The sequence below is a fragment of the Phyllostomus discolor genome, chromosome 14 (assembly GCF_004126475.2).
Source record: "Phyllostomus discolor isolate MPI-MPIP mPhyDis1 chromosome 14, mPhyDis1.pri.v3, whole genome shotgun sequence".
NCBI lineage: Eukaryota > Metazoa > Chordata > Mammalia > Chiroptera > Phyllostomidae > Phyllostomus > Phyllostomus discolor.
In genome coordinates this window covers 50950943-51095121 of record NC_040916.2, presented here as the reverse complement: position 1 = coordinate 51095121, position 144179 = coordinate 50950943, and the positions used below count along the sequence as shown (strand labels likewise).

Below are 144179 nucleotides of genomic sequence, written 5' to 3'. Positions count from 1 at the left end.
TTGGGACCCACAGGGCAGGAATTAGAGGGGTGGCCTGCCACCAGTATGTGGTATTCAGTGGCACAGCTCCTTGTGATGTGGGCTCGCCCCCAGGACTGGCCCACAAGACCCTATAGAGAAGTCCCTGTAGGTAATAGGGGAGACCCTGCAGAAGCCAAGTGCCTAGTTGGCTGCAGGACCCATGGGCTGGGTGTTTCTTACAGCTTTGTGGGCTGTGATGGAGACTACACTTCAAAATGTGGTAAAGTTAGAACTGAGGGAGAGAAGGCTGCACTTCATGGTGTGTAGAACTCCATGAGGGAGCGCAAGCCTTGGAGGCTGGGGTCTGTGCCCAGGATGAGGACCTCAGGACAGTGGAATCATGGTGGTCCTCCTTCCCATCATAGTGGATGATTCAGAGGAGGGAGAAGAGGAACTGAGTTCCCTGTGGCCCACCCTGTAGTAATACAGAAAATGAAATCACAGCAACCTATGATGCCTGGGGAGAATCTGGCTGGCCCCACCAAAATGGCTGAGCATACAACAGTACTGTTCCTATGTGCAGACTGAACTAGTCGATCTGGCGAAGCAGTTTCAGCAGCAGCCTAGGGAGCTCTTGGCAGCATGACTCCTCTGCCTTTGGGATTTAGGGGAGGATAGTATTATGTGCACTGATTGTGAAATGGAAAAGTTAGCTTCCATTACAACTCACCCCTCCCTGGGCCAGTGGCTGCAAAATAGCCTATGCAATGGGAGGGGGCAGGGATCTCATTCTTTGCTAGAATGGGTCATGGTCACTATTCCCATGGTCTGGGTGGATATAGACCTGCCAGGCACTGTGAGTAAATAGCAGTCCTATGCAGACTTAGTGCAGATTCTACAGGAATTGGGCATGTGCCAGGCCATGTTTAATCTTAATACTTGTGGCCCTGATGATGAATGTTTTATGTCAGGAATGAGGGATCTAGTACTGCAGCATGCCCCCTCCACTTCTTTTGGATCCCTCATGACTACTTTTGCCTCACATTGTCAGGTTCCATATTAATGATGTCACCACAATGGTACCATCCAAAGCTTATAGGACATGTGGATCCCCCCATCCTGGAATAAAGGCATGTCAGACATCCTGACAGCTCCATGCATTTTCTCCCCTCTGCCCGAATCATGTGTGAACCTACTCAGCCTTGAATGGCTACGAGATAACACCCTCTTCCCACAGGAGTAAGTGCAGAGGTATGACTACAACTGCATGCTTTGGGTAAGCGGAAGCCCCTTCTATCTAGCATCCTGGTTTCTTTTCTTTGCCTTACTGACCCTTAGATAAAATAATAGAACTCTCAGCTTCTCCTAGTGGCCAAAGAAGCTTCTTCTTATTAAGCAGAGCCTGAAAATTGGGGAGCAGATCCAGGCACCCCTTCCTACCTATGGCCATATCTACTTGGTTTATGTCTGGCTGAATGGGAGTAGAGTAAGGGTCTTCTCCCAGGTCTATATCCCACTTCTTTTTAACATTTTTAAATGTTTTTTATTTTTAACATATTTAATTGACTATGCTAATTACAGTTGTCCCATTTCCTCCCTTTATTCTGCACACCCCAATTCGGCATACCCCCTCCCACTCAAATTCCCCCCGACCTTAGTTCATGTCCATGGGTTGTACATGTAAGTTTTTTAGCTTCTGCATTTCCTATAATATTCTTAACCTCCCCCTGTCTATTTTCTACCCACTGAAACTGGAAAAGACATGGGAGTTCAGGCTGCCTGTCACTACCAAACCCAATAAGCAATGACAGCGATTGAATCTTTATGCGCGCTTTATTCAGTTGGCCGGCAATCTGAGAAGATGGCGGGTTCATACCCTAACAGACCATCTGGTCTTTTCTTTCTAGGCCAAGGTTTTTATGGCAGGGAATAAACGAGGTGCAATGAGGCGTTTTGAAATTCAGGGAAGGTCAAGTAGAAGAAACGGCAACATTTCTGTATCTGTTTCCAGGGGCAGGTGGTCATTTGCCCCTCCTTGAAACACCACAGGTGACTTGGGTATCTCTAGTTCTCCCCAGGCAGTGATCTTTAGCAGTGCCCCTGGAGGTCAGCTGTTTTCCCAGGAGCCAGGGTGGGCTTTATCTATAGTTTCTGAAACAAAAGGTTTAACATATACATTACTTGCTAGGTTTATAACTATTTATCTTAAACCAAAATTTTCTAACTCTTAAGTCCCATATCATTCCCAAACATTAGTATTAAACTATCTCATTTCTATGAAATCAGCTTCATATGGAAGTATTCATTTTGTTGCTGGGAATGTAACTTAGCATTGGACTGTCCAGTGGAGGGGTTAGGAATACACCTAATTGCAGACCCACATAAGGAGGCACACTGTATGCATCAACAAGCTATGATACTGAAGAAAATCACAAGGACAAAAACAATAAACACCTCTAGAAGACCAGGTATATGAGGCAGCCAGGAGGTTAGTTTAGAAAAGTCAATACCAAAGAATCCTTCTCTCTGTTTTACTTTGGGCACCACACCATTTACTTGCTTTACTTTATGATGTATGAGCTGTGAACTATCAGTTAGGTTAAAATAGCACAGTCCTTCAATTTCTTCACATCCATGGTTATACCTTAAAAGGAGGTAGTTTATCGCTGCACGATTTTCCAGTACTGCTTCTCTGACTTGTCCTAGTTCTTGACTAATGGCACAGATGGCTTGCAAGGTGGCATTTGAAGCTTTCAATATAGTGCAGGCTAATCTTCTTATTTCTGCATTCAAATAGGTTACCCTCCTTTGGAAAGGAGGGTATTACAAATATAGTTAAAGACAGATATTCAGCAGAGCTAAAAAGGCATAAATCACTATTACAATGAGATGTAACAGGGCATAAGAGAGAGGTCCTGTTGAACCCAGGTCAGGTGGGGCTTCTGAGGCATAAACACCATCAGTCTTTCCAGAGAGCATGGTCGCCTAGAGCTGTTTTCTGGAACACAGGAATAGACAGTAATTCTGTTACAGTACAACAAGGTGGGGTGCCTAAGGGCAATATACTATTACTAAAAGGAACCCCCCAGGTTCGTTATGTTCACCACCTTATAGGAAAGACATCTCTCAGTGCTAGAGATTTGTGAAAAGGAAAGGAAATGTTTATTTAATGCTGTACAGACTTAAAATAGTGACCTAATGTCTTCATCAAAATCCCAAAGTCCCTTAAAACACCCACAAACACACACAGTCCTTCCTTCCCCCTTTTGTCCAGTCTGGGATACCATATCTCAGGAAAAGAAATAGAAGTCCGTGACTCAGGCAGCCTCCAGTTCTTCCCAGTAATCCGGGCTCAGCTGGTAGTCCTCCCTCAGTTCCCAGCACCATCAGCTGTGTCACCAGGTTCTCTGCTAAAGCCAGGTGGTGGTTCCCCCTTCTAAAGCTGCAGGGGTCCCCACTCTGGCAAAGCCACATGACTCTCTTACATGTCCACAGCCATGTGGTCCTCTCTGCACAATGGCCGTGGGAGTCTCCACTCAGCCAAAACCGCGTGGTTCTCCCTCCAATGGCTGCCACGTCTTGGTTTAAATCCCCGTGACAATCTTTCTCTGCAGCCTCATTTCTGACTCCACCCACAATTGGCTACACTTGCCAGCACTCTCATATCCTTCCAGCTTTACTGGGCTGTCATCGTGAGTCTGGGCAGACATGACCCAATATCATTGAACCAATCATCTCCAAGCTCTCACGCAGGAGCTGTAACTCAGGGGACCTCCCCGCTGCAGTTATGGTTTTTGAGGGGGAAGTTACTTCCATTCCCCTGGCTCAGAGCAAGGCCACAGCTATTTAACATATCTATGAAACCAGTTAAAGGTAATAGATATGTTAAGTGACCATGCCAGAGGTTAGCTGCAAAGCCCTCGCTATGCAGAACAGCTCTTAATGGCCCTGCTCCATGTGTCCCTTCCCCTAGTTCACATCTGTGGGGGAAGGAGCTGAGGACATCCTAATATTTCCTGAATACCTTGAGTTCTGGACACCATTCCAAATCCCTATTTGGGGTCCCCCATCTTGGCTGGACCCTGTTACAATTCCACATATAAGAAACGATCCTGTTGGCAGTTTAACATGAGCATAAGCATAAGACATGTCAGTGGTGGTGCAATTCCTCTTCACACCCACTGAGAGTATAAGACAGTTTTAGTATAGTTGACAGAAGTTGCACACTCTCTAGCTTGGACTACATTAGCAACCTTCAATGAAACATTTCCCTGTCCTATATAGTTACTGCTGGTCCCCAATTATAAATATCAGACTAGGTCATTTTGGTCATTTTCTTTTCAATATGCTCAAACACAGTATAATTTCTAAGGCTTTCCAAAGGAGTGCAAACACCTATAAGACATGAAGTGAATGTTTGTTCAACGTAAGTTCCTCCTGCAAAGCAAAAATCAGAAATATTCAGAACAATTTTTGCTAAATATACCCAAATATTTTCATCTTATTTGAAAGGAGTAAGTTGTCCATAACAAGGGGTTAAACAAGAGGTAATGAAGAGAACATAAGCCATTGTTTTCAAAAGATGACTTTTAGGTTTTCCCCCAGTGCTTTGTTTATTCTGGTGTGATGAGTCCAAGGTTTTATTTCTGCCAACTTCACCATAGTGGAGGAGGTGAGGAGTATGCCCCAAGGTCCAGTCCACTTTCCTCCTAGTTGGCTTTCTGGAGATGCTTTCACCAAAATCTTGAGTAGCATCTTATCTGAAGATTCAAAGGAATGCAGCAAACCTTTGGGGGAGAAGTCAAGCAAGGTCATTTATCACAGCTAAGGTCTGACTTAAATGTACATATTTTTACCTTCATTTCTTGATCTATATACATATCTTCCACCCCAACTGTGGCCTGAAATGGCCACCCATACACAATTTCACAGGGACTCAACTGAATCCTACTTCAAGGAGCCACCCTTATCCTGAGCAGGGCAATAGGCAAAGCTTGATCCCAATGGAGATGAGTTTCTTGACATAGATTGGCCATATTTTTCTTGAAGGTATGATTCATCTTCTCTACCTTCCCAGGTCTCAATGCTATGTGGAGTCTCCACTTGATTCCTAAAATTTGCTAACCTCCTGTGTAATTTCTGAAACAAAAGCAGGTCCATTATCAATCTGGATGCTGTCAGGGAGGCCAAAGTGAGGGATTGTTTTTTTGGCTCCAAGGATTTCTCCATTCTGGTAGGATAAGCTTCTATCCATCCTGAAAAAGGTGTCAACAAAGACTAACAAATATTTCCACTCTCAGACCCTTGGCATTTGAGTGAAGTCTATTTGCCAGTCCTCAAGTGGGCACTGTCCTTGGTATTGCTTTCCTTCTCTCCTTTGATGGGATCTGTCTTGCAGTTGTTCTTTTGGCACACAACACATCTATCAATTACTTTTCTTATGGCTCTAAAAATTCAAAGACCTGTGAGCCACAGTTTGACATAGGTGGTTAATGAGTCTCCTCTATAGTCTGTGGCCTCACACAAATGCTTCATGACTGGCTCTAATAAATGTTCAGGAAAATAGTATAGCTCCTTTCTTATTCTTTTTCCATCTGCTATCAGGATCTTCTTCATCAAAACCCCAACGCTTAGCTTTCTCTAAGTCTGCAGTTGAATATTCAGGGACAAATTGTGACAAGTCCAGAACAGGTACTAAAAGCATTATAAACATTCCTTTAGCAGCCTTTTCTGCTGACTGTTTAGCCAGATTATTTCCTCTAGCCGTTTCAGTGTCTTTTTTCTGATGCCCTGGTCAGTGCATAACCACCACCTGTAAAGGTACCTGAACAGCCTATAATAATTTGAAAATTTCTGCTGCATGCTTAATCTCCTTTTTATTGGAGGTTAATACTCCTCTTTCTTTCCAAATTGAACTACATGCATGCATGCAAAATTAAGAAAGCATACCTTGAGTTGGTGTACACATTCACTCTTCTTTCTTGTGATAATTCCAGTGCCCTCATCCATGCAATCAGTTCAGCTTTCTAAGCAGAGGTTCCTGGCAGCAGAGACTTGGCCTCCACTGCTCCTTGAAGAGTCCTAACTGCACACCCAGCCACTCTGTTTCCTTTGTCCATATAACTGCTTCTATTCGTATAGAGAGCTCAGTCTGCTTCTTTTAAAGGATGGTCCTGTAAATCAATTCTGCTAGAATACACTACATCAGTTATTTCAGTACAGTCATGTATTAGCACAGCTGAGTCAGGCTCCAGAAGAGAGGCAGGATTTACCTTACTTACAGTTTTGAGGGAGATGTTGGGATTGTTGAGAACAATGGCTTGGTACCTGCCCATTTTTCCATCAGTGAGCCACATATTTCCCTTTTGCTATAGCAAGCTCAACACTGGCTAGGGCACATAACTGATATAAGCTGTCCCAAGGAAAACTTTTTCAGCTTCCTGCAAGAGCTCACAGGTGGCTGCCACTCTCAAGCAGGCTGGCCACCCCTGGACAGTGTGATCTAATTTCCTTGACAATTATGCAATGGGCTGCAAATGTCACTAAGCATTTGGGTGAGGAATCCTAGGGCAATGCCCTGTCTCTCACGCACATATTATTGAAAGGGCTTCAGTAGGTTTGGAAGCCCCAAGGCTGGTGCAGAAGCCAGGTGTACCTTTGTTACAGAACAGACACAGGGGAGTGAACAATATATTATTACCAAAAAGACCCCCCTTTTTCTCTGGGGGTTCCTCCCCTATACTAGGTTCCCTTTGCCCACTGCCAGAGGAAAGACATCTCTCAATGCCAAAGATTGGTGAAAAGGAAATTAATTACTTATTAGAAAGTTATACAGACTTAGAATAATGACTTAATGTCTTCATTAAAATACTAAAGTTCTTTAGAATATCCACAAATGCACAGTCCTTCCTTCTCCCCTTTGACCAGTCCAAGGTACTGTATCTCAGGAAAAAGAAGTAGAAGTGCATGATTCAGACAGCCCCTGAGTTCTCACAGCATCCACTGTGTTGCCCCTGAGACCTCCATGTGGTCCCAACCTCTGCCAAAGCCGTGTGGTGATTCCTCTCATGGCTGCTGTGTCTGGGTTTAAATCCCAGCACCAATCTTCCTCTGCAGCCCCATTTCCGACTCCTCCTACAATCAGATACACCTGCCAGCATTCCTGTATTCATCCAGCTTTACTAGGGTGCCATAGTAAGTCCAAGCAGGCATGGCCCCATGGCATGGAGCCAATCATCTCCAAACTCTCATGCAGGTGCTCTAACCAGGGGAAGTTGCTTCCCAGTTACATCCTGGGTTGAAGTCACTTCCATCCCCCTGGCTCAAATCATGGCCACAGCTATTTAACATATCTATGAAACCAGATAAAGGTTATAGATATGTTAGGTGACCATGCCAGCACTTAGCTGCAAAGCTGTTGCTGTACAAAACAGCTCTCAATGGCCCTGCTCCAGGTGCCCTACCCCCAGCTCAGACTGGTGTGGATGAGGACTTCGTAAATATACATATATTTCTAATATTTCCTGAACACCCTGAGTTCTGAATCCCATTATAAATCCCTATTTGCCATCCCCTCCACCTTGGCTGCACCATGTTACACCTTCAGGGACTCAAAAACCTGAGTGCACTCCTTTGTCCACTTTAAAGGGCTATATTCTGGTCCTTTCAGAGCCTCATACAGTGCTTTAGCAATGAGCCCAAAGTTTGGAATTCAAATGCAGCAGTCACTAGTCATCCCCAGGAATCTTCTTAACTGTTTTCCTGGTGTTGGGAGGGGCCCTATGTGGGCTTTCATTGCACTGCTTGCACCACATTCAGACTTTTCTGCTCGGGGACACCTTTCCCAATTCCCTCAAGGAGGCATCTCTTATAATGCTCTAAGAGAGGAAGGCCATTCCCCTCAGGGTCCCAATTGGGCTCAGTTACAGGTATTGCCCTAGTAGGATCAAGAGCCCCCTCTGGATTTTCTTGGTGTAACCTCTGAGCTTCTTCATTTGCCTTATCCAACACCAGCCTCTGCTCATCCCCAGCAAGCAAAGAATTCAATAAGGCTTGTATGTCTGCCCAATTGGGATGATGAGTGGCAAAAATTGGTGCAACCAAGTCAGTCATTTTAGCAGGATCATCTCTATAAGAAGGGTTTGAGCTTTCCCAGTTTAACAGATTTGATGTAGAAAACAGAGTATGTGCCCAACAATATCCAGCAGGCTGGCCCTCTGACCCTACTCCCACTGGAAGTCTCTGAAAAGGATATTGCCCCATCCTGGTAGGGGCTTTTCCTCCACGGAATCTTGAGACAGTGCTGCCAGTTCAGGCACACTTTCCCTATTTCCCTTATCAGAGTAGATCCTGTGGGGCTGTGGGAACTCTGACCAGCTCCAAGAGGTCCTAATATCTAGATCTTCCTGGTCCCTCTCCTCTGAGCTTCTATCTTTCATATGGAAATTTCCTTTTCTTTTAGCCATTAACTTACTTCCTTGTCTTTTTTTTTAATCTGTGTCTTTATCATATGAGCTCAAAAAAACTTCTAGGCAAGACATTTTGTCCCACTTCCCTGACTTTTGACAAAACAACTCCAGTTACAGTATAATACAGTAATTTCAAGACCCATTCAGTAACCAGCACTCTCCTGAGTCTAAATTATACAGGACACAAGCAGAACAGTACTACAATAAAACTATATTCGGTCTAGTTATATGCTCATAAGTCGATGAGTTAGCCAGAACTGGCCCCAAAGGGCTGTTTCCTGGAATGGAGGCTTTACCCCTCATTCTACCAGATGGAGCTCCAAACAACAGGTACCCAAACCAAATCAAAAGAGGTTCTTTTCCAGACAGAGAGCTCCTCCAGACCAAAGGTACCCAAATCAAATTGGATGTCATTTTTTCAGAATGAGCTCTGTAACCCAGAAAGGTACCTTTACTAGATGACCTAACTTGTCACCTGGGATTCTAACCTGAACCAGAAAGTGCAACAATTCCATCAAATGTGATGCACAACTAGAAGTGCTGGGAGTGAGGGGGAGAATCCCCAAGTGAAATCACTTGACAGCTTCTTGGGATTCTCCGAATCCAAACCCCTGGGGCCTCTTATGCCAGGCAGCCAATGGGACTCCCTGCCAGATACCCAGACTTACTGGAAAGCCCCAAAGTCAGTCCCAGAACAGAGTCGCCAAAATATGAAACTGGAAAAGACATTGGCGTTTGGGCTGCCTGTCACTACCAAACCCAATAAGCAATGATAGCGATTGAGTCTTTATGGGTGCTTTATTCAGATGGCCAGTGATCTGAGAAGACAGTGAACCGTCTTCCCTTTTCTTTCCAGGTCAGACTTTTTATAACAGGGAGTAAACAAGGTGTGGTGAGGGCTTTTGAAATTCAGGGAAGATTAGGTGAAAGAAACTGCAACATTCCTGTCCTGGGCAGTTAGCTGTTCCCAGGGGCAGGTGGTCATCTGTCTCTCCCTGGAACACAATGGCCTGGATTCCTCCACTTGTCCCCAGGTGGTGATCTTTAGCAGTGCCCCAGAAGGTTGGCTGTTTTCCTAGGAGCCACGGTGGGCCTTATCTATCTGTAGTTTCTGAAACAAAAGCTTTAACACATACATTACTTGCTAGGCTTATAACTATTTACCTTAAACTAAAATTTTCCAAATCTTAAGTCCTGTATCACTACCATTTATGCTACTTATTCCCTGTAACTCTTCCCCCTTTCTCCCCTCTCCCTCCCCTGCTGATAACCTTCCATGTGACCTCTATTTCTGTGATTCTGTTCCTATTGTAGTTGTCTACTTAGTTTGTTTTTGTTTTTGTTTAGATTCAGTTCTTGATAGTTGTTTGTTCTCATTTTACTGTTCATAGTTGTGATCTTTTTCTTAGATAAGTCCCTCTAACATTTCATATAATAAGAGCTAGGTAATGATGAACTCTGTTAACTTGACCTTATCTGAGAAGCACTTTATCTGCCTTTCTATTCTCAATGATAGCTTTTCTGGATAGAGTAATCTAGGATGTTGGTCCTGGCCTTTTATGACTTTGAATACTTCTTTCCAGCACCTTTTTGCCTGTAAGGTTTGTTTTGAGAAGTCAGCTGATAGTCTTATGAGAACTCCTTTGTAGGTAACTGTCTTCTTTTGTCTTGCTGTTTTTAAGATTCTCTCCTTATCTTTAATCTTGGCTAACGTAATTATGATGTGCCTTGGTGTGTGCTTCCTTGGGTTCAACTTATTTGGGACTCTCTGAACTTCCTGGTTGTCTTGGAAGTCCTTTGCCAGATTGGGGAAGTTCTCCATTTTTTTTCAAATAAGTTTTCAATTTCTTGCTCTTCCTCTTCTCCTTTGGGTACCCCTATGATTTGGATTTTGGAATGTTTAATCATCTTGCAGGTTCCACAGCCTGTCCTCATTTTTTTGAATTCTTGTTGCTTCATTCTGTTCTGATTGAATGTTTATTTCTTCTTTTTGTTCCAAACCATTCATCTGAGTCCTGGTTTCCTTCCTGTCACTGTTGGTTCCCTGTATATTTTCCTATATTTCACTTTTCATAGCCTTCACCTTTTCCTCTATTTTGCAACCATACTCAACCAGTTCTGTGAGCTTCCTGATTACCAGTGTTTTGAACTCTGCATCTGATTGGTTGGCTATCTCTTCATCACTTAGTTGTATTTTTTTCTGGAGCTTTGATCTTTTCTTTCATTCTGGCCATATTTTTTTTGCCTTGGTGTGCTTACCATGTAGTAAGAGGCGGAGACTTAGCTATTCACCAGGGTCAGATAACGCATGTCACTGCCATTGCAGCAGTGTATGTGGGGGATGCCACTTGTTCAGCTCTTGGCTGGCTTTCAGTCACTGCTGCCACTACCCACAAGCAAACTGAGCCTTTCTGGTGCTGATTCCTGCATGGGTAGTTTTGTGTATATTCTCTCTCCAATGAACTCTCCTGTGAGGCTGGCATTTTCTCCCACCATCACAAACCCTATAGGTTTTTTCAGGCAGAGGTTTTGAGGCTTTATTTTCCTACACTGGAACCCTGGGTTGCATGGTCTGCCTCGCTCCCCAGTTGTTCCTCCCTGTTTATCTGCATGCAAATGTGGGGCCACCCACTCCACTAGCTGCCACCTTGCTGTGAGTCCTCTCCACCCCATCTCTGCCCCGCCTACTGGTCTGGATGAATGTTTCTTCTTTAACTCCTTGAGTGTCAGATCTCCATACAGTTCTATTTTCTGGCAATTCTGGTTATTTCTTTGCTTTTAAATTTGTTGTTGTCCTTTTGGAGGCACAGTGTATCTATGTATGCCTCTATCTTGGCCAGAAGTCCATCTATAGCCCACTTACAATTACTATTCACTTTGGGCATCTTACTGTCTCTTTAAGCCTAAGCTTTCTCATCCATACAATTGGGGTAATAATAGTATTTAATCTTTAGGAGTGTTAGAGTAGTAAGTGAGATAATACACAGAGTTTGGGACATAGACTACTCAGTCAATATTAGCTATTTTTGTTGATATTACTCTCTTTCCTTACCTAACTGTAAGCAGAAAGAGATTTAGCTACTAGTTGAGAACATCAAGTGATAAATATAAATCACCAGAAATAGAACAGTCTACTTTTCACTATATTTTGAAAATATAGAGCTCCACATCGAATTAATGAAAAGAAATGGTTTTCTTTCTAGAATCATTTGGCTCAACTTAATAACTCACCAGGTGACTGTGGGAAACCTATAAGTATGTCCTCCACTGACTGTCTCATCACTGATTAATAAAGGAAGTAGTGACTACAAAGGAAGAACATTAAGTGTAGGAGTGTGGGAAGAAGGAGGCTTCTTACATAGTCCCTCTGACCCTGGTTTTCCAAGAACAGACCTAGAATTCATTCACTCAGTGCCTCAACTAGGTATTTTGCCAGTAGGTTTTGGTATTTCTGTACTTTTTTGGAGTTGGGGAGAAAAATGACATTGGAAATGAAATGCTGCAATGTGATTATGGCACATGAGTGTTCATCTGATTTTCTTCATGGAGGAGTGTGATAAATTGGGGTTACTGAACATATTTGTTGTAAAGCATTGATACATTGTAATTTTGCTTGTGTTGTTTTTTTCTCAAAGCTTGTCTTATATAAAAAGGCACATAGTTCCTATAACTGGAAGCACTTTGTTTTTACAATTTTGTAGAGCAACTGTTAGAGAAATAATTTTATGCAAATGTAAGGGCTTCCTAGAGAGGAAATACTGTTCTAGAAGAGGAATATCTATTCTTTCCTGAGGAGGATAAATTATTCCCTTATTGTGAAAAAAAATAGTCACAGAGGTTCGTGCTACTAATACAAATAACTAACATGATTAATTGTTCCATTTCCACTTATGCTGTTTATAAGAGAAGTTAAAGAAACAGGAGCAGGTAAGTCAGAGGAGAAGGCAGAGGAGTTCTGTATTTAGTCCTGCAAGACAAGCTTGCTAAAGCAATCACTTGTGGCTGGGACTGAGGGAAGTTGTGGCAGATGGGTAAACTTTGCTACCAACATAGCCTGAAATCCCTGATTCATTCCAATGAGATATTCCAGGAATGAAAGCAAAATAAAAACTCAAGATGAGTTAGAAGGACACTATTACCAGAGAAAAAGACTCTGGCAAGATGGTGGCAGAATAGGAGAATATATTGTGCACTACTTCCCAGAACCAGACTGGAAATATTGGGTTAGCCAAAAAGTTTGTTTTTTTCCATAAAATGGCTCTAGTAGTGCTTAGTTGTCTTTAATATCATTTGAAGAAAATTTGTTAGATTGTATTGTGACAACTGTCATATCAGTGTGCATTTTAAAAACTTATCAAAATTGGTAAATTTTCATGCAGCCATTTTAATATTGAAGCTGGAAGAAGATATGCAACATGTCTAGTGTACTATGCTTTAGTATTTCATGAAAGGTAAAAATGCAACTGAAAGGCAAAATAAAAAAGATTTTTGCCATATATGGAAAAAGTGCTGTGACTGATCAATGTATCAAAAGTGGTTTGCAAAGTTTTCTGGTACTATTGACATTTTGGCCAAATAATTATTTGCTGTAGGGCTTTCTTATGCATTGGAAGATGTTTAGCAGCACCCCTTGTCTTTATTCACTATAAGCCAATAAAAGGAGGTAGATGACATACTCAAAGTATCTAAATCAATAAGTTATTGGTGAAAATGAAAAATGTGTCCTTTGTTTTACATTAAATGTCATGCAAACTCACAGGTTTTGAGTTTGTGGCTACTCAATTTGGCCCCCAGTGAAGGGAAAGTGGAATGGACTGGAGTCACATGAGGAGAGTTTGTAGTGAGAGGTACTGAGGAGAGACCTGGGGGAGTGGCTGTGGGATTTTCAGGACTGGGATATACTTGGGCTCCACAACAGCCATCTTTCTTGAGAAGAGCTAGACCCTCCTAGGGGAAAATCAATTACCTAACCCTGTGGGATACTGCTTCTTCCACTTTTTAGAATTCTGCTGGACACACAATCCGAAATCCTGTGCATATTTTTTGTTCTTTTTTCAGTTTTGCTCTGTCTTGGTGTTTCATTTTGTTTATTTTTTTCTTTACCCTTTTTTCTTTCTTTTCTCCCATTCTGCACCATAACATTTGCTGAGGAGACTGTAACATAAACACACCCAGGAGTTGTCAGAGGCTGGCTGTAGGGTGAAGCCAATCCATACACTTTCCTAGAAAAAGACTGGTGTTTCCCCCTCATGGGAAAGCCACAGAAACACACAGCATCCAACAGACACAAAACCTTGGCTGTAGAGGCCCTTCCTAGCAGAGTACAGGGAAATAACACTGGACAGACTCAGACTAGTGGCTTGTGGAGTGGGGGAACACATGCACCATCTTCCCTGAAGCCTGAAGGGCACCTGCCGTGGGAGATCCAGGAATCACAGCCCTTTGTTTCCACCAGAAGCCTTTTCAGAAACAGTCAGGTCTGCAACTAGTCTAAGACTGATAGCAGGCAGAGACACGGAGAGGCAGATCCTGTGGTAACTTGCAATGTTTGCTGACACACTCCTGGACCCAGTGCCGATAAAAGCCAGCTCTGCAGAACAGTTTGGCCCATCCTGAGAGCAGCGAAGCCCAGAAAATCAGCCACAAACTGTAGGTAGCCTTTAGCTTTGAAAATACAGCTGAGGGCCAGACATGGAGAGCACCAGACACTGGCTTACAGCAGCCTGAGATATCAGAGCAGTATCCAAAGGGAGAAACCAGAGGTAAGAATTAAACTCTGTTGAGACAAATCCACTTAGTTTTTTCTTCATTATTTTTGCTACTTTTCTTTTTCATATGCTTTTTAATATTTTAATCTATTTTTTTTCTTTTATTTTGGTGCTCTAATTTTTCTTTCATAGCTCTTATTTTACTCTTTGACTACACCACTGTTCCCTTCTTCTCTCCTTTTATTTTTATTTTTATATTTTTAAAGATTTTATTTATTTATTTTTAAAGGGGAAGGGAAGCGAAGGAAAGAGGGGAAGGGAAGGAGAGAGGGAGAGAAACATCAATGTGTGGTTGCTTCTCATGCACCCCCTGCTGGGGACCTGTCCCACAACCCAGACATGTGTCCTAACTGAGAATTGAACCATGATCCCTTGGTTCGCAGGCCTGTGCTCAATCCACTGAGCTACACAAGCCAGGGCCTTCTCTCCTTTTTTTGTTTACAGTTTCTATGTCCCTTTCCCCCATTTTCCTCTTTCAATTTATTACTAGTATTAGTTCTCTTCCCTTTTCTCTCCTCATAATCACTGTTTTGTCCTTTGATCTTCTCATACACTTTTTCCCTCCCCCCTCTCTCTACTATTCCATTGCTTTTTATGCTTTTGTTATTTTTGCTCTCTTATCATTCACATTACTATTGTGGTTGTGGGGGTTGCTTGCTTTTGTATTGTTTTGCTTTGCTCTGCCAGCACCTATAAAATAGTATATAAGATATGGTGGGGGTTGAGCCTCTTAGCCAGTTGGAGGGGAGTTACCACCAAAAAATGGGTCAATAAAAATCAGGACCCATATAGAGGAGGATCCACATAACTGACACAAAGGACATTCCTGGAGCATCCTTATAGTGAGATAAAGGAGTCTGCAAAACTGTGCCCCACAAGACTCCTAACACATAAGACCACTGCATGAGACAGAGACTCAACACAAACCAATCTAATACATAGAAACAAATACAAAAAGACAAGTAAAGTGAGGAGACAAAAAAAATAATACCCAAATGAAAGAAAAGAGGAATCTCCAGAAAAAGAGCTGCCCGAAATTGAGGCAAGCAATTGATCAGACATAGAGTTCAAAGTAATGGTTATAAGGATACTCAGGAACTTAGTGAGAACTACAGGGAACTTGGTGGGAACTATACTATATGGAAAAGGACATAGACCCTTGAATAAGAAGCAGTTGGAAAAGAAAAATGCAATATCTAAAATGAAGAATACACTAGAAGAAATTAGAACTTCTTAGACAAACCAGATCATTGAATCAGCAAATTTGAACACAAGGGAGAAAATAAAAGACCCAGTCAGAGCAACAAAATGAAAATACACTTTACAATAATGATTGTTTAAGAGAGCTTTGGGACAACATGAGCTCTAACAATATCTGCATCATAGGGATACCAGAAGTAGAGGAAAGGGAAAAAGGGATAGAAAACATGATTAAAAATGACAGAAAACTTTTCTAACTTGGGTGGGGAGAGAGTCGTGCAAGTTCTGAAAGCACAGCATCTCACTCAAAATGAACCCAAAGATGCCAACACCAAGACACATCACAATTAAAATTTAATGGCAAAGAGAAAGTTTAAAGGCAGCAAGGGAGAAACAGCTAGTAACATACAAGGGAGATCCAAAAAGGCTATCAGCTGATTTCTCAACAGAAACACTACAAGCAGAAGGGACTGGCACAAAATATTAGCATTAGTGAAAAGCAAAGACCTGCAACCAAATTACTATACCCAGCAAGGCTCTTATTTAAAATGAAAAGCAAAATAAAGAGATTTTCAAGCAAAAGAAGGCTAAAAGAGTATATCTTTACCAAGCCAGCATAGCAAGAAATACTAAAGGGACTGCTTTAAGAAGAAGAAATAAACAGAGAGAGAGAAACACCGAATATGAAGGAGTACCTATCAATAACAACGTTAATGTAAATGAGTTAAATGCTTCAGTCAAAAGACATAGGTAGCTGAGTGAATAAGAAAATATTACCTGCATATATTTGGTCTACAAGAAATCACCTCAGAACAAAATATTCACACAGGCAGAAAGTAAAGAGATGGACAAAACATTCCATCTCTCATGCAAACAGGCATGGAAGAAAAAACAAGCTGGGGTAGCAATATTTATATTGAAAAAAACTGACTTTAAAATGGCCATAACAAGAGACAAAGAAGGTCACTACGTAATAATTAAGGGAATAGTCCACCCTGAGGACACAGCCCTTGTAAACACATGTGCATTCAATATAGGGACACCTAAATATATAAATAAAATCCTGAAGGATGTCAAGACAGATATGGACAGCAATCCAATCATTGTAGGATTTTAACAGCACACTGTCAACAAGAGACAGATCTTCCAAACAAAAAATCAACAAAGATATAGCAGCATTAAACAACACTCTGGATCAAATGGATTAATTGATATTTACTGAATATTTCTACCCAAAGAAGCAAAATATACATTCTTCTCCAATGAACATGGATCATTTTCTTTTTTAAAAATATATTTTATTGATTATGCTATTACACTTGTCCCATTACCCCCCTTCATCCCCCTCCACCCTGCACACCCCCTCACACCCACATCCCCCCCCCCTTTAGTTCATGTCTATGTGTCATACATATAAGTTCTTTGGCTTCTACATTTCCCATACTATTCTTACCCTCCCCCTGTCTATCTTCTACCTACCATCTAAGCTACGTATTCTCTGTACTTTTTTCCCCTCTCCCTTCCCACTCCACTGTTGATAACTCTCCATGTGATCTCCATTTCTGCTGTTCTGTTTCTGTTCTAGTTGTTTGCTTAGTTTGGTTTTGTTTTTGTTTTAGTTGTGGTTGTTAATAACTGTGTTTGCTGTCATTTTACTGTTCATATTTTTTATCTTATTTTTAGACAAATCCCTTTAACATTTCATATAATAATGGCTTGGTGATAATGAACTTTAATTTGACCTTCTCTGAGAAGCACTTTACCTGCCTTTCCATTCTAAATGAAAGCTTTGCTGGGTAGAGCAATGTTGGATGTAGGTCCTTGCCTGTCATCACTTGGAATGCTTTTTTCCAGCCCCTTCTTGCCTGTAAGGTCTCTTTAGAGAAATCAGCTGACAGTCTTATGGGAACTCCTTTGTAGGTTACTGCCTCCTTATCTCTTGATGCTTCTACAATTCTCTCCTTCATTTTAATCTTGGGTAATGTAATTATGATGTGCCTTCTTGTGTTCCTCCTTGGGTCCAACTTCTTTGGGACTCTCTGAGCTTCCTGGACTTCCTGGAAGTCTACTTCCTTTGCTAGATTGGGGAAGTTCTCCTTCATTATTTGTTCAAATAAGTTTTCAATTTGCTGCTTTTCCTCTTCTCCTTCTGGTACCCTTATAACTCGGATGTTGGAACACTTAAAGATGTCCTGGAGGTTCCTAAGCCTCTCCTCACTTTCTTGAATTCTTGTTTCTTCACTTTTTTCTGGTTGGATGTTTCTTTCTTCCTTCTGGTCCACACTGTTGATTTCAGTCCCAGTCTCTTCCCACCACTATTGGTTCCCTGTACATTTTCCTTTATTTCACTTAGTGTAGCTTTCATTTTTCCATCTAATTTGCAACCACACTCAACCAATTCTGTGAGCATCCTGATTACCAATGTTTTGAATTGTGCATCTGATAGGTTGGCTCTCTCTTCGTTGCTTAGTTGTATTTTTTCTGGAGCTTTGATCTGTTCTTTCACTTGGGCCTTTTTTTTTTTTTTTTTGTCTTGACAAGCCTGTTACATAGTGAGGGGCAGAGCCTTGGGTATTCAGCTGGGTGGGGTAACCCACGTGGCTGCATTGTGATGCTGTATGTGGGGAAGGGTCTGGGAGGGAACAATGGTGTTTGCTGTGCTGTCTGCCAGATTTTAGTCAACTCCACTACTACCCACAAGCAAATGGGACCCTTCTGGTGCTGATTCACGTATGGGTGGGGTTGTGTATGTTCTAGGACTCTGTGGGTCTCTAGTGGGAACAGAACTGCAGAAATGGAGATCACATGGAGAGTTATCAACAGAGGAGTGGGAAGGGAGAGGAGAAAAAAGTACAGAGAATACGTAGCATGGATGGTAGGTAGAAGATAGACAGGTGGGAGGGTAAGAATAGTATGGGAAATGTAGAAGCCAAAGAACTTATATGTATGGCACATGGACATGAACTAAAGGGGGGGTAATGTGGGTAAGAGAGGGTGTGCAGGGTGGAGGGGGATGAAGGGGGGTAATGGGACAAGTGTAATAGCATAATCAATAAAATATATTTTTTAAAAAGAAAATGATCCATGTTCATTGGAGAAGAGTGTATATTTTGCTTCTTTGGGGAGAAATATTCAGTAAATATCAATTAATATCAATGAACTCTCCTGTGAGACTTGGAGTTTCTACCACTGCTGCCTCAACCTCCACAGGTGTTTTCAATCAGTGGTTTGAGGCTTTTTATTTCCCCATGCTGGAGCCCTGGGTTGTGTGGTCTGTTTCACTCCCCAATGTTTCTCCTGGTTTATGTGCTCATGAATGTGGGACCACCTGCTCCAACCACAGCCACCTCACTGGGTCCACCAGCTGGTGCCTTGCCAGCCAGCTGCAGTCTTGTGTGCCCCACTCCACAATCCTCCACCTCACTGGGTCCACCAGCTACTGCCTTCCCACAAGTCCTCTCTGCCCAACTGCCCATCTCCATCCACCCCTCCTACTGGTCTGGATGAATGTTTTTTTAAGTCCTTGGTTGTCAGACTTCCATACAGTTTGATTTTCTCTCAGTCTGGATGTTTTTTTGTTTTTAAAATTTTGTTGTCCTTCTTTTGGTTGTGCAAGGAGGCAGTTTGTCTACCTACACCTCAATCTTGGCTGGAAGTCTCAAAGTTTCTCTAAAATTTACAGGGCCATGAAAGTAGAAAAAAAATCAGCAATCAAAATCTCAATGTTCCCATGGCAGCACTTTCTGTGCTATCCCTGAAATATTGCCAGGACTCCACCTATTATACTTAGAATCATCTAATATTGCTGAAGAATGTTTTTAAAGGTATTGTCTTACCTTCCTAATTAGCAATGGAGCACATCTCCAGAGAACTGAAAAAGAATGGGTATCATGGACACCTCTTTCTTTCACATTTTGTCTCCATTTTCCCTCTGCCACTACACCCACCCAGCATCCCACCTCCCACCCTCCATCCTACCTCCCTCTGGTTTTTGTCCAGTGTCCTTTATACATGTTCCTTGACAACCCTTCCCCCCTAACTCCTCCAATATCCCTTCCCACCTCCCCTCTGGTACTGTAAAATTGTTCTTAATTTCAATGTCTCGGTTATATTTCCTTGTTTGTTTGTTTGTTAATGAGGTTCCACTTAAAGGTGAGATCATATGGTATTTTGTCTTTCACTGTCTGGCTTATTTCACTTAGCATAATGCTCTCCAGTTCCATCCATGCTGTCATAAAGGGTAGGAGCTCCTTCCTCCTTTCGGCTACATAGTATTCCATTGTTTAAAGTACCTCAGTTTTAAAATCCACTCATTACTGATGGGCACTTAGGTTGCTTCCAGCACTTGGCTATTGTGAATTGTGCTGCTATGAACATTGGGATGCATAGGTTCTTTTGGATTGGTGTTTCAGGGTTTCTAGGATAGAGTCCCAGAAGTGGAATTGCTGGGTCAAAAGGCAGTTCCATTTTTAGGTTTTCTGAGAAAATTCCATACTGTTTTCTGCAGTGGCTGCACCAGTCTGCATTCCACCAACAGTGCACTAGGGTTCCCTTTTTTCCACAACCTGTCCAACACCTGTTGTTTATTGATTTGTTATGGTGGACATTCTCACCCATGTGGTGTCTCATTATGATTTTAATTTTTCATCTCTCTGATGGTTAGTGATGCTAAGCATCCTTTCATATGGACTCTGGGCCCTTTGTATGTCCTTCTTGGAGAAGTGAAGTCCTTTTCCCTTTTTTAAATGGCTCATTTGTCATCTTGGAGTGGAGTCGTGTGAGTTCTTCCTATATTTTGGAGATCAAACACTTGTTCGAGGTATAATTTGCCAAATATGTTCTCTCATATGGTTGGCCTCCTTTACATTTTTGCTGACGTTTTTTAGCCTAGCATAAGCTTTTTATCTTTGATGAGACCTATTTGTTATTCTTTCTTTAATTCCCTGATGTAGGGGACAACATTAGTGAAAATATTGCTGCATGGAATATCTGACAATTTCCTACCTGTTTTCCTCTAGGACTTTTGTGGATCCTGACTTATACCTTAGGCCTTTTGTCCACCTTGAATGTATGTTTATGTATGGTGTAAGTTGGCAGTCGACTTCATGTTTTTCCATCTAGCTGTTCATATCTCCCAAAACCATTTCTTGAAGAGACTATTTTTACTCTATTTGTTTCTGTCCCCTTTATCAAATATTAATTGATCATAGAGACTTGGGTTTATTTCTGCACTCTCTATTCTGTTCCACTGATCTATGTCTGTTCTTATGCCAGTACCATACAGTTTTTATTACAGCGGCCTTGTAATATAGTTCAATATCAGGTATTATGATCCTTCCTACTTTGTTCTTTCTCAAAATTGTTGTGGCTACTCAGGGTCATTTACGGTTCTATCTAAATTTTGTCATGTTCTATATTTGTGAGGTATGTCATTGGTATTTTAATAAGAATTGTGTTGATTCTATAAATTGCTTTGGGTAATATGAACATTCTGATGATGTTAATTATTCCAATCCATGAAAAGTTTAGGCTTCCACTTACTGGTCTCTTCCTTAATTTTTCTCAATGTTGTATATATTTGTCTCGATGCACCAGTCTTGTTGTTCTGTTTGATTGTTTCTTTAATTCCTTGGTGTCAGAGTTCCTTGCAGTTTGATTTCTGGCAGTTTTTGTTTTTGTAATTGCTTTTAGATTGGTGTTATCTTCCTTTGTTGTGCAAGGAAGCAATGGTTTCTACCTACATCTCCATCTTGGCAGTATATCCCCTATTTCCTAATTTCTGACTTCTGGTCTTTCATTGTGTGTATAAAAATGGCTTGATTTCTGAATGTGACTTTGAACCCTGCTATTTGCCAAATTTGCTTATCGGGTCCAGTAGTTTATGGGTGGAGACTATAGGTTTTTCTATGTACACTATCATATCTTCTACAAACAGTGACAGTTTTACCTTCTCCTTTCCAGTTTGGATGCTTTTATTTCTCTTTCATGTCTAATCACTGCAGCTAGGACTTCCACTACTGTATTGAATAGGATTGGTGAAAGTGGGCATCCTTGTTTTCTTGATCTGAGTGGGAAAGCTTTTAGTTTTTGCCTGTTGAGTATGATGCTAGCTGTAGGTTTCTCACATACAGCCTTTATCATGTTGAGGAATGCTCCCTCTATTCCCGCTTTGCTAAGTGTTATCATAAATGGGTGTTCTACCTTATCACATGCTTTTTCTGCATCTATTGATATGATCATGTGACTTTTGTCTTTGCTTTTGTTTATGTGATGTATTATGTTTATTGATGTAATAATTATTACCTTATTACCTTATTATTGATTAACAGGTAAACAATAAAATACAAGTTCTATAGGATAGCAACGTGAAATTTGTCTGTTTCTCAGCTGTTGGGGTTAGCCTTATGCTTCCTCTATGGATCTGTCTCTGACCTTTCACAGCTCCAGGTCATATTGTCTTACTTTGCAGCATGGTCGGGGAAGGAGGGAAGTGGTGGAAGCCTCCTGCGACTTTAAACCACCAAGTCAGTTCTGCTGGTCTTCTTGGATACCATACGCAGAGGGGAGCTGGGTTTCACTTTTCTCCCTTCCTATAGTTTTTTGAGAATGGGAGCCAGGTCTGGGCCACAATATTCACTGTTGCCCAGCCTCCAGCCCAGGTCCTCTTGTGTGCTGCCTGTACTGCCGCACCTCCATTGTTCTTCTGCACTATGCCAGCATCTTTAATCCACCACCTGTGCTGCCCATCAGATGCACTGATTAGGGCAACTCACACACCACCTTCACCCTCTTTGTTGGCTTGGGTGCTGTGCACTGTTGAAGTCTCTTCAGGGCCATTCAACTCCCACACTAAATTAAGTTTCTCTGGGGACTGCTAACTTCCTGAGCCCTGCTGCCCTCGGCTGGACAGTTCCTGCAATGCGCTGCCTCCTTCCTTTTCTCTAGCCAGCCACTGTGTGAGCCCATGGCAGTGGGAGCCAGCTGCCTTGCCAGCCTGCCACCACATGACCCAGCTGCCCTGTGAACCAGCTGTTGCAGGAGCCCACCACCACATGCGAGTTCCTTAAACAGCAGCTGAGGGCCTTTCCTTGAATAAAACCCACTTGATAAGCCTGCCATTCTTAACAAGTGCCCAGCTTTTCACACACAGCCCAACTTTCTAACCAGACTGGAGATTATCATGGTCAGGGTCCCACATAACCCGACACTTCTCCCTTCTCCAGGTGTTACCCTGTTCCCCACTTTCTCTGGTAATGACCTAGCTGGCGTCCACAGTCCCAGCAGGTGAACACAGCCTCTGTGTCTCTCCCACTTCATCTTTATTCCCCCCAGCAACTTCAAGTATCCAGGTCTGTCCTGGTGCCAGTCTTCCTTTGGTAGGATAGAAAGCTGTTGATCCAGTTCTTCTCTGAAGATCCTATGGCCACCAGCGACCAAGGCATTAGGTGCCTGCCGGGGGCTACAGCGGCCTTGGTCCCATGCAGGTCCTAAGGACCTTACCATCCCAACACAATCTCTTTACCATCTATTTTTCAATGTCCTCTACAGTTTTGGTCTCCAAACTTCATATATATTGGGATTCCACTGACTGTTCACTCTGTTCCTGTGCAATGTATATTCTGCTGCTTTGGCATGAAATGCTCTGAAAAATATAATTAAATATATCTTGTCTAATGTGTCATTTAAGACACTGTTTCCTTGTTGATTTTGTGTCTGGAAAATCTATCCATTGATGTCAGTGTATTGTTAAAATCCCCTACTATGAATTGCTAGCAATCTCTCCTTTATGTTGATCAAGTTTTTCTTTGTATATTTAGGCAGTCCTATATTTGGTGCGTGTTTACAGGGTTATATCCTCTGGTTGGATTAATCCCTTTATCATTATGTAATACTCTTCTTTATCCTCTTATTATATATAGCATTTGTTTTCAAGTTTATTTTGTCTGAGTATTGGTACTTCCCTGGGATGTTTGACTATTCCATCTGTTATTGTGCACTATCAAAGTGTGAGTGTCCACATCCTAGTCCAGATGTCCAGATTCTCAACACTAGTAAGAAAGCCTTAGACAATACAGATCCACTGACTTTATTACTGCTTTATTTTTTTTACCCACCTAGCAATTCCTAAGATCTAAACTTTACCTTTGAACCCTCAAATGAAAATAAACAGTGTTGTGGGGAGGGTCACTTTCTCTATTGTTATATACCAGCTCTCTGCATGTGAAGAGAAAGGAGTGTAGATATTAAGACCACTTATTTCCAGTCCTTGGATGCAAGATGTTGGTCCTGCCTTGATTTTACCCCTACAGGTATCTGGTCTTAAATTTCTACAGGCATGTGGGAGGTAATAATGAATCCAAGGGAAAATTGGGGTAGGGGGGTTAGGGGGTGGGAAAAGTGGCATGACTGGAACAGCTCTTCTTGGAAAGCCTACCAAAAGCCACATCAGCCACAAACTACACATACACACCAGTTCAAAAAACTTTGTCTTCCCTGAGATTTCTCATGTTTGAGTTGTTTTTTCTAAGATGCCATGCTTCCATTTTTACTTCTCCCAGGATTGATTTTGGAAGAACACATGCTAACTTGACATTTTGGCCCAATATATTTGAAACATGAAGTTGATGGATGCAGAAAATAAGTCATATTAAAGATTTTAGAGTTTGCCCTAAAAACAATGAGAAGCCATTGAATATTTTAAGATGGACAATTACTGAATAGATTTTATTTTGAGAAGACTGTTCTGGCTACAATATGGCAACCAGATTGAAGGAAAGCTAGAGTCAATACAAAGACAGAGTTAGAAGGCTCTTAGTTCACCAGGTGAAATATAATGGTGGTGTACACTAAGGTGATGGTGGAGATAGAGAAAAGTGGACGCATTCAAGAGATACTTATGAAGTTGCTGGATCTAAAGATAGATTGAATTTATGGGGAATGTGAAAAATATCAAAGATAACTTTTAAGCTGTAGGCTTACATAATAACTAAGTGAATATATTTATTTCATTTTAGAGAATGGGGAGTGAAATTAACTGTTTGGGTTTGTAAACTTGTGGTCTGAAATATTCAGAAGCAATGTCTGTTGGGCAGCTTATTATATAGGCTAGGAGTTCAGAGACAGGTGAGATAGAGATATGAGGAAATGACTTACACATTTATAAATGAATGCATTAACCTTGGGGGAGAGTTCAGAATGGAAGAAGGGGGCACCTGGGAGTGAGCCTTGAGGAATGACAATCTTTTTTTAAATATTTTCTTTTAGAGAGATGAGGAGAGAGAGAAACATCGATGTGAGAAACATCAATCAGTTGCCTTTTACATGCACTCTACCCAGAGACCAAACCCACAGTTCAGGCATGTGCCCTGACTAGGAATCAAACTGCTGACCTTTCACTTTGTGGAATGACACCCAACCGAGCCACATTGGTCAGGGAAGGAACATCAGTGTTTAATGGCTTGGTATTATGGGCAGAATTGTGATATCCAAAATTCTTATGTTGAAGCATTAATCCCCAGTACCCCAGAATGTGACTGCATTGATAGATAGTGCTTTTATAGAGACATTAAGTTAAAAGAGCCTGTTCAGGTGGGGCTAATCCAAGCCAAGAGGAAATTTGGACACAACACCAGGGATATGTGTGCAAAGAGGAAAGACCAGGTGAGGATATACGGAGAAGGGAGACATCTGCAAGCCAAGGAGAAGGGCCTCAGAAAAAAATCAGACTTGCTAATATCTTGATTTTGAACTTCAAGTCTCCAGAACTATGAGAAAATAAATTTTTTTGAAGCCACTCATTCTGTGGTATTTTGTTATGGCAGCCCTACCAAACTAATATACCACATAAAAATTTATGGGAAAATTGTATAAAGATGGTAGAAGATAAAGTCCCAGAGATTATGCTGCAGTACCTTGTCACAAAAGCCAAGACAAGCATTTCAAGAGGTAGGAAGCAGTCAATGGTGTTGAACTCTGCAGAAAGGGCAAAATGAGAGCTGAAAATGTTCTCTGGTATTAGTGACTCAGGTCGTTGGTTCTTAACAGACTCTTGGTGGAGTGATGATAGTGCAGAAAGTCAGAATGTTGTGGGTTTATAAGTAAGAGGTGAAGAGGCAGAAACAGTGATTATAGACACTGTTTTGAGCTTTGACTGTGATGGGAGAGAATCAGGAATTCAGGGATTTTTTTTAATAGGAGAGATTTGACCTTGTTTATAAATCAATGGAAATGTTCAAATTTAAAGGAAGAAATTGAGTACATAAGAGAAGTAATTGGTAGAATAATATTCTTGAGAAGGCTAGAAGGGACAGAGCTCACAGCAGAGGTTGAGGGGTGGGGGTTGACCTTCTTGCTAACATAGGGAGAGTATAAAAGAATGGTTGCTTATTTTCTGGCTGATGACGGCCCAAGGTTTTAAAGCAATCTTTGCTTCCTAAAGTGAAATTTCAGTTTAACTTTGCCTTATAACATTTCCTCATATTCTGATGTTTGGCTGTCTATTTCCAGTGTGGTTATTAGTTTTCACCTTAATGCCACTGAGTATTTTAGTAAGAAGCTTCTAAGGGCAGTTGCTAGTCAGACACCATAAAAATGACAAGTCTCTTTCCCTATTCTTAAGTTTTATATTTAAATACTTAAGCCATCTGAAATTTATGATATATGCAGGAAGTCTAACAGTTTCTCCAAATTGCCAGCCAGTTATTCTCATAACATTTCACTATTTAAGTACCTACTAATTGCTTTGTGTGATATGAAAAGTAAATGAGAAATCATCTTTCTCAAATACCTTAGTATTTAGGCAAGGGTTAATATACCAATGAGTATAATAGGAAATGCAACAATTTTTTAAAAAAAAATTTTGTTATTCTATTACAGTTGTCCCATTTTTCCCCCTTTGCCCTCTTCTACTCAGCCCACCCCCACTCTCAGTTAATCCCCTAACTGTTGTCCATGTCCATAGGTCATACGTACATGTTTTTTTGACTACTCCCTTCCCATTCTTTTCACCATTATCCCCCTTTCCCCACCCCTTTGGTCACTGTCAGTCTGTTCCATGCCAGAAACCCAATTTCCATTTGTAGTTCCAATACAGAGATTACATTTTTCTTGATTCTTAAAAATACCAGATTTGACAGGGGAATTAGGGGGCTGGAGATAGGGGAAGAGGTTTAGAGGAGTAAGGTAGCCTAGGGAGAGGCACCAGTAGGACCAAAGGCCCCAGTGAGAAACTGCAGAATGTCTTTGGGAAATAAGGCAGATATGGATGGTAACAATGCTGGAGTGAGTTTATACTTCAGTTAGTACAGGGAAAAACATGGAACACACTGGTCTAGAGATGATTTGGGGCTCAAAAATAGCTGATTCAAGGACTACTTGGAGTTAATTAACAATGTAGTTTAAGTTGCTGGGACAAAAAATTCAACAAGTTATGAGCATGTTACAAAGTAAGTTTACAAAAAACCAAGAAAACATAGTATTTCACATGTAGAAAAATTTCAGTAGACTTAAGTTCTTCATTATTTCAATAAGCAGAGTTTTTATACTGATATTTGGGGCACAAACTTCTCTACACAAGCTCATTAGTGAATTAACTCTTGTAGTGTCCTCTTGGCCCTGCCTTAGCCTCCTCAAAAGGAAGGGTCAGATGTCATCAAAGATGTGTGTGGAAAAAAACATTACAAACCCCTTGGGATAAATATAACAGGCAGCTTCTCTCATTCTTCCTTCCCAGAGAATGACACCACTTTGATGGGAAGAGTGAAAAGATAATAAAAGACATGAAAGACAAAGAGAGATGTAGTAGGGCAGTGTTTTTCACTCTGAAGAGCTCAGCAAGGTAGACAAGAAAAGCAGGGGGCTGCCACTGAAGGGTGACCCCACACCTAAGGGGAAATGCGCTATGTGTTTTCTGACCTCCTTCTGTGTTGTTCTGCCCAGCTTACCAGGAGATAGTGATTCAGGGCCCAGGGCATCCATCCAGAGAAAAAGCCCCTGTGGCTGAAGCATGGAGGACAGAGTGTAGGGTGAAAAAGAAGCCACTCTCTCCTAAAATAAACAACAAAAAAATCAATTGTGCCCCTGAAAGGGTCAGCTAAGCTCTCTTTGGGAGTGAATTAGCTGCTCTGATGAATCTCTCAAATGTTCAGAACCTATTACAGCTATCCCTATGTACCATGCCCTCATAAGCAAGTACAGGCAGCTTTTCAGGAGGATATACAGCTTTTAGATAATCAAGTTTCCCCCCCCCCCTAATATCCCACCTACTTGGACTTTGGCTACTATTGAAGGCATGGCAACTTACCTGTTCACGAGGTTAGGTTTCACTACAGTATCCCTTTTTGGATGGATTCCAATACTGCCTCTAATTGCAGGAGAGACTTAAGATGCTAGTCAAGAGGTTAAAGTCCTTATAACAACCTATATGTCAGGGGCTGGTGGTAGAGTAGTAGGCAGGAGGCAGTAAAAATGAAAGAATTTCAGAAGATAAAAATGAAGGAATCATGGATTTAAGATCTAACAGGTCTTCAACACAGATGTTGAAGGGTGCTAGATGCTAGATGTTGAAGGGTGACATGTGCCAGTGAGTCAAATAGAACTGCATAACCCAGGTACTACAGGTACACTAACTTCTTTAGAGCATCATGGTTGTGGCTCTGAGTCTTCCATTAGCCAGAGTTCCCTGATCAAGGGCCCAAGGCTTCTGAAGAGGCCTTTGTAGCACTCTGGTTGTTTAGGGCCTGGGGGAACAGAAATCAGGCTGGTTGAGGATAGACAACCAAGACTGAGACTTCATGTACAAAAGTGTGAAAAGCCACAGCTTAAACTTAAAACTTAAAAAAAATAGGAAACAGAGGAAAAAAAGTATAGAATGCCACCAAACAAAAACAACAAACACAAAGAAGAACCACTGGAGGCACAAAGCTACCAGAAAACAAAAGATAAAATGGCTATAGAAAATCCTCATATATCAATAATTACCCTAAATGTAAATCAACTGAACTCACCAGTAAACAGGCAGAGAGTAGTACACTGAATTAAAATAAAACCCAACCATATGCTGCCTTCCAGAGGCACACCTCAGCAGCAAAGACAAGACAGACTCAAAGTGAAAGGGTGGAAAGTTAATTCTCCTAGCAAACAGAATCCACAGAAAAGCAGGTGTAGCCATATTTATATCTGACCAAATAGATTTCAAAATAAAAAAGGTAACAGGAGAGAAAGAGGGACATTTTATAATAATTAAGTAGACACTGTCAAGATGACATAAAACTTCTCCATATATACATACTCAATCAGAGAGTACCAAAGTATATAAAGCAACTAGAAACTAATAGAACTAAAGAGAGAAACTACAGAGACAAAAGCACAATCATAGTTAGTGACCTAAATACCCCATCGACAGCTATAGACAAATCTTCCAAACAGAAAATCAATAAAGAAACGTCAGCCATAAATGACATATTAGACCAACTGGACATAATGGATATTTATAGAGCCTTTCATCCCAGAACACCAAATTATACATTCTTCTCTAGTGCACATGGAATATTTTCAAGAGTAGAATATGTTGGCATACAAAACTAGTCTCAACAAATTTAAGGAAACTGAAATCATACCATGTATATTTTCTGGCCACAATGCTTTGAAATTAAAAATCAACTGTAAAAAGAAATTCAAAAACCTCATAAATATGTGGTGATTAAACAACATGCCACTAAAAAAATGGCTGGGTAACAATGGAAATAAATGGTGAGATCAAATGATATATAGAAATTTTTAAAAATGACAATATGATGTATCAAAACTTCTGGGATACAGTAAAAGCAGTAATAACAGGTAAGTTTATGTCATTACAGGCCTATCTCAAGTAAACAATTTAACATTTTATCTTAAAGAACTAGAAAAAGAACAACAAAAGCAACCCAAAGTCAGCAGAAGAAAGGAAATAATAAGAGAGTAGAATTAAGTGAAATAGAGAACAAAAAGACTATACAAAAAATAATGCAATAAGATCTGGTTCTGTGAACATATCAATGAAATTAACAAAACTCTGACTAGACTCACTAAAAAAGAGAAAAGGCTCAAACAAAATAATAAATGAAACAGAAATTAACACAGACCTTACAGAAATGCAAAGGCTCATAAAAGAATACTATGAAAGACTACATGCAACCAAATTCAATAACCTAGAAGAAAGGGATAAGTTCCTAGAAATATATAACCTTCCTAGCCTGAATCACGAAGAAATAGAAAATCTAAATAGACTGATAAACAGTGAACAAATTGAAAAAAACCATTAACCACCCCCCAAAAAAAGTTCAGGACCAGATGGCTTCACTAGTGAATTCTACCAAATATTCAAGGAACACTTGATACCTATCCTTCTCAAACTCTTCAAGAGAAAAATGAACAAGAGGCAATATTTCCTAACACATTTTATAAGGCCAACCCTTATAAAAACCCTTATAACCCTGATATCAAAATCTGACAAGGATAACATACACACACACACACACACACTCAGACACTACAGGCCAGTATCTTTGATGGGTATGGAAGCAAAATCCTAGCAAATCAAATACAACAATACATTAAAAAATAATACATCACAATCAAGTGGGAATTATCTCAGGGGGAAAAGGATGGTTCAACATATGCATAGCACTCAATATAATACACCACATTAACAAAACAAAGGATTAAAATCATATGATCATATCAATAGATGCAGAAAAAGCATTTGATAAGATACAATATCCATTTATAGAAAGAAAGTACCTCAACATAGTAAAGACCACATATAACAAACTCTCAGCCAATAGCATGTTCAATGGTGGGAAACTGAAAACTTTTCTTTTCAGATCAGGAACAAGACAAGGATGTCCATTCTCACCACTCTTATTTAACATAGTAATGGAAATCCTTGTAATCAGGCAAGAGAAAGAAATAAAAGACATCTAAATTTGGAATGAAGAAGTAAAAGTATCACTTTTGGCAGATGATACGATTCTTTATACAGAAAACCCTAAAAACTCCACCAAAAAACTATTAGAAGAAATAAACAAATACAGTAAAGTTGTAGGATACAAAATCAATATACTAAAATCCACTGCATTCCTATACACTAACATGAAACTTAAGGGAAAAAAATGGGAAAAAACATTTCCTTTTGCAATTGCACCAAAAGAATAAAATACCTAGAAATAAACTTAAAGCATGTAAAGGATCTACATACTGAAAATCACAAAGCATTATTAAAAGTGATTGAAAAAGAATCAACATAGTTAAATATCCATATTATCCAAGGCAATATACAGATTTCATGCAATCCCCATCAAAATCCCAATGCCATTTTTTAAAGAAATAAAACAAAAAATCATCAGATTTATATGGAACTACAAATAGACCCCGAATAGCAAAGCTATCCTGATAAGGAAGAAAAGAAGCCATAGGTGTCACACTCCCTGACTTCACATTATACCACAGAGCTATGATAATCAAAACAGCATGGTATTGGCAGAAAGAGAGATATGCAGACTCATGGAACAGAGCTGAGAGCCCAGAAATAAACCCACAAGTAAATGGGCAAATAATTTTTGAGAAAGGAGCCTAAAACATACAATGGAGAAAAGAAAGCCTCTTTAATAAATGATACTGGGAAAGTAGAAAGCTACAGGCAAAAGAATGAAACTGGATTACTGCTTTTTCCCATATATAAAAATTAACTCAAAATGGATAAAAGACCTAAATATAGGACCTGAAACAGTATATTACACAGAAGAAAACTTACAGACCTTGGTTTTAGAGAGGATTTTATTAATTTGACCCCAAAGGCAAGGGAAATAAAGGTGAAAAAAAATCAATGGGACCATACCAAACTAAAAAGCTTCTGCACAGCAAAAGAAATCAAGATAAAACAAAAAAGTAACTAACTGAATGGGAGAAGAAAACATTTTCAAACAACAGCTCTGACAAGGGGTTGATATCCAAAATATATAAAGAACTCATACAAGTCAATACCAAACAAACAATCCAATTAAAAAATGGGCAGAAGCTCTGAACAGACACCTTTCCCAGGAAGACATATGAATGGCCAACAGATACACAAAAAGACACTCAACTTCACCATTAGGGAAATGCAAATCAAAACCACAATGAGATACCACCACACTCCTGTTAGGATGACTGTTATCAACAAGACAGGTAATAACAAGTATTGCAGAGGTTGTGGAGAAAAAGGAACCCTCATTCACTGCTTGTGGGAATGTAAACTGGTACAGCCACTATGGAAAGCAGGATGGAGGCTCCTCAAAAAAATTAAGAACAGAGTTACCATATGACTCAGCAACCCTCTTCTGGGTATCTACCCTCAAAATTTGAAAACATTTATTCACAAAGACAGATACACCCCTATATTCACTGCAGCAGTCATAAGTGCTAGTCAAGACATGGAAACAACCCAAATGTCTTTTGATAGATGGTTGTATAAGAAGATGTGGCACGCATACCAAACAGGATATTACTCAGTCACAAGGAAAAGACACAATACCACAATTTGTGACAACATGATGGGTGTTTTTAAAAAAAACATTATATATTAATTTGGGGTGTACAGCTTAGTGGTTAGACAATTGTATAGTCTACATACTGTTCCCCTTGATATTCCCAGTACCCCGATGGGCACCATGCATAGTTATCACAATACTGTTGGGATCTTGAGAATACTGTGCTAAGCAAAATAAGTCAGGCCAAAAAAGTTAAGAACTATATGATTTCACTCATATGTAATATAAAAACTGAACGTGACAAATAGACAAACAAGAAAACACACACACACAGACAACAGTGTGGTGGTTACCAAAGTAAATGGGAGTGGGGGGTAGTAAAAGGATAAAGGGGTTCAAATATATAGTGATAGAGAAGATTTTGCTTTGGGTGATGGGCACAAGTTGTGACATACAGATGATGTATTATAGAACTGTACACCTGAAACCTATATAAAATCTTACTGTTACCCCAATAAATTCAATAAAAAACTAATAGTGACAAAAAAGCTACAGTATATAGTATCTACCCCATGACTCCTACTCTGGTGGTCTCAGACCCTTCCCCTCCCCATTCAGACCTTCTGTGTCAGCTTTTGGCATTTCCACAATCTCCTTTTCTCAAAGTTGAACTAAATTTAGAGGGAGGGAGAAAGGAGATCTTGTTTTTCTGATGTCACATTTGAAGGGTTCCTAGGCCAATGTATATTCTTAATGTGTATTCTTAATTTATTAATTTTTTAATCCTCATCCAAGGATATTTTTTTCATTGCTTTGAGAGAAAGAGGGATACAGGAACATCACTGTGAGAGAAAAATATTGATTGGTTGCCTCCGGCATGCACCCTGACCCAAATCCTAGGTATGTGCTCTGACCAGGGATTGAACCTGCAACCTTTTCTGTTTAAAGGACAATGCTCCAACCAACTGAGTCACACTGGCCAGGGCCAATGTATATTCTTTTAGCTCCATAGGCTGAGGAGAGTGAAAAGAAGGACAGGAGAGCCCCTACTTCTCTGGATCAGGAGCCTCATTTCTCAGCCTCTGCCCCTCAATCCAATCTTTCCAAGGCATGAATTGGCTGAGGGTGTTTCCTTCTCCCAGTGTAAGCCTGCTCTATTATCTTTTATTTCTTCTTAATTCATATGGCCTTTCCCTTAGTAAAGAAATCAGTCTGATGGAGAAAAAGAAAACTAGATTGGGGGAAAGAAAGCAATAAAACCACTAAAGATAGAAAATTTATTATAATTCAAATAGCTATGCAAACTAAGGCCCGAAGAGGGTGACAAAGGACTTTCCCAACTAAGTTGTGCATGTCTGTACTACAGGTACCAAATCAGAGTAACACATCCAGGAGAACAAATTAGAATTCAGAGAAAGGAGTAACTCAGAGGTCCACCAGATCCCAATTCCTTTTTGAAATACTCTATTAGTAGTTCTGGCAAAAATCTTATCTGGTTGCTGAAGTCTGGATCTGACGCTGGGTGGACTAGCTGTTAAGGCACCAGCTGTCCTGAGGAGGAAGGCGAGGACTGTGCATGAGGGATGGCAGACTTGTTTCTAGGAAAGTAATATCTGATATGGATAGTTAAGGAAGCTATACTTCATATATTTAAGATGGACTTCACTAAAACTACTAGTTATCTAGTTTAGTAATTGTTGAAATAGCCACTTTAGAAGTAGTATGCCTTTAATTACCTTTCACCATATCATAAATCCTTCAGATGCTGTTAGTACTTATTACTGCTATTGTTGATGTGCTGGTACATTTTTGACACTGCTTGAACTGTGCACAGGTATAAAATTTAGCTTCTTTGCTAAGTTTTTATAGTGATTTAAATACCTTGAAAACAGCCACTGAGTGAGCTAATTTCAGTAAGTAAAAAGAGTTTTTATATAATTATAACACTTATGTGTCAATTCTGCTTCTTCTAATGATTTTGGACTGAGTGTAATAGTTTGAACAATTCTAACTTACACAGCAAAGAGGTCATTATAACAAAATACTGGTCTAGCAAAACTAGATTATATCCTAATGGTCAATATGAATTTCCCAGTGCTCCTTAGGGATACACTGAAAAGGTTCAAAAATAAAGTAGTTTACTTGTTTATTTTAGTAAACTGAGTGAAGTTACCAGTATTAGACCTGGGTCTATATAGGTCTGAAGGTGCTCTAGGGAAGTGATGTGAAAAGATTCAATGTTACCAAATGGCAACTGTTCAAACGTATCTTTTAGTCTAGCTGTTGGCACCCAGAAAGGCTTGGATGTATTTATTTCCTTCCATATATACAAGTGAGAAAGTGCTTCTTAGAATTTCTCTCATTAGAGACAGGAAGAATGAAAAGCGTGGCAGAGGAGGACTTGGTCTTGGATTAAATAGTGATACCAGAAAATGTAAGACATTTTCATTTTTGAGCTGGGAGGGGACACTATTAGAGTAACAAAAGGATACATGTAAGTTGGGATGCCTTTTGCAGCCAAGTATTTCCGTATAAGTCGCTCAGTACCATACCAGTTAAAACCTTTTGTGGCATGTCCAATGCGTGGAAGATGGACACTTGCTGTTGAAAAGAAAAGAAGATGATAATGTCTTCCTTCATCAAAAAATGACAGATGGGTGTAATATATTCATAGGAGAAAATAATTTTTACTTAGTCACTGTGTAGTTCCCAATGAACCAAATGTATATAATCATGGAGTGTCACACTCAAAGCATACAATTATGTCAAAAAATACTCTGGGGAGGGATTGTAATACAGAAAAATAATTTTATTGAACACAAGGATCTATGGGACTGGAAACAGAACATGACCAGTGGTTGAGATGTAATTAAAATAAACAAAGACTCTTTAAAACTACGGTCTTTGACAGAGAATTGTCTGCTTACATGAACTGTGACCCTCCAAAACAGGACATGATAGACAGTATTTTCCAACTGCCTATGACCAGTTCATCACTGGTGCTCTGCTTCCTAACCTGTAAAATCATGATATAAATATCCCAGTGATTTGGAAAGGAAAAAGGGCTTTACAAATACAAAATGACAAGCTGGTTACTTCTGTTGCCTCTCATATCGGGACTTTTACCATATAGATTGAATGGATTCTTGACTCTCACCACCCCTTAAAAATCACACCACATGCTTGAAAAAAGAAATCCATGTACTCCTGAGCACAAATTGAAGAGTTTACCTTTCTTTTTCTTTGCTGCTAAAAATATCTTCTTCAGACCCTCTTCTAGGGCTGCCACCTTGATGCCAGACAGGACATTGGAGCGATCACGGTGCTGAGCCACAATCAAGGCCAACTAGGAGAAACCATCATTAATGGCTGACATGGCATGAGATGGCTACCCAGCCAACTAAATGACTTGCCCTTGGAGGGGGTGTGAGCAGTCTCCAAATAGGTTTAGCCCTTTATGGATCATTCAGGCTTTGTCTCCTCCTCTTTGAAATGCTTTGCCTGAATAGCCATGCACTACCAAATTTATGATTTCACAACCCATCATAACTGTTTTATCTTATTTTGTGGCAACTTTATATAAGCCTTTCTTACTCTTGTCAAGATATATTAAAACCTGAATCCAGGACATGCTGGCAATGCTTTCCAAGATAAAGAAGGAATTTTTGAGCATCTTAGGAGCAGAAAAACCTTTTGAGGTTCTTGTACTCCAGCCCACTAGCTGATGCTCAAGGTCAGCCCCCCCACTAGCTGATGCTCAAGTAAGCTCTGCAACCACTGGGATAAGCAACCATTCTATCTCTGTTCAAAATGCCAAGTATTTCCCACCCTCCTAACTTAAGTGGAGTACAGTTGGAGAGAATGTCAAGGGCACGTCTGGGGCTGACATCACTAGTCTTGGTGTTCTCCTCACTGTAAACAGTTTTCTTGAGTCACTGGACTCTGAGCTGCTTATGCACAACCACTGTGTCATTCTCATTTGTTTAGCATTTATGAAATGAATAAATGAATGACTGAAAAAGCAGAAACCACTTTGTTGTTAGGCGTGCAGGCCACTAAACTCAAGAACACATGCCCCTCAGCCTAGTTTCTAAATGTCTTTTCTAAGTTAGTAAAGTTTGGCTTGAAATTTGAATACGAATTCAGGCCTTGAAGAAAAAAGTAGGTATGGGAAGTAAAACATCTTACAAGAATTCCAAATGACAGGCAAGTGGGAGACACTTAAGATGGAAAAGAACTTTAACGTAGGCAGAGGAAATGTGGATTTGTTCTTCTTGGCTAGAAAATAAGATCTTTTATAGAACTTTTGATATAACAAATGATGAAACCCTAAGAGTTTCCAGTCATGTTTTCTTATTTGTTCAGTAAATGTTTATTAAGTATTTCCTATGAGCCACACATACTTCATGAGGTGTTGAGTATAAAAAGACCAAAATTAAACTCTCTGCAATTAGGAGGGGCCTACCCTCTAGGTAAGTGGAAGGTACAAGGAAGTAGGGGACAGTGCTCCAGAAGCTGCATGGGGGCTGGGGGAGAGCAATGGAAGGCAAGGCTCCACCTGTTTATTATGGGCTGAATTATGTCCCCCAAATTTTATGTGTCGAAGCCCTAAGCCCTCAGTACTTCAGAAAGTGATTCTATGTGGAGATAAGACCTTTAAAAAGGCAATTAAATTAAAAAGGCCTTTAGGGTAGGGCTTAATTCAATCTGACTGGTGTCCTCATAGAAAGAAGAAATTCAGATTCAGACAGAGGAAAGAACATGTGAGGACACATCATGAAGCCAAATACCTGCAAGCCAAGAGAGGACTCAGAGAAAACCAACCTTGGCAGCACCTTAACCTTGGACTTGTGGCCTCCAGAACTGTGAGAAAGTACATTTTAGTTTTTTAAGCCACCCAGTCTGTGGTATTTTATGGCAGTCCTAGCAAACTGATATACAACCAGAGGCCAATGCAAGTAAGAGCAGTTTCAAGAGGAGGTGATAGGAGCCACATTTTAGCTCTTGTAAGAATTACAGTTTTTTCACTTACCAAATCTTGACCTTTGCTTCTTGACTCTTTATCATCAATAGGAAATAAAAGGACACTTCCCAAACTCAAGTCTGAGGCAACATAAAAAGGGGCAACAGGAAGAACATTAAGGTCACTAAAGACTGAGTCCAGTCAGGTTTCAAACCTGCCTTTTCCCACTCTCCTGGGCTCACTCAGTGTGAGTAGTTTACTATTTACATTTATTGACCACCCTACAATTCTAGGCATTGTGCTGTAACCCTGGGGATTCAAAGCTGAATATGACAACATTCTGTGTAAGTGCCCCAATTTCTGTGTCTTTAAGGAGTTCAGTCCTCAGAGCAGCTTCCTGCTCTCAATTCAGTATCACCCAAGCCATTTACAAGCTGAATCATTTTTGCCTGATATTTATATTTACCACTGTCATGAAGGTAGTAGGGCTTACTTCCCAAAAAAGATCAATTTTGACAAAAATATGCCTCCAGATCCTGGCACAGTATTTTACACACAGAAAATAATACAATAATACTTTTTGAATAGAAATTACTTCGCAAAGGTCGATTAACAGATTTCTTTCCTGCCTTATGTACAAGGTTTAATAGTATAAAAATGTTACTCTTTATTCAGAAATACAAATGGAATCGCTAAGGATTGAAAGAAAAATGTCTGTTAAATCTGTTTAAAAGTTATCTGATAAATTTCAAGGTAAAGGCTACAATTGGAATAATTCACCCAAACAAATTGGCAATTCACTTTTTCTTGTTTGTCTATAGGAAAATAAAAGCAAGAAGAAGAAAGTATTACCTTTTAAAACTCTCTGCAAGCAATTAAAATGGTGCATTTTTAAAAATAAGTAAGATTCAGAACAAGTCACCTGTTTCTTGGGCAAGGACTATACACAGGTTTGGCTGCAGAGGGCCTGACATATTCTGGAACTCACGTTTAGCATTAGGTTGTAAAGGTATTTCCACGTTTTTTTCCCCTACTCTGTGACCAGAATGTTGAAGTGAGGAATATTGTTAGAAGCACTTTTAAGTTTTTTTTTTATTCCCATCCTCCTACCTTCCCCCAACCCTTTGGCAACCATCAGCTTATTCTCTATATCTATGGGTATATTTCTGTTTTGTTTTTGTTTATTCACTTGTTTTATATTGTTTTCAGATTCCACATATGAGTGAAATCATAGAGTACTGGTATTTGCCTTTCTCTGACTTATTTCATTTAGTATAATACCCTCTAGGTCCATTCATGTTGTCATGAATGGCAGAATTTCATTCTTTTTTTTATTGCTGAATAATACATACACATGTACCACATCTCGATCCATTCATCTACTGATAGACATTTGGGTTGCTTCCATAATTTGGCTATTGCTAATAATTCTTCAATAAATATAGGAATGCATATCTCTTTTTGAATTAGTGTTTTTGTTTTCTTTGATAAATGCCCAGAAATGGAATTGCTGGATCATGTGGCAGCTCTATTTTTACTTTTTGAGGACTTTCCATACTGTTCTCCATAGCGACTACACTAATTTACAATTCCACCAACAGTGAACAAGAGTTCCCTTTTCTCTACATCTTCACTACCACTTGTTACTTGTTTATTTACTGGTGCTAGCTATTCTGACAGGTGTGAGGTGGTATCTTACTGTGGTTTAATTTACATTTCCCTGATGATTAGTGATGGTCAGCATCTATTCAAGTCTGCTGGCCATCTGTATGTCCTCTTTGGAAAAATGTCTATTCAGGGCCTCTGCTCATTTTTTAATTGGATTGCCTACAATTTTGGGGGTGTTAAGTTGTGCAAGTTCCTTATATATTTTGAATATTAACCCTATATCTGATGTATCATTTGCTAAAATTTTCTTCCAGTCAGTTTTCTTTTTGTTTAAATGGTTTCCTTCTTTTGTGCAAAAACTTTTTAGTTTGATATAATTCCATTTATTTTTCCTTTTGTTTCCCTTGCCAAAAAGACATATCCAGAAAGATATTGCTAAGAGTAATATCAAAGAGTTTACTGCCTATGTTATCTTCTAGGATTTTATGTTTTCAGGTCTTACATTTACATCTTTAATCAATTTTGAGTTTATTTTCATATGTGGTATAAAAAAGTGGTCCGATTTCATTCTTTTGCATGTATCTTTCCAGTTTGCCCAACACCACTTATTGAAGAGATTCTACAAACTTATCCATTAAGGATTATCTAATCTCTTGTAATCCTACATATTTCTGTAGGTTCAGTTATAATTTCTCCTCTTTCATTTCAGATTTGAGTTTTCTGTATTTCTTTGTCTCACTAAAGGTTTGTCAATTTTATTTATCTTTCTGAGAAAAACAGCTCTTAGTTTTGTTGTTTTTTTTTCTCTTGTTTTTCTGGTCTCTAATTTCCTTCCATTCTAATTTTTGCCATTTTCTTCTTTCTGTTAATTTTGGGCTTAACTTCGTTTTCTTTTCTAGGTCCTTGTGGTATATGTAACATTATGTTGATTATTTTGCAATCTTTCTAATTTTTTAGTGTACTCATTTATCACTATAAACTTCCCTCTCAGAACTGCTTTGGCAGCATCTCATAGGTTTTGGTATGCTGTGCTTCACTTTTTTGAGATATTCTTTGGTTTTCCTTTTGATTTCTTCTTTGACCACACTGGTTTTCAAGATTGCGTTATTTAATTACCACAGAATTTTCCAGCTTTCCTCATGTCGTTGATGCCTACCTTCATACCATTGCAGTTAGAAAAGATATTTAATATGATTTCAGTTTTATTTTGCTAAGACTTGTTTTGTGTCCTCTCATGTGAACTATCCTCGAAAATGTTCCATGCGCACTGGAGAATATTCTGCTGCTGTTGGATGAAATGTCCTCTAGATGTCTGTTAGGTCTATTTGGTCTAATGTTTGGTTCAAGCCCATTACCTCCTTGCTGATTTTTTTTTGTCTGGATGCTCTGTCCATGGCTGAAGTGGGATACTGAAGTCCCCTACTATTATTGAATTGTTGTCTATTTCTTCCTTCATATTGCTAACATTTGCTCAACATACTTAGGTGTGCCAATGCTGGATACTTATATATTTATGACTGCTATATTTTCTTGATGAATCAATCCCTTTATCATTATATTATGACCTTCCTCATCTCTTATTACCATTTTTGGCTTAAAGTCTATTTTGTCTGATATAAGTATAGCTATCTCCTCTTTCTTTTGGTTTCCACTTACATGGAATCTTTTTCTAACCCTTCACTTCAAGTTTGTGTGTTTTTAAGGCTCAAGTGAATCTCTTGTAGGAAGCATATAGTTAGGTCTTGTTTTGTTTTGTTTTTTTTAATCCATCTAGCCACTCTGTGCCTTTTGATTAATAAATTCAATCTATTTACATTTAAAGTAATTACTGGCATGTAAAAAGAACTTACTAAAGCCATCTTGTTAATTGCTTTCTAGTTATTTTCTATTTCCATTCTTTCTTCTTTTCCCTTTGTTTCTGCCTACCTTTCTAAATTGGTTATTGTCTATGGTGATATGCTGTCTTTCCTCTTTCTTTGTCTTTTCTGGATCTGCTCTAAGTTTCTGTTTTGTGGTTACAATGGGATTTACATAAAAGTTCTTATATATAGAACAGTGCATTTTAGGCTGATAGGACATGTATTCTGTCCGATCTCCATCATGTTTCCCTCGTGGTTTCAAACAAGGGTCTAAACTGGGTCCTTAAGTCTACCCTTTGGCTCTGACCTCCCCTGGACTCTGTTTTTCCAACTGCCCAATCAATATCTAGATCTGGGTTAATTATTTCAACACATGTTAAAAATCTTCTTCCAGTAATTTGTTTTAGTACAAAGAGTATTGTATTCATTTTAAGTCTTTAATTACTTTCCACCCTAGAGAAATGACAGAAGAATTAGGAAAAACCAATTTCTGAGAAATATGAAGGGCCCTTCTCATCAGATAAGGTCCTTCAGCTTAAGTTTTCTGTGAAATAATCACAATAATAGTTTTACTCCTTTTGCCACTTTGTGATTTTTGCTCATAAAAGAAGGTGCACTTACCCCTTCTCTACACCAAAGGAGAATACTGTTCAGAATTCCAGATCCCCCTCAAACCAAAAAGCTTTATCACAGCCTGTGCTAACCTTATATATAACTTCCCTCCCTCAGCACCCAGCTCTTGTTAACACATTAATGATGTGTCTGATTTCTCTCTCACAGGCTCTCACATTTTCATGAGAGATTCACTTAAGAAAATGGAGTAAGTTGGGTAAGTAATAAAATGCTAAACTTTAACATGCATGCAGGGATCAACATTTATCAAAATACTTGCAAATTCCTTATCTCACTATAGTTCCATGAGGTAGGTGGAATAAATATTATTCACAAATTACAAATGAGAAAACAGGCACAGGGAGGGTAAAGGATTGCCTCAAAGTCACATTACAATGAGCTCATTGGTGACAGAATTCAGACTCCAACCAGCCTTTCTGACTCCTTATCTACTGCTTTTTAAAGCCACATGACACCTATCTTAAATGTCCCCTAACTCCATCCCTAACCCTTCTTTCTTCTGTGCTCCTTACCTTTCATTTTCCCAGCCAGCTCATATATTTTTCTTGGCTCAGTGGATCGTTTTTCCAGTGCTGTGAATAAGCCACCTCTGCCCCAGTGGCCAGAGTCATCTGATAGAAGAGAAAATTTTCTTCTATAGGAGGCAAAGTCCAGTACACAATTTAAAAAACAAAAACAAAAAAAACAAACAAACAAAAAAGAAAGGTACACCAAATAGACTTGTAGAAGAACGTTTTTTCTTCCTTTGAAAATCAATCTGATCTCCTAGGCATATCATAGGTTGTACTTCTCAAATATGTTTAGGTTTTCTGTAATACACCTGGCCATCACAACAGGAAAGCACTGAAAAAAATTAGTGTACTGAAAGAGCAGTATCTCTGCGGTACTTCTGTAATTCCTGGAAGATGACTGAGGAAGGATGGAGAATAAATACAATATAACAAAGAGCACTGAAGCACTGCTACTATAACAACACATGACTCCCATTTTACAGGTAAGGAAGAGGAAAGGTTAAATGACTTATTCAAGCTGGTGCTAACACAGCCAGTTAGTACCTTGCATTTAGAGTTACTCATTCATACTACTGAAATTAGTTAGCATGTATTATGTATCAGGTGTTGTTCTAGCACTGGGGTTATAGCAGTGGACAACAGAAAACCCCGCTCCCATGAAGCTTATTTTCTAGTTCCATGAAACAGTCAAATAAGCAAATACATATGTAATATGTCAGATGATGATATGTGTCATCAAGTAAAATAAGGTAGAAAAGGGGACAGAGAAAAATGGAGGGATGAGGATGGGGTCTGTTCTATACAAGGCAATCAGGGGAGATCTCTCTGAAACACAGACATTTAAACAATGCTTGACAGGTTCCAGACAGAGGAGGTAAAAAATTAAAAGTGCAAAGATCGTTAAGGCGATAAATGCTTGGAATTTTGTTTCTTCCGAAAGAGTACATTTGTCTTCTACATGTTGCCTGTTTTTACCCTCTTAAAAACCTTGTGAGAAGAATAATGTAGATATTATCCCATTATATGGATAAGGAAGTTGAGGCCCAGGGAGGCTGGATTACTCAAGGAGGTAAACAAGAGATAAGAGTCAAATCCAAGTCTCTTAATTCTAAAATTCACATTTTTTGTGACCACACCAGACTGTACTGGGCCCATCAGTCACCACCAGGTCAGGACTCTGCTTCATCCTCCCCGGTTCTTGGCATCATAAAGATTAAGGACCCCACCCTGGGCCCGTATCACTTCTCCTACCTACGCACTGCACGATCACAGCATCCTCCACCCCGGCCTGTGGGTGGGTAACATCACCAATGACATACTTGATGGAGTTTGAATCTGAATCTTCGTAATCTATTTGAGCTGAGCTCTCATGTTCCCCATCCTCTAGGTCTTCTGATTCACTCTCTTCCGAGGGCAGGCAGAAAGACTGGTAATTGTTGGACTCCCACCAGGCCATTCTTCAACCAGACAGAGAGAAAAGGAAATTAACTGGGCAAATCACAATTTCTCTTGGAGTACAGTTTGTATTACAATTTACAAACAGTAAGTGCCAAGTGGAAATGCAATTAGAAACTCAACCTGATTGAGTTTTCTGCCTATTTATAAATAAACAAGCAGGCTTACCCAATTAGCTTAATGCTTCCTGACTATACTTCAATAACAAGCAGGCACCAGATATTCCTGTTTTTAAGAATATGACTAAAAGAGACTGTGAGTAAACTACTTTTTGTTAGCTACAGTAAAATCTTAAATTTTCTTCCCTCACCTGAACACTTCTCTGTCTTAGGCAGTCAGGACTTTTCATTTAAGTAAACTGTTTAGGTTAAAGTTTAGTCTCTAAAAAAATATTCTAGTACCAATAGGAAATACCAGCTTTATAGAAATTTTCTGCAATTTTAAACTGATGTTCAAGCCCTGGCTTGGTAGCTCAGCTGGTTACAGCATCGTCCTGACATGCTGAGGATGTGGCATGCCCTGGTCAGGGCACATACAAGAATCAACCAATGAATGTATAAATAAGTGGAAAACAAACTGATGTTTTTTCCCTCTCTCCCCCTAAAATCAATCAATAAAAAATTTTTAAAAAGTGATGTTCAACTGTGGACTCACTATACAGTAGTGATTCCTTTACCAATTGTGACTCTCTGCTTTATCGAATAATACAGCCAAATAGTACACACATACTTTTTCTTACGTTCCACTTTTTCCTTTATCCTCTTCTTCTCCTCTATTAGTCTCTTTCTCTTGGCTACTGCTTCTTGTCTTTTCTGCCTTCTGTCCTCCAGCTCTTCTGGACTTAGAATCTGCTTCCTCTTGGTAGACCTTTCCACAAGGCCTGGGATGAGAACCTGTAGGAAGAACAAGATCCATAAGCAAGAACTTTGGGGGCTGCCTGTTCCTTCATGAACTCCATTTATCCCTACAAGACACTCTGTATGGAGGCAACATGCTTAAAATTTCACAAAACACCACATCTCCATGCCACCTGGTGTGGTAGGAAGACATTTGAATTTACACTTCCATCATACGTCTCTGCACAGGCATGGCAACCACGACATGGTGCTCTAAACTCAGCCAAAGCACTGGAATAGTTCATATAGCAGTATATCACTTTGGTTAATTTCATTAGGAATAAGGAACTTCAGAAAAGTAATTTTTAAAAAATTGAAAGCTTACCTTGCGGGATGTCATTTTAGATTTAACAATTTTTAATGGGAATCTTTCTATAATGTATCATATTTCTTTCTTAAACACAGTATTTCAACATCATGATTATCTTAATGGTAGCTAGTATTCAATGACCACACACTAAGTGCCAATTAATGTGGAAATTGGAGATATTGATTGCTAGTGTCTCCCATGACACGGGGTCATGATTATTAAGAGCAGTGTATGTATTTTGCTGTAATAAAGTGATCCCCCCAAGGGAGGGGGCTTAGATGGACAGGGATGCTTTTACCTACATTAAATGGCAAAATTGATTCTCCTGGCCAATGTTTTTTATGCCAACTTTCTACATGGTTTTTATACTACAGTACAGTGAGTTACACTTATACTTCTTGTTTTTAGTGATTATATGTATTATTTTATTGCTACATTAGGAATTAAAATAAACTGTGAGAAGCTGCAAAAGCAAGTCATTTCATGAAGATTATGAAGCAATGACAAGTGACTTATCCATGGGGGTGCAAGGACTACTACATACACAGAGGTCATCAACAGTGAAACTGTCAACAGCATCTACCAGTGTAATTTATGCACAAATGGAAAGTTTAAAAAATGTATGTAAGGGAATACTGGTCACCCCTGATATGTCAGCCAGGGAGTATGGGTGAGAAAACATCAGAAAAGGCCTAAAATCTCTACAACACAAAGGTTTACAAAAAAACATGCTCAAACCCATATTTGTTCTTGGGAGAAGATCCTCGTTTTATGATGCTTAAACATGCTCTTTCTCCTGCTGCATAGTTTCCTTTGTGGGGAGAATACTTTTTCCTTCAGTATGAGTTTTACTCAGTTTTGATTTGTCAAACTACACCTCAAACAAGTCTGGCTCATCATTCATCTTGACTAAAGAAAGATTGAAGGCTTGAAGGCTGGAGAAAGGCAGAGGGCTGGAGGGAGACCACTCCATACACTAGCTGAGGTAATTATACTTACATTTCAACAATTACTTACAAGTTCTTTCTTAATAAATCACAAAAAGCATCATTTTTATTCTCTTAGAATGAGAATTTGGAAAAGTTTATTATTTTACATAAATTAATAGTTCTTACACTGCCTTTATTTCGGAGTAACCGGCCCTCTTGACTAGTTTTCTCCAAAAGGGTTTTCTGAAGATTCACCAGTTGCTCAAACGATTTTCTGTCTTCTTTACTGGGCTCCCTAGAATAGTCTTTCCCTTCAAATAAGTACATATGATTTTCTAAAAACATAAAACACACAAAAAAGAAATGTTAGATACTAAAGAAAAGTGAATTAGTTCTATTCAAAGCAATAATTAGGGTGAACAAAAGAACAGCCTATCCCTGGCTGCATGACTCAGTTGGTTGAAGAGTCATCCTGGGAACCAAGGAGTTGCAGGTTCAATCCCCAGTTAAGGCACATACCGAGGTTGCTGGTTGATTTCCAGTTGGGGTGTGTATGGGAGGCAACCAATCAATCAATGTTTCTCTCTTACATTGATGTTTCCCTCTCTCTCTATCCCCCGTCTCTCCCACCCTTCTTTCCCCCTCCCTTCCCCTCTCTCTAAAATTAATAAACATGTTCCTGGGTGAGCATTACAAAAAAGAACAGCCTGTATTCTAAATTGGCTAAGACTAGATTATGATGAAGGTATTGCATTGCCAATGCCACTGGCACTGACAGGTTTGGGATCCATATGGAGGTCTCACATATTTGCTTGTCATAGGACAGGATATGGCTAAAGCCTTTTTTGTCATCTCTAGATGGTCTGTGATACGTCCATCCTGTTGAGTCTTGAATCACTCATCACTCATCATGTCACACTATTCCTCAACATAAGTCTCCTGACATTAAGGTAACCAAGAACATATTCTGAATGCACATTTAATACTCAACTTTTCCCCCCTTTTTATAATATTTTTAAAAGTGGCAAATTGATGAGAAAAATGAAGAATCATAAATATAATCCCTTAGATTTACAATAATTTTTCTAGATCTCATGAAGCATTTTCATGAGCCTCACCACAATCCTGGTATAACCCATCCCACTTAAGAAAGGGAAAACTGAGACTCAGACAGGGATTAAGGGACTCCCCAATTCTTATTGCTAATACATACAGAAGGCAGAACTTTCTGACCCTAAGACCTGTGTGCTCACTTCAGTATATTATTGTCTATAAAAGGAGGGAGAGATAATAGGCCAGCAAATAATAACTATAGCAATAACAATACCAAGAGTATAATCTTGAATAGCACTGTATGCTATCAGAGCAGTGTCACATCATTATCACATTTGATTTCTGCAACTGTAAAAAAAAGAGAAGCAGACATTAACAGCACCAAAAGTTCAAAGAGGTTGGGTGATAGACAGGCCAAGGTCATGAATCACTGATAAAAGAAACTCATGACAAAACAAAACTAGCAACCAAAGAGATGTGGGATAATGATTCTAAGTGAAATGTATTTAATAGCATATGATACCAAAGAAAGTATTTTCAGAGCATCATGAAATTAGCTATAAGTATGTTTTCTCCAGAGAGTATGAAAGCAAAACATTTTAATTCCCCAGAGATCAACTGCTTCACACTTGTACCCGAATACAACCAGATGTATTTCTAATGACATTTGCTAATTAAATCAGCAGTGGACTTTCAACGAGGTACTCTATCAACATGAGGAAAAGATAAAGAACTGAGAAGTATCAAATATAATCAACACATTTAGCTACACATTGCATGAATTCTCAATGTACAAACATGCTGGACTGACTGAAAAAAATAATTGTTTTTTTTTTTTGCAGTTGAACTGTCAAAGAAATATAATTATTTTTCTAAAAAACAGTGAAGTTTATTTTGTTCTAGTAAACATTAGAAAAATAAGCTGAAATTAATCTAGTGAGTGTAGAAATGAGTCAAAACTTCAGTATTTAATGTAATCAAAATGCAAATTAAAAACTACCACATGCATCTATTTCTTCTCCTACCTAAAACCACTAAATGGCAGTAAGGGGATTTTTAAAAGATATGCAAGGCAACAGTAAATGAAAAGTTCAACTCATTGGAAAATGGAAGTTGGCTGGAGGATGATAACAGGTCAGGAACAGTGGAAGCAAAACACAAATGCCTAGCCAAGGGGTGATTATGAGATAGAGACCCTTTCAATCCTCTAAAAGCTTAAGACATTACAAGGACAAGGTACCACAGGGCAGGGGCAGTGAGAGAAATTCTGCACACCAAAAATGGGAGTACTATGAGCCCTGACTCACACTGTCTCTTCAATTTGAGTAAACAGGTTTATTCCAACGCTTATCCCTTGTCTTCCAAGAAAGATTTTGAAGGACTCATCTTTGGAGAAACTGAGTTACCCAGTGAATAGACTTCACATACAGATATGTGGGAAGGACCCTCAATGCGAAAGCCCAGCTTGCCAGCCAGTAATGCTGGAATAAGGACCAAGGGCCCATATACCTGTTCAGGCCAGAGCTGCCCGTCAGCCATAGCATTTCACCAGCACATGTGATCAGATAGCCAGAGTACACCTGATATTTCAAGGAAATTACCAACAAAAGCATGTGATTCCAAAACAAATTTTGAAAAGAAAAAAAAAAAAAACAGCAGCAGCAGTAACTGGAAGAAAGAGAGACAATGCAGGAGGCAGAGGAATACTTTCTAAAAAGATAAAACTTTTTAAAAGTATTCCAGAGAGAATATTTATTACAATAAATGTCCTCAGAGAAGATATTACATCCCTGAAATAAAACAGGATACAATTATAATTGTTATAATTGCATCTAGCAGAGAAGAAAAAGAGTATTGAAGAATAAAAAAAAAGATAGTAACATTAAAAAATGTAAAAGCTTGTTCCACCATGTTGGAGCCTATGAAGGTTTCTAGAAACAGGACTTCAAAATGACAAACACATATCGAAGGCTGTGGTCCAAGGTAATTTCTGCTGGCTTAAGTGGTGTGTCTGGAACCAGAGGGAGCACACAGCTCTTCTTAAAATTGAAGGTGTTTATCCCTGAGATGAAACTGAGTTCTATCTATGCAAGAGATGTACTTGTGTCTACAAAGCAAAGTGACTCCTTTCATGGCAAACCGAACAAAACCAGTCATCTGGGGAAAGGTAACTTTTGCTCATGGCATGGTTCATGCTAAATTTTGAAACAATGTTCCTGAAAAGGCCACTGAACAGAATCCTTGTAATGTTGCAACCCTTGAGGATTTAAACTTAATGAAAGGTAAATTTAAAAGGTAAAAGAGAAACTACAAGAAAAGTCAAAGACTGGTATCCAACAGAACAGTGCCAGCTACCTGCATGCCAGTCTCCCCACATCCTGTAAGAACCATCCAGATAAAAAAAAAAAAGATAAAACTACCCAAACCCATGCTAGCTATAAAATTAGGAGTCAGAGAATACTACCAACTTCAATTTACAGGTAAATAGAGAAATGAACATTCAAAGCCAGATGGAGCCACTCCCACACCCACCTGGAGTACAGAGTGACAGGAGAGACTACAGAAAGAGGAGAGGCTGAACCTCAAATACAAAAATAATGAGGATAGGTCTCAGACCTGACAGATCACAGCAGTGGCTACTAAGAAATTGAAATGAAGGAGCTAGAAAGTACATACAGGCAGCAATTTGGAAAGAAATTGCTTCTGGGGATGAGAGTGAGACATCATAGAAGAGGAAGATATGCTTTGGCAGCTTTATGACAAAGAATAAGAAGCAAGCAAGTGGGAACAGACAAGATGGAGGGGGAGTGAATGGAAGATACATTAACCTCCACCCAGAACTAATCTGGAATTATAACTGAATTATGGAGAAATCACCCAGAACAAACAACTGAATAACAGAGAGAAGAAGCCTTATAACCTCAGACAGACAGAGGAATCAGCTTCAGCACAACCTGACTGGTAAGGAGTGTGGTGGAGACTTGAGAGGGCTGGCTGGGCGCCCACGGGCAGCAGCTCCAACAGGACAATTAAGCAGCCAATTGGATCCCCTTGAGAAGAATGGGGTCTAAACCCTAAGCTGGGATCCCCAGCCTAGAGCACCAGAGCACAGAAAGTACACAGATAACAACCAGTGACAAAAAACTACAGTTTTGCTCTCTGCCAGAGATGGATGGCTGGAGATTCAAAGGGCCATTTTAAAGGGCCAATATACATATTTTCTTTCCTTTTTTTTGTTTTGTTTTAATTTTTAATTCATTCATTTATTTATTTATTCATTTTTCACATTTTCTTTATTGTTGTTCATGTAGTTGTCTCCATTTTCCCCCCACCACTCCTACCACCCACCCATCCCCAGTTCTCATCCTTCATCCTACCCACCTTTAGATTTGCCCACGTGTCCTTTATACATGTTCCTGAAAACCCTGCCCCCTGTTCCCCCCATTATTGCTTCCTACCTCCCCCTAGTTACTGTCAGTTTGTTCTTAATTTCAAAGTTTCTGGTTATATTTTGCTTGCTTGTTGGTTTTGTTGATTAGGTCCCACTTATAGGTGAGATCAAATGATATTTGTCTTTCACTGCCTGGCTTATTTCATTTAGCATAATGCTCTCCAGATCCATCCACGCTGTTGCAAAGGGTATGAGCTCCTTCTTTCTTTCTGCTGCATAGTATTCCATCATGTAAATGTATAATTTTTGATCCATTCATTTACTGATGGGCACTTAGGTTTCTTCCAGCACTTGGCTATTGTAACTTGCAACACACACATTTTCATTTACAGCCACTTACCATGAACTCTGGCAAAGGTGGGGGCACAGTGGGCTAGAGACGCCTGTGAAGAAACTGAGGTCAGAAGCTTTGGGGAGAGAACTGAGAGAGTAGCTGCTGGAATCCCAGTGCTGAGCCATCCCCCATACAGCAGCAGCTGTATGTTGTCCTGAGGGACAACAATAGCCCCAACCACAGGAAGGACTCTGTCCCCGACCTGTGATGCTTAGGCCAGACTGCTGAGTACAGAATGATTAGATTAACAACTAAAGGAGTCAGACACAGACAGTAGGTCCCTGGAAAAGTAGGGGCAGAGTAGACTAGAGATGCCTTAAAGAGACTTGGGACAGAGGCTTTGTGGAAAGAACTGAAAGAGTAGCCGCTGGGATACATCCCGCAGGCAATAGCCTGCTTGCTCAGGCAGACTACTCCCCTTTGAGCAGCAACAGCCTGAGGAGAAACAGCAGGCTCAAACACCAGGAGAGACTCTGCCCTTCCCTATGGTACCTAAGCCAGGCTGCTGAGTACAGACTGACTAGATTAACAGCTGATAGACTCAGCCACAGACAGCAGATCCCTGGAAGTCTGGATCAGGCTGCCTAAGGTCAGAGAGATGGGGACATCTGACATCGCCAGAGGTGGATCCAGAAAGAAAAAATGGTGGTAAATAATAAAGGCTACCAAGATGAAACCAACTGTGGTCTTCTCCATGATCTGTGATATTTTCCTTCATGTATAGCTTTTTAACATTCATTTCTTGACCATCAAGTTTGTGTATATTACGCCTCCTTCATTCCTTTTTTTATTCATGGTGTAAATTTTATAGTCTCTCTTCACATTGCTCCGACTCCCAACTATTAGTGCTCCTCCCTCTACCCTCTCCAAATAATTTTTCTTTGAGTAGCTCACCTCATAGTCTCTCTCATTTCTTATAATAGTCTTAATCTCTTTACACACTTATTAATACCAACACGTTTGTTGTTGACAATGGGATTGCAGGGGGAAAGGGACTTTTTTTGCGGGTGTGGGTTTACTTCCCAGGTTTTCTGGTTTTGTTCTGGCAGCACTTGCACAACAGCATATAAGATGTGGCAGGAAGAGTGAACTGTGTCAACCAGCTGGAGGGAAGGACCCAACAAAGAAAGTTCCAAGAACAATCAAAACCCAATTGCATCCACAAAGCCAACATAAAGGGCATCCCAACAGCATCAAGTTCAGGAGATCAAGGAGAGTGCATTGCTAAACCTCACAGGTCTCCTACCAAGAAGTGAGTCAAAAGAGATCAATTTAAGAAGCAGAAGCAAACAAGGAGAGTCTCACAAGTAATGGGAAGAAAAAGTAACAACCTCTAACTGAAAGAAAAGGATGAATCTTCAGAAAGAGTGCTATATAAAATAGAGGAAAGTCAACTAGGAGATACTGAGTTCAAAACAATGGTTATAAGGCAGCTCAATGAGCTCAGTGAGAATTACGAAAAACTACAGGAAAACTTACTGCAAACTATATCAGCATGAAAAAGGACACAGAAGCAATCAACAAGAGCCAAGAGGAAATGAAGGATATAATTTGGGAATTGAAGAACACAGGAGAAAGACTCAAAAGCAGGCTAGGTGAAGCAGAAGATCAAATCAGCAAGCTGGAAGACAAGGCAGGAAACTCCCAAGAAAGCAAGAAAAGGAAAAAAGATTTAAAAAGAATAAAGAGGGGTTAAGGGAACTTCAGGACAACATGACACATAGTAATATCCATGTAATAGGGATACCAGAAGGAGCACAACAGGAGCAAGGGATAGAAAACCTGTTAGAAAAAGTAATGGTGGAAAACTTCCCTAATTTGGCAAGAGAGAGAGTCATACAAATCCAGTAGAAACAGAGGGTCCTGATCAAGAGGAATCCAAAGAGGCCTACTCCAAGATGCATCATAATTAAAATGGCAAAGTTCCAACACAAAGAGAGAATATTAAAGGCAGCAAGGGAGAAACAAGAAGTAATATAATATAAAGGGAGCCCCAATAAGGCTAGCAGCTGGCTTCTCAACAGAAACACTGCAAACCAGGAGAGAGTGGCAAGAAATATTTCAAATAATGAAAAGCAAACACCTACAACCAAGACTACTCTATTCAGCAAGGCTCTCAGTTAAAATGGAGGTGAAATACAGAGTTTCTCAGACAAAAGAAGGCTAAAAGAATACAACTCCACCAATCCAGCACTGCAAGATTACGCTAAAGAGACTGCTTTAAGAAGATGAAGAAAAAGAATGAGAGACAGAGGAACACAGGTAAAAAAAGGGAGTTAAATGGCAATGAATAAGTACCTATCAATAATAACTTTAAATATAGATTAATTAAATACCCCAATTAAGGCACATATGGTAGCAGAATGGATAGGAAATCATGACCTGCGCATATGCTGCCTAGAAGAGACCCACCCAAAAGAAAAGACCTATGCAGACTGAAAGTGAAGGGGTGGAAAAAAATATTCCAAGCAAATACACAGGGAAAAAAAGCCAGGGTAGCAATACTTATATCAGACAAAATAGGCTTCAGAACAAAGGCCATAAAAAGAGACATAGAAGGACACCTCATAATACTCAAGGGAAGAATCCATCAAGAAGGCATAAATAATGTAAACATATATGCACCCACCATAAGAGCACCCAAATATATAAGGAAAATCTTGGAGGACTTCAAGAAGGATACTGACAGCAACGCAATTGTAGTAGGAGATTTTAGCATCCCACTGTCAAAAATAGATACATCTTGCAAACAAAATGTCAACAAGGATATTGTGGAACTGAATAATGCGTTAGATACAAAGGACCTAACTGATATGTACAGAACTTTTCATCCCAAAGAAGCAAAATACATGTTCTTTTCAAATGCACATGGAACATTATCAAAGATAGACCACATGATAGGACACAAAACAAACCTCAACAAATTTAAGAAAATTTAAATCATATCAAGCATTTTCTCAGACCACAAGGGCTTGAAACTAGAAACCAACCTCAAGGAAAAAACTCAAAAACACTCAAATTCATGTAGATTAAGTAGCATGCTATTAAACAATGAATGAGTTAAGAAAGAGATCAAGTAAGAAATCAGAACGTTTCTGGAAAGGCATGAAAATGAACAAACAACAGTCCAAAACCTGTGGGACACAGTGAAGGCAGTCCTAAGAGGGAAGTTCATAGCAACATGGGCCTATCTAAAAAAGACAAAAACATTACAAATAAACAGTCTAACCCTACATCTACAAGAACTGAAGGAACAACAACAAACAAAGCCCAGAATGAGTAAAAGGAAGGAAATAATAAAAATTAGAGCATGATTAAACAATATAGAGATGAAAAGAACAATTCAAAGGATCAATAAATCCAGGAGCTGGTTTTTTGAAGAGATAAAACAAAATCAACAAGCCTTTAACCAGATTTATCAAAAGAAAAAGAGGACCAAAATAAGTAAATTCAGAAATGAAAGAGGAGAAATGCCAACTGAAACCAGAGAAATACAAAGGACATACAAAGGATTGTAAGAAATCACTATGGATAATTATATGCCAAGAAATTTGAAAACCTGGGTGAAATGGACAAATTTCCAGGAAAACATAATCTTATGTTGGGAACTGCCCTGCCTGGTATCAGAAGCTGAAACCCCCACCTAGGCTAAGGCTAAGGGAACGCCCTTGGAACCCTAAGCCAGCAAGGAGACAAAAGCTTGTCTCCCTGGCAGGAATGCTGCTTCTGCTGCTGAACCCCAAAAAGCTTGGTCGGTTAGCCAAAGATGGGTAAGATTCCCCATGGGGGGAACGACCTAGGACAGGCATGATCACTTTGGGAGGCCCCCCAAAAGAAGGACTTGGGGGCTGCAGCAAAAGAGGGTGACGGACCCTCGCTCCTCAGCTTTGACATAGCCTGAGTTCTCATCGTCTGGGAGAAAATCTCCTTATTGCCTTAGTTCCCGAGCTAAGCCTGAAACAATGACAGGGTGGTGCAGCTCTGTGCTGAAAAGGGGCGGATTCCCTGGGTGATCAGGCCTAAGAAAGAACATGTAAATTACTGTGAAACCTTCTTTGTTTAGAATGCTCTCAGTTGAATGAGAAGGGTCCAAGGAGGAAGTTTGTTCCTCAAAGTCTTACAGCTCTTTGACCCCGACTCAATAGACCAGCAGAGTTCCTTGTTTTCTATAGTTCCTTACTTCCCCCTAATGAGTACTGTACTTTACCTGAATTATTATGCAAAATGAGCCCAATAAAAGCAAGTGTGGATGGTAAATCAGGGTGCCCCCCACTAGGGGGGGTGGCCATTTCGTCCCTACTTCCCCACAGAAACTAGTTTGTCTCTGTGCATGTTTGTTTGTTTGTTTCTCGCGTGTTTTTCGGCGAGCCATCCACAGTGTTCCATGGTCACTGCTGGCCGGTGACCCATGCGCAACAATCTTACAAAACTGAATCAAGAAACAGAAAGCCTGAACAGACCAATAATAGCTGAAGACGGTGAAGCAGTAATCAAAAAAAGCCTGGCACACAAAAGCCCTGGACTGGACTGTTTTACAGGAGAATTTCACAAAACATTTAAGGAAGAGCTAACCCCTATCCTTCTCAGACTATTCCAAAACATCCAAGAAGTTGGCAGACTCCAACACGTTTTATGAAGGCAGCATCATCCTAATCCCATAACCAGATAATGACACAACAAAGAAACAAAACTACAGGCTAATATCGCTGATGAACACAGATACTAAAATCCTCAACAAAATATTGGCAAACTGCATCCAGCAATACATTAAAAAGATCACACACCATGATCAAGTGAGATTCATCCCAGGAATGCAAAGATGGTACAATATTCACAAATCAATAAATGTAATACATCACATAAAGAAAAGGAAAGACAAAAATCACATGATCATATCAATAGATGCAGAAAAACCATTTGATAAAGTACAGCACCCATTTATGATAAAGACACTCATCAAAGTGCAAGTGGAGGGAGCATATCTCAACATAATAAAAACCATATATGAGAGACCTATAGCCAACATCATACTCAATAGGCAAAAACTAAAAGTTTTTCCACTAAGATCAGGAACAAGATATGGGTGTCTGCTTTCACCACTTCAATTCAATATAGTACTAGAAATTCTAGCCGTAGCGATCAGACAAGAAAAAGAAATAAAAGGCATCTAATTTGAAAAGAAAGAAGCAAAACTGTCACTGTTTGCAGATGACATGATAGTTTACATAGAAAACCCTATACACTCCACCAAAAAACTATTCAACCTTAAGTGAATTTGGCAAAGCAGTGTGACACAGGTCAATATTCAGAAATCGAAGGCATTTTTGTACACCAAGAATGAAATATCAGTAACAGAAATCAGGAAAAAAGAATCCCATTTGTTATAGCAAAAGAAAAATAGTGTACCTAGGAATAAACCTAACCAAGGAAGTAAAAGACCTATACTCAGAAAACTACACATCACTGAAGAAAGAAATTAAGGAACATACAAACAAATGGAAGCCCATGTTCATGGATTGGAAGAATTAACATCATCAAAATGTCAATACTACCCAAAGCAATTTATAGATTCAATGCAATCCCTATTAAAATACCAATGACATATTTCACAGATATAGGACAAACATTTCAAAAATTTATATGGAAACACAAATGACCCTGAATAGCCGAGGCAACTTTATGAAAGAAGAAAAAAGTAGATGGGATCACAATACCTGACATCAAACTATATTATAAGGCCACTATAATCAAAACAGTCTGGTACTGCCATAAGAACAGACATATAGATCAATGGAACAGAATTGAGAGTCCAGAAATAATCCCAAATTTTTAAGATCAATTAATATTTGACACAGGGCACAGAAGCATAAAATGAAGTAAAAATAGCCTTTTCAACAAATGGTATTGAGAGAATCAGACAGCTACATGCAAAATAATGAAACTGAACCACCAACTTACACCACACACAAAAATCAACTCAAGATGGATGACACACTTAAATATAAGTCACAACACCATAAAAGTTTTAGAGGAGAACATAGGTAAGAACATCTCAGATATTCCATGAAGCAATATTTTCACCGATATGTCCCCTACAGCAAGGGACAAAGAGGAAAGAATAAACAAATGGGACTTCATCAAAATAAAAAGCTCCTGCATGGCTAAAGAAAACATCAGCAAAATGAAAGCGGAACCGACCGTATGGGAAAATATATTTGTCAATGATAAGTCAGGCAAGAAGAGTTTGGTCTCCAAAACATATAAAGAACTCACATGACTCCATTCCAGGAAGACAAACAAACCAATTAGAAAACGGGCAAAGGACCTAAACAGACACTTCTCCAAGTAGGACATACAAGAGGGTCCAGAGACATGAAAGGATGCTCTGCACACTAGCCACCAGAGAGACAGAGAGATGCAAATTAAAACTATCATAAGATACCACTTCACTCTGGTCAGAATGGCCATCATAAACAATACAGCAAACAAATGCTGGCAAGGTTATAGAGAAAAGGGAACCTTAGTACAGTGTTGGTGGGAATGCAGACTGGTAGGAAATAGCATACTGTTTCCACAGACACTGTGGAAAATAGTATGAATTTTCCTCAGAAAACTAAGAATGGAACTGCCTTTTGACCTGGCAATTCCACTGCTTGGATTATACCCTAAGAATCCTAAAACACCAACTGAAAAGAACCTATGTACCCCAATATTCATAGCAACACAATTCACATTAGCCAAGTGTTGGAAGCAACCTAAGTACCCATCAGTAAATGAGTGGATCAAAAAACTCTGGTACATGTACACAATGGAATACTACACAGCAGAAAGAATGGAGGAGCTCTTACCCTTGGTGACAGCATGGATGGAACTGGAAAGCATTATGCTAAGTGAAGTAAGTCAGACGGTGAAAGACAAATGCCATATGATCTCACCTATAAATGGAACCTAATCAATAAAACAAATAAGCAAGCAAAATATAATAAGAGGCAATGAAATGAAGAACTGACAGTGACCCAAGGGGAGAAGGATGTGGGGAGGGGGATGAAGGGGGAAAGAAGGGAAAGGGTCATCAAGGAACAGCTATAAAAGACCCACAGTCAAAACCAAATGGGGGTAGGATTGAGGGGGGAGGTAGGGGTGGTGGGGCAGGGGAAAGCGGTGGCAGGAAAATGGAGACAACTGTAGTTGAATGACAATTAAAAAAATAGATGGAAGCAAGTGATGGAAATTCAGGGCCCTACAAAAACAAAAGAGAACACAAAACCAGAAGTTACAGCAACCCTACTCCCCACTAAGAAAAACAGAAGCACCATCTAGTAAAGACACTGTACTTCTCTGTACCCATGAAATAAGGTTCTCTTGAATTAAGACACCTAGTAAGAGGTGTCTTAACCTCACACCTGAGTCCACATTGAATTCCTGCTGCCACTGGTACAGAAAATTAAAGTCATTTAAAAAAAACACAAAAACTATAGATATCAGAGAACATCCTTACAAAGCTATCATGTGAAAAACTCTTCAAATCAGAAATTGAAATATTCAGAACAGAAACAGACAAATGTTAACCAAATTCAGAAAAATTAAGAGAAAGACAAAATCATCTCATGATTTACATGTATTGCTTTGCTAATAAAATACAATTAATGGTACTTATACCACATGGGGTATTGTGAAGATTAAATGAAAATACAGGTATAAAGCACATGACACAATATACACTTTTGATTGAGCAAAGAATAATCAGTGTTAACTATAATTTAAAAAACAAATCACTGTACTATTCATAAAGGAATCACTATGTGAAAAGCACCATACTAGGGACAGTAGGATTTACTAAAAAAGGAGAAGATGTTTGCAACCAAGGGAGGAAAAGTACAAGTTAAAATCCTTGAGATTGATACTACCATGGCATCAATATCATCAATTTGGTTCAAAGTTCAGCTATAAGAGAACAGCCAGACAATGTCTGATCTGTCTAGAAAGGGTTCTCAGATTAAGTCAGTCTTAAACAGTTTACAAGATGAGAACAGGTCTGGGTAGGAAAAAAATGTCCCAGGGAGCAGCACTAAGGACTTTCAATGGGGACCACTCTCATGCTAGTTTAGGGTGGCTGTGCCCTTTGTGCTGCTCTCACCCCCTACTTACTTCCTTCCTCTTGCTCTCTGCTTCCTTCTTTTGCTAGAGGCAAGGCACCAGAGATCCACTGGCCATCTTTGGTTTCTCCCAGTATAGACTCCAGGTCTATTTCATCTATGGAGCTCCCCTCAGAGGACAACAGTTTATCCAAACCGAATTTGAGTATCTCACCCAACTTGAATGGAGAAAACAAAGTTCAGTCAGTTCTCATGAAAACAAACATTGCGTATCCAGGGGTTTGCTAAGTGGCTTAAGGACACTAGGCATATTCCTTCCTTAATGTTGGCCTTTCTTCTCTCCCCTAAGAAACCAATAGGGTCATTTAGTATCTGGATGATGGATAAATGGAAAGGTGATAAATGATCAGAGATGTTGACTTTGACAATTCTCATTAACAAAAAACAATTTATGAGCCTCCAACCTTTTCTTTGAATAACAGTAATTTCTTGCATTACCTTAGCACTTCTGACTGAGCCTCTTTCATAAGCATTCCCAACCACCACATGAGAAGTCAGAGATGCTATTAGCTACTCTCCCACCTCTCCTACTGCCAAATTTCTTGGAAAAAGAAGGCTACATACACAAGGTACTTAACCTCTGCCATTAACTGTTTTTTTTTTTTCCTTTGGTAATTTGGTCTCCTACCACAGTGCTCTATGGAAACCATCCTCACAAAAACCAGTTACAACTCTTGACTGCTGGATGTGAAGACCATTTCTCATTTTCCCAATTGTTCCTCTGGTGCTGTGCTATACTGCTTCTCTTCCCTCTTGCTAGTACCCTCCGCATGCTCCCTAGGGCTATAGGAACCACCCAAAGAAGTTCAGATCACTTTTCCTAACTTAAGCATCCTACTTCCAACTGTGCACTAACTCTGAGATTCTAAATCAGCTGCATTCACATCTTGACTCCTCATTCACACCTTGTCCTTTTAGAGATAATTGGGTCAGTTATCTCTAGATGGTCTATTCTGTGAGTAACTTGGAAATCTTAAGGTATTCTGTAATAGCTTGGAAAAAACTTTGCTCTAAGCATGAACACACCTGGCTACACATTTATTTAACCTTGGTATATAGGACATGGTGACTGGCTTTGTCAACTGGCATCAAAAACAGAAAAATGTCCACTATTTATGATAAAGATTGGTCCATACTGGGGCACTCCCTTCAGTTCACCTGTATTTACACTTTCACTTGTGATATGTCTCAGTCATTAAGGGACTCCATGTGTTTTCAGAGAAGCAATACATTGCAGTAATTATGGGCATATGCTTGGAGGTTAGGGCGTACTTGCAATGGAGTCCTAAGTGTGAACGTGCTTGGGCAAATTATTTAACATGGGAATAAAGATAGTGCCTATCTCATTATGTTGTTGTTCATACTCAGAAAAAAAAACAACTGGAAAGAAGCACTTCATGTAATAAAATACTTAGCACACAATAAGCATTCAATAAATCTTCACTATATCTGCATCTCTCTTAGTTTCTACTGTGTTCTCTTGCAGGATGATGAACCTCTTTTGAGGGCTTCAGAATCCTAAATGGCTTAGAATTACTAAACCACACTCACTTTGCTTACTACTGGATTCCTTTTGTTTTACAAACCCCCCCCAAAACCAAAACTGCTTTCCTCTGAGACAAGGGCAATAGTTGACACCTTTGTTTTTAGCAACCAGAGATAATGGGTATAGTCTGTGTAGGGGAAGAGATCCATCAGACATTGGAGCCAAAACATAGCCTTCCAGTAACCATGAGTTGGACAAGATTATGACAGAGACCCTCTCAAACAACCAGTGGTCTACGATCCCACTAGTATTCAGCCATTGCACAGAGGTATGTCTATACAATTTACACTGATGTGCCCAGCAGCCTGCTTCACATGGACACCCTGACAGAATCCTCTAAGCTCTACCCCTTCTGGGAGAGAGCTCAAAAATTTTACAACTTTTTGAGCTCTCTAACAGCTAGAACATGGGCACTCTTGAGGCTCTGTCATTCACCCCTTTACCTCACCCAACTTGAACTTATCACTGAACTCATCACTATCAAGTTCCTATGGAGAACTGGTGTATGGAGAACTGTATCTAAGAATTTCTACATTTTACCTAGTCAAGCTTTCATCCAACATTTATAATTATCTCCTAAGCAATGTGAAAACAAAATGTACAGCTTGCCCTGCCACCACCATGGTTAAACATGTAAGTATCAGTTGGGAACCAAAGGGAAAATACAAAAAGAGAAAAAACACACTTTACACTTTAAGATAAGCAAAAACCAAACAAGTGAACACATAAAACCCAGGGTAACTCTTCCTAGCACTAGTCCCAAAATAAATGAAACCTTGAGACTTTCCTGTGAGCTACTGACTCCCTAATAAAACCAAAGTAAGCCCTGTACTTTGCAGAGCTAATGTGTAAAGATATGTATGGCCTTTGTCATATAAAATCATGTTAAGAAAATGATTTATTTGTTTTTAATCCATGCTCAGACTAATTCTAAACCTGGTAACTTCCCTTATAATATTGTGTAACTTTTTTCTTATAAATACTTGTTGTATTTTGTTTGATAAATCAGCCCTTCTAAAACTGCTCTCACAAACTTTTGCAAATGAAATTCCTGTCTGTCGAGTTTTCCTCTAACAGTAGTTTGTTCGTATTTTATCGTTTATAGAAAACTGTTGACTAAAGCCTAAATTGCTTCATTTTCCTAGAACTTTGCCCTACCTTCTATCTCCCTAATTCCTGTCCTCATCATCCAGGCTTAAAACCTTATAGCCATCTTTGAATTTCCATTTCCTTAGTTACCCACCTCTAAACAGTGATGCCTATCATTTCTTCTTTTGAAATGTTTCTCACCCAGACCCTCCCACTGCTACTGCCCCTCTCAAAGATTTATTGCTCACTTCATGCCTAGACCTTTCCTGTATTCTATGTGGACCTTTCCTGTATCTTAGCTGGTCATTCTGCTTCCAGCCCCTCATCCCTGAATCATAATACTGATTGTAATTTTAACCCAAGGGCTGCAACAGAGCAACATTAAACCATCTTCCAGAAAAGAGCTTTCTCTAAAGTCTTTCAACCTTGCATTTGTTTCCAATCCAGTATCCCCTTCTGGTAATTAACTCTAGTTCTTTCCTCCATTCTTCCTATATAAATATACATCCTTCTCTGATTAGAAAGTAAGTAATATAAATCTCTAATCAAAGGGTGTGGGGTTACGATGGATGCATGAGATCAACCAGTATTTATTACATGGAATTCTTTATTTTACCTAATTCTCTTAACATCCCACTGAGGTAACTTGCAGTACCCTTTTTCAGAAAAGTTAACAGAGCAGATCTGGGAGATTAAGACATCTGTTCGAAGCTACAGTCAGTAAGTGACAAGGCTTGGATTTGAATCCAAGTCAGATGGATCCAAAGTGTATCATTATTCTATGGTCTTCTGCCTTTTAATGTCATATTTATGTCTATCTCCTACAGCAGCCTGCACACATTAGGTACTTCGGAAGACAGAGCCTGGCCAGGGAACAGATGTGTAATTAGGAGAATGGGTGGTTAATGCTAATTCCTTTCATTTACTTTCTCATCCACAGAGAGCACTGACATATTCTGACACATTCTGAAGTGAAGAACAACCTCTTATACCTGGAAATCAGCATCAGCTGCAGGTTTCTGGGCTCCCAGAGTAAAATGGCCACCCTCTATGATTGTGCTGGTAAGCTGCAGCTTGGAGGTGGCCTTCCGACAGATTATTTCTTCCACAGTGTCTCTGCCAATCAGCCGAATAACTTTAACAGATCTGTACAAAAGTCAAAGGAGAGGAGGTGGTATGAGAGTCTGCAAAGATGGGTGCAAACATGGAAGGCTGATGCAGCGAAAAGTAAGTAAACCCAACATGCTATGTATGATCCTTAGGTCAAAAAATAAGACCCATCTTTTTAGCTTAGTTCCATAATACCCTAATTCTATATTTTAACTTAATTACATATTAACTCAGGAAGGATGAGTTAAATAATTTCTGAAGGTTCCTTCTAGTTCTTTCACAATTTGATTTTGCTCTTTTATTTTATTTTAATCATTGTTCAAGTACAGTTTTCTCACCCCTACTCCCATTCCAGCCCACCCACCCAACCCTCCCCCCTTCCCCCCATTACCCCCCACCCCTAGTTTTTGTCCATGTGTCCTCCAAATTTGTTCCTGTAATCCCTACCCATTCCCCCCTGGAATTCCCTATTCTCTCCCCTCTGGCCACTGTCAGGCTATCCCCTGTTTCAGTGTCTTTGGTTATATTTTGCTAGTTTTTGTTTTGTTTTGTTTTGTTGTTTAGATTCCTGTTAAAGGTGATATCATGTGGTATTTGTCTTTCACTGCCTGGCTTGTTTCACTTAGTGATTTTGCTCTTTTGAACCAAGCAAGTCTGGAGTGAGAATGTGCCCTGCCCAGTGAGTAGCAAACCTGGGCTAACATCTACCGAGTGGTCTCTCAGCCTCATCTGGGACTGTCACCAGGACTGTGGTCTTCACCTTCCTCCCCAACCCAGAACTGCTGAGGAGCCAAGAAGTGGAAAAAGCTGATGCTTAAGTCTCTTACTTGTTCTGGCCAATTCGGTGAGCCCTGGAAGCTGCTTGCAAGTCATTCTGAGGGTTGAAATCACTGTCAACAAAAATAACAGTATCGGCTGCCGTTAAGTTCATGCCAACTCCACCTGAAAACAATGCACAAAGGAATGTGACCAGCAGTACATGGACTAGGCTCTGGAAAAGAAAGACATAGGCTACAGAGGTCAGATTATAAACTGGGATCATCAAAATAACTGGCTCCTTCCTTCAAACTCACCTCTACCTCCAACACCAGAAACTTGTTGTGGTTAAAAGTACTCCCTGAATTCCTACTGTCTGACTTGGAAAATTTAACTACTGAAAGTAACAGAATGCAAGGAGCAGGGGTAAGCAGAAAAAGTGGATACTTAAGTTAGTGCTATGAAACCATTTTATATCTCTTGTTTAAAAATCTTGATTGGTTCATTTAGAACAGTCTGTGGAAAAGGATGCATGCTCTTTCAGAAAAGTTTTAAACCTGAGAGAGCTCTTCTGCTGTGGGCACTGTTAAAAGAACAGTTCTTAACATCCATTTCAAGTTATAACTAAGTACTAAGATCTCTGACATAAGCTAATGAGAAGGAAGGATGATATTTATTAGACTCCTAAGCAGAGCAGGAAATACCTCCCTCTGTACTTGCTTCCACATTAATCAAAGAAAAAATAACAAAGCTAACCTCGGGACAAGAATATTCCATGCAACAGCTTTCTGATCTGCCTTCAGCACTGCTGGAAAAGGGCTCCTTGACTATGAGAATTAATTAAAAGCAGCATGAAGACAAATTACAACCTTCTCTTCGATTAGTGTGGAAACAAGTAGAAAAGGGACTTCTGCTGGTCAGGGTTGTTACAGCTCACTGCTGAAACAAGCAAGCCGAAAAAGGCTTGTTCCAAGAGACTGAACTGACGACTAACTTTTGAGACTGGCTATGAACTCTATGATGGATCTCAAAACAAGTCAGGCAGGAGCATTCTAATTAAAGCCTTCAAATAAAGTTAAAGTTGGAATAAAGAGATAATAAAGACTGATCACTGAAAGATGTTATATTGTGCCTTATAATAACACCAGCTTACTACTTGTTAGGCACTCTTTTAAGCAATTTACATATACTAACAAGTTCACAGGGTATTAACAAATACCCTATGAGTAGTTACTATTATTATCCTCATTTTATAGATGCTGAAATGGAAGCACAGAAAAGTTAAGGGACTTAATCAGAGGCTGCACGGTAAGAAAGTGAGAGCCAGGATTCAATCCCACATAGTCTGGCTCCAGAACCTATACTTTTACCCACTGTACCATATTTCCCAGGCACTATTTCATTTAAGTGTTCTACATAAAAATAACCTTATTCTAGGGTTAATGTTGTCTAAGTTCAGTTCTTCTTCATTTAAAAGTTGTACAAGATATTTGATAAATAAGCTTATCTCCATATTTGGGACATGTTTCTGAGCTACCTGCCATCTGGTGGCAATATGACTCAATCACAGAGATATTTGAAAGTTGGAGAAAAACCTGTTGACTAAATGATAATACTGTAAATCTGCAGCTAGAAAGTGATAGCAAACACGACAGTATTTGGAAAAGGCTCATATCTGGGTCTGCTTCGGTTCCTGAGAACTCTATTTTGACTGATTCTGAGTACTCTAAGGAGATTAATTGAAACAAAGAGGTCTCTTTCTTCTTAATTTTACACATAGCAAACATAATGCTGCTCTCAGAATACAAAGATAAATAAAACCACTAAGGCATAAATAGAGCTGTGTTCCCAACACCGAAGATATGTTTCCAGGATTCTGACAGTTTCATCCAAGACTACCCCCTGAGACAATGACAACACCAATGTAGGGCTGAGATTCAAAATGCAATCTATAACTTTGGTAGAGTGAGGCCAAATAAATCTGGTTATATCTTTTGAAATACAGAAAAAACACTTACACAGGTGAAACAATCTCCTTAACAGTCAAGGATTATATCTAACACTTCTTTTAAAGTGTTAGCACTTTTAAAGTACTAGACACTTAATGAATGCTTTCTAATTAACACCAAATTCCATTTTTATAAAGATATTGATCTCTCTATATAACAGAGGATACATATTGCTTTAGTGTTCCTGCATCTATCCAGATCTATCAAGATTTAGATCTACCAAAAAAAAAAAAAAAGGAAATAATGAAACTAAGAGTCTATAAGTTCAAAAATGATTTGAGGTCCATTTACTTCATGTTGTGAGAATAATTTCCAGGAACAAATTTCAAATGATTTAACAGTATAATGAAAGCATTCTCTAATTGGTAAAGCAATACACATGTCATATGTAGTATCTATGACTTCAGTCATAAAGATACTTTTATAAATAATTCTAAAGACCTGGCAATTTCACTATAAACATTTACATTTTTTTAATTTTTATTTTATTTCATTAAAAATTATATTGTTTATGCTATTAGAGCTGTCAGTTTTTCCTCCTTTGTCCCCCTCCACCTAGCACACCTCACCCACTCCCAGTCAATCCCCACAACGTTGTCCATGTCCGTGGGTCCTTCATACATGAACTTCAACAAATCCCTTCACCTTCTTCCAATCAGTCCCCACCTCCCCCCACCCCTCTCTTACAGTTGTTAGTCTGTTCCATGATTGTATGCCTCTGGTTCTATTTTGCTCATTAGTTCACTTTGTTCATTATATTCTTCTAATGAGATCATATGGTGTATGTCTTTCACCGACTGGCTTATTTTACTTAGCGTAAGTCACCAGTTCTATCCACGTAGTCACAAAAGGCAGGAACTCCTCTCTTTCTGCTGTGTAGTATTCCATTGTATAGATGTACCACCATTTTGTTTTCTAATCAACTCACCTACTGAAGAGACTTAGGCTGTCTCCAAATCTTGGCTACTATGAAAACTGCTGCTATGAACACTGGGATGCATAATTCTTTTGAATTGGTGTTTCGGGACTCTTTAAGTATATTCCAAGTAGTGGAATTGCTGGGTCAAAAGGCAGTTCCATTTTTACTTTTTTGAGGAAATTCATACTGTTTTCCACAGTGGCTACACTAGCCTGCATTCCCATCTTTTCTCCACATCCTTACCAGCACCTATTGTTTGATTTATTAGTGACAGCCATTTTGACAGGCGTGAGGTATATTGTTTTAGCTTTAATTTGCATCTCTCTGATGACTAGTGATGTTGAGCATTTTTTCATACATCTATGAGCCATCTGTATGTCCTCCATGGAGGTGTGTCTGTTCAGGTTCTTTGCCCATTTATTAATTGGACTGTCTGTCTTTCTGGTGTTGAGTTGTATAAGCTCTTTACATATTTTGGAGATTAAACCCTTGTCCGATGTATCACTGGCAAATATGTTATTCCATGCAGTCAGTTCCCTTTTCAATTTGGCATTAGTTTCTTTAGCTATGCAGAAGCTTTTTAACTTGATGTAGTCCCATTTATTTATTTGTCCTTTATTTCCCTTACTCAAGGGGACATATCAGCAAAAATATTGTTACTCGAGATATACAAAATTTTACTGCTTATATTTTCCTCTAGGACTTTAATGGTATCACGACATATTTAAATCTTTTACCCATTTTGAGTTTATTTTGGTGTATAAGATGGTGGTCTAGTTTTGTAGATATCAGTCCAATTCTCTGAACACCATTTATTGAAGAGATTCCATTCTTTATTCCATTGTATGCTCTTGCCTCCTTTGTCAAACATTAATTGACCATAAAGACATGGGCTTATTTCTGGGCTCTCTACTCTGGTTCCATTAATTTATGTGTCTGTTCTTATGCCAGTACCACACTGTTTTGATTACAGTGGCCTTGTGGTATTGTTTGGTATCAGGTATTATGATCCCTCCTACTTTGTTCTTCTTTATCAGGATTGCTGAGGCTGTTAGAGGTCTTTTTGATTCCACATAAATTTTTGAAATATTTGTTCTAGTTCTGTAAAATTTGACATTGATATCTCAATAGAAATTGCATTGAATGTATAGATTGCTTTTACTACCATGGATATTTTAATGATATTAATTCTTCCAATCCATGAATATGGTATCCTTTTTCCACTTATGTGTATCTTCATTTTTTTCTTCAGTGTCCTAAAGTTTTCCAAGTACAGGTCTGTTACCTTCTTGGTTAAATTTCTTCCTAGGTACTTTATTATCTTTGTTCCAATAGTAAATGGGATTGTTGTCTAAGTTTCTCTGTTAGATAATTATTGGTTTATAAAAATGCCACCAATTTCTGAATATTGACTTTGTATTTTGCTACTTTACCAAATTAATTTCTCTGGTCAAGCAGTGTTTGGGTAGAGCCTATACGGTTTTCTATGTACAATATCATGTTGACTGCAAATACAGTTTTAATTCCTTCTTTCAAATTTAGATGCCTTTTTATTTCTTCTTATCTGATCATTGTGGCTAGGACTTCCAGTACTTCCAGTACTGGAATAAGATTGGTGAAAGTGGACATCTCTGCTTTGTTCCTAATGCTAATGGAAACACTTTGTTTCTGTCCATTGACTATGATGATGGCAGTAGGTTTTTTCATATATGGCCTTATTATGTTGAGGTTTATGGCCATAAATCTCCCTTTATTCCCACTTTACTGAGTGTATTTATCATAAATGGGTGCTGTACCTTATCAAATGCTTTTTCTGCATCTATTGATATGATCCTGTGATTTTTGTCTTTCATTTTGTTTATGTGATATATCACACTTATTGATTTGTAGATATTGTACCATCCATACAGCCCTAGAATAAATCCCAATAGATCATGATGTATGATCTCTTTCATGTACTATTGGGTCTGGTTTGGTAATATTTTGTTAAGGATTTTAGCATCTATGCTCATCAGATATATTAGCCTGTAATTTTCTTTCTTTTTGTGCTTTTGCCTGGTTTTGGAATTAAGACAGTACAACCTCATAAAAAGAGCTGGGGAATCTTCCCTCTTCAATTCTTTGGAATAGTTTCAGGATAGGTGTTAGCTCTTCTTTGAATGAATGGTAAAATTTGCCTGCAAACTGATCTGGTCCAGGGCTTTTGTGTGCTGTGAGCTTTTCTATTACTGCTTCAATTTCATTAGTTGTTATCAATCTATTCAGGTTTTCTGGCTTTCCTGATACAGTTTTGGAAGACTGTATGTTTCTAGACATTTATCCTTTTTGTCCAAGTCATCCAATTTCTTTTTATATAATTGTTCATAGTAATTTCTTACAATCCTTGAATTTCTGTGATATCATTTGTTCCTTTTTCCCATTCATTTCTGATTTTACTTATTTGAACCCTCTTTTTTTCTTGATGAGTCTGGTAAAAGGTTTGCCAATTTTGTTCATCTTTTCAAAGAACCAGCTCCTGGATTTGTTGATCTTTGGAATTGATTTTTTTTTTGTCTCTATGTCATTTATTTTTGCTGTGATCTTGATTATTCCCTTCCTTCTACTCGCTCTGGGCTTTGTTTGTTGTTGTCCCTCTAGTTCTTGTAGAGTTATATTGTTTGAGATTTTTTTCTGTCTTCCTTAGTTAGGCTGGTGATGCTTCCCTCTAAGTACTGCTTTCATTGTGTTCCATAGTTTTAGGTTGTTGTGTGTTTATTTTCATGTTCTCAGATACTTTTTGATTTCTTCCTTGATCGTACTATTAACCCATTCATTATTTAATAACATGTTATTTAGCCTCCATACATTTGAATGTCTTGGGTTTTTTCTTCAGGTTGACTTCAGTTTCAGGCCATTGTGATCCAAAAAAATGCTTCATATGATTTCAACTTCCTCAAATTACTTAAGACTTATTATTGTGTCCTACCATGTGGTCCATCTTTGAGAATGATTTATGCACATCTGAGATGAATGTGTGATTTGCTTCTTCGGGATAAAATGTTCTATAGATATCAATTAAATGCACTTGATATAATGTTTTTTAATGCCACTATATTGTTGATTATTTCATCATACTATATGTCCACTGTTGGAAGTGGGGTGCTAAAATCCACTGCTATGACTGTATTGCTGTCAATATCTTTATTAAAGTGCTCCAGATTTTCTCTACATATTTAGATTATCCTATATTGGATGCATGTATGTTTACAACAGTATGTCTTCTTGTTGGGTTGAACTCTTAAGTATTTTGTAGAGATCTTCTTTGTCTTTATTATGACCTTTGTTTTGAAGTCTATTTTGTCAGAAGTATTGCTACCCCAGCTTTTTTCATCTGCATTTGCATGAAATATTTTTTCCTCCCTTCGATTTCAGCCTGCGTGCAGCTTTTGTATTGAGGTGGGTCTCTTGTAGATGGCATACATGTGGGTTGTGTTTTCCTATCTATTCAGCTACCCTATGTCTTTTATTGAAGCATTCAGTACTTTTACATTTAAAGTTATTATTCATGGATATTTTTTCCTTTGTACCTGTGTTCCTCTATTTCTACTTCATCTTAAAGCAGTCCCTTTAGCATCTCCTACAATGTTAGTTTGGTGTTAATGTACTATCCTTTAGCCTTTTTATATTTTTGTTTTGTTTTGTTTTGTTTTGTTTTGTTTGGGTAGCTCTTTATTTTACCTTCCATTTTAAAGTAAGAGCCTTCCTGGATAGAGAGATTTTCATTGCATATGCTTCCTCTTCATTACCTGGAATATTTCATGCAATTCCTTCTGGCCTTTAGTGTTTCTGTTGAAAACTCAGTTGACCCCCTTATCAGGGAACTCTTGGAGGGAACCAACTGTTTCTCTCTTGCTGTTTTTAAGATTCTCTCTCAACTTTAAACTTTGCCATTTGAATTGCGATGTGCCTTGGTGTAGGACTTTTTTTTTTTCCTTTTCAAAAAGACTTTATTTATTTATTTTTTTAGAAAGGGGAAGGGAGGGAGAAAGAGAGGGAGAGAAACATCAGTGTGTGGTTGCTTCTCAAGTGCCCCCAACTGGGGACCTGGCCTGCAACCCAGGCATGTGCCCTAGACTAGGAATCAAACTTGCAATCCTTTGGTTCGCAGACTGGCACTCAATCCACTGAGCCACACCAGCCAGGGCCTAAGGATTCTTTGGGTTCATCTTGCTTGGGATTTTCTGTGCTTCCTGAACTTGCATGACTTTTTCCTTCACCAAGTTAGGGAACTTTTGTCATTATTTCTTCAAACAGGTTTTCTATCCCTTATTTCCTTTCTTCTCCTGTTATCCCTATGAACTAGTATTGATACATTTCATGTTGTCTCAAAACTCCCTTAAACTCTCATTCCTGCCAAGTCTTTTTTTGTTGCTCTGACTGGGTGTTTTGTTTGTTTGTTTGTTTGTTTTTTGAATTGTCTTCCAAATTGCTGAGTCTATCCTTGGCTTTATCTAGCCTGCTTTTAATTTCTTCTAGTGTATTCTTCATTTTAGGTATGGCATCTTTAATTTCCAACTGGTTATTATTCATAGCTTCTATGTTCTTTTTCATGCTGATGCAGTTCTTCTTAAGTTCTTTGAGCATCCTTATAACCATTACTTTGAACTCTGTGTCTGATAATTTGCTTGCCTCAATTTCACTTAGCTCTTTTTCTGGGAATCCCTCCTTTTCCTTCATTTGGAGATTGTTTCTTTGACTCCCACTTTAGCCATCTCCTTTTCTTTGTTTCTATGTATTAGACAGATCTGCTTTGACTCCACGTCTTGTGTGGTAGCCTTATGTGGTAAGAGTCCTATGGTATCCAGTGGTACAGTCCCATTGATCTCTTGATGTAGATATTCTAGGGATGCTCTTTGTGTGGGTCATGTTGACCTTCTGTTATATTTGGACACTGATTGTTGTGGGCTCACTCACTGGTTGTATCTCCCCTCTGGTTGGCTGGCTGTGAGGTTCTACCTCTACCATGTCTTATATGCTGTTGTGCAGATGCTGACAGAATGAAGCAAAATGACATAAAAAACATAAGCCAAACAAGAAACCCCATCCCAACTACAACAGCAATATCAATGACAAAAGAGCAAAGAACAAAAGTGGGAAGAGAAATAGAATAGAAAAAGGGAAGACAAAAATAAACAGAATTAGAGAAGACCAAGGGAAAGAAAGTGATTATGAGAGGAGAAAAGGGATGAGAACTAATACAACAAATAAGCTGAAAGAGGAAAATGGGACAAAGAAAAGTAACAAAAAATAAGAAAAGGAAAGAAGGGAAAAATGGGTTAACCAAAGGTAAGGGTAAAATAAGTATATGAAAAAATATATATTCAAAAAATAGAAGAAAAAATATAACAAGTCTATGAAAGAGAAAACATCGTGAAAATAATTAAAAAGGGCTCAGTGAGAAATTCAGCAGAGTTCAGTGCTTGCCTGCTGGGCTCTCCCTTTGGATATGACTCTGATGCATCTGAGGCTAGTGTAAGCCAGTATCAGGTGCTACCCAAGTCTAGGCCTCAGCAGCCTGTTCAAAGCTATAAGAGACCCACAGTTTGTGGTTTATTATTCTGGCCAAACTGTGCCCAGGATGGGCCAAACTGCTCAGTAGAGCTGCATTTTATCACCACTGGGTCCAGGTGTGTGCCAGCAAACAACCCAAGTCATCACCAAATCCACCTGTCTGTTTGCCTCTATCTGCTGTCCTGCTGTCAGCCTCAGACTAGCTATAGACCAAACTATTTCTGAGAGGGCTTCTGGTGGGATTTGGGGGAAGGGACTACTGAATCTCCTGTGGCAGGTGCCTTTCCACATCAAGGAAGATGATGAGTGTGATTACCACTGAAGCAGTAGTCTGAGTCTGTCCAAGATTATTTCCCTTAACTTAGCAGGACGGAGCCCCTACGGGGCTAATGGGTAAGGCCTCCAGAGTCCAGGTTTTGGGTTTTCTGGAAACAAGGAGAGTGTTTCTGAGTCTCTCCCATGAGGGCGAAGCACTAGTTTGTATCCTGGGTGAGTATATAGTATGGCTGCGCCCTACAGCTAGTCTCTGACACCCTGAGTGTGTGGATATTGCTGTCTCCTCAGCAGGTGTTAAGTTGCAGGATAAGAGGAAAAAAAATAAAAGAAAACCCACACAAAACAAAAAACTGAACAAACCAAATAAAAAGGGAAAAAAGATGCAGAATTCTAGAGGGAGAGGGGAGTAGTATAGGTATGGTAATTGCTTTCCCCTTGGGAAGGGCTTGCTCTTCTCAAGAAAGATGGCTGCTGTAGAATCCAGGTATATCCCAGCACCAAAAGCCCTACAGCTGCTCACCCACATCTCTCCTCAGGCGCTCCCTCTCTAGACTCTCCTAGCACAACTGCAGTCCATGCTGCCTTCCCTTTAGTGGGGCCCAGATGACTGGTTGTGAACACAAAATCTGTGTTTTGGCCCCTTTAAGAGTTAAAGGGAAAAAAAAAATAGTGGCCTTGTCTCCAGCAGGTTTCATCTTTCCCCAGCAGAGAAAAACCCTGAAGCCTTTCACTGCTGGATGCTGGGTGGTCAGCTGATCCCACTGTCACACTCCAGCCCTGGTGGCCCCATTTGTGGATCTGGCTTCCTTCCTCTTAAGGGGAAGCTCCCACAGCCGTGCTACCACCTCGGACTGCCACCCATGTGAATGGAGCTGGGCTCTTAATTGAGCCTTCCCTTCCTACTGTTCTCAAGGTGGTTAAGTCTCTTTTTTAGATGGTTTTGGGTTTATTTCAGGTGACTACTTCCCTCTTTAGTTTTAATTCCAGGCTGGTGCTGGAGGAAGTGTGCAATCTACCCTCCCACTCTACCATCAAGCACCCTCTATAGTCTAAACCTTTTTAAAATTACAGTTTACATTCAACATTCTGTATTAGTTTCAGATGTATAGCACAGTGGTTGGAAGATCTTGTACTTTACAGAGTGGAACCCCCAATGTTTCAAGTACCCAGCTGGCACCATAAATAGTTATTACAGTTTTACTGACTCTATGCCCTATGCTATAATCTACATATAAGTGACTGGTAATTACCAATTTGTACTTAATCCTTTAAACTTTTTCACCCAAACTCCCAAGCCACCTACCCTTTTACAACTGTCATTCTGTCCTTTGTATCTTTGAGTTCTTTTCTATTTTGTCTGTCAATTTTGTTCATTAGATTCCATACAGAAGTGAAATCGTATAGTATTTATCCTTCTCTGATTTCATTTAGCATAATACCCTCCAGATCCATCCACGCTGTCACAGATGTTAGATTTCTTCCTTTTTTAGGCTAAATATTATTCTATTGTATAAATGTCCCAGAGCTTTTCAACCTACTCAATTATCAGTAGATACTTAGATTGCTTCCAAATATTGGCTACTGTAAATAATGCTGCAATGAACATGAGGCGTTTACACACACACACACACACACACACACACATTTATTTGGGTTTTTAAAGAGTTTTAGCTTTATTCAGTTTTATCCCCACAATTTAATCACTGGATCATAGGGCAGTTCTATTATTAATTTTTTGAGGTAACTCCATATTGCTTTCCACAGTAGCTGTACCAACTACATTCCCAACAAGAAAGAGTGCATGAAGGTTCCCTTTTCTCCACATCTTCAATGACACCTGTTGATTTTTTTATGACAGCCAACCCGAGAGGTGAGGTGGTATCTCAGTGTGATTTTTACTTGTATTTCTCTGATGACTAGTGATATTGAGCAACTTTTCATATGTCTATTGGCCATCTGTATGTCTTACTTGGAAGAGTGTCTATTCAGGCCTTCTGCCCACTTTTAATTGGGTTGTCTGGTGTTAAGTTCTCTGAGTTCTTAATAAATTCTGGATATGAACCCCTCATCAGACATACTAGGGATGGTATCATGGGATAGTATCTCCTCCCATTTCATAGATGGTCTTGTTTTCTTAATGGTTTCTTTTGCCCTGCAATAAATTTTCAGTTTGGTGTAGTCCCATTTATTTTTTTCTTGATTTTCCCTTGTGTGAATAGATATATCAGATAAAATATTGCTATGACCAATGTTCAAGATTTTACTGCCAATATTTTCTTCAAGGAATTATATGGTTTCAAGTCTTACATTGAAGTCTTTAACCCATTTTGAGTTTATTCTTGTATGTGGTGTAAGAAGGTGGTCTAGTTTAATTTATTTTGTATTTATCTGTTTAATTTTCCCAGCACCAAATTTTGAATAGACTATCTTCACCCCATTGCATGTTTTTGCCTCCTCTGTCAAATATTAATTGGCCATATAGGCATGGGTTGATTTCTAGGATCTCCATTCTGTTCCATTGATTTTTACTTTTTATGACACTCTCATGCTGTTGTGATTACTAAGGCCTTGTAATAAAGTTTGACATCAGGTAATGTGATATTTCCAATGTTGTTCTTCTTTCTCAAGATTTCTATGGCTATTCAGGGTTTTTTGTGGTTCCACAAAATTTTTAGATTATTTAATACATTTGGTAAAGTACACTACTGGCATGTTGATAAGATTCACACTGAATCTATAAATTGCTTTAGGTATTATGATCACTTTAACGGTGTTATTTCTTCCTATCCATGAACATGGCTTATTGGTACCTTGTTCAATTTCCTTCTTCAGTATGTTATAATCTTCTAAGTACAGATCTTTTACCTTCTCAGTTAAATTTATTCCTAGGCACTTTATTTTTTGATGCAATTATAAATGGATTGTCTTCTTAGTTTCTGTTTTTTATAATTCATTATTGGTGTATAAGGTGAACCAATTTCTGAATATTAATTTTGTATCCTGCTACTTTAGTGATTTATTAGTTCTAGTAGATGTTGGTGAAATATATAGGTTTCTCTATAAACAATATAATTTCAACTGCAAATAATGAGTTTCATTTCCTTTCCAATTTGGGTGCCTTTATTTCTTGTCTAATTGCTGTATGTAGGACTTCCAGTACCACATTGAATAAAAGTTGTGAAAGTAGACATCCCTGTCTTGCTCCTGACTTAAATGTTCTGTTTATTCCCCCAAGGAATATGACATTGGTTGTGGGTTTGCCATACGTGGCCTTTATTATGTTGAAGTATGTTCCCTCTATTCCCACACTGCTTAAAGTTTTTATCATAAATGGGTGAACTTTGCAAAATGCTTTTTCTGCATGTACTGATATAATCATATGAGTTTTATCCTTTATTTTGTTTATGTGGTGTATCACAAAAACTGGTTTGCAGATATTGTATAAACCTTACATCCCAAGAATAAATCCCACTTGATCATGGGGTATGATCTTTCTGATGTTCTGCTGAATTCAATTTGTTAGTATTTTGTTGAGAATTTCTGCATCTATGTCCATCAGGGATATGGGCCTATAATATTCTTCCATTGTTAGGTCTTTATCTGGTTTTGGAATTAGGACAATGCTAGCCTTGCACAATGAGCTTGGGGGTCTTCCCTCCTACCAAAATTCTGGAATAGTTTCAGAAGGATAGATGTTAATTCTTGAAATGTATGGTAAAATTTACCTGTGAAGCCATCCAGTCCAGGACTTTTATTTATTTATTTTTTTGAGAGTGAGTGTTTTTTCCACAGCTTTGATTTCATTAGCTGCAATCAGTCTGCTCAGGTTTTCTGTTTCTTCTTGATTCACTTTTGGAACACTGAATTATTTCTAGTAATTTATTTATTTATGTCACTTTGTCCAAATGTTGGCATATAGTTCGTTTTTCATCATATTTTCTTATAATCCTTTGTACTTCTGTGATGTCACTTGTTATTTCTCCACTCTCATTTCTGATTTTATTTGGGTCTTCTCATTCTGTTTCTTGATGAGTTGGTTAAAGATTTATGAATCTTGTTTATCTTCTCAAAGAACTCTTGGTTTCATTGATATTTGGGATTGTTTTGGGGGGGCTGTATTTTATTTCTGTTCTGATCTTTATTATTTCATTCTTTCTATTCACTTTGGACTTTGTTGTTCTTTTTCTAGCTCATTTTGGTATAAGGTTAGATTGTTTGAGATTTTCCTTGCTTCTTGAGGTAGGTGAGTATTGGAATAAATTTTCTTCTTATGACTACTTTTGTTGTGTTCCACAGAATTTTGGGTGTTGTGTTTTTCTTTCATTTGTCTCATGGTAACTTCTGATTTCTTTCTTGATCTCATTGTTAATTCATTCATTGCTTAGTAAGATGTTATTCAGCCTCCATATATGTGTATGTTTGTTCATTTTTTTCCTGTATTTGATTTCTATTTTCATAACATTGTGGTCTGAGAAAATACTTGGTATGACATTAACCTTCTGAAATTTACTGAGACTTGTTTTGTGTCCAAACATGTTGTCTATGCCAGAAAATGTTCTATGTGCACTGGAACAGAATGTATATTCTGCTGCTGGGGGATGAAATGCTCCAAAAATATCAATTAAATTCATCTTGTCTAATGTCATTTATGGCCACTGTTCCCTTGTTAATTTCTTCTTCTGGATGATATATCCATTGATGTCAATAGAGTGTTAAAATCTCCTACTATAATTGTATTACTGTCATTTATTTCTCTCATTGATTTCATCCATTGTTTCCCGAAGTTCCCTGAGCATTGTTATAAGTGTTCTACACTCTGCATCTGGTAGCATGGTTGCCTCCATTTCTTTCAGTTCTTTTTCTGGGTCTTTCTCTTCTTCTTTCATTTGAATCATGTCTCTTTATCACCCATTTCATCTGCCTTTTTGTTTTGTCTCTGTGTTATTAGGTAGATCTGTTATGTCTCACAATCGTGATATGGTGGTCTTATATAGTAGATGTCTTGTGGGGCTTGGTGGTGCAATCTTCCTGATCATCTGAGCTAGGTGTTCCAGGATTGTCCGTTGTGTGGGTTATGTGAGGGTTCCTATTTTAGTTGAGTCTTGAACTGATTGCTCTTGACCTCTCCATGAGTGGGGCTGACTCTCAGTCTGGCTAACTACAAGGATTGACCCTGACCACAGTAATGAGTCACTGTGTAGATGCTCCCCTTCCCCCAATAACAGAGTTGGCCCCAGCAGGGTCTGGTGACTGCCAGGATCTCCCTTGGGGTGTGCCACTTGTGTGGCTAGTTGGGTCATGCTCTTGTGTGGTCCAAAGCCCACCACCTATTGTGTTGGTTCTGGGTACTCTTGGGAGGGACACCAGTGCCAATCAATGTCAGACACTACCTATAACAGGCCTTGGGCTACCTGTCTGGAGCTACCAAGCAATTCTCAATTTGTGGCTGCCTATGGTGGGCTTGGGTACATGTGGGAGGGACCAAGCTGTGTAGCAAGGTCTGCCTCCACCAGCTCTGAGCTTGGGGGCAGGTCAATAAAATGCCCAAGGTACCCTGAGTACTGCCTCCACCTGTTGGCTACTCTGCTGCCCTGAGGCAGCCTGGACTTCCTCAAAAGCCTTCTGAATAAAGTCTATAGGGTGGGTCCAGGGTGGCTGCAACCCACAGTCTCTTCCCAAAGATGCAAATTCAGCAAGGTGAAGAAACCAGGGGTCAGGAGGACCAGTCTAAGAGAGCTCCAGTGTGGGGACAGCTCTGGTCAGTCACTGGAGGGTAGGAGGTGGAGAGTACAGTGGGAATAGCACTTACTCCAGATCCACACAACTCAGTCTCTGCCCAAGTCTTTGACCAGAGCTCCCCAACAAAGAGAGCACGCAGATCCAGGTTGGGTGCATCCATCAGACATTTCTACAGGGTGTGAGCTCAGTAGGGCAGGGCCACCAGTAGTTAGGAGGCCAGGGTGAGTGGATCTCCAATTGGGGTACAGTGCCAATGACGTGTGTGCAGGGGAAACAGCCCCCACTCCAAAACCACAAAACTCAGTGTCTCCCAAGTCTCCAACAGAGGTTCCCAAGTAAAAGTGCACCACAGGTCCAAAGTGGGTACAGCCAGCAGACTTTTCTGCAGAACATGAGCTCAGCAGTACAGGGTTACCAGGAGTTGGATGAATGGAGCTAGTAGTATATGGGGCGGGGGCGGGGCAGGGGGAGATGGCCCCCACTCTGGAGCCATAAACTCAGCATCTCTCCAAATCTCCAACAAGAGCTCCTCAAGAAAAAAGCACACCAAATGTCCTGGCTGGATGCAGACAGAAGACATTTCTGCAGGATGTAAGCTTGGTGGGGAAGTAACACTGGGAGCTGGGAGGACAGAGTTAGCAGGTCTCCTCTTGGGGGAGCGGCACCAGTGGCACATAGGCGGTAGAGAAATGGCTCCCCTTGAGAGCTACATAATTCAGTGACTGCCCAAGTCTCCAACAACTCCTGGGTTTGCCTGAATCTCATTAATTGCTCCACAAGACAAAGCACACTGCACCCAAGCTGCAGCAGACTTTTCTGCAGGGCATGAATTCCGTAGGGTGGGGTCACTGAGTCAGGGGCATAGAGTTAGTATACTCTACAGGCTGGTGCTATATGTATTGTAGAGTCCAACGCAGGAAAGATGGCAACACAGCACAGGGACTTGGTGGCTGACTCTCCAAGTCTTTCCTTAGGATCACACAACACAGTTCTCTATATGACTCCAATTTGTTCTGAATCACCTTCCCTTTCCTCTGAGCACTGGATAAGTGGCTGAGAATGAGATTTTGAGTGCTGGCTCCTTAAGAGAGTACCTGAGTTCCTATCAGCCTCCCATCTCTCGCTAAAACACAGAATCCCCACTGATTTTCACGGCCAGATATTATGTGGGTTCCTCTTCCTGGCTTTGGTGTTCTAGGCTGGGGATCCCAGCAATTGCCACACATGGGTTTAGGGCCAGCCCTCCCAGCATCTCCATTCTTCCTACCAGTCTCTATATGGCTTCTTTTGTAAATTCTTGGCTACAAGACTTTGGGTTCAGCTAGTCTTCAGTTGGTAATTCAGGTTGGTTGATCTTTAATTGTAAATCTGGTTTAGCACTGAGAATAGGCAAGTGTAGCTTCTACCTACTCCATAGCCATCTTGGAAATCCATAATCCTAATTTTTAAAAAAACTTAGATTTTTAACCTGTTACATTATTTCAGAGCTACTTATGGAGAAGGGAGCTAGGTAGTGGATAAGCTGTTATCTCATTTTGCAAATTCATGGCTGAGGAGAGCTACCTCTACTGAATTATGAATAAAACTTTCCACAAAATTATTGAAATCTGAGACAATCCCAGGTCAATGGTTAAAGCAGATTAGAATTATTCCTCAACAACCTCAGACTTCAGCCTTACTTCTTCGGTGACATGAGGGCTTACATAGGATGAATATAAAGGAAATACCATGCCAGATCCAGTACCTTTATAAATTTTTGACAACTCCCTAAATTCCCCTTTTTTATACTTTTGGGTTAGTGACCTCAACTTTTAGAGAAATAAGGAAAAACAGACACCAAGTGTTCAGATGATAAAGCCCTGGCTTACCTGCTCTGGTACTCAGAAGAAATATAAAAATGGGCTGCTGACCAAAGTTCTTAATGGCCAGGTATCTCTCTTCTCCTCTCACAGAACCATCCACACGCTCATAGCTGTAACCTTCACACATGGGAATAAAACAAATATTAGCCCTTTTCAAATACTCTGTACAGAATAAAACATTGTCAGATCAAAACCAAATGCTACTTTTTGTCCCTTTCCACATACAGGCATGTCCCTACTTTAACCAAATCCCATGGACAAAATATAAATCTATGGGTCATTTTATTGTTTTACCAAAGAACTTACCATAATTACTCTTACTCTCCATTACTCTCCTCTGGATTTTTTAAATACACACAGTTGATCTACTTGTCATTCCTGGACTTAATATTCAATTCTGACTATCCAAGCAACCCTGAAGCACACCGTGAACATGTTGTGGGGCAGTTTCCAATTTTGCTAAGACACAATTCTCAGATACATAAGCAGTAAGACAAACACTTAGGAGATGGTAAGTGAGCCTGATCGATGGCCCAGCAGCTGCCTTTTATTAACACTCCAGGCTCTACCACAGATCCATGTTGAGAAGGGGAATTACATGTTCAAGTCGTGTTTGTAAATCTGGAGATTCCTTAATGTGCCAATGGCATTTCCTGCAAATGTCCACTGAACTAGGTGTCCACTGGTGGGGCAGCAAGTGGCTCTGAAAGACTAACTATGAGTTCATTTATTTTTTAATCATTTTTAATTTTTCAATTACAGTTGACATAAAATATTGCATTAGTTTCAGGTTTGTTTATAGGTATTAGGTAGAGCTGCTATGTCACCCAGTGATTAGACATTATACAACTTACTAAATGATCACCCTGATAAATCTCATACCCATCTAACACCATACAGTTATTACTTTACATCCGCATGACTATTCTGTAACAACCAATTTACACTTCTTAATCCCTTCGCTTTTTCAACCCATCCCCTCACACTCTCCCTATTTGTCAACTGTCAAAATGTTCTCTGTACCTATGAGTCTGTTTCTGTACTAGTTGTTCATTTGTTTTTTAAATTCAATTATTGATATGCACTTATTGCAATTTTATTTTCATGTTTTTATCTTTTTCTCTTTGTCTTAAAGAAGACCCATTAACATTTCATGTAATATTGGTTTGGTAGTGATGAACTCTTTTAGCTTTTTCTTGTCTGATAAGCTCTTTATCTGTCTTTCAATTATAAAAGATATCCTTGCTGGGTAGAGTAATCTTGGTTGTAGGTTCTTGCCTTTTACCATTTTGCCTATTTCTTGCCATTCCCTTCTGGCCTGCAAAGTTTCTGTTGAGAAATCAGCTGGCACTCTTTTATTTAAAGATTTTATTATTTTTAAAGAAAGGGGAAGGGATGGAGAAAGAAAGGGAGAGAAACATCAATGTGTGGTTGCCTCTTGCATGTCCCCCACTGGGTGGCCCACAACCCAGGCACATGCCCCAACTGGAAACTTAACCGACAATACTTTGGCTCACAGGCCCATGCTCAATCCACTGAGCTACACCAGCCAGGTCAGTTGACAATCTTAATGAGATCTCCCTCATTAACTAACTGCTTTCCTCTTCTTATTTTTAAGATTCTGTCTTTAACCTTTGCCATTTTAATTATGACATGTCTTGGTGTGGGACTATCTGTGCTTCCTGGACTTATATGTCTATTTCCTTCACCAGGTTCATGAATTTTTTAGTCATTGTTTTTTTAAGTAGGTTTTTATTTTCTTCTCTCTCTCTTTTCCTTCTGGCACCCATGATACAAATGTTGGTAAGCTTGTAGTTTTTCCAGGACCTCCTTATACTATCTTTGTTTTTTTTTAATTTTTTCTTTTTGCTGTTCTGATTGGGTGTTTTCTGCTTCTTATATTCCAAATCACTATTTGATTCCTGGCTTCATCTACTCTACTGTTAATTCCCTATAAATTATTCTTAATTTCAGTTACTATATCATTTATTTTTAACTGGTTCTTTTTTATGGTTTCTACATCCTTTTTCATGCTATTTAAGTTCTTACTAAGTTCCTTCAGCACCCTGATAACCATTTTTTTGAATTCTGTATCTGGCAGTTTGCCTCCATTTCATTTATTTCTTTTTCTGGAGATTTCTCAAGGTTTTTCATTTGGGACCTGTTTCTGTCTCCTCATACTGGTTGCTTCCCAGTATTTGTTTATATATATTAGGTAGAGCTGCTACATCTCCCAGACTTGGTCTTGTGAAGTAGGTATCTTGTAGGGCCCCGTGGCACAGCCTCCCCAGTCACCCAAGTTGGGTGCTCCAGGTGTACCCATGTGGGCTGTATGCACTGTTCTGTTGCAGTTGAGCTTTGATTGTTGTTGGCATCAAAGGAATTGACCCCCAGGCCAATCAGCTGCAGGACTGGCTGCAACAATAACATAGGAGTTGCACACAGCAGAAATGGACCCTACAAGAACTTGCTTTAGTGGGACTTTGGTACTCACTGAGTCTGCCCCTTAAGAGTGTTGCTTGTGGAGGTGGTAGGTTGTAATTGGCAATGATCTAAAGCTGTCCAGTGCCCTGGCTGGTGTAGCTCAGTGGATTGAGTGCAGGCCTGCAAACCAAAGGGTCATTGTTTCGATTCCCAGTCAGGACACATGCATAGTTGCGGGCAAGGTCCCCAGAAGGGGCTGCACGAGTGTAACCACACGTTGATATTTCTCTCCCTCTCTTTCTCCCTCCCTTCCCCTCTGTCTAAAAATAAAATTTTTTTAATCTTAAATAAATAAATAAAGCTTTCCAGGCGCACTGGTTCTGGGGCCTCCCAAGAGGTACAAGGTCAGCCACTGTCCATGTCCTGCCTGAAGCCACCCAGCACAAGCTACAGAGTTATCTTCAGATGGCTGCTACTTGTGCTGAGCTTGGAGGTACCCAGGAGAGGCCAAACTACAAACCAAGGACAGCTGCTGCTAGTGGCTGGCCTGAGGCCACTTAGCAAAAGGTATGGGGTTTTCTGTGGCCAGATGCATTCTGAGGCCAGATGCTAGTTGTTTGAGAGATTTTAGAAAAGTCCAAAGCACAATGCAAGAGAGGACATTTGTATGGAAAAGCCACTGGAAACAGCTTGGGTGTGTCCACAAGTAGGGTGGAACAAACACTGTGAGCCAAGTTGACAAAAGACTCAAATATGGCACCTGCCTGCCAGCTCTATAGAGACAGGTCTCAGAAGAGGAACAATGGCCTCTGCCAGCACTTTTATCCAGCATAAAGCTGCCCCCCACCACCTCTAGCCAGAACAATTCAATTCCCCCATAACCCATGCTTCCTTTCAAGCTGCTGCCCCAGTGCTGGAGTTCAGAGAGAGTGAATGTGAGTAAGTATGTACACAGGCCCTTTAAGAGGAACTGGCTGGGACTCCAGAAGCCTCCAATCCTTGCTAATTTTTACAGCCAGTAGTTATAAGGACGTCTCTTTCTGACTCTGGAACCCTGGGCAAGGTGGCCTGGTGTCGGGCTGGGACCCCATGCTCCTCAGGGTGGACCTCTGCAGCAGAGATAGCCCTCTTGTTCTTAAATTACTACACTTGGGTGTGGGACCAGCCCATCTGGGCCTCCACCCTCCTACCTATCTCGATGTGGCTCCTTCTTTAAATCTCTACTTGTAGGACTTCCATTCAGGAAGATTTAAGGTGGTTCTGAATAATGGTTATTTGTAGTTTAGTTATAATGTTGATGTAGTTGTGGAAGGATTTGAGAACCTCATTTACCTACACCACTATCCTGACCAGAGTCTCAAGTTCATTTCTTAAATAGGAAGGTCTGGAGTGGCTACTTATTCACAACTGATCTTAATCAACCAATATTACAGCCACTTCCCATCATCCCACACAAATTTTATTATACATTAAATAGAGTCTCTGGTAGTAACTCACATTCCTTATGTCTTTGTCTATATAGAATAAAAATTTCCTTTACCTTTTTCTTGGTTGATAAGTGGGATCTGTATAATTTCAGTATGCATCTTTTCTACTGATCCTGAACAGTTATTCAACTGTTGAGATAAATGTTACAGAACACTGACAGCAACTGTAACTGAAACTGTTATATCATGTATTTTCAAAAATTCTCAACATTTCTTCAACACACATGTTCTCCAGTACCCATATTTTTAAATCACATCACCAATGGGAATATGTGTTTAGTTCTGCCTACATGTCTCCACCCTGCTATCAATCCTTATGTCACACACTCCTCTCCTTACTTTCAATCTTCCTTTGGTTCTGAGTAATTTTCTTTTACTACTTTCCTCTGTAACATTCCCATACCCTAGATTACTCTTCATGGACCTATCTGAACTATTAAGTCTAAAATAGGCTGAGTAACGTAGCAGCCAAGAAATCTCACCTCTATAATCCATGTAGTCTTGGAGAATGTCCAACATCTGGGTCATTTGGGAGAAAAGTAAAACTCGATGGCCCCTAGCAAGAAAAATAAAAGTTTCAGGTGAAACTTACCAAAGAATGCAAGTTTGTAAATACATGAAATACTAAACTAGAAATATAAATGTCATAATCATTGACAGAGACTTTCTCAGAAATGCTAAATGCCTTATGTAAGGACATAGGTCCAAATGTAACTGTATCCTTCAGAGCAATAGTTCTCAAACCAGAGTGGGGATATTCCCAGAGGCATGTGTCAGTGCACCAAGGAGTGTACAAAGCCCTAGGATAACCAAGGTGCCTCTTTCTATATCAATTTACAAAATGGAAAAAAATACACTTTTAACAGCAAATAAAGATATGTTAAAAGTAAAATGCAAAATTTGACTGCACAAAAACAAGCAAAAAAACTCCAAAAATTGAAAACTCTAAAGAGCTTGTGGTCAGCCATCTACAGCTATTCTCTACTTGGAGGTATAAAGTCACTATCCTCTTCTATACAGCTATGATTGTTGAAAAGTCTGTGAAACATCACTTTAGAGATACAAGGGGCAGGTTGTATCCCATATGATACATGAGAAAACTTACATATTAGGGAGAAGAGAGGAGAGGAGGAGACAAAATGGATTAAGTCAACAATGAAGTCAAGCCTAGAGCCCCATGTTATCACCTGTTATTTCAAGTTTACATAAAGAAGTATGGCACTGTCAAATAAATACTCTCACACTAGGAAACCTAATTTAATCTGAGCTTGCAATGGTTGTAAGAGGAAGAATTATGAAGAATTCCTTAAAGATTCTAGTCCAAAATAGGAAAAGGCATTAAATTTAAAAGTTGAGGACCTCAATCCTAATCCCATCTCTGTCAACTGCTGGCTATACGACCTTAGACAAGTCACACAACCTCTCTAAGCCTATTTCAACACCTGTGAAATAAAATGATTAGAGAGAAGACAGTTATGGGTCTTTTCCAACTCTAATACACTCACAGTAGATATATCAAAGCCAAAAAATATATAGTAAGACATGCAATTATTTGACTAGCACATTCCTAATGTTGGGTGCTTTTGCCAAATTTGAGGTATTAGGTTGGTCGAGGCCCACTTTGGGTAGTAGTTCCTAGGGACAACTGTGAAATTCTTTGGAAACTGAGACTTCTCTGGGGACTAGGAGGATCTGATACAGGCTGCACACCAGGATACTGAACACTTAGCTGAACTCTCAGAAGCTCCAAAAATGACTTGGTCTTCCAATGCCCAACTCATGTCTCTGAGATCAAGTCTCCCAAGTTCTAAGTTAAAACCAAAACATCACCCTAACCTGTGTGGCTCAGTTGGTGGGTGTCGTTCTACAAAGTGAACGCTGCCAGTTTGATTATCAGTCAGGGCACATGCCTGGGTTGGGGATTCAGTCTCAGGTCAGGGTACATATAAGAAACAATCAATAGATACTACTCTCCCTCTCTTTCTTCCTCCCTTTCCCTCTCTCAAAAAATAAATAAATAAAATCTTTTAAAAAAAACACACGTTAACAAAAGTGAATATTTACTATGCCCTTACTATGTATCAATTCAATACAAGGCACCAGAAGTAAACTAAAAAAGAAATGCTTGATGTTATCTCTGTCCCTGTGGAACTGAACAACATGGCTGGAGTGATACAGTTAATATACTGCCAATTAATTATCTAGCAGATTAAGGCAGCGTATGGCCAAGTGCTGGATTAGGATCCTAAGTGCTGTAATAATTCAGGAAAGGAAAGGATGATTATGGAGGAGATGGGGTGGGATGGGAAGGAATGGGGTAGAAGGTGTAGTACAAGTAGAACCTGAATCATGGTCTTGAAAAATGTAAAACTGGAAATAGTCTCAAAAAATCAGTGAGTTGCTGATTATACTGGTTTCAACAGTCACCAGCTCAGAGCAGAAAATGTGATCCTACCACCTACCTGGAATACAGGTATGCCAACAGCTTATCCAGCAGATGAAGTTTCCCACTGGCCTCAATCAGGTGTTCTCCAATTTCAAAAGGCTCTGGTTCCACACCTGGAAAAGAAAGAACCCACTCTCAATAGTGTGTCCTCAGTCAGGCCAGACTCTGAATGGAGAGGCCCATGGCCCAGCTCCCTCTAACTGATAATGGGCCCAAGTCTCATCTCTTTGAGGCAATTTATAATTGTTTGCATGAAGATCTTAGTGCTGCTTATCATCAATCACAGTGCCTGATATACCTATATGCCTAATAACTGTTTATCCAAGGAGCAAACCAACTCTAGAAAACTGAGGCACAGGGAGACCAAAGACACCCAAAATTGAAATCTAGAGTCTTTTGCTCTAGAAAACAAATCAAGAAATAGGCCTAGCTGTATAAACTAGTAATTCTCAAGGTGGAGGACAGCAGTCAGATTAACCTGGAAGGCTTCTTTCAAAATGTACATGTTCCCAACATACCCCTTCCTAGAAAAAAAAAAGTCCCAATATGCACCTAATTAAGATGCTGTGACATTTTAAAACAATTTTTAGTGCTACTTGGCAAAGATGCCCTTAAAATGACTGCAGCAACCTTCTGCATTGGTCCTATCCATAGTAGAGCCCCTACCACCACAGGAGTCCTGAAACTTTCCCAAAGGCTACCAGAGTGAATAAAAAAAAAGCAGTTTGACTGGCAGTGACCAGAGAGGTGGGGGGAGGAGGATATAGGTGAAAGAAGGGGAAGGGGCAAGAAAAGGAACACAAATAGAAGGCTCATGGGCACAGACAATGGGGGGACTGACTGTGGGAGTAGGAGGGGAGTAGGGGTGAGCAATGGGAAACAAGGTGGGACAACTGTAAGTGAGCAACAATAAATTAAAAAGAAAACAAAACAGTTTGAACGAAAATGAAAATATTACATATCAAAGTGTACAGAATATAGCTAACATAGCACTTAGAGAGAATGTACAGACATCTGTAAGAGGAAAGGGAAGCAGCAAAGTAGGCTGAGAAGAAGCAGATGTAACAAGGCAGAGAAGAGAAAGTACTGTCCCAAAAACCAAGTGAAGAACAAGAAAGAAGTGATCAACTATGTCAAAAGTTTTGAGACATTAATTAAAGTGTAAACTGACAGCCTGGCTGGTGGGGCTCAGTGGATTGAGCATGGGCCTGCGAACCAAAGGGCTGTGGTTCGATTCCCAGTCAGGGCACGTGCCTGGGTTACAGGCCAGGTCCCCAGCAAGAGGCGCACAAGAAGCAACCACACATTGATGTTTCTCTCCCTCTCTTTGTCCTTCCCTTCCTCTCCCTCTAAAAATAAATAAATTAAATCTTTTTAAAAAATGCACACTTTGTTAATAAAAAAAAAGTTAACTGCCAATCACTGCTTGGGCAACATGGAGAACATTGGTAAACTAAGAACAGTAGTAATGACAGGCTGAGTGGGTTCAAGACAAAGGGATATCTTATCATATAAAAATGATTAGATAAATCCAAATTATAAGACATTCCCCTAAAATAAATGGCCTTGATTCTTCAAAACTGTCAATTTCATGAAAGGCAAAAAGGGCTAAACAAGGTAAGAGATGATTCTAAATTACAGGAAAATAAAGAAACATGACAAACGCAAGCAGGGTTTATGAATGGATCTTAAATTGAAAAAGGAAAAAGGAAAACAGTCTTAGGGATACTATAAGGGACAACTGAAAAAAATTGAATATGATCAATATATTAAATAACATCAACATAAAATATTAATAAAATGGCGAAAAATAGACAGCAAATACAAGCAATTCTTTTGAAAAAATTTGTTATGTTGGCCACAGAAATATTAACAAAAAGTAATGTGAGAAAAGGGGAACTGCCTCACCATCAAATAAATATGGGTGATCCACACACTTTCGAAGCTGGGACAAGACATTCTGAAGTTTAACTTTCTTTGCCATCTCATTTTCAAATGCATCTGAAATGTAAAAAAATAAATAAATAAAAAGGAGGCAGAGAGATGGACTACTACTGAACAAAAAAACAAACCCTCTAAGTTTCCATAAATAATCTTACTCATTTTAATATACCTTTCAAACCTATATTAACCTCCCAAATTTCACTGAATTACAGTAAGAATTAATAGTGTGTCCATATGAAATTTCCTCAACCACCACTTTGTGTTAAGGACCCTAACCATAATTTAAACTCAGGAGTACTTTGTTACTCTTTTGTATTCTAAATTTCCTTCTTTAATCACTGCTCTAGAGCCAAGGGACAGAAAAATACGAACTTAGAAACTGTTCCACTTCTATTTCTCCTTTTCACTCCCAATTCCTCCCAGTAAACTTGATTCAACAAAAACATTTTAAAAATTAAGTATCTAACAAGGTAGGAAAATGAAAGGTATGACTGCAACACCTAGAAGTGTGTGCTTAACCACAGACAATAACAAAAATTGAGCTGGGGGGAGAGGGAGGAAATTTCATAACTGCAGCAACAAATAAAGTGTGAGCTATACTAAAGACACTCAGCCAGTTTCGCTGCAGCTGACCTGAATATATGCCAAATACAAAATTCCATCCCATAGTTTTCCCATACAAAGCAACTGTGATTATAAAATAATTCCCTGCATGAAGACCACATCTTTATTTAGTTTCCAAACAGACAAATGCCCTCTGAGTACCTAGATCTTTCATCAAAATGGCCTTGTAGTATTTTTTCTGCAATGCTGACATGCCATGGTATATCACTACTTCTGTCTTCTTAGGAAGCTCAGTAGCTACATCAGCTTTCACTCGCCTCAGCAGAAATGGCTGCAAAACTTTATGTAGTTCACTTGCTGCATAAGAAAAAAACACAAGAAATGTGAAATGGAAGTAAGACAAACTATTAGAGAACATACAGCAATTTATGGGTATTATTTTTATTTCTCATTTTCATGCCAATTCCTCATTCTAAGCCAATATGGTAATTTTTCAGTGTTTCTTCCTTCACTGGGTTCTTTCTAATCCTTCTGAAATCATTACTAGCTCTTAACAAGAACTAGGAACACGCAAAGAACTTCATATTTACCAATAATCTCATTGATCGGCATAGCATCTTAGAAATTCAGGGCAGGTATGTAATCTTGTCCCCATTTCTAGAGATAAGTGAAGCTCACAAAAATTAAGCATCTTACCCAAAGTCACATAACTAGATGCCACTGTTGCTAGCATTCAAACTTAGTTCTTCTGACTTAATCTCCCCTGTTCATCCCCCAAGTGTGATAAACTCCAAAAGCTATCCAAAATTGGAATTACACCAAATGTACAACTGCCAGATACATCAAATAAAAATACAAGAGCCAAGATAAGTCTGAATTTCAGATAAATAACAAATAATTTTAATATGAGTATGTCCCATGTATTACTTGACTAGGTATCATGTATTTTATCTGGCAACCCTAAGCATGTGGGCAATCAGAGCAGGTTCCCCAGGGAATCTTCAACCTGAGGTACTGGGATTTTTGTGTGAGAAGGCTTTCCAATTCATATTCAGTAAATACATTCAAACTCACTAAGCAGAATGCCTACCATTTGTCTTGAATAAACAGCCTAGGATAACATTACAGGGATATAGAGATAATTCTATGAAGCAGAGGTACAAAGATGCGAGAGGAAGAAGGCTACAACTGGCAGATGTATGAATGAGGAAGACTTTCCTCCTTCACTCTCACCACCCATCCATCCCAGACTTTTGGTTCTGGTACCATGTTGAAAGTGCCAGTGCTATGGAATGCTGACAGTAGTTTGGGGCTATAACACCCAAATACTTTCCTGCCTCAGGAAGTAGCACAGAAACTTAACAAAGTTCTTACAGAAATTATATGTTGGAAAAAAAAGTCTGAAAATCAGCAGACACCTTCTATTTCTTCCAAAAATGACCCAAAGAAGGCTAATTGTAGACTCATATAACAAATAAGAGAGTCACGATAGCAGACAACTGGGAATAACATGAGTAACCTACCATCATCTGATTTTTGTGTGACTCTTTAACTTCCTGGAAGGTATCCTCTGGATATTGATTCTCTCTTTTCTATCTATAACCATTATTTATTTTGTACTAGGGCAGTTTCTGGGCCCAGGTTTCTTGGGAACAATTTGTCAGAAGGGCACTTGCCTGACTCAGACTCTTGCTCAATATCCTGGTAACGCTGAACAAAGTCTTCTACCTGCTCCTTGGAAAAGACATCGGGCTCCACAAAACTGAGAAGGGAGTAGAGCTCTTGGAGGCTGTTCTGGATGGGAGTTCCGGTCAGCAGGAGATTGAAAACTACTGAGAACTCAAATACATTAAAAAAATAAAGCTAAAAATCTATAACACTGGAAAGCAGGATTGATTTTCCTATCACAACCTTTATCCATACAAAGAGAGGCATTACTTAATGGAATGACCACAGGGATATGAAATCAAAAGGCTCAGGTTCAAGTTGTATACTGTTTGATGTATGAAATAATACTTTTAAGGTTCAACTCTGACAAGGAGATAATCCTACAATGGAGATACTGTTAAAAGGATGTAAGTAAAATCATTTTGTAAACTCTGAACTACTACATGAGTATTCAATATGGTCATTATTATTTAATCTATGTGAGGATTCAAGCCATCTTCTCACCTATGTCAGGGAGTCTACTGAGGCACCGGAAGTACATACCATATACTCAGGCAGTTTGAGAAGCCCAAAATTATAGCAGCAGGCCCCACCACTCCAAACACAAACAAGAAGATCTATACTAACTTTACAGTTCATCACATGTAACACATCAAGACTTCTGATGTTTCCAGACATAGGGCCATATACAGCCCAAAATGCAAAAAAATTCTTTCCATTTGAGCAACAGATGACAACACCATGAATAAGTGACTAATGAAGTAAAAGGTTAGGAAAAGCAGTAACAATACATATTAGATTAATCAAAGAACAACTCCTGACCTGCCATTAACAAGAATAGACAACATTTGAATAAAACAGTACAGCAAAATGGGAAAGCCATATCCGATGGATGTATGTATGTATGTATATTACTATTATTTAGATCCTCACCAGAGGATAAATTTACTGATTTGAGAGAGAGAGAAAGGAAGGAAGAGAAAGAGAAACATCGGTTGAATGCCTACTACACATACCCTAAGGATCAAACCTGCAACCTAGCAACGTGCTTGGACTAGGAATCAAACCTGCAACCTTTTGGTGCATGGAAAGAGGCTATGACCAACTGAACCACCCATCCAGGGCTGTGTATTATTTTAAGTACCAAAATACAATATGTATATGTGTATACTTATGTGTGTGTGCATACCATATTTTGGTTTTAAAATAATTTATTTTAATTTTAAAAATAATAGACATGCAAATTTATATATCCATGTGTAAACAAGCACAGCAAAGGATATCGTTGTAGAAACACCAAATGTTAATATATACAGAGGGGCAGGGTATTTAGAAGTTTTTATTTTCATCTTATTATTTATATTGTGATTTGGGAGAAAGTTATAAGAAGATACTGTTTTTGTCATAAGAAAAGGTAACAGATGAAATAACACAAATGATTAAAACTGACTTGAATATGTTTTGAGTTTTTGGTAATCTCCTTGTTTCTCTATTAAAATAATTTTCTTTCTTCTTCTGACTCTAAAGGGGAAGGGAGGGAGAGAAACAGCAATGTGAGAGAGGAATATCAACCAGCTGTCTCTAGTCGGCACCCTGACCAGGAACCAAACCCACAACCCAGGCATGTATCTTGACCAGGAATCGAACCTGATACCTTTCAGTTTGCAGGACAAAACTCAACCAACTGAGCAACACTTACCAGGACTGTTTCTTTGTAAAATGTGTAGGCAATGTCTACCCATTCGTGCCTGATTGGCTTTGGGGGCAAGGTTTTCATAGTATTACAAGTGTGGAAACTGGTGGAAAATAAATTTCCAATAACCAAATCACATTTTTGCAACGTGTGTTCACTAAGCAAAGAGTTGAGATGACCAAAGAACATGAGGTCATAAAGATAACCGAGGCTGTTTTTTGGTCACTAAAATCAACTTCTACTATCACATCAGTTAACATTTTTATTCAAAGCAGTGTCTGTTTTGGCATCAAAACTTATAACTGGGTTTAAAACAATCCAGAGACAATCCCAGTTTGTATATAATATTTTGTAAACCTTTTTGTGTAAAATATTTTATAAATATCATCCATGTTATTAAATATTCTTCCACATAATTTTTCAGCATAATCTTACCTTGTAAATGTAGTGTATGAATGTAGCATAAATTGTATAACCAATTCCCCATGTTTCACATTTAGGCTACTTCCAACTTTTATAAACAAGCTAAAAACAGTATTAGGAAGGGGAGAAAAGGCACTTCTCAGCTCTATTAGTAAGTGAATTTTCTCAACCAATTGGTTGTCTGCAATTTAAACCTCACCTAAAAAGGATGCTTAGATGACATAGAACAATTTCCTCACATAATCCCTCTAAGCTATAGTTTCCTTATGAATAACAAGAAAAGGCTCTCAAACCAGCCACAGAACTTGAGTTTTCCCACTCCAAACTTAGTGTTCTTTTACTATACGTACTTCTACTCTTGTAAATTAGTAAACCAACTTGGTGGTTTATGAAGCAGTCTGTTATAAACTTGGGAACCAACATATATAAACCTCTTGGGGAAGGGACACTGTTACAAGGCCCTAAAAGGAAGGCAAAGGAAGGGGAAGCAAGATGACGGATGAGTAAATAGACGCCACATCCTCCCAGGACCAATCTGGAATTACAACTAAAATGTGGAGAAATCACCCAGAACAAACAACTGAACAATAGCAAGAGATAAGCCTGATAACCTCAGTCTGACAGAAGAATCATCTTTGAGCACTAACTGACTGGTAAGGAGTAAAGCAGAGACTCAAAAAAGCTGGCTGAGTGTCCACAGGCAGCAGCACCAGAGGTATAATTAAGCAGCCAGTTGGATCCCCCTGAGAAAAATGGGGTTGAAACCCTAAGCAGGGTTCCCTAGCCTAGAGTACCCAAACCCAAAAGTACACAGATAACAACTGGTGGTGAAAAGCAGCAGGGTTGTTCTCTGCCAGAGACTGATGGCTAGAGATACAAAGAGCTGTTTAAAGGTCCATTGCACAAATTTCATTTACAACCACTTACCCAGGGCTCTGGCAAAGGTGGCTGCAGAGTGGAATGGTGATGCCTGAGGAGAGACTGGGGACAGAAGCTTTGGGGAGAGGACTGAGAGAATAGCCACTGGGATCCCAGTGCAGAGTCATTGCCCATACAACAGCAGCCATCCTGCTCAGGCAGATCACTCCCCTCCAAACAGCAGCAGCCTGAAGAGAAACAATAGCCCCAACATAAAGAGGGACTCTGCCCAGGCCTGTGGGGCTTAAGCCTGACTACTGAGTGTGGAGTGACTACATTAATAACTGAAGGAGACAGCCACAGAGAGTAGATCCCTGGCAGTCTCAGGGGAGGCTGTCTAAGGTCAGAAGGGGTCAACAAATGACATCTGCAGAGATTGATCCAGAAAGAAAAAACACTGGCAAATACTAGAGGCTACCTAGACAAAAGCCACTATGGTCTTCTACATGATTAGCGATAATTTCTTTCCTGCATAGCTTTTTAACATTCATTTCTTCTTCAGCAAGTTTATGCATATTAAGTCACTAGATTTTATACTACAGTTTATTTCTCTCCCTTCCTATAGTAGTCTTAACCTCTTTACACTCTTATTAATACTGGTTCATTTGCTGTTGATAGTGGCATTACTAGGGGACATAATTTTACAGATGTTGGTTTGTTCCCTGGGCTTTCTGGTTTTATTCTGGCAGCACCAGCACAACACCATCTAAGATATAGTGGGTGAAGGGACCCTCACTCAACCAGCTGGAGAGAATGACCCAACAAAGAACTACTCCAAAACAATAAAAAAAAAAACAGTTACATCCAGAAAGCCAACATAAACAGCACAAAGGGCATCCCAACAGCAGCAAGTCCAAGAAATCAAGGAGACTGCACTGCTGAATCTCACAGGTCGCCTACCACACAAGTTCACACCACAAACTCAGGGAGTCAAAACAAATCAATTTAAGAAGCAGAGGCAAACAAAAGGGGTATCTCAAATAATGGGTAGACAAAGAAACAACACCCAAACTATAGGAGAGGAGGCATTCTCAGAAAGAATGCTAAATGAAGTAGAGGCAATCAACTATGTTGAGATGTTGAGTTCAAAACAGTGGGTATAAGGAAGCTCAATGAGCTTACTGAGATTTACCAAAGACTACAAGGAAGCTATAAGGAACTTACTGCAAATTACACAGGTGTGAAAAAGGACATAGAAGCTATCAACAAAAGCCAAGAGGAAATGAAGAATACAATTTCTGAATTCAGGAACACAGTAGAAGGAATCAAAAACAGGCTAGATGAAAGAAACAATGTAAATTAGCAAGCTGGAGGACAAGGTAGAAAAAACACCCAGAAAGAGCCAGAAAATCAAAAAGAACAAAGAGGGCTTAAGGAAAATGCAAGACAACATGACACATAATAATATCTGTATAATAGTGACACCAGAAGAAAACAAGAGGACAAGGGATAGAAAACCTGTTTGAAAAAGTAATGATGGAAAACTTCCCTAATTTAATAAGAGAGAAAGTCACACAAATCCAGGAAGCAGAGAGGGTCCCAATCAAGAGGAACCCAAAGAGGCCCACTCCAAGACACATCATAATTAAAATGGCAAAATTTCAAGACAAAGAGAGAATCTTAAAGGCAGCAAGGAAGAAACAGGAAGTAACATACAGGGGAACCCCAAAAAGGCCATCAGCTGACTTCTCAATGGAAATGCAACAAGCCAGAAGGGATTGGCAAGAAATATTTCAAGTAATGAAAAGCAAAGGCCACCAACCAAGACTACACTCTCCAGCAAGGCTCTCAATTAAAATGGAAGGGGAAATAAGGAGTTCCCCATACAAAACAAAGCTGAAAGAATACTCCTCCACCAAACCAGCACTGCAAGATATGCTAAAGGGGCTGCTTTAAGGAAGAAAAAGAGCGAGAGATAGAAGAACACAGGTACAAAGGGAGTAAAATGGCAATGAATAAGAACCCATCAATAGTAACCTTCAATGTAAATGGATTAAATGCTCCAAACAAAAGACACAGGGCAGCTGAATGGATAAGGAAACATGACCCCCACGTATGCTGCCTGTAGGAGACCTACCTCAGAACAAAAGACCTACACAGACTGAAAGTGATGGGTTGGGAAAAAATATACCAAGCAAATGGACAGGGAAAAATAACCAGGGTAGTAATACTTATATCAGACAAAATAGACTTCAAAATAAAGGCCATTAAAAGAGACACAGAAGGACACTTCATAATACTCAAGGGAAGAATTCATCAAGAAGACATCGACATTTTCAATATATATGCACCCAACATGGGAGCACCAAAATCATATGGAAAATCTTGGAGGACTTCAGGAAAGATATAGATAGCAATACACTTACACTAGGGGATTTTAACACCCCACTGTCAGAAATGGATAGATCTTCCAAACAAAATATCAACAAGGGTATTTCAGCATTGAACAATGCCCTAGATCAAATGTACTTAAATTAATATAGAACCTGTCATCCCAAAGCAGCAAATTACACATTCTAGTCAAATGCCCATGGAACATTTTCAAAGACAGACCACAAAACAAGCCTCAGCAAATTCATGAAAAATGAAATCATACCAAGCATTTTCTCAGACCACAAGGGCTTGAAACAAGAAACCAACCTCAAGGGAAAAATTCAAAACCACTCAAATTCATGTTGACTGAATAGCATGCTATTAACAATGAATGGGTTTAGAATGAGATCAAGGAAGAAATCAGAACTTTTCTGGAAACAAGTGAAAATGAACTCACAACAATCCAAAATTTATGGGACACAGCAAGGGCAGTCCTGAGAGAGAAGTTCATAGCAATACAGGCCCACCTAAGAAAGATAGAAACCTTTCAAATAAACAACCTAACCCTATGCCTACAAAAACTGGAGGAACAACAACAAACAAAGCCCAGAGTGAGAAAAAGGAAGAAAGTAACCAAGATTAGAGCAGAATTAAATGACATAGAAACTAAAAGTATAATTTTAGGATCAATAAATCCAAGAGCTGGTTCTTTGGAAAGATAAACAAAATTGACACACCTTTAACAGGCTCATCAGGAAAAAAAGACAGGACCCTAATAAACACAATCAGAAATGAAAGAAGAAAGATTACAACTGATACCACAGAAATACAAAGGAGTGTAAGAAATTACTACGAACAACACTAAGCCAAGAAATTTGAAACCTCGGTGAAAGGGACAAATTTCTAGAAAAATTAATATTCCAAAACTGAATGAAGAAGGATCAGAAAGCCTGAACAGACCAATAACATCTGTCGAAATCAAAGCAATAATCAAAAAAACTCCCAGCACACAAAAGCCCTATACTGGATCGTTTCACAGGAGAATTTTACAAAACATTTAAGAAGGAAGTTACCCCCATCCTTCACAGACTATTCCAAGAATTCCAAGAATAAGGAAGGCTCCCAAACTCTTTGTGTGAAGCCAGCATAATCCTACTTGCAAAACCAGATAAAGACACAACAAAGAAGAAAACTACAGGTCAATATTGCTGATGAACATAGATACTAAAATCCTCAACAAAATATTGCCAAATTACATCCAGAAATACATTAAACAGATCATATTCCATGATCAAGTGGGGTTCATCCTAGGGATACAAGGATGGTACAATATTTGCAAATCAGTAAATGTAATACATCACATAAACAAAATGAAAGAGAAAAACCACATGATCACTTCAACAAATGAGGAAAAACCATTTGATAAGGTATAGCACCCATTTATCATAAAATACATCCAGTAAAGTGGGAGTAGAGGGAGCATACCTCAACATAGTTATGACCACATACAAGAAACCTACAGCCAACATCATACTCAATGGGATAAAGCTAAAAGCTTTCCCACTAAGATCAGGAACAAGATGAGGATGTCCACTTTCACCACTCCTATTCAACAGAGTATTGGAAGTCCTAGTCACAGCAATCAGACAAGAAAAAGAAATAAAAGGCAACCAAATTAAAAAAGCAGAAGCAAACCTATCATTGTTTCTATTTGACATGATAGAGTACTAAAAAACTACTCAACCTAGCAAATGAATTTGACAGAGAGATACAAAGTCAATATTCAGAAATTGAAGGCACTTTTGTACACCTACAATGCAATGTCAGAAATAGAAATCAGGAAAAAAATCCTATTTGATATAGCAACAAGGAAAATAAAGTACCTAGGAATAAACCTAACCAAGGAGGTAAAATACCTGTACTCAGAAAGCTACACAAAACTGAAGAAAGAAATTAAAGAAGACACAAATAAATAGAAGCATATACTGTGTTTGTGGACTGAAAGAATTAACATCATCAAAATGTCCATATTAAACAAAGCATTTTATAGATTGAATGCAATCCCTATTAAAATACCAATGTTGTATTTCACAGATATAGAACAAACATTTTGAAACTTTATATGGAACCATAAACGACCCCAAATAGCTGCCACAATTTTGAGAACAAAGAACAACGTAGGAGAGATCACAACTTGATATCAAACTATATTACAAGGCCACAGTAATCAAAACAGTCTGGTACTAGCATAAGAATAGACACATAGATCAATGGAACAGAACAGAGAACCCAGAAATAAACTTGAGTTTCTACAGGCAATTAATCTGCCACAAAGGGGGCAGAAGCATAAAATGAAATAAACCTAGCCTGTTCAACAAATCATGTTGGGAGATCTGGACAGCTACATGCAAAAAAAAAAAAAAAAATGAAGTTGACCACCAAATTACAATATATACAAAAATCAGCTCAAGATGAATAAAAGACATAAATATAGGTTGCAACACCATAAAAGTGCAAGAGGAAAATACAGGCAGGAAAATCTCATATATTCCACGCAGCAATATTTTCACCGATATGTCTCCTACAACAAGGGAAATAAAGGAGAGATTACACAAATGGGATCTTATCAAAATAAAAAACTCCTGCACGGCTAAAGAAAAGATCAGCAAAATGAAAACTAACCATATGGAAAAATATATTTGCCAATAATACCTTGGACAAGGATTTGGTCACCAAAATTTATAAAGAACTCATACAACTCCACTCCAGGAAGACAAACAAACCAATTAAAAAATGGGCGAAGGACCCAAATAGACACTACTCCAAGAAGGATGACCCAGAGACATATGAAAGGATGCTCAGCATCACTAACCATCAGAGAGATGCAAATTAAAACTACCATAAGATACCACTTCACACTGGGCAGAATGACCATCATAAACAAATCAACAAACATTACAAGTACTGGTGAGGTTGTGGAGAAAAGGTTACCATAGTGCACTCTTGGTAGGAATGCAGACTGGTGTGTAAGCCACTGTGGAAAACAGTATGGAATTTCCTCAGAAAACTAAAAATGGAACTGCCTTTTGATCCGGTAATTCCACTGCTGGGATTATACCCTAAGAATCATGAAACACCAATTCAAAAGAACCTATGCACCCTAATGTTCATAGCAACACAATTCACAATAGCCAAGTGCTGGAAGCAACCTAAGTGCCCATCAGTAAATGAGTGGATCAAAAAACTGTGGTACATTTACACAATGGAATACTATGCAGCAGAAAGAAAGAAGGAGCTCCTACTCTTCACAACAGCATGGATGGATCTGGAGAACACTATACTAAGTGAAATAAGCCAGGCAGTGAAAGACAAATACCATATGATCTCACCTATAAGTAGAACCTAATCAACAAAACAAACAAGCAACAAGATATAACCAGAGATGTTGAAATGAAGAACGAACTGACAGTAACCAGAGGAGAGGTGAGGGGATAACAGGGGGGCAAGTGTGGGGGCTGGGGAAGGGGGCACTGTCCTGAAGGACACATGGACAAAGCCATAGTGGGGTAAAGTCAAGAGCGGGAGGTTGGGATGGCTGGGGTGGGTGTGATCGGTGGGGGGTAAATGGAGACAACTGTACTTGAACAACAATAAGAAAAAAAGAGAAATATGAAATAAGGCAAATAAAAGTATATTAAAATAGCAAAAATTTAGAACAAAGTTTAGAACAAATGTCCAAAAATTGAGGGATCATTAAACAAATCACTTTGAAACATATTGTCAAATATATAGCAATGAAAAATAACTTCTGAAAAAATGATGACATGGAGAAATAGTCATGATATATTAATTGGAAAAAACCATAAGGTGAAACAATTATGTCTCTTTTTAATTTTAAAAATGCATCTATGTCATTTTTATGAAATTCAAAATTAGGAAAGACCAGACTATGATGATCAAGATTTAGTGGGGAATTGGCCCTGGCTGGTGTGGCTCAGTGGACTGAGTACAGGCCTATGACACAGAAAGTCACCAGTACAAATCCCAGTCAGGGCACATGCCTGGGCTGCAGGCCAGGTCCAGTTTGGGAGATGTGTGAGAAGCAACTGATCAATTCTCTCCCACATCTCCTTCTCTCCCTCTCCTTTTCCCTCTCTCTCCTCCTCTAAAAATAAATAAAACATGAAAAAAAAAGAAAAGAAATCAAAGGACCATAGAGTAGACGGGAACTCACTAGGGGATAGCAATCTCTGAGGCTGGGCTAATGATAGTGACCAAATCTGCATTAAAATGCTAAAAACTGCAACTTTTAGCCAGTAAATATAAAATTTAGATCTAATACTTCTCTCCAAATGACCTCCAAATTTATTAATTGTTTATAGGACAGGAACCAAACTTCAACAATGGTCATAGAAATTCAGACATGTGGTCTCATGAATGAACAAGCCTTTATTTGGTCAAGGAGAAAGGTACTTCACATGCACTAACTGTTCCACTGGCTCCTCAGAGAAAATGGCAAACTTTGGGCTACAGTGACTTTTCTCAACTACTTTGCCACAATGATGTCAGAGATCAAGAAAAGGAAATGACATCAAGGGTGTCATACTCAAATGAGAAAGACAAGAAAGGCTCAAAGTAATATTCAATGGCATGAAATCTGTTGCTTTGTGACTATGTGTAAACCATCACATTTTTTAAACAGGTAAATGTGGAGAGGGGTACAATATATCACCTATGTCTGCTATCACAGACAGAAGAATTATAAAAAATTATTTTTAAAAAAATTTCCCCTTTAAAAAGAATTCAAACATTTCCAAAAATACAATGTATTTTACTGGAGTAGGGACTTATTCACGGATAACCAGATTTTAGTAAACATGTAAAAGACAGAGGAATAAGTTAAGCCATTAAGTACCTCTGCTGTCACCCACAAAATGTTCATTCATCCCTGAAGAAATGCGACTGAAAATAATGTTTCAACTTAATTTGCTCTTTACAAGCCAAAACTAATATATTTTAAAAGGGAGTTGTATAAAAACTAAGACTATCCTATGAGCTTACCTCTGAAAGTGTCTTATGCAGCAAGGAGGTTTGGTTTTTCAACCTGTGAGCTTCATCCACAACAAGAATACTCCAATGGAAACTGTGAGAGAAAATCCAACTTTTAGTTTTGTGTAAGTCAAACATGTATCTCACATCCAAAAGTCTTCATACAGAACTGTGACTATTGTTAGCAAGATGAACATGAAGCCCATTCTATCAGAAACACATTCAAATTGTTTTCTTACCTGACACCCTGTCATATATATAAGACAATATCCAGTTAAGGTACTAAAATTAGAGTAATTTTTTTCCAAGGTAAGAAAGACGTATGCAGAAGGTAAGAAGCCAGAGACAGAAAGAAAAAGGAAACATTTATGACCCCCTACTGTGTGCCAGTCACTGAGCTTGGCTCTTATGTATGTTATTTAATCTGAAAGAACATGGTGAACAGACCTTATTGTGCTTATTTTACCAACAAGGCGACTTAAGCTCAGAAAGGTCAGGTGACTTAGTTAAGGTCCTAAAGGTATTATGAGGCAGAGCCGAGATTCAGACTGAGAAAAAAAGGCAAGAGACAATGGTGTCACAGTAGTTTAAAAAGTATGGTTTACAAATGAGGAAGTGGTGAATGTTACAGATGTCTAGGAAGATACATCCTTTGGATTTGTTAAAATGGAAGTTACTGACTACCAGAGCACATTTTATAGCACAGTAGTTTACAACAATTTCTTAAGAGGTTCAGTCAACACTCTTGGGAAGCTATTCATCCAAAAAATAATTCAAAATATAAAAAAATATGTATGTCTGCAAATGTTCCCACGTGCATTATTTAAAACAGCAAAAAAAACCCCCTAAAAATAACAATAGGTCCAATTATAGGTGATGAAATATTATATAGCATTTTAAATAATAAAGATGATTATGTTGCAATAAGATATGGTAACTACATAACTATGAAAGATATATATATTACATACCCTTTTATACAAATGTGTAAACCATACAAAAGATAATAGAGTGGAAGTTACATGATTTTTTTAACTTTTTGTTCATAAACATTCTGTAATCCAATTATATCAATTTACATTTAAAAAATTAACTGTATATACAAGTAAAACAGACTATTGGGCAGAGAAATAAAAATCGCTAAAAAATTAGAGAAAGATCTTGAGCAGAGGTTGGCCTTACAAGGAGGAAGTCCTCTTCATCAGAGGCTACAGAGAAAATCCAGAAAATAGGTACAGAAACAGATACCTAGTACCATTCACCTACTAAGAGTGGTATAGGTGGAGGGAGATTGGGGGTCCAAAGAGAACACAGGAATTGGGATCATTCCCACTGCAAAGCATGAGCAGGAGAGGCATTTAAGAATTATAAGGAACAAAGGTCCAGATGAAATTAGACACAAGTCATAGATAAGGTGTGAAAACAGTTACAGTATAATGCTTTGTGCCTGACTGAATTAGCTTTCAAAAGAGGTTAGGTCCTGTTCCCTTGTGAACAACCAGATATTTAGGTTTTTATACACAGCAAGCATCCCATAAAAGCTTATTCAATGAAACAGGATAGAGGGAGGTGGATTTGGGCCTAATGAAAGGAAGTAGGTCAAAGCACTGATCAAAGGACACTCTAAAGGATGCTCTGTGAAAAGAAAGAGGTGGAGGAAACTCTTGCACTGAATAAAGTAGGATAAGGAAACATCTAACTTTCTTAAGCCAAAGACTGTATAAGTCTATTGTGTGTTATCAAAAAAAAATTCCTATTTTTCCTATTGTTACATGCACAGTTTTAATTATCCATAATAAATTTCTTTAGGGCAAAAATTACATTACACTCCCAAGCTGTTCTAGAGTGTGCAATACAGTATAATACACAGTGTAACCTGGCCAAAGAGAGGGGCAAAGTAGGTTTACACTTGTCTGTGTGAAAAATAATACAATAATCAATAAGTAATAATACAAGAATAAACTGTTTTGTGTACTCACAACTGTAAACCTACTTTTGTCCACCCCTGTATATCAAAAGAATGTATCTGTATTTTTGGGACTCGTATCATGAGTCAACACTATAAATGTCCCTTCATTATTTAAGTTTTTAAATTCACCTGGAATAGATTCCAGACAGATAATCTGATATAGAAAGACTGTATTTCTGCTGAACCATGTATAACTGCAGTGTACCTAGATCCTCTGAGAAGCTCTCTTAAAAAAAGTCTCCACAGCACAAGTGCTGGGTTTGGATGTGCAGTCTGCAATCTTCTAGTAGATGGGTTACCTAATCTCTTACTTTCCTTACCTATAAAACAGATGATAATACCCACCTACTGGGGTTTTCATGAAGACTAAATAGGTTAATTTACATAAAATATCTAATAACATTTACGTCCCAATCTTCTCATACTTTGAAACTTCCCATATATTGCCTTGTATTATGGATATCTCTATATTTTTTATCACTCTCCTGGAGTTTAAGTCCTCTTAGGGTGCTCTATGGTTTACCTTCCTGGTATTTCTGATAACTCCCAGAACAGTGTGATTCCAGAGGAGAGATCTTCAACAAATATTAAGTTAAACATTAATTCAAAGAGGGGGGAGTAAAGCATAGCCTCTTCTAATGAAAAATAAGATCATATGCTGACTTAAATGAAAAGTGAAACAAAACACTTGATGGAAATCATGAAATCTATGACTAAGTCTTTAGTACTTTTAAAAAAGCTGAAGAAAGAAATCCAAGTCAAAAGAGCCTGAATGAGAAGTAACATTTCAAATATTAATAAGCACTCTGAAAATAAAAGTTAATTTTGAATATTAAAGATGAAAATCCCCACCTAACCATGTCATAACTTCACATGCAATGAAGAATGAAAGTAACATATCTTTCTTTTCTTATTTACCAGTAGTCTAGCTCTTGTGTAATCTACATTGTAACTATTATCTTGACCATATACTGCACAACATGTCATCCCTACTATCAGGTGGTACTAAGAGTTAAATCTAAGTTTCCTATAAGCTCATATGAAGGCTGAAAGCTTATTAATTAGAAATCAACTCAAAATTCCCTTTCTAAAAAGTTAATTTTGTAGCACTGGTGGCTACTTTAATATATTTCCAGGAAGAGGTTCAAAATCAGTCACCTCCTTTATTATAGTCAAATCACCAACAGTCCTGAAGTTGCAATTTAAAGAATCTAGTATCTGTTAACCACCCACCATGCACCCCTTATTTCATTTAATCCTCACAACAACCATCCAAAGTAAGAGATTTAATTATCCCCATTTTACACATGAAGAGGCTGAGGTTCATGGAGATTAAGTAACTTACCCAAGGACATGCAGCTAATGAGTAGGGAACTAGACTGTAGGACTTCCGCTATGCTACCTCTTTGTAAATAAGACTCATGGCAGACAGGTGTACCAGAATAGAAGCAAAGTACTAAAATGGAAAGACATGACTGTCGTGATACATTCAACACAATTTCTAAAGAAGTGCAACATACTCACGATTTTAGGAATGATGTATCTTTCAAACAAATCTGGAAAAATTAAGGAAAATACATTATAAAGGCTGGTACTGCTATACCTCTGATATTAATGAGCTAGTTTCTAGCTAACACTCCTAAACTACAGGAGTTAGCTAAGTCTTACTCTTTCACTAAGTAAAAAATGTTATGAGCATAATTTCTGAGTAGCAGTACCTTACAGACAAGCAAAAGGGAAGCAGGAGTAAGTCCTGCTTATAGTGACCCCATCTCAGCATGAAGAACAAGGACTACTCAATGGGCCAAGTGTCCTCCATTCCCTTCCTCCAGTTACAGAGACAATGACTCAGCCCACAAAACTTTCCTTCTATTCATTGACCAAGACGCAGCTTCAGTGCCACTTCCATGGAAAGCCTTCCCCTTCAACCCACCAGGAAAAAGAGGGAGGTATCTAACTAATTTAGAACACTGTAGTCCTTCACTTCCTTTGGTCACAGCCCCATTCTGAGAATCTAAATAAAGTAGACTTCCCAGAAAAATGTTTGCTCATTAAATATAATTCTAGTGGATTCTACAACTTCTAAGGTCCCAGGTTAAGAGGTCTTGCTATAGAGAAACAAATGGATACCTCATAGGTAGTTAGCAACACATGAAAATGTGGCTTCTGTTTTAGGTCTTGCTGTAGGTGGGCTCTCTCCTCTTTGTCACCTGTGTATGTTATACAGGAAAGACCTGGAGCAAATCTGAATCCAAGAATAAAGGTAGATGAACATAAACACAGAGCCATAGAAAAGGGCATGCATATCTGGAAAACTATATTTCATGGGAGGATTGCAGACACACAGGCCTCATGGTGCCCTACAATCACAAAGAGTCTTGGGACTCCATAACCCTGTGTGAAGAGGTAGAAGGGTAAGATGAACATCTGAAAAAATTGGCCTTGTGCTAACTCTAAAAACAAAAGTATTTTTTCCATGTTGGTTACTCCCATAGTAACCCCATAGGGATGTCACTATGAAAAAGATGGCTTCTCCTTTAGCTCAGCAAAATTTAACTAAAAATGAGGACCAACCTTCAAATTTCCAAATAGTAACAATAACACCCACTGGACCCTCCCCCCATCAGATCTTCAGTCTTCATCTACATTACCTCAAATAAGAGTTTTCTGGAAGAAATAAACTCACTGTTTAGGACAATATGTTGTTTTATCATATTTCACATATCACTCAGAGAAAAATCTTAATGCAAAAAATAAAATTTCAGCTACATCTACTATGTACCTCTCTATCTCTTCTTTCCAGTTGCTCAGAACAGACAAGGGACAAAGAATCAGAAATGGTCCTTCATCATTTAATCTTCCTGCCAAGTAAATGAAGAGAGCAATAGTCTGGAACACAGAAAAAGAAGGCAGTTTTGGTCACATCTCCACATGACAACCACAAGTTTACCATAATCTTGTAAAGAACACAAACTTTTACTTAAGAGTTAGTCTATAAAAAAAGTAATGTACCCATTAAGAGAGTCATCCATTCCTAGAGTGAAATCATGTAAGCTTCAATGTAAATGCCAAAGAAATCTATGGCACTCAACTATATCAATAGTTAACAAGCGAGGGTACTCAATACTCATGCACTTGAACCTCCAATGCAAAGAAAAAAAATCAGGAAAGACAATACAAATCAATGAAAACAATGCAAATAATGCACAAGAGAACAGGAATACTATAAAAAATAGTGTCAAGATATAACTGTAAAAATGACCAACCCTGTGGTAGCTGGCCTCCACTGCTTGCCAGGCTCTTTCCTTCCTAACTTCCTCTCTCCTGTGTGTATTTATAGAGCAGCTTCTATTTACCAGGTGCTGAGCTCTGGTATGTAACAGTGACAAAACAGATAAAACTACTAGCTCTAATGGAATAAACATTCTAGTGAGCAAAACAATAAATAATGCCTCATAAGCTTCAAGAGGGGTATAAAATAAACAACTTTGTAAAGCCAAATAGGCTTACTGTAAGATATATCTGTACACACTTTTGAGTAGAAGTTTCTTTAGAAGGTTGCTGTGATATACAGAGAAAATGGCTCTATTTCATATGACAAAAAGTCTGGGAAGCCCTCTATTTCTGAGAAAATCTATTCTAAAGATATAATCCAAAGTCCTGAGAAAGCAAATACCCAATGGTGTTCACACTGAGGTTAATTTAAGTAGAATAAAAAGAGGGAAACTCACCATTCCTCAACTGTACAACATTTAAGTAAATTACAATCACTTTTCTTGATGAATGTTAAACAGCCTATAAAAAATAATGATTGTGTGAAGGCATTTTTTGTATACCAACAATGAAATATCAGTAAGAGAAATCAGGAAAAAAATCCTATTTGATATAGCAACAAGGAAAAGAAAGTACCTAGGAATAAACCTAATTGAGGAGGTAAAATAACTGTACTCAGAAAACTATACAACACTGAAGAAAGAAATTAAGGAAGACACAAATAAATAGAAGAATATACTGTGTTTATGGAATGAAAGAATTAATATCATCAAAATGTCCATACTACATAAAGCAATTTATAGATTCAACACAACCCCTATTAAAATACCACTGACATATTTCACAAAGAACATTTCAAAAATTTATATAGAACCATAAACAACCCATAAACTATTCACTTGCAGCAATTTTGAGAAAGAACAACAAAGTAGGAGGGATAACAACACCTGACATCAAACTATATTACAAGGCCACTATAATCAATAGTCTGGTACTGGCATAAGAACAGACACATAGATCAATGGAATAGAACAGAGAGCCCAGAAATAAGCCCACGTCTCTATGGTCAATTAATGTTTGATGAAGGGGGAAGAAGCATAAAATGGAGTAAAACCAACCTCTTCAACAAGTGATGCCGGGAGATCTTCACAGCTACACGCAAAACAATGAAACTTGATCACCAACTTATGGCATATACAAAAACAAGCTCAACATGAATAAAAGACTTAAATATAAGTCGCAATACCATAAAAGTCCTAGAGGAGAACATAGGCAGGAAAATCTCAGATATTCCAAGCAGCAATATTTTCACTGATATGTCTCCTGCAGCAAGGGACATAAAGGAAAGAATGAACAAATGGGACTCATCAAAATAAAAGTCCTCTGTACGACTAATGATAACATCAGCAAAATGAAAAAGGGAACCAACCGTATGGAAAAATACACTCACAAATGATACCTTGGACAAGAGTTCAATCTCCCAAATATATAAAGAATTCACATGACTCTACACCACGAAGACAAATAATCCAATTTGAAAATGGCAAAGGACACGAACAGACACTTCTCCAAGGAGGACATACAGAGGGTCCAGAGACATATTAAAATATGCTCAGCATCACTAGTCATCAGAGAGATGCAAATTAAAAACTCAATGAGATATCACTTCACACTGGTCAGAATGGCCATCATAAACAAATTAACAAACAACAAGTGCTGGGGAGGTTGTGAAGAAAAGGGAACTATAGTGCACTGTTCATAGGAATGCAGACTAGTACAGCCACTGTGGAAAAGAGTATGGAATTTCCTCAAAAAACTAAAAATGGAACTGTCTTTTGACCTGGCAGTTCCACTCCTGGGATTATACCCTAAGTCCACCAATTCAAAAGAACCTATGCACCCCAATGTTCATAACAGCACAATCTAGAATAGCCAAGTGCTGGAAGCAGCCTAGGTGCCCATCAGTAAATGAGTGGATCAAAAAACGATGGTACATTTACACAATGGAAGACTTCACAGCAGAAAGAAAGGAGGTCCCACCCTTCACAACAGCATGGATGGATCCAGAGAGCACTATGCTAAGTGAAATAAGCCAGGCAGTGAAAGACAAATACCATATGATCTCACCTGTAAGGGGACCTAATCAACAAAACAAACAAGCAACAAGATATAACCAGAGACATTGAAATTAAGAACAAACTGACAGTAACCAGAGGAGAGGTGGGAGGGGATAGTGGAGGGAAATAGTGGAAGAGTCATTAAGGAACATGTGTAAAGGACACAAGAACAAAGCCAAAGCGGGGTGAAGGATGCAAGGTGGGTGATGGGGATGGCTGGGATGGGTTGGAGTGGTAGGGAAAAAAACAACAAAATGAGGTAATTGATGTTTAACTAGACTTACTATGATGATCATTTTGTAATATATACAAATATCAAATCATTATGTGGTACACCTGAAACTAAAGTGTTAATTATACCTCAATTAAAAAAGTAATGATTGTGAAGAATAGAATATGGAAAATTCCAATGATAGTGTTAGAGTACAAAAATACAAAGTACACTGTACATTATAATTATACTATAAGTACACTGTATTTTCTTTTTTTTATTTCAATCATTGTTCAAGTACAGTTTTCTCCCCCCTACTCCCGTTCCAGCCCCTCCACCCAACCCTCCCCCCTTCCCCCCATTACCCCCCACCCCTAGTTTTTGTCCATGTGTCCTCCAAATTTGTTCCTGTAATCCCTACCCATTCCCCCCTGAAATTCCCTCTTCTCTCCCCTATGGACACTGTGAGACTATCCCCTATTTCAGTGTCTTTGGTTATATTTTGCTAGTTTTTTGCTTTGTTTTGTTTTGTTGCTTAGATTCCTGTTAAAGGTGATATCATGTGGTATTTGTCTTTCACTGCCTGGCTTGTTTCACTTAGCATAATGCTTTCCAGCTCCATCCATGCTGTTGCAAAGGGTATGAGCTCCTTCTTTCTTTCTGCTGCATAGAATTCCATTGTGTAAATGTACCATAGGTTTTTGATCCATTCATATACTGATGGGCATCTTGGTTGCTTCCAGCACCTAGCTATTGTAAATTGTGCTGCTATGAACATCGGGGTGCAAAGGTTCTTTTGTATTGGTGTTTTAGTGTTCTTAGGATAGAGTCCCAGCAATGGAATTGCTGGGTCAAAAGGCAGATCCATTTTTAGTTTTCTGAGGAAGTTCCAAACTGCTTTCCATAATGGTTGTACCACTCTGCAGTCCCACCAACAGTGCACTAGGGACCCCTTTCTCCACATCCTCTCCAACACTTGTTGTTTGTTGCTTTGTTTATGATGGCCATTCTGACTGGTGTGAAGTGGTATCTCATTGTGGTTTTAATCTGCATCTCTCTGATGGCTAGCGATATTGAGCATCGCTTCATGTGTCTTTGGATTTTCTGTATGTCCTCCTTGGAGAAGTGTCTGTTCAAGTCCTTTGCCCATTTTTTAATTGGGTTACTTGTCTTCTTAGAGTGGAGTCGTGTAAGTTCTTTATATATTTTGGAGATTAAATCCCTTGTCTGAGGTATCATTAGCAAATCTGTTTTCCCATACAGCTGGTTCTCTTTTTATTTTGATACTGTTTTCCTTAGCTGTGCAAAAGCTTTTAATTTTGATGAGGTCCCATTTGTTTATTCTTTCCTTTATGTCTCTTGCTCTAAGAGACAAGTCAGTAAAAAAGTTTCTGCGTGAAATATCTGAGATTTTCCTACCTACGTTCTCTTCTAGGACTTTAATGGTGCCACGCTTTATATTTAAGTCTTTTATCCACCTTGAATCTATTTTTGTATAAGGTGTAAGTTGGTGCTCGAGTTTCATTTTTCTGCACGTAGCTGTCCAGTTCTCCCAACACCATTTGTTGAAGAGGCTATTTTTATTCCATTTTATGTTGCTGCTTCCTTTGTCAAATATTAATTGACTGTAGAGGCTTGGGTTTATTTCTGGGCTCTCTGTTCTGTTCCATTGGTCTATGTGCGTGTTTTTATGCCAGTACCAGGCTGTTTTGATTACAGTGGCCTTGTAGTATAGTTTAGTGTCAGGTATTGTGATTCCTCCTACTTTACTCTTCTTTCTCAAAATTGCAGCAGCTATTCAGGGTCGTTTATGGTTCCATAGAAATTGTTGAAGTGTTTGTTCTATGTCTGTGAAATATGCCATTGGTACTTTAATAGGTATTGCATTGAATGTGTAAATTGCTTTGGGTAGTATGGACATTTTGATGATATTAATTCTTCCAATCCATGAACACGGTATATGTTTCCATTTGTTTGTGTCTTCCTTGATTTCTCTCCTCAGTGTTATGTAGTTTTCTGAATACAGGTCTTTTACCTCTTCGGTTAGGTTTATTCCTAGGTATTTTATTTTCCTTTTTGCTCTTTCAAATGGGATTTTTTTCTTGATTTCTGCTTCTGCTGATTCATTGTTGGTGTACAGAAATGCCTTTGATTTCTGGATATTGACTTTGTATCCCGCTGTTTTACCAAATTCATTTATTAGGTCAAGCAGTTTTTTGGTGGAGTCTATAGGATTTTCTATGTACACTATCAGGTCATCTGCAAACAGTGACAGTTTTGTTTCCTCCTTTCCGATTTGGATTCCTTTTATTTCTTTTTCTTGTCTGATTGCTGTGGCTAGAACTTCCAGTACTATATTGAATAGAAGTGGTGAAAGTGGACATCCTTGTCTTATTCCTGTTCTTAGTGGAAAAGGTTTTAATTTTTGCCCTTTGAGTATAATGTTGGCTGTAGGTTTCTCATATATGGCCTTTATTATGTTGAGGAATGCTCCCTCTATTCCCACTTTACTGAGTGTTTTTATCATAAATGGGTGCTGTACCTTATCAAATGCTTTTTCTGCATCTATTGATATGATCATGTGGTTTTTGTCTTTGCTTTTGTTTATGTGATGTATTACATTTACTGATGTGCGTATATTGTACCATCCTTGCATCCCTGGAATGAATCCCACTTGGTCATGGTGTATGATCTTCTTAATGTACTGTTGGATGCGGTTTGCCAGTATCTTGTTGAGGATTTTAGCGTCAATGTTCATCAGCGATATTGGCCTGTAGTTTTCTTTCTTTGTTGTGTCTTTATCTGGTTTTGGAATTAAGATGATGTTGGCCTCATAAAAAGAGTTTGGGAGTCTTCCATCTTTTTGGATTTTTTGAAATAGTCTGTGAAGGATAGGTGTTAGTTCTTCCTTAAATGCTTTGTAAAATTCTCCTGTGAAACCATCTGGTCCAGGGCTTTTGTGTGTTGGGAGTTTTTTGATTACTGCTTCAATTTCTTTTGCTGTTATTGGTTTGTTCAGGCTTTCTGCTTCTATTTTATTGAGTTTTGGAAGGTTATATTTTTCTAGAAATTTGTCCATTTCATCTAGGTTTTCAAATTTCTTGTCATACAGCTCTTTGTAGTAATTTGTTACAATCCTTTGTATTTCTGTGGTATCTGTTGTAATCTCTCCTCTTTCATTTCTGATTGTGTTTATTTGGGTTTTCTCTCTTTTTTTCTTGATGAGTCTGCTTAAAGGCTTGTCGATTTTGTTTATCTTTTCAAAGAACCAACTCTTGGATTCATTGACCTTTAGAATTGTGCTTTTAGTCTCTATGTCATTTAATTCTGCTCTGATCTTGGTTATTTCCTTCCTTCTGCTTGCTCTGGGCTGTCTTTGTTGTTGTTCCTCGAGTTCTTGTAGATGTAGGGTTAGGTTGTTTGTTTGAAATGTTTCTAACTTTTTTAGGTGGGCCTGTATCGCTATGATCTTCCCTCTCAGGCCTGCCTTGGCTGTGTCCCATAAGTTTTGGGTTGTTGTGAGTTTGTTTTCATTTGTTTCCAAAAACCGTTTGATTTCTTCCCTAATATCATTCTTGACCCATTCATTGTTTAATAGCATGCTGTTTAATCTCCATGAATTTGAGTGTTTTGGTTTTTTTTCCTTGGGGTTGGTTTCTAGTTTCAGTCCCTTGTGATCCGAGAAATTGCTTGGTATGATTTCAATTTTTTTGAAATTGTTGAGGCTTGTTTTGTGTCCTATCATGTGGTCAATCTTTGAAAATGTTCCATGTACATTTGAAAAAAATGTATTTAGCTTCTTTGGGATGGAGGGTTCTGTAAATATCAGTAAAGCCCAGCTCGTCTAGGGTATTGTTCAATGCCACAATATCTTTGTTGATATTTTGTTTGGAAGATCTGTCCATTTTTGATAGAGGGGTGTTAAAATCCCCCACAATAATTGTGTTGCTGTCCATATCTTTCTTGAAGTCCTCTAAGATTTTCTTTATGTATTTGGGTGCTCCTATATTGGGTGCATATATATTTACTATATTTATGTCTTCTTGGTGGATTCTTCCCTTGAGTATTATGAAATGACCTTCTGGGTCTCTCTTTATGGATCTTCTTTGGAAGTCTATTTTGTCAGATATGAGTATTGCTACCCCAGCTTTTTTTTCCTGTCCATTTGCTTGGAAAATTTGTTTCCAGCCCTTCACTTTCAACCTGTGCAGATCTTTTATCCTGAGGTGGGTCTCTTGTAGACAGCATATGTGTGGGTCATGTTTTCTTATCCAATCAGCTATTCTATGTCTTTTGATTGGAGTGTTTAATCCATTTACCTTTAAGGTTATTATTGATAGGTACTTATTCATTGCCTTTTATGTACGTGTGATCCTCTCTCACTCTCTCTTTTCCTTTCTTTCCTTAAAGCAGTCCCTTCAGCATCTCTTGCAGAGCTGGTTTAGTGGAGGTGTATTCTTTTAGACTTCTTTTGTCTGAGAAGCTTCTTATTTGGCCTTCTATCTTAATTGAGAGCCTTGCTGGGTAAAGTAGTCGTGGTTGCAGGCCTCTGGTTCTCATTACTTGGATTATTTCTTGCCATTCTCTTCTGGCTTGGAGTGTTTCCATTGAGAAGTCAGCTGTTAGCCTTATTGGGGCCCCCTTGTATGTTACTTCCTTCTTCTCCCTTGCTGCCTTTAAGATTCTCTCTTTGTCCTCAAATGTTGCCATTTTAATTATGATGTGTCTTGAGGTGGGCCTCCTTGGGTTCCTCTTGATTGGGACTCTCTGTGTTTCCTGTATTTGTGTGACTTTTTGTCTCATCAAATTAGGGAAGTTTTCCATCATCACTCGTTCAACTAGGTTTTCTATCCCTTGTTCTTCTTCTTCTCCTCCTGGTATCCCTATTATATGGATATTGTTACGTTTCATATTGTCTTGCATTTCTCTTAATCCCTCTTCATTCTTTCTGAGCCTCTTTTCCCTTTCTTGCTCTTTCTGGGTGTTTTCTTCTATTTTGTCCTCTAGCTCGCTGATCCGATCTTCTGCTTCATCGATCCTGCTTTTCATTCCTTCTACTGTGTTCTTCATTTCAGAGATTGTATTCTTCATTTCCTCTTGGCCCTTGTTGAGAGTTTCTATTTCCTTTTTTATGCTGATGTAGTTTTCATTGAGTTCATTGTAGCTTCCCTGTAGTTTCTCGTAGCTCATTGTGAGCTCATTGAGCTTCCTGACAATCACTGCTTTGAATTCAATATCTGATAGTTGAATTGCCTCTGTTTCATTTAGCATTCTTTTTGAGGCTTCCTCCTTTCCTTTCATTTGGGGAGTATTTCTTTGTCTTCCCATTGTTTGTGAGACTCTTCTTGTTCGCCTCAGCTTCTTATATTGATCTGTTCTGGCTCCCTGGGTTTATGATGTGAACTTCTTTAGTAGAGTAGCAGTGAGTTTCAGTGGTGCTGTTTCCTTGACCCCCCAAGCTCACTGGTCTTGAGCTGTTCTTTAAGTTGGCTTTGTGTTTGCCTTTGGGTTTTGATTGTTGTTGAGTCTTTCTTTGGTGGTTCCTTCCCGCCAGCTGGTTAAATGTGGGTCACTCTGTTTACCACCTTCTGTATTTTGTTGTGCTGGTGAGGGCAGGTTGTGTTGAGGCTGGTTCTTCTGTGTGTACAAGGTTTAAAGAAATCTTGTTCAGTTGTTTTTATTGGGTACTGTCTGTACTGTTTAGTTGTATTTCCAGATAAGTCCTGGATTGAGGTTTGTGTGGTTACTACTCCCTCCTTCACCTTCTTCTGCTGTTATCTGTTAGTGGTTCCTTTGTTGTTGGGTTTCCTCTTCCAGTGGGTATCCTGGTGTTCACCTCCTCCACCTACTCTTTTTTGTCATCAGATGGAGGGGAAGGCAAAATGGTTTAAGAAAGCAACCGAGAATTCTATGCTATTTACAGTAGTAGCAAGTAGGGAAAATATAGGAGATCCTTTCACTATGTATAGTGTTAACCGTGGTCTTCCACCCAGCTAGCTGATTTTTAGAAAGGATGGAAAGAAGATAATACTCTTGTTGAGGGAGGAAGGATTGTGAGTTGGATCTATAAAGCAGAGAGGTTGTGGGCGGTCAGATTCTGGGGTAAGGTGAGAGTAAAGGGTAGTAAATAGGTGTAGTGTGTGAGAGAATAGAGTTAACCACTACAGTAATAGAGTTGAGGAAACTTTGAAATGGGCTAAGACGGGGGGGGGGGGGGGTGTTGTGAAGTAATTACAATTGCATGGAACAGCAGTTATTTACAATAATATTATGGCAACATTCATATGGCAGAGTCTATGAAATCTAGGTAATAAGGATAGGGAGTACAGAACATTGAGTAGTATGCTGATAGGACACAGGTGAGTTAATGGACAGTAGATTAGTAATACGGTATAGAAAGAGATATCAGGGGAAAGCTGTCAGGTCATACAATAAAACCAGCCTAGCAAAGCAGGCTATACAAAAATAAGAGGGATATAAAAATACTGTTAAAAAAACAAAAGATGTAGGAACACTGGAAAAATAATAATAATACAAATATGCAATAACTTGCAGGTTCTCTGTAATAGCAGAGTGACATTTATCTCATTGTCCCAGCTGTTGTGATGCCCCTTCTTTGGGTTCAACTTTGGTCTTTTCACAGATCCAGGATTTTGTCTCACTTGTAGGTATTTAGGAAAAAATTTAAAAAAGAAAAAAATAGAAAAGGCAGATGAAGGCAGGAAGAAGAGATAAAATTGGAGGACAGGAAGGAGGAAGGAATAAAACAAGAAATCAGGTAAGAGAGGAAAAAGAAATCAAAAGAGAATAAAAACAATAAAACTTAAAAAATTAAAAATTGTTAAAAAAATAGAATCAAATTAAAAAGTCTCTTGATTTCAAAGTGGCCAAACCAGTATTTCTGCTCTTGCTGCTTGAGGCAGGCTGAAGGATGACTTGTTTGGCTTTTCTTCCTAGGCCCGTGGGGTTCGCACTGGCTCCTCAGCTTTGGGTCCTGGGTGTGGGAATGAGGTCTTTCCCCAGGGTTACTGCTGTGGGCTGGTGTGAGGGGATGCTCCCCCCACCGGCGCCGCCCCCGCGCCGGTGCTCCCACGAGCGGACGCAGCCCGTCCACCGCCCGCGCTCTCACAGCTGGGAAGCAGACAGGCCAGAGCCACTGATCACTTCAGGAGAATTCCCCAAACAGTGTCTGTGACCATTCACTCCTTCCTCTTGAGAAATTCCTCCCGATCGAGCCCGCCGCTCTCCACAGTGGCCCAGCTTCTCTCACCGCCAAAGCTCCAGCCAGAATGGTGACCCTGGGAGTCCGGGTCCGCAGCGCGACTTGGCTCTGGTGTTCACCGCCTCCAAAGCTGCTCGCCACCCGGTGTGTTTGCCAGCACCTGGATTCCTCCCAGAGCCGCTCAGACCTTGCTCAGCTGGGGAGGGAGCAGTTGACCTGGCTCTCTCCCAATAACCCTATGGTAAACCCAGTCGCGGCCCCGGGCCTGGGGCTGCAGCCCCGGGACCACACGCCTGTCCTGGGAGCCTACCTTGATGCAGCACTCCCCCTAGGATCCATTCTTTGTTCTTTCGGTTCTGCCACAATCCTTGGTCCTCTGTTTTCAAAAATGCTGAAATATGTTGGTTGCTTGCCTTTCTACTCCAAAGATCGGTCAGGACTCTCTCCCCTGAGCAGAGGAAAGCCAAATCTGCTCCTTCCTACTCCGACGCCATCTTAGATCAGTACACTGTATTTTCAACCCTTATTAAATATATACTGCTAGTTATGGCCACAGTACTCTGCTTATGGGGTGGCAGTTATTTTTAACTGAGATTACATTAATTTTATAGTGGAAATAAGTTTCTTCTTTATCTATTGCTTTCCAATCCAGACTGTGTCCAGAAAAATCACCCAACAATTAAGTAATTACTGCATTATAGCCATTCTGCCTAGCCTTTGCTGAGGATACTATTTAGAAAACAATTACCTTGTATTACTCTAAACCAGATATATCTACAAAATTAATTTGGATTGACTAAGGAATTCCACCAAACATTTAATGAACAAACAAAACCAATTCTATACAAACTTCAAAAAACTGAAGAAGAGAGAATACTCAATTCATTTTATAGATCCAGCTTTACCACTATACCAAAACCAGACAAAGACACTACAAAAGAAGGAAATTACAGACCAACATGCTTTATGAACATAGATATAAATATTCTAAACCAGATTTTAGCAAGATGAATCTGGAGGCATGATATTTTTAGTGCACTTAAAAGTAGAGCTACATGAACACCCTGGGAAAAGGCATAGGACAAGTGAAATTTGCTTCCTCTGAATTTGCAGAAGTCAGAGCAATACCAACGTCCAAGGAAAAGGAGGCTGCAAGGAAGGCCGTGTACCTGGTCCAAGAGTCTGTTAGCCTGGTTCCCAGAGACATTGGGTAACCTACCTTTGTTCTAGTTCCACAGCTCTCAGTTCAGGAATATACTAGAACCGGATTTATATGTCTGAGAAATATCCTCATATGACCATACTTACAGATCATACTATATTCTAAATAACCCCAAAATTAATGAGTTGTACCTGCCTTAGTCTCCAACACATGGTCAGACTAGTCTACCTGCAGGCCTGCTTCAGCTTCATGCTTGTGTATGTAAGGTTAGAGTTGGAGGGAGCACTTGAGCTTCTAAAAAGAACTAAGGAGACCTTCACTCATTCATGTGTTCTCTGGTGAAACCTTTTTAACATATGTCCACAGTTTCTAATCATATCACATCTGCTGTGTATCCTGACTGCAGTGACTTTCTCTGGTATCCTACAAACAAGTAGACCTTCTATGACTAATTCAAGGGGTGTCTGTGTCTGCACTTTCCATCAGTCCAAGCCTTCTATTGACATATATCAACCCAGGGCTTATACTGGTAATCATCCAACCAAGAAGTGTCTATCTCAACACACCACTGTTTATCAATACCTAAAGAGGCTATGTTTGATTCTCCATGTCCCAGGCATTTCAGAAAATACAGGGTACTTCCTCTGTACTTTTCTAGCATGCCAGAAAAATGGGAAGTAGCCCTACTACTCACTGATTAAGGGAGTTTAATATTATAAGTGATCCAGCTAACTTAACTAGATAAAATATTGCTAAGGAGGACAGAAATATTTTGATCCCTGGGACAGGTATATTTGTTTTACAAGAGAAAAACTCTGCCCAGTAACCAAAGTCCTACATGTCAAGGGCTAAAATAAGGAGAGTGATACAGTTCAAAACTATCCCCATGACTAGAAAAGTCAGCTCTAAGGTCAAATCTCTAAATAAAAGTTCAGGTATTTCATCACCTAGTATAAAAATATATACAAGTAGTCAAAGATAGTAATGAGTTGTAAGAAGATATTTCAGTGACAGTGAGCAGTTGTTATTCCTGACAGGTGTGACCAGTAACATACCTGACAGGTCTTACCCAGGCCCATCTCATCTCCCAGGATGCAGCCATTCTGACAATGGAAGCAATGGGCTAGCCAGTTGACTCCCTCCAGTTGATAAGAGCGTAGGTGAATCCCTAGAAATAAAAAATACAGCAAGTTCAAAAAGCAGACATTGCAACATACACACAAGCTATGTTTTAAGACTTCAACCGAAGAATATGGCTTAAATCCCCATACTCCCAATCTTACTGGGCCTTATCCTCTGCTGGGAAGTTACTGATATGCAAACATTTGCTGACTTCCAAAGTACTTTTTCAGCAGACTTAGTCACCATTATATTCAAATCCCTAAAACAGCCTGTTAGTGTTATGGCATCCACGTGACAGACAAGAAAGTCAACTTGGGAGTTGGCCTCTTTATTGCCTGAGACTCATGCCAGTGTCCATTCTAGGAAATAAGGTATTACTGATACAAAATAACTACCACCACCAACACATGGATTGTACATGTGCCTGCTTAACTGAAATCATTTAAATTTTGCAAAAAAAATTGAGACAGGACTAGATTAAATTACGCATCAAACGAGGCACAGTGCCATTAGGACTAAAATGATGTTGCACAGAGCATGTTTAACAGTGCACAAGAACAGAAGGAAGTGTCTGCAATCCACATGGAGCCTCTGCTGCCTCTCATCTCTCTCCCTTAGGGCCAGAAAATCCAATTTCAGAGAACTTCCCATCTTGGGGAAGGGAAGACCCCAAGCATACTATTAACTATTAAAAATATAACTTTCTGGGTTAAACTCATAGCCTTCAAAAAGAAACTAGGCCATATATAATAATCGTAGAACATTAAAAGAAAATAAGTTTTTATTGAGCACTTACTAAATACCAGGGAGAGAGTAAACACTTTACGTAAGTTACCTCATACAATACTTATAATAACCCCAAGCAGTAGGTATTATCTCCATTTTGTAGGTTAGAAAATTCAAATACTCAAAGAAAATTAACATGTAAAATTAGCTTCTGGGAAGATGGAGGTTTTCTTTTCCCCATTCTTCTTGCTAATACAACTGAAATTCCTGAATGTTATGAAGAAAACAAACATAAGTCAAATCTGAAAAAGTGGAGAGAAAAGGAAGCCCAGCTAGTGGCCTCAGGATCCAAGAACAACAAGGTGATGAGCTCCAGGTTTCTTTTTGCCTCATATATCCCAGATTGGAGGTGAAAAAATTAACAACCCAGAAATGCCTAGAATTCTACCTGTATAGATCAAAATGTGCCTCCTCTACTACCACCCCCATAAGTGGTGTCAGAGGAGGCCTAGTGGAGATTCAGGACCTTTATCATTGCCCAAAGGTAATAAGGCCACCCTACAGTGTCAGTGGAGACCAAACAGAGAGCCATTACTATCACTCTGAACCAGAGGTAAGGAGAAGCCCCCTCCCAATACCCAGGCATCAACAGAGGCTGAAAGAGGGAGCCTGAACTTCTATTTCCACCTGGTAATAACAAAGCAACAACCCCCCTTCCCCTGTCACAGCAACATACAACAAAGACTGTTAAACAGAAGATTTAAATAAGATCTGGGCCCTGGCAGGTGTGGTTCAGTGGATTGAGTGTTGGCCTGTGAACCAAAGGGTTGCCAGTTCAATTCCCAGTGAGGGCACAAGCCTGGGTTTCAGGCCAGGGCCCCAGTAGGGTGATGCGGACCCTGGCTCATGGGGTCCACCACATTGTGGATGAGGCACCAGAAATTCACATGGACTACAGAGTTATGTGGAGGAAAAGGGACAGCACGGCCACTCTCTCAAGGGGAGAGCACCTTGGAGCACCTCGGCCACTCTCTCAAGAGAAGAGTGCCCCGACCCTTGCCTTAACAGGTTTTTATTGGGTTTGATTTGCACAGGTATAAAGCTCATCAATCATTGTCAGGCAGAAATTATTAAACAATAGATAACATTCAAAGAACTCTGAGGGTTTATTCTGAGTCAGGGTCAGATAGTTAAATGGCCATAAAACTTTGGGGAACAAACTCACTTCCTGCTTGGACCCTTATCATTTAAATTGAGGGTATTAGCAAAGTAGATTTCATAGTATTTTATGCATTCTTTCTTAGGCCTGATTGCCCTAGGGAACCCACCCTTTCCAGGACAGGGCTGCACCCTGCTCCAGCATTGTTTCAGGCTTAGGTGAGCATGGAAAGTAAAGCAGCTAAGAGATTAGGAGACTTCTTGCAGACAGAATAAGGACTCAGGCTTTGTGAAAGCCAAGGGGTGAGGATCCATCACCCCCTTTTTCTATAGCCCTCCAAGTCCTTCCCTGGGTCCCCCCATGATCGTGCCTGTCTTAGGTTATCCCTCCCCTGAGGAATCTTACCCACCATTGGCTAACCGATCATGCACCAGGGGCCAGGCAGGGTGAAGTAAAAGGAGCAGAGGCAGCGCCCCTGCCAAGGAGATAAGCTTTGTTTTCTTAGTGGCTTATGGTCCCAAGGTCTCTCACTCAGTCTTAGCCATGGTGGGTTACAGCTCCTGAAACCAGGCAGGGCAGTTCCCAACAGTGGACGACACACGAGAGGCAACCACACACTGATGTTTCTCTCCCTCTCTCTCCCTTCCCCCAACTCTAAAAATAATAAAGTCTTTTAAAATAAATAAGATCTGCTGTCTCATAATATAATTTAATAATGTCCAGGGTTGGGTTGTTTTTTTTTAAGATTTTATCTATTTTTAGAGAGAGGGAAAGGGAGGGAGAAGGAGAGGGAGAGAAACATCAGTGTGTGGTTGCCTCTCACATGGCCCCCACTGGCAGCCTGGCCTGCTACCCAGGCGAATACCCAGACTCGGAATCAAACTGGCGACCTTTGGTTCACAGCTTGCTCTCAGTCCACTGAGCTACCCAGCCAGGGCAATGTCCAGGATTTAATCAAAAACCACTCATACCAGAAACCAGGAAGATTTCAAACTTAATGAAAAAGGATAATCAATAGATGCCAACAGCCATATGACACATCAGAATTATCTGACAGATTTTAAAGCAGCAATAATTTAAAATGCTTCAACAACAAATTATGAATTTGAAACAACTGAAAAAGGAGAAAACTTCAGAAAAGAAACAAAAGATATAAAACAGAACTACATGGAAGTTTATAACTAAAAAATACAAAACAAAATAAAACCTCAGTTGACCTGGCTGGGTAGCTCAGTTGGTTGAAGTGTCATCCCATACACCAAAAGGCAGGAGGTTTGATTCCTAGTCAAGGCACATATCTAGGTTGCAAGTTCAATTCTCAGTCAGGACATATGGGAGGCAATAGATTGATGTCTTTCTCTCACATCAATGGTTTTTCTCTCTCTGTCCGTTCCCTAAGAGAACCCAATGTGTGGTTCTCTCTCTAAAATAAATAAACATATCCTCAGGTGAGGACTGATTAAATAAATAAACCTCAGTGGATCACATAAGTAAATAAGTAAATAAACCTCAGTGGGTCAGCTCAACAGCAGAATGGAGAGAAGAAACAAATCAATAAACAATAAAACAGAACCACAGAAATTACTCAATCTGAACAGAGAGAAAACAGACTGACAATGCATAGGACAGCTCCCCACAACAAAGGATTATCCAGCTACAAAGAGATATAGCCTTCCACCTGATAACCAGCAACCCCTGAGGCAGCAGAAGACAGTGGCCTGAGACCTGACTAACAGTCAGGCTAAAGAAAACATCTTGATCTAAATTATATTTCAGTTCCTGAGCCCTGAGATAGATGACCCCTCTGGCTACTTTCCCACACGACAGGACAAAGGGATGCTGGAAAAGACCTCAGAGCAGTCCTCAAAACCTAAAGAAACAAATTATTACCCATAGCTCGCCTGTAAACAATCAGCCCCCAACATGACCTCAAAACCCTAACCCATGATGTCTCGTGGTTTTGCCTTATATAATCTGTAACCTACACACCATCAAGGAATTGAGGTTTTTTAGAGCTCAAGCTTCCTGTTCTGTATTGGCCAATTAAATATTAAACTATTTTTTTTCTTCCTAAAAAAAAAAAAGAAGACTTGGCCTGGTCAGTATGGCTCAGTTGGTTGGAGCGTTGTCCATAGCCGAAAGATTGTGGGTTCAATTCCCAGTCAGGGCACATACCTAGGTTGTAGGTTCAATAGGTCCCCCAGTCAGGGCACATAAGATCCTGGGACTAGGTACATACAATCTATGGTACAGGCGCATATGAGAGGTGACCAACTGATGATGCTTCCCTCTCACATCAATGTTGTCCTCAGGTGAGGATAAAAATAAATACATACATACACATACACACACACATATATACATATGAGGGAGGACCCAAAAAATGAAATTATTTTCTGGAGGGCAGACCCTTTGTGATACAGGCTTCACACACTAGATGATTATGCTAGGAACCCGTCCGTATCAGTGTGCCAGTTGGTATTGTTGCGGGAGGCTGTGTTCAGCATCGGTGAATTTGTTTAAAGATTTATTTGTTTTTAGGGAGGGGAAAAGAGGAAGAGAGGGAGAGAGACAGCAATGTGTGGTTGCCTCTTGAGCACCCCCTACTGAGGCTGTAGCCCACAACTCAGGCATGTGCCCTGACTGGGAATTGAATGGGCACCCCTTTGGTTTGCAGTCCAGCACTCAATCCACTGACCCACATCAGCCAGGGCTGAATTTTTTTCTGAAGACTCTTTTAACACATCTGCCAATTTCATGACGGTTGATTTATAAGCACATCTGCCCACAGAGCACTGAATGTTCAGCAGTTTTTGACCAAAAAATGGCATGACCCCTATGCCCCACTCTCCCTATTCACCTGATCTCAACTGCAGTGACTTTTTTTTGTTTCATGGATGAAAAAAGTCCTCAAAGGGAAATGTTTTGCCAATGTGAAAAAGGTGAAACAAAAAAATGGCAGAAGCACTAGAAGGCATCAAAATCAATGAGTTCAAAAACTGTCTTGAGCAATGGAAAAAATGTCTCAATAGGTGCATTGCATCCAATAGAGGGTACTTTGAAAGTGACTGAAGTTTAAACATGTAAAAATACACAATTTTTAAAATAAATCCCAGGTTTTTTGGGTCCCCTCTGGAATAAGCACACATACACACACATAAACAGAGCCTCAGGAACTGCGGGACTCTAACAAAAAATTCACATGCATTCCTTGGCATCCCAGCAAGAGATAAGAAACAGGCTGAGGCTGAAAAATATTCAAAGAAATAAGGGCTGGAAACTCCACAAATTTGGCAAAAGACCTATAGATTCAAGAAGCTGAGCAAACTTTGAACTGAATAAACTCAAGGAAATATACATCAAAACACATCATAATTAAGCTGCTAAAAACTAAAGACGAAATATCTTGAAAGTACCCAGAGAAAAATGACAAGTTACTTAGAGTGGGGGAACCCAGGAGGCCACTACTCCAACTGTCAGCTCTCAGAACCCCCACCTCAGCCATAATCCACACCAGCTAAATGGATATTCAGTACCCATCTAACCACCTTGAAGTTAGGACTAGTCCCCAAGAAAAATGCAGAAAACCCAAATCCCTCCAAGACTGTAGCCTCCCCCTCTCTTTCCCCTAACAATCTCCCTCGTTATCTGCTCTGTAAAAACCAAGTCACAGGCACGACAGACTACGAGGGAGTCTGAGAAATCTAGTCTTTTATTTCTAGCCTCTAGAATGCAGTTAACACAGGCATAGGGGATGAGGAAGGAACAAATTTGAGGCTGTCCATCTGCAATATCCATCGACTCTTTGATGGATATTGCCCACCTTTCAGGTGAATGAGAAGTAATAAAAAGCAGGCAAAAACAGCAGTAAGTAATAGGTCTGCATATTCCAAAAATAAAGCAGCCCTAACATATCATTACGATAATTTGGATTTTTGAAGTTCACTGGGATGTATCTATAACACTATTAAGGGGCATAAGACCTACTAGAAAGTTTTTGAATCACTAAGAAAAATATTGCAGAACAAAATATTTTTTTAAGTCATCAGCTAACAAAAAGTGAATAATTGGTTACATATTTGAGGGGAAAAATAGAATCAAATTTCTTTCTATAAATTTCTGGATAAATAAAATTTAAAATATAAAGATGTCATAATTATACTAGAAGAAATATATGAGATCAATAATTACAAATTCAGAGTGGTAAAGCCCCTTCTATGTGGAACACTAACAGCAAAATTATCTAGGAAAAGGCTGAAAGATTTGACAGCAAAAGAATCTTAAACTTTACCACTAAAATACAAACATACACCAAACTCAAATGGCAAATAAAAAACTAGAAACCATAGTCCCAATACACATAACAAATATTTAACACCCTCAATGCAAGAAAGATCCTACAAAGCAACAAATACCTCAATTTAAATAAAGAAAGAAAGAAAGAAAGTGAAAATGGGTTAGGAGCACAAACAAAGAAGGAACAAAAGACAGACAAATATCAAAGTGTATCAATACTAGTAAACAAACATTAAACAATAAAACAGCATTTTTAACTTCTCAAATTAGAAAACATCAGTGTTGGTGAGAGTATGGAGAAATGAGCCTAAATTTTATATACTCCTTGTTCTACAAATGCTGCCTTTGAGGAACTCTAAAATTCCTAACTCTAATAAATATTTGGTTACAATGATATTTATTAGTATTATTTACAACAGCAGTAATGTAAGAAGCTAAATATCTAAGTAGACAGGCTGGCTAAATTATGGCACTTCCATACAGTGAAATACTCTATAACCACTAAAGTGATATTAGGGAGAACTAAGTGATAATTTTTTAATTATGGTTTCAAAAAGAGATATGTACATGAAACCCTGTTTTGCACCCCTCCTTGGCTCCCTGCTCTGACTCAGAAAAGAAGAAAAAAAAGATATATGACCCATGTGTAGAACAGGAACTTGCAGGACACATAATAGTTAACAGTAAGAGAAATATGAAGATTAAATCTTTTTTCTTCATGCACAGAATATTACCTTAAATGTTCTACAGACAACATGTACTACTTTTGTAATCGGAAGGAAGAAAAATCAGTATTTTTAAAGAGATTTTAGATATTTATTTTTTTGAGATAATGGAAGGGAGGGAGAAAGAAAGGGAGAGAAACATGGATGTGAGAAACATTTATCAGGCTCCTTTTGCTGGTGCCCCTACGTGGGATGCATCGGAAATCCAGGCACATGCCCTGACCAGAAATGAACCAGTGGCCCTTCCTCTGCTGAATGACACCCAACAGTGAAGGCTCAGTAAGCACTTTAAACCAACTCACAAAGAACAGTTTCTCAGAATACTAATTTATCTGGTAAATAGAAACAGAAATTTCAAGTTACAATATTACTTTGGTATACCTGTTTTCTACTTTTTTCTTTACCTCCACTACCAATTTATCCATTTCCACCAACAAGCTTCCATATCTCTCTACGTATTTACTTTTCATTTACTATTTTGTGCTTTTTTTTAAAAGCAGTCCACAATTCTAGGAGGTCAGCGCCCGTTAAGCTCACCTCTGTACCAACACCTTACAGTATGTGGTTCTATGCGGCACACAATAAATCGTTAATTAACCATTATGCCCTATATTATTAACCCAAGATTCTGTCATATAGTTAAAGTACGCACTGTGTTCCCCATTTTACAAATAAAGAAAAAGAGGGTGGAAGAGCACAAGCCAGGAAATAGGAACTGGCTCTCCCTTCGAAGGAGAGTTCAGCCTCGCTTCTTGCAGACAGACCTCGGGGAATGAAGGTTTGCTCATCGGAAACCTTAGGAAAGGAAGGACTAGTGTAAGATGGACAGTTACGTGTAATAACCGGTAAACCTAGTTTAACAGCACACTTTAAAATACAGCGGGGGACGAGGGGCGGCGGGAAGCGTGGAGTTAGCCAGTGGCGAAAGAATTCTCCGAGAACTGCGCGTGCACAGTAAACGAAGAAACTTGGAGCTGGAAGCCGAGTTGTGATAGTTCCACAGAACTAACAATTGAAACACCCAAGCCAGGCCTTGCAAACCCGCCAGCACAGAAACTGTAAATCCAACCCGGCAGCGCCACGATGTCCTTTTCTTCAGGGGACGGTCTTCCCTTTAGGTCAAGACTTCACCAAGATCCTACTCACCCCCACCACCCCCGCCTAGGCCAGGGCCGTGGGCCGGAGCCCGGCAGCCCGGAGCTGCCTGGTCCGTCGGCCCCGCCCTCTTTGCAGGCGGGGTCACGGGCCACCAGGCCGTTAGCGGAGCTCTTCCTCTGCCTACCCCCCCCCCCCCCCCCCACCGCAGAGGCGCGAAGAAAGACCAGACCGTGTGGTCAGCAGGAAAAGAGCCCACAGGACGGTCCACTCGCGATGCCCAGCACCGTTCGTGGCGCGGGGACCGGGCCCTTTTAAGGCAAGTCCCAGAGACCTGGCGGGCAGGGCGGAAGTTCGCCCGGAGCAACCGACCTGTAAGGCCCCACTGCCTTAAGTCCTTTTCCTGCACCCGCGCCCCGGTCCAGGACGCCTCTGCTTGGCTCTTGGTCCTAAGGGGAAGTAAGAACCCGGGCAGGCCGGCCCGGCCTCTCGCACCGTCCGCACTCTCCATCCAGCCCGGAGAGGCTCCGCCGCGCACCGGCTGCCACGCTTCCTTCCCGACGCGCAGGGCAGACCCGGAGGCGCAGCCCCCTCCGCATAGCGTCCTGTGATGAGTTCCGGAAGATAGCAGCTATTAGTTATACCCTTCAGACTCACCCAGGATTTCCTGCACATGGGTGCACCCAGGTCTGCTGGATTCTCACTCCTGTGCTTCTGGTGGTGCTTAAGAGCGCTGTAGGCGATTTGCGGCCGGAGACACTTTAGGGAGTTAGCACGAGCTCCTTGTTCACTTAACAAAATTGTATAGGACCAGGTGCTCTGCTAGGACCTGGGACTATAGAATTCAATAAGACTTCATCCCTGCCCTGCAGTTATTGACAGGGAGATTGTAAAGGCCAGAGTGCTTTCACTTTACACTAAAAATAAATTGGTTTGGGCCCCGAAATCTTATTTATTCCCTGTTGACTGTAGGCTATAGTCAGGAACCTGTCAATCGTACTACATTGAAGTCGCAAAGATGTCATTGCCAAGATGGATTTCTCAAGTGAATTATGGGGAGCAAACTGAAGCAGTGTGTTAGATTAGGGGTCATCATGACTCAACATTAACTTTGGATTTATAATGTAGTAATTTATGATTAGTAGGGTACCACCAATACAAATATTATAACAACCAAATAGCTGCATTTATTGATGTAGTTAGAGGTACTTCCCTAAGGCCTTAACATGTATTTATATTCTCATTTAACCCTCACAATAACCCCATAAAAATACTATAATTGTCCTCACATTGCAGATGAGGAAAATGCACATGGTAATTGGCAAAGTTGGAACAGAAACCATGTTATTCTCTGGGTAATGTGATTAGAATACTGTTCTCACTTAGGTTAATCTTTGAGGTTGCATCTTCAGTGAACTCAGATTAGAGTTGCACTTCAGCCCTAGGCTGATGGCTTAGTTGATTGAAGTGTCCTACTCTGCACCAAAAGGTTGCAAGGTTCATCTCCATAGGGGCACCTAGGAGACACAACAGATTGATTCTCTCTCTCTCTCTCTCTCTCTCTCTCTCTCTCTCTTCCTCTCTTCCTTTGCCCTCCCTCCCCTCCCATCCTCTCTCAAATCAGTGAACATATCTTCAGGTGAGGATTAAAAAGATAATAATAATAAAATTGCACTTTGCCATATCCTCACCTACTCTCAAAATAGAACAGGGAAATTGGTTGTGACCTACAAAAGAAATGACTTTGGGTTGATTTATAAAAACTCAAAACCAAAGCACTGTTTTGTGAAGCTAATTTTGTGTCTCGAGTCATTCTGTAAATATTGATTGAGCACCTACTATGTGCCACATACTCTTTAGGCACTGGAGACAGAATCTACAAATCACAAACAATATAATTAAATTAAGCTTATATATTAAAGAAGGAGATAGGCAATAAGCAAATAAAAGCCATGTAGTGATCAATGTTAAAAAGGAAGAAACAGGGCTACATTGATTTCCCACTTGGGTGTTTTCTCAAAGTCTTAAAATAGATGTGTATCCATTGCTTGTTTTTCTGGAGGGGTTTCTGTCCTGTGTGGCTGTTGTGAATGGATTTTGTATTGGTGTTTCTATGTTTGACTGACTTTCTCCCCTACAGACTTACCCACTAAAGCATCAATATTAACCACCTGCCACTCAAACAAACAGGTGCTTATTATTATCAACTTAAATTACATTTGTTTTAGCATTATACCAGAGAAGGGGCCCTAGCTATAAGCTAATTGTTCTGTTGGTGTATTGAGAGCCTGGTATCTATTGTAAAATACAGCTAAGAAAGGTAGCTGAGAGGCTCCAAGTCAGCCTGTGAGATATGATGCCTATAAAAGTTTTACGTTGTATGCTATATGAAACAGTCTATAGAAAGGAAAAAGGTAGAAGCAGCTAGGCCCATTTATGAACTCCTGTTGGAGTCTGGGCAAGAGATGATAGTTGTCAGGCCAGCATGGTGGCAGTGGAGTGGTGAGGAGTGGTCAGATACTACCTATGTTGAAAAGGAAGAGACTATAAGATACCCTGATCAAGCATCTGAGAGAAGTACAGAAATAAAGGATGATTTTAGGGATTTGGCCTGAGCAACCAATAGAATAGAGATGCTGTTTATGAAGGGGGGGAACAATGAAAATGAGAAGTTTGAGAAACATCAATAATTCATTTTTGACAGTAGCATAAAAGTTATTAGACATCCCAGTTCATATGGTGAATAGATAATCAAATAGATTGGTCTGAAGTTCAGGGGAGAGAATATATAAATATGAGAGTCATGATTATAGGATGGACCTTAAACCTTGGTACTAGATAGGATGACCTGAGGGATGACTGGAATTATAAAGGAGACAAAGCCTTGGACAATTAAACCAGTATTCAGAAGTCAGGAAGATGAGGAAGAACCAGCAGAAGAGAATAAGAGCAGCTTGTGAGATTGTATGAGAAAAATGTGATGTACCTGAAGACAAATGATTAGGAGTTACAAAAAGAAGGAAGTGGGATGTCTGTGTCAAATGTAAAGATCATGTAGAGAAATAACCAGTTGATTGAGCAATATGGTGGTCATTGATGACCTTGACAAGAACAATTTCTGTATGTTGTAGAATAAAAAGTCTAACTGGAATGGATTTAAAAAGAGAGAATAGGAGGAAAGAAAGTGGAGACAGAATTCTTACACCTTTTTCAAAGAGTTTTGCTGTGAAAAGAAAAAGAATTACTGGAACCAGTAACTGAAAGGGGATATAGAGTTAACCAGAGGTGTGGAAGAGGAGAGACTGATCCATCAGGTAACTGCTTCTGGACCTGCAAGCCAAACACAGGTCGAAATGGAGATTGCTTACCACAAACCCTTCCTAGAGACTGTTTGACCATAATTGATATTCATTCTGAGATAAATCAGCACCATGCTCCTGCCTCCTACTACATGCTGGTTCCTGGACATTGTCCTGTTCTGATCAAGCATGTAAAGTAATTTCCCGTACTTGGTAGCATTCATGTATTTGTACCCATTACTATTCACCCCTTATACCCTGTATAATTCTTTAACACCTGTCAAATGGTGTGGAAATACATTTTGTCTTGCAGATCAACTGAGACAGACCCCATATGTAAGTTTCCCTTAATACACTCTATTACTTACCAAACTTGAGGTGGGAATGAGTCTGGTGATCAACCAAGTATCTACATCTCACCTGTGGAGACACACTAAATTGGGAGTTATCTCTCATGTTGAGGTTCCATCATAACTTTATTTTCTTGGTGAATACACACACAAATGTTTCACAGTGTTTTTCCTCAAACACATGACTCATAAATACAGGTTCTAAAGGTCAACAGGAACAACGCACACACACAGTGTGGAATATCTACTCAATGGCACATCATGGGCAGTCAGCTTTGGTAGACTGTATTACTTTTCCTACCATTAACTTTCTCCCTGATAACATGATTATACATCCATGCCCTTCCCCATGTGATTCAAGCGCCTCCCAATATGCAGAGTCCATGTGATTTGCTTTGATCAGTGAAATTCAAGTGGATGTGATGTTCTCTAATTTATGAATTAAAACCCTAAAAAAAATTAAAACCCGAAATGTGCTTGGTTAGATTGTTTCTATCCTTTGCTATGAGAACTATACAAACCAAATAGGGGCCACGCTGGTTAAAATCTTTCCCAAACTATGTCAGCACAAATTCATCTCATTGAAAATAAACTTTTAAAAATACATATGAGTCCATAGTATGGTATTCATCATAGAGTCCTTCCCTATTTTGATGAACATTATAAAGTTATTTCAAAATTTTCACTATTAATGCTAGTTAACACTTGTTGAACTCTATGTATTGGACCAGGACATGTGCTGAACACCTTATCTTCTTTGCTTTAGTATTGTCTTCTGTATTATCTTCTTTATTTCTCATAACAGCTTTATGGTTCATTGCAGCATCCTCATTTTAGAGATGAGAAAACTTAGACACAAAAATGTTAACTTGCCTTTGGTTAGAAAACTAGATGATGGTAGAGTCCACAAAGTCTGGCTCTATCACTTAAGTTATACCCCAAACAATCCTGAAATAAACATTTTTATTTTTACATATGTGCAACTATTTCCACAGGAAATCCTGCAAGAGAATGATAGGTAAAAGGACATACAATTTTGATAAAATTGTTCCACAGTGGATGTTTCATTTCCGTCACTTCCCCAAAACTGAGTATGACCAATCTTTTTGTTTTGTTGTGTTTTTGAGTGTGAAAACAGATATCTTATTGCCAAATTTCTTTGGTTACACATCTGATTGAAGATCTGTTCATAAAATGATGGGCCATTTTTAATTTCTTCTTTAGTAAATGGTCTATTAATATCCTTTGCTTATTTTCTGTTGTGTTATATTTTATGGTTCTATGGAAGCTTTTCACACATCATAAAGTTTTATCTTTTGTTGAATATGTTGCAAATATATTCTGCTTATAGATTTTTTCTTGTCTAGTATTATTTATGTACAAAAGTTTTGAATTTCTGAGTGTAAAATGTTTCCTTCACTTTTCTTGAATTTTGTCTTACTTTGAAAGGCCTTCCTTTTCTCACAGATTATACAAATATTATCTGTATTTTGTCCTAGTATTTTCCTAGTTTTGTTTTTTACATTTAACTTTGGAATTTGTTCTTCTAGATAGTGCAAAAGCAGGACTTAACTTTAACTTTTCCCCAATTAGGTAACAAACATCATTTATTAAAAATTCATCTTCCAATGACTTGAAATAGCATGAAGCTATCTTTTCACACAACAGTTACTACACTGTTCCAATCATCATAATGATACAGATTTTTGGAAATATTTCTTTGCAATTTTTGTCTTTCATGTTCCGAGGGTTTTTTTATTTCATTAAATTTGTTGGGGTGACATTGGTTTATAGGTTCATATAGTTTTCAAGTGTACATTTCTATGATACATGATCTGTATTGCCTTGTGTGCCCATCACCCAAAGTCAAATCATTGTTCTTCACCATATATTGACTCCTTTACCCTTTACTACACCACAAACCTCTTCCCCTGGTAACCACCATACTGTTGTCTATGCCTATGAGTTTCTGTTTTATATCCCACATTAGTATGAAATCATATGGTTCTTAGTTTTTTCTGACTGACATTTCACTTAGCATAATATCCTCAAGGTCCATCATATTGTTGCAAATAGCAGTATTTCATCTTTTCTTATGGCTGACTAGTATTCCATAGTATATATGTACTGTATCTTTTTTATCCAGTCCTCTATAGAAAGACATTTTGGTTGTCTCTGGGTTTTGGCCACCATGCATAATGCTGTGATTAACATAACATAGGGGTACATACGTCTTTGAATAAATGGTTTCAAGTTTATAGGTGGATATCCAGAAGACAGATTGCTTGGTCACGTGGTAGCTCTATTTTAGTTTTTTGAGGAACCATCATACTATTTTGACACAGACACCAGCCCACAGTGTCCGAGGCATTATGGATGAGACATAAGACATTCACATGGACTACTGAATCCTGTGGAGGAAAAGGGACGGGGCAGCCCCTCTCAAGGGGACGGTGCCTCAGAGTGGCCCGGCAACTCTCTCAAGAGGAGGACGCTCCCATCCTTCCCTTGACAGGTTTTTATTGTGATCAATTTGCACAGGAATACAGGTAAAGCTCATTAATCATTGTCAGACAGTAAGGATCAAACAATAGATAACATACAAAAAAACTCCGAGGGCCTATTCTGAGTCAGGGTCTATTAGTTAAAGGGCTACAAAACTTTGGGAAGCAAACTCATTTCCTGCTCAGACCTTTATCATTTAATTAAGAGTATTCTTAGTGAAGCAGGTTTCACAGGAGTTTATGTATTTTTCTCAGGCCTGATCACCCAGGGAGCCTGCCCTTTCCAGCACAGGACTGTATCACTCTCTGTCATTGTTTCAGGCTTAAGTCAGACAGGGGAAGTAAGGCAGCCAAGAGATTAGGAGACTTCTCACAGACAGAATGAGGACTCAGGCTTTGTCAAAGCTGAGGGGCAAAGGTCCATCACCCACTTTCTCCATAGCCCCCCAAGTCCTTTCCTGGGGCCTCCATGTGATCATGCCTGTCTTAGGTCATTCCCCACTTGGGGAAACTTACCCATCATTGGCTAACTGATCAAGCATTGGGGGCCAGTTATGGAAAAAGGAGCAGAAGCAGCGCTCCTGCCAAGGAGATAAGCTTTGTCTCCTTAGTGGCTTATGGTCTGAAGGTCACTCACTCAGCCTTAGCCATGGGGGGTTACAGCTTATGAAACCAGGCAGGGCATCTCCCAACACTGTTTCCCAGAGTGGCTGTATCAGTTAACATTTCCACCAACAGCGAATGAGGGTTCCATTTTCTCCACAACCTCTCCACCATTTGTTATCACCTGTCTCGCTTACAATAGCTATTCTAACAGGTGTGAGGTGGTATCTCATTGTAGTTTTGATGTGAATTTCCCTAAAAGCTAGTGAAGTTGAGCTTCTTTTAATATATCTGTTGGCTATTTGTATGTCTTCTTGGGAAAAGTGTCTGTTCAGGTCTTCTGCTCATGTTTTAATTGGATTGTATGTGTGGTGTTGAGTTGCATGAGTTCTTTATTTATTATCAACCACTTGTCAGAGCTGTTGTTTGCAAATATTCTCTCCTATCGGCTAGTTGTCTTTTTGCTTTCTTGTTGGTTTCTTTTGCTGTGCAGAATCTTTTTAGTTTGATACAGTCCCACTGATTTATTTTTGCCTCTACTTCCCTTGTCTTTGTGGTCAAATTCATAAAATCCTCTCTAAGATCAAGGTCCATGAGTTTTATTCTATGTAATTTATTGTTTTGGGTCTTATATTTAAGTGTTTGATGCATTTTGAGTTAATTTTTGTACAAGCAGAAAAACTATAATCTAGTTTCATTGTAGTGCATGTGGCTTTCCAATTCTCCCAGTACCATTTACTGAAGAGGCCTTCTTTTTTCCATTGTTTGTTTTGGTTCCTTTCCCAAAAATTATTTGTACATATACATGTGGGTTTATTTCTGGACTCAATTTTGTTCTACTGGTCTGTTTATCTGTTTTCCTGCCAATACCATGCTGTTTTGATTATCATAGCTCTGTAGTATAATTTGAAACCAGGGACTGTGACACCTACAGATTCATTCTCACTTCTCAGGATTGTTTTGACTATTTGGGGTCTTTTGTTGTTCCATACAAATCTGATGACTTTTTGTTCTGCTTCTTTAAAAAATGACATCGTGATTTTCAGGGGGATTGAATTAAATATGTATATTTTAGGGGGTAATATGGACATTTTAACTATATTGATTCTTCCAGTCTATGAACATGGAATATCTTTTCATTGTGTATTTTTCAATCACTTTCAACAAAGCTTTGCAGTTTTTAGTGTATAGGTCCTTCACCATCGTTTCTTAAGTTTATACCTATGTATTTTATTCTTTTTGTTCTGATCAAAAAAGAATTGTATTTTCCATTTCTCTTTCTGAAGTTTCATTATCAGTATATAGGAATGCAGTGAATTTTTGTACACTGGTTTTGTATCCTGCAATATTGCTATATTTGTTTATTGTTACTAAAAGTGTTTTGGTGAAGTCCTTAGAGTTTTGTGTATAAAGCATCATGTTCATCTGCAAAAAGTGACAGTTTACTTCTTCCTTCCCATTTTGGATGCCTTTTACTGATAGCTCTAGATAGAACTTCCAGAACTATGTTAAATAACACTGGTGTGGGTGCCCATCCTTACCTGGTTGATAGTGGGATTGCTGGGGGGAGATATTTTTACAGATGTTGGTTTATTCCCTGGGCTTTCCGGTTTTATTCTGGCAGCACCAGCACAACACCATCTAAGATATAGTGGGTGAAGGGACCCTCACTCAACCAGCTGGAGAGAATGACCCAAAAAAGAACTACTCCAAAACAATAAAAAAAAAAAAACAGTTACATCCAGAAAGCCAGCATAAACAGCACAAAGGGCATCCCAACAGCAGCAAGTCCAAGAAATCAAGGAGACTGCACTGCTGAATCTCACAGGTCTCCTACCACGCAAGTTCACACCACAAACTCAGGGAGTCAAAACAAATCAATTTAAGAAGCAGAGGCAAACAAAAGGAGTATCTCAAATAATGGGTAGACAAAGAAACAACACCCAAACTATAGGAGAGGAGGCATTCTCAGAAAGAATGCTAAATGAAGTAGAGGCAATCAACTATGTTGAGATGTTGAGTTCAAAACAGTGGGTATAAGGAAGCTCAATGAGCTTACTGAGATTTACCAAAGACTACAAGGAAGCTATAAGGAACTTACTGCAAATTACACAGGTGTGAAAAAGGACATAGAAGCTATCAACAAAAGCCAAGAGGAAATGAAGAATACAATTTCTGAATTCAGGAACACAGTAGAAGGAATCAAAAACAGGCTAGATGAAAGAAACAATGTAAATTAGCAAGCTGGAGGACAAGGTAGAAAAAACACCCAGAAAGAGCCAGAAAATCAAAAAGAACAAAGAGGGCTTAAGGAAAATGCAAGACAACATGACACATAATAATATCTGTATAATAGTGACACCAGAAGAAAACAAGAGGACAAGGGATAGAAAACCTGTTTGAAAAAGTAATGATGGAAAACTTCCCTAATTTAATAAGAGAGAAAGTCACACAAATCCAGGAAGCAGAGAGGGTCCCAATCAAGAGGAACCCAAAGAGGCCCACTCCAAGACACATCATAATTAAAATGGCAAAATTTCAAGACAAAGAGAGAATCTTAAAGGCAGCAAGGAAGAAACAGGAAGTAACATACAAGGGAACCCCAAAAAGGCCATCAGCTGACTTCTCAATGGAAATGCAACAAGCCAGAAGGGACTGGCAAGAAATATTTCAAGTAATGAAAAGCAAAGGCCACCAACCAAGACTACACTCTCCAGCAAGGCTCTCAATTAAAATGGAAGGGGAAATAAGGAGTTCCCCATACAAAACAAAGCTGAAAGAATACTCCTCCACCAAACCAGCACTGCAAGATATGCTAAAGGGGCTGCTTTAAGGAAGAAAAAGAGCGAGAGATAGAAGAACACAGGTACAAAGGGAGTAAAATGGCAATGAATAAGAACCCATCAATAGTAACCTTCAATGTAAATGGATTAAATGCTCCAAACAAAAGACACAGGGCAGCTGAATGGATAAGGAAACATGACCCCCACGTATGCTGCCTGTAGGAGACCTACCTCAGAACAAAAGACCTACACAGACTGAAAGTGATGGGTTGGGAAAAAATATACCAAGCAAATGGACAGGGAAAAATAACCAGGGTAGTAATACTTATATCAGACAAAATAGACTTCAAAATAAAGGCCATTAAAAGAGACACAGAAGGACACTTCATAATACTCAAGGGAAGAATTCATCAAGAAGACATCGACATTTTCAATATATATGCACCCAACATGGGAGCACCAAAATCATATGGAAAATCTTGGAGGACTTCAGGAAAGATATAGATAGCAATACACTTACACTAGGGGATTTTAACACCCCACTGTCAGAAATGGATAGATCTTCCAAACAAAATATCAACAGGGGTATTTCAGCATTGAACAATGCCCTAGATCAAATGTACTTAAATTAATATAGAACCTGTCATCCCAAAGAAGCAAAATACACATTCTAGTCAAATGCCCATGGGACATTTTCAAAGATAAGCCACATGACAGGAAACAAAAGAAGCCTCAGTAAATTCATGAAAAATGAAATCATACCAAGCATTCTCTCTGACCACAAGGGCCTAAGACTAGAACCCAACCTCAAGGAAAAAACTCAAAAGCACTCAAATTTGTGGAGATTGAATGGCAAGCTCTTGAACAATGAATGGGTTAATAATGAGATTAAGGAAGAAATCAAAAATTTTCTGGGAACAAATGAATATGAACACACAACAACCCAAAACCTATGGGACTCAGTGAAGGCAGTCCTGAGAGGGAAGTTCATAGTGAAACAGGCCTACCTAAAAAACATACAAACTTTCAAATAAACAACCTAACCCTACACCTACAAGAACTGGAGGAATGACAACAAACAAATCCCAGAGTGAGAAAAAGGAAGGAAACAACCAAGATCAGAGCAGAATTAAATGACATAGAAACTAAAAGTATAATTTTAGGATCAATAAATCCAAGAGCTGGTTCTTGGTAAAGATCAACAAAATGAACAAGCCTTTAACAGACACACCAGGGAAAAAAGAGAAAGGACCCAAATAAACAAAATCAGAAATGAAAGAGGACAGATTACAACTGATACCACAAAAATACAACGGATTATAAGAAAATACTATGAACGAATATATGCCAAGAAATGTGAAAACCTGGGTGAAGGGACAAATATTTAGAAAAATTTAATATTCCAAAACTGAATGAAGAAGGATCAGAAAGCCTGAAACAGACTAATAACAGCTGATGAAATTGAATCAGTAATCAAAAAAACTCCTGGCACACAAAAGCCCTGGACCAGATGATTTCACAGGAAAATTTTACAAAACATTTAAGGGAGAGCTAACCCCTATCCTTCTCAGACCGTTCCAAAGCATCCAAGAAGATGGAAGACTTCAACGCTTTTTATGAAGGCAGCATTATCCTAATCCCATAACCAGGTAAAGACAAAACAAAGAAACAAAACTACAGGCTACTATCGCTGATAAACATAGGTACTAAAATACTCAACAAAATATTGACAAACCGCATCCAGCAGTACACTAAAAGTATAATACACCATGATCAAGTGGGATTCATCCCAGGGATGAAAGGATAGTACAATATTAAAAAATCAATAAGTGTAATACATCACATAAAGAAAAGGAAAGACAAAAATCACATGATCATATCAATAGATGCAGAAAAAGGATTTGATAAGGTACAGCACCCATTCATGATAAAAACAGTAGGCAAAGTGGGGACAGAGGAAGCATTCCTCAGTATAAAAAAAGCCATATGCGAGAGATCTACAGCCAACATCATACTGAAGAGGCAAAAACTAAAAGTTTTCCCACTAAGATCAGAAACAAGACAAAGATATCAGCTTTCACCACTTCTATTCAATGTAGTTTTGGAAATCCTAGCCAGAATGTTGGACAAGAAAAAGAAATAAAAGGCATCCAAATTGGAAAGGAGGAAACAAAACTGCCATTGTTTCCAGATGACATGATAGTGTACATAGAAAATCTTATAATCCAAAAAACTACTTGACCTAGTAAATGAATTTAGCAAAACAGTGGGATGCAAAGTCAATATTCAGAAATCAAAGGCATTTTGTACACCAACAATGAAATATCAGAAGCAGAAATCAGGAAAAATTCCCATTTCATATAACAACAAGAAATATAAAGTACCTAGGAATAAATCTAAACAAGGATGTAAAAAACTTGTACTCAGAAAACTACACAACACTGAAGAAAGAAGTTAAGGAAGAGACAAACAAATGGAAGCATGTCCCAGGTTCATGGACTGGAAGAATTAACATCATCAAAATGTCAATACTACACAAAGCAATTTATAAATTCAATGCAATACCTATTGAAGTACCAGTGGCATATTTCACAGTTATAGAGCAAACAATTCAAAAATTTATATGGAACTATAAACAACCCCAAATAGCCACAACAATTTTGAGGAAGAAGAACAAAGTAGGAGGGATCACAATACCTGATATCAAACTGTATTACAAGGCCACTGTAATCAAAACAGCCTGGTGCTGGCACAAGAACAAACACATAAACCAATGGAACAGAACAGAGAGCCCAGAAATAAACCCAAGTCTCTGTGGTCAATTAATATTTGACAAAGGGGCAGAAGCATAAAATGGAGTAAAACCAGCCTCTTCAAAAAATGGTTTTGGAGACCTGGCTGGCATAGCTCAGTGGATTGAGTGCGGGCTGCGAACCAAAGTGTCTCAGGTTCAATTCCCAGTCAGGGCACACACCTAGGTTGCAGGCCACAGCCCCCAGCAACTGCACATTGATGTTTCTCTCTCTCTCTTTCTCCCTCCCTTCCCTCTCTAAAAATAAATAAAGTCTTTAAAAAATAGTTTTGGGAGAGCTGGACAGCTACATGCAAAAAAAATGAACCTTGACCTCCAACTTACACCATACACAAAAATCAACTCAAGGTAGATAAACGACATAAATATAAATTGTGACACCATAAAAGTCCTAGAGGAGAACATAGGCAGGAAAATCTCAGATATTCTGTGCAGCAGTATTTTCACCAATGTGTCCCCCATAGCAAGGGATATAAAGAAAATACAAAGGAAATGGGACTTCATCAAAATAAAAAGCTTCTGCACATCTAAAGAAAACATCAGTGCCCCGGCTGGCGTAGCTCAGTGGATTGAGCATGGGCTGTGAACCAAAGTGTCACAGGTTCGATTCCCAGTCAGAGTAAATGCCTGGGTTACAGGCCATGACCCCCAGAAACAGCACATTGATGTTTCTCTCTCTCTCTCTCTTTCTCCCTCCCTTCCCTCTCTAAAAATAAATAAATAAAATCTTTTAAAAAAGAATTACTTATAAAAAAAAGAAACATCAGCAAAATGAAAAAGAACCAACCATATGGGAAGTTATATTTGCCAATCATACGTTGGAGAAGGGTTTGATCCCCATGTATAAAGAACTCACACAACTCTACACCAGGAAGACAAATAATCCAATCAAAAAATGGGCAAAGGACATGAACAGATTCTTCTCCAAGGAGGACATACAAAGGGCCTAGAAACACATGAAAGGATGCTCAGCATCACTAGCCATCAGAGAGATGCAAATTAAAACCACAATGAGATACCACTTCACACCAGTCAGAATAGCCATCATAAACAAATCAAAAAACAAAAGTGCTGGAGAGGCTGTGGAGAAGAGGGAATCCTAGTACACTGTTGGTGGGAATGCAGACAACAGTATGGAATTTCCTCAAAAAACTAAAGATGGAACTGCTTTTGGATCCAGTGATCCCACTACTGAGATTATACCCTAAGAATCCTGGAATACCTATTCAAGAGAATCTATGCAAGAGCAGGAGGGCAGTTCCCCTATTCTTAATCCAAGTTTCCTGGACTAAAATTTGTAGCTGAGAAAGGCATAAGAAACCAGCATTCTGGCAGGTGTAATCATTTGTGGGAGGAGTTGGAAATGGGGTAATGGAGGAAGATCTGTACTGGAATTTAAACTGAAGCATGTGGCCCTGTCTTGTGTTGCTTGATGGATTGAGCAAGGGCCTCCAAACCAACACATTGCTGGCTCAAATCCCAATCAGGCTCAAGCCTGGATTGTGGGTCAGGGCCCCAGTCAGGGGCACACAGGAAACAAGCACAAATTGATGTTTCTCTCCCTCTCTTTCTCCTTCCCTTCCCCTCTCTAAAAATAAATGAACAAAATCTTTAAACTGAAGCACGTGCCAACTAAGTCTTGGCCATGTGGTTTGAAAGGATGCAGAAGGACCCACATTGGCCCACCATGAGGAGGGGTCAAAGTGGTTTTTGATTAAGAGCTGGTGCCTAGCCAACCATAGACAACTGGGAGATGGTGGAACATTAAAATGGGAATCTGCCTAACTATGTCACTGACTTCTCTTTTCCTGAGAGACAGTACCTCTGACTGGCCTGGTTTGGCAAGGGGAGGCAGGGCTGTGTTTGTGTATGGGTGTTTAGTTTTAAGGAACTTGGGACTTAAAAGCAGAATTCTGCCATTATTCTGAACCTGTATAATTTTGGAATAGTTTCTTTCCTTTTCATAAGACTCTGGCATTAGGAGTCATGTTTTTTTTTTTTGCGGGTTTTTTTTTGTTATTTTGGTTTGGTTTGGGTTTTTTTGGTGGCAGGCAATAGAATCCAGTGGTCCTGTTACAATACTAGTTTAAAAAAGAATTTCTGGAGCAAAGTGAGAAGAGAATCCAGAGCAAAAGTGAACAACAGCTTTTTTTAAAAAAAGATAAGAACTTTTAGATGGGGAGAGGGGCTGAATATGGCAGCTAAGTAAGTAGAAGCTAAGTCCACATGCTTCTGCCCCAACCTGGAATTTCAGGTTATCTCCCAACAATTAACCTGAATAATCAATGGGATCTTAGCTTATATGATGTTTTGAAATCAAGGAACACAGAAGATGCTTCATACCATCCAATAAGGGGACTTTATAAGTTGAAGGGGAAATATCCAGTGTGGTCTCTCTCCTGTAGCAGCAGAGAGACACATAGAAACTGAAGCTTTGGAGCTCCCTCCCCCCTCAGAGCAGGGGGCCTTAGTCCCATGCAGGGATCCCCAACCCTAATCAGAAGGAGACTTGGGGGGATCTACTGAGTCTGTGAGACCTAGGCTACACAGACACAGTGAGCAGCACTTCCATAACTGGAGTACTAACCTGGTGAGCTACAGATAGAGGCTAAGGCTGCTTAGCTTGAGTGATCATGTTGCTGCTCCTGAGTCTCAGAGGCACCTGCAGGCTGCATCTAGCCATAAATTTGAGAGTCATTTTGCTTTTTGGGGAGGTTGTATGTGTGGAGAACCAGAGAGTGACTCAGTATTGCAGTGTGGGTACCACAGAGGGACTTTTTGAAAGGAACTGAAATGTGGCTGGCCAAGGACCCCACACATAGCTGGTCTGCCAACAGAGAACAGATTAAAATTGCAGCTATGGAATGCCCTCCCCTTTGAACTGTAGGGTCTAAAAATATAGCAATAGGGAGGGAATGAAAGGCTGTGGGGTATCTGGTGCTAGGACGCAGTGAGGTTCCACCACACCCCTGAAAAGCAGAGATCCCAACAAAGCATGAAGTGCTTCCATGGTTTGGGCACCAAGTAGAAGGGTTCACTATGAGCTCAGACTAAGACAGAAACTGATAGAAGACTCAAGAGTTGGAAAATTTTAGTTTAAGGTAAAAAGTTTAGGCCTAGCAAGTAATGTATATGTTAAAACTTTTGTTTCAGAAACTACATATAGATAAGGTGCACCCTGACTCCTAAAAAAACAGTGAACCTCCTGGGGCACTGCTAAAGATCACCACCTGGGGACAAGTGGAGGAATCCAGGCCATTGTGTTCCAGGGAGAGACAGATGACCACCTGCCCCTGGGAACAGCTAACTGCCCAGGACAGGAATGTTGCAGTTTCTTTCACCTAATCTTCCCTGAATTTCAAAAGCCCTCACCACACCTTGTTTACTCCCTGTTATAAAAAGTCTGACCTGGAAAGAAAAGGGAAGACGGTTCACTGTCTTCTCAGATCACTGGCCATCTGAATAAAGCACCCATAAAGACTCAATCGCTATCATTGCTTATTGGGTTTGGTAGTGACAGGCAGCCCAAACGCCAATGTCTTTTCCAGTTTCATATTTTGGCGACTCTGTTCTGGGACTGACTTTGGGGCTTTCCAGTAAGTCTGGGTATCTGGTAGGGAGTCCCATTGGCTGCCTGGCATAAGAGGCCCCAGGGGTTTGGATTCGGAGAATCCCAAGAAGCTGTCAAGTGATTTCACTTGGGGATTCTCCCCCTCACTCCCAGCACTTCTAGTTGTGCATCACATTTGATGGAATTGTTGCACTTTCTGGTTCAGGTTAGAATCCCAGGTGACAAGTTAGGTCATCTAGTAAAGGTACCTTTCTGGGTTACAGAGCTCATTCTGAAAAAATGACATCCAATTTGATTTGGGTACCTTTGGTCTGAAGGAGCTCTCTGTCTGGAAAAGAACCTCTTTTGATTTGGTTTGGGTACCCGTTGTTTGGAGCTCCATCTGGTAGAATGAGGGGTAAAGCCTCCATTCCAGGAAACAGCCCTTTGGGGCCAGTTCTGGCTAACTCATCGACTTATGAGCATATAACTAGACCGAATATAGTTTTATTGTAGTACTGTTCTGCTTGTGTCCTGTATAATTTAGACTCAGGAGAGTGCTGGTTACTGAATGGGTCTTGAAATTACTGTATTATACTGTAACTGGAGTTGTTTTGTCAAAAGTCAGGGAAGTGGGACAAAATGCCTTGCCTAGAAGTTTTTTTGAGCTCATATGATAAAGACACAGATTAAAAAAAAAGACAAGGAAGTAAGTTAATGGCTAAAAGAAAAGGAAATTTCCATATGAAAGATAGAAGCTCAGAGGAGAGGGACCAGGAAGATCTAGATATTAGGACCTCTTGGAGCTGGTCAGAGTTCCCACAGCCCCACAGGATCTACTCTGATAAGGGAAATAGGGAAAGTGTGCCTGAACTGGCAGCACTGTCTCAAGATTCCGTGGAGGAAAAGCCCCTACCAGGATGGGGCAATATCCTTTTCAGAGACTTCCAGTGGGAGTAGGGTCAGAGGGCCAGCCTGCTGGATATTGTTGGGCACATACTCTGTTTTCTACATCAAATCTGTTAAACTGGAAAAGCTCAAACCCTTCAGAGATGATCCTGCTAAAATGACTGACTTGGTTGCACCAATTTTTGCCACTCATCATCCCAATTGGGCAGACATACAAGCCTTATTGAATTCTTTGCTTGCTGGGGATGAGCAGAGGCTGGTGTTGGATAAGGCAAATGAAGAAGCTCAGAGGTCACACCAAGAAAATCCAGAAGGGGCTCTTGATCCTACTAGGGCAATACCTGTAACTGAGCCCAACTGGGACCCTGAGGGGAATGGCCTTCCTCTCTTAGAGCATTATAAGAGATGCCTCCTTGAGGGAATTGGGAAAGGTGTCCCCGAGCAGAAAAGCCTGAATGTGGTACAAGCAGTGCAATGAAAGCCCACATAGGGCCCCTCCCAACACCAGGAAAACAGTTAAGAAGATTCCTGGGGATGACTAGTGACTGCTGCATTTGAATTCCAAACTTTGGGCTCATTGCTAAAGCACTGTATGAGGCTCTGAAAGGACCAGAATATAGCCCTTTAAAGTGGACAAAGGAGTGCACTCAGGTTTTTGAGTCCCTGAAGGTGTAACATGGTGCAGCCAAGGTGGAGGGGGTGGCAAATAGGGATTTATAATGGGATTCAGAACTCAGCGTGTTCAGGAAATATTAGAAATATATGTATATTTATGAAGTCCTCATCCACACCAGTCTGAGCTGGGGGTAGGGCACCTGGAGCAGGGCCATTGAGAGCTGTTTTGTACAGCAACAGCTTTGCAGCTAACCTGTGGCATGGTCACTTAACATATCTATAACCTTTAACTGGTTTTGTAACCAGAAAAGACACCAGTGTTCGGGCTGCCTGTCACTACCAAATCCAATAAGCAATGACAGTGATTGAATCTTTTATAGGCGCTTTATTCAGATGGCTGGCGATCCAAGATGACAGGTTTATACCCTAACAAACCATCTTACTGTTTCTTCCCGGGACAGATCTTTTATAAGGGGGTTGGGGGAGGGAAAACAAGGTGTCAGCGAAAGCCTTTGAAATTCAACAGTTGCCTCCAAGGGGGAAGGGTAGTCACTTGCTTCTTCCTGGTACAGATGTCTCTAGGAGGTCAGCTACTTATTCTTAGGCGGCAGGATGGGCCTTATCTGTAGTTACTGAAACAAAAACTTAACATACACATTACTTGCTAGATTTGTGACTATTTACCTTAAGCTAAATTTTCCCAAGTCTTAAGCCCCTATCAGTTTCATAGATATGTTAAATAGCTGTGGCCATGATTTGAGCCAGGGGGATGGAAGTGACTTCAACCCAGGATGTAACTGGGAAGCAACTCCACCTGGTTACAGTGCCTGCGTGAGAGCTTGGACATGACTGGCTCCATGCCATGGGGCCATGCCTACTTGGACTTACCATGGCAGCCTAGTAAAGCTGGATGAATACAGGAATGCTGGCAGGTGTATCTGATTCTGGGAGGAGTCGGAAATGGGGGCTGCAGAGGAAGATTGGTGCTGGGATTTAAACCCGGACGCAGCAGCCATGAGAAGAGTCACAAGGCTTCAGCAGAGGTTGGGACCACGTGGAGATTGCAGGGGCAACACAGTGGATGGTGCGAGAACTCAGGGGGTGCCTGAATCACTGACTTCTACTTCTTTTTCCTGAGATATGGTACCCCGGACTGGGCAAAGGGGTGAAAGAAGGACTGTGCATTTGTGGATATTCTAAAGAACTTTAGTATTTTAATGAAGACATTACATCATTACTCTAAGTCTGTGTAACTCTTCAATAAGTAATTCGTTTCTTTTTCACCAATCTCTGGCATTGAGGGACGTCTTTCCTCTGGCAGGGGGCAAAGAGAACCAAGTACATGGGAAGAACCCCTGGAGAAAAAGGGGGATCCTTTTGGTAATAGTATGTTGTTCACCCCCTGAGTCTGTTCTGTAACAAAGGTACACCTGGCTTCTGCACCAGCCTTGGGGCTTCCAAACCTACTGAAGCCCTTTCAATAATATGTGCGTGAGAGACAGGGCATTGCCCTAGGATTTGTCACCCAAATGCTTAGTGACATTTGCAGCCCATTGCATAATTGTCAAGGAAATTAGATCACACTGTACAGGGGTGGCCAGCCTGCTTAAGAGTGGCAGCCTCTCCGAAAACTGTGACAATGACAGACAACCATGACCCTCAGAGAGTAAACTGTTTGTTGCACTGTTAAAAAAAAAAAAAAAAAGAGTGGTAGCCACCTGCGAGCTCTTACAGGAAGCTGAAAAAGTTTTCCTTGAGACAGCCTATACCAGTTATGTCACAGGTGGGCACAGGTAACCAGGTTCTTGGTGATCGCAGACAAAGAATTCAA

At 39.4% G+C, this 144179-nt stretch overlaps 1 protein-coding gene across 5 annotated transcripts; it reads right to left on the bottom strand.

Moving 5' to 3' along the window:
• Positions 1-33160: 33160 nt before the first annotated feature.
• CHD1L (chromodomain helicase DNA binding protein 1 like) lies at positions 33161-130987 on the bottom strand. 5 transcript variants are annotated; one of them, XM_028502670.2, is made up of 23 exons: positions 125296-125484; positions 116856-116968; positions 104598-104704; positions 103946-104060; positions 103340-103371; positions 99859-99940; positions 89459-89621; positions 87984-88139; positions 87183-87275; positions 85291-85387; positions 83311-83384; positions 78924-79034; positions 62634-62748; positions 61689-61842; positions 58054-58219; positions 45254-45402; positions 43662-43825; positions 42729-42934; positions 41478-41576; positions 36935-37005; positions 35134-35248; positions 34395-34503; positions 33161-33515 (listed from the first exon to the last, which is right to left on the bottom strand). In XM_028502670.2, the coding sequence occupies exons 1-23, from the start codon at positions 125432-125434 to the stop codon at positions 33437-33439; spliced, it is 2709 nt and encodes a 902-aa protein (XP_028358471.1). In that variant the 5' UTR covers positions 125435-125484; the 3' UTR covers positions 33161-33436. The 5 variants fall into 5 exon arrangements, with proteins under 5 accessions (XP_028358471.1, XP_035871396.1, XP_035871395.1 ...); XM_036015503.1 differs by lacking the exon at positions 125296-125484 and adding an exon at positions 120983-121123; XM_036015502.1 differs by lacking the exon at positions 78924-79034 and having other exon boundaries at positions 125296-125471.
• Between the last annotated feature and the right edge of the window lie 13192 nt (positions 130988-144179).

Coding starts and splice junctions, on each gene's coding strand:
- CHD1L (XM_028502670.2), bottom strand. CDS start 125,434: ATGGAGAGTGCGGACGGTGCGAGAGGCCGGGCCGGCCTGCCCGGGTTC. Junction 58,220..61,688: donor CAGCTGATGCTGATTTCCAG/GTATAAGAGGTT, acceptor TCTCCATTCAAG/TTGGGTGAGATACTCAAATT. Junction 33,516..34,394: donor AAAGGCATCCCAACTTACAT/GTATCCTTTTGT, acceptor TATCCATATCAG/ATATTACTTTCCTAGAAACA.